This window comes from Dryobates pubescens, chromosome 17, assembly GCF_014839835.1.
Source record: "Dryobates pubescens isolate bDryPub1 chromosome 17, bDryPub1.pri, whole genome shotgun sequence".
Taxonomy (NCBI): Eukaryota; Metazoa; Chordata; class Aves; order Piciformes; family Picidae; genus Dryobates; species Dryobates pubescens.
In genome coordinates, this window is record NC_071628.1 from 20,994,889 (window position 1) to 21,124,575 (window position 129,687).

Here is a 129,687-nt window from a genome sequence, read left to right on the forward strand (position 1 = left end):
CTCCAGGCAGGAGGCAGCCACAGCCTCCCTGGGCAACCTGTGCCAGTGTCTCCCCACCCTCACTCACAACAATTTCTTCCTCCTCTCCACTCTCAGTCTCCCCTCTCCCAGCTCAAAGCCATTGTCCCTCAGCCTGTCCCTCCCAGCCCTTGTCAGAAGTTCCTCCCCAGCTCTCCTGGAGCCCTTCAGCTCCTGGGAGGCTTCTCTGAGGTCTGCCTGGAACCTTCTCTTCTCCAGGCTGCCCAGCCCCAACTCTCCCAGCCTGGCCCCACAGGGGAGGTTCTCCATCCTCTGGTCATCTTGGTGGCCTCCCCTGGACCTGCTCCAGCAGTTCCATGATACTGCATATTCCAGACACTGGGATACTTTTTCCTTCCTGTGGGACACCACTTCAGGCCTGTATTTGTAGGAAAAGAAAAGAGTGAGGTGCAGCTGTTCTGAGCTATATATCATCTTACACCACTTCCTGAGACAGCAACCCCTCTCTGGATTCATTACCACGTTGCTCTGAGGACAAAACATCTCCCATGGTATTGTTGCAGACTGAGAACAATTTAATGAAGTTGACAACTGTTTGGGTTTGGTTTGGTTTTTGTTCCCCAGTGTTGCAGAGCCAATACAGTGAATAATGAGGTTAAAAATTGTAATTTAACTAAAGTTCAAACAACAAAGGGTGATTCCCAATGTGAAGCTCTGCCAGGATGAGCAGGGAGCTCCTGGACACACTGTCAGATAAAAAGAGTCTGTGCAAGGAGTGGAAGAGAGGACCGCTGGAATGGGGAATGTAAGGAAGCTGCCTGAGCAGCAGGAGCCCTGCTGAGGAAAGCTGAAGCTCAGTTAGGATTAAATGTAGCCAGGGACAGCAAGTGGAACAGCAAAAGTGTCTCCAGGTACATTAATGGTAAAAGGAAGCCTAGGGAAGGTGTGGGCCCCCTCAGAAAGGAAAGGGCAGAGCAGGTGTGTCGCAGTGCGGGAAGACTTGACAATACAATCAATATGATTGATAAGCAAGCTTCAAACTTTATTCAGAATCACACAGGTGATACAGGATAGCTCATTCATACATTCAAATCCTTATCATACTATTGGTTACATGTTAAATGTCAAGCCTACCTCCTGCGGTTTTTACAGCCTGCTAAGCTAACCACAAGTTCCTATTTCTGCTAGCTAAGTTCCTCATGAAACTCTCCAAGGTCACTCTGTCCTTGTTCATGACTGGCCTAAATCAGCTGTGTCCTATGCTTTGCTAAGTCATGCTCTCTCAGCTCATTCTTATGTCCCTTAGCAACCAGCCAGGCCTCCACAATGCCCCCGTTTTCTTTAAGAAACAAAGCTGAAGCTGACATCTTCTTTAGCTGAGCAATAATACAAGCATGAGCAATCCTTACAACTAACAATATCAACAAAACAATGCCCAATAGTCTCAAACCTTCTTTCACAATAGACATGAGCCGCTGAGGCAGATACCCAAGCCACAATCCAAACCATTCGTCAAAGGGATTCACATCCTTCACTGTTTTCCGATTGTGTTCCTCCAACCATTGAATCTTTTTGTGTATAGAAACACTATTGTCCGACAAGTTAAAGCAACACATTCCATCAATTTCCTCACACCCACGACCGTGGGCTAACAACAAAAATAATCTATGGCAGCTCTATTTTGCAACAAGGCATGTCTCAAACTATTTTGATCTAACAACAGTTCTTCTATAACGTCCGTAGCCACGTTGGCTTGTTTGATAGACCAACAGGCGAGCTTCTCAATTTGCCTCAAGGCCTGCTTTGCAGCCAGATTAGGCATTAATAAGGCAGCAAACACATTAGCTGTATTAGTCCAAAGCTGCACTTCATCATCACAGCTGGAATCAAGATGGTGTAAAGATCTCTTATGTCGTGATGTTTGGCAAATCATGTTGATCCAATCACGGTAACAAGGAGCAACTAAGGTCAGCTTGCCCAAGTTACATGGACCTCCATAAGCATTAGCTGGTACACCTTGCCAAGCACGGTCTCCACAGATTAAAAATACACCCGGAGGCAATGCCTTCACAGTCTTTTTATTCCATATTCTCTCCAACAAGTTTCATCACAATAACTACCTCCGCTCGGGAAATAGCCTAAAGCGGATCCATGGCTAGGCAGACGGCTGGCAGAGGCTTGGAGTGGGGCAAGAGCGGCTAACACCAAATTTTGTGCGGCTTGGGACTGCTCTTTCAAACCTTCCCCTAACTTATTGATTGCTTCTATTAACGTAGCATGCGGTCCTGTGGGCACATTCGCCAGTCTTTCTATAGCATCTGGAATTGTCCAGGTAGAGGGCAAACTAGCTAAGACATTCCGTGTCACCTCATTACAGTTCTGAAGTGCAGACTGCTTCAACAAGGCTCCCCTCATATACTCTGGCACCCCAGCTACCTCTATTGCTTGTGCTATCTTGTCTACGAAATCCCCAAAATATTCCTGTCGGCCTTGTTTAATGCCCACATAAGATGGAGTCCCACCAGGGCCCTTTATTTTACTCAATGCTGCTTTAGCTGCTGTCATAGTGGCTTGCAATTTTTGTGGCCCCAACAGCGCTTGATCCTCGGGGCGCTGAAACCGATCAAGACCCATTAGCTCATCTAAAGTGACACCATAAAGAGGGTCTTGTGGCGCTCGTTGAACCGCTACTATATCTTGACAAGCGGCCTGCCAATATGCTTGCCATAACATCCACTGAGACTGAGTCAATATAAGTTTCATAATATTCTTAATATCTGATTGCAACAAAACATTAGTGCTCCACAAATAATTTAACATTAGTCGAGTTGGTTCACCCTGAATGCCACACTCGCTGACGGTTTGGCGTAATTGTGTTAACATTTTCCAATCAATAGTGGTGATGTTGGCCACCAAGCCACCCTGCTGATTTTGGGTATAAACCACTGGAAAAGCAGATTCTAATAAAAGATCAGCTGCTTCCGTATCTCCAGCGCTTATGGCTTCTCCAGCCATGGTCTGCCACAATTGTCGCCTTCTTCTGCCCAGTTCTCGGTTATCCTCAGTTACACCCTCAGTACGGGGATCAACCAACCCCCCAGAGTTTTCTTCTTCCACAGTCTCCTCATTTGGAGGCGGAGGAAACTGCTCAGATGGAGGGGCTGACGGCATAACCGGCTCAGCAGCGGATGGTACAGAAGCCGAGGCTGCGGCAGGGGCTGGCGCTGCTGCGGCAGCTGCTGTTAGCCGGGGATCTGGAGGCAGCTGTATCGTACGGATACTTGGTGCCACACAATCAGAGCTGCTAAAAACTTGTGGCCAAGGTGAACCACCCGAGGCCCCCGTTAATGCAGGGGACACAGTTGCTCCTCATCTAGTCTGCGCAGCACGGGCGGCCTTTTGCTCCGCTGCATATTGACCTATGCAGTTTGTTACGGCACGCCATGGCTTTGACAGTTTCTTTGCTGTTTTATCATCATCTAACACGCCTTCCCACAATTTTTCTCCTAACTTACGCCACTTTCCTTCCTCAAAAACAGTATTAGGATCCATAAAACACTCTTTTGCTACCCCATATGTAAGTAACCCTGCTAACTCTGTGTTCAGGTCTATACCTTGTACATGCCGCTTTTCTAGAAAGCATTTAAATAACTCACACGCTGCTTGCCTCTCCATATTTACCCCAGGTGCACACCTATTGTCTGCAGTCTCTAGAGGTCTTCAGCAGCGTCTTCGGCTGGGTCACTTCTCTACGTGGCTCCAAGGTATTCACCTCCTGCGCTGCTACAGGGCCGGCATCCGCACACTGGACTGGCTCCAAATTCCAGGATCACCTCTATAGGCTCATCCCCGTCAACCCGACTCCAGGAGATTGGCCCTGCCCGCAGAAAGATCGTCCCTCTTCGGGCGCCATTTGTCGCAGTGTGGGAAGACTTGACAATACAATCAATATGATTGATAAGCAAGCTTCAAACTTTATTCAGAATCACACAGGTGATACAGGATAGCTCATTCATACATTCAAATCCTTATCATACTATTGGTTACATGTTAAATGTCAAGCCTACCTCCTGTGGTTTTTACAGCCTGCTAAGCTAACCACAAGTTCCTATTTCTGCTAGCTAAGTTCCTCATGAAACTCTCCAAGGTCACTCTGTCCTTGTTCATGACTGGCCTAAATCAGCTGTGTCCTATGCTTTGCTAAGTCATGCTCTCTCAGCTCATTCTTATGTCCCTTAGCAACCAGCCAGGCCTCCACAATGCCCCCATTTTCTTTAAGAAACAAAGCTGAAGCTGACATCTTCTTTAGCTGAGCAATAATACAAGCATGAGCAATCCTTACAACTAACAATATCAACAAAACAATGCCCAATAGTCTCAAACCTTCTTTCACAATAGACATGAGCCACTGAGGCAGATACCCAAACCACGATCAAAACCATTCGTCAAAGGGATTCACATCCTTCACCCTGCCCTGGGGTCCTGCTCCCTGCCTGCTGCTGGAGTGACCCTGCCTGCCGTGGAGCTGTGGCTGCTGGCAGGCACAGGCCGGCAGTGAGGCTTCCCTTGCATTGCTCAGACAGTGCTGCTGCAGGAGTTTTGCCTCCTGGCAGCTGTGTCTGAGGACACTTTAATTCTGGCAGGTGCCTTTCCCTTCGGATTTGTGCCGCATTAGCCACACATTGGATTATAAACATGCAGTTCTGGAGGCTGCCACCCAAGAGAGGCCTAGGGACTACTCCAAATTCCTTCTCTGTCCTCCTGAGTACAGCCTGCACGCTCAGCTTTCCCTCGGGTCCTGGCTTGCCTCCCTTTATAAGTGGGGTGAAGCTATTTCTCCAATAGGGAAGGGCTGGTGAGGGATGTGACCGTGGGAGGCTGCCCAGGGTGCAGTGACCACGAGATAGTGAAGTTTTCAATATGCAGGGAGACAGGGAGGAGCACCAACAGAACCTTCACCTTGGACTGCAGGAGGGCAAAATTCAGCCTCTTTAAGAAACTTATTTGTAAGGTTCCCTGGGTACCAACCCTCAAGAACCGAGGGGTCCAGGAGGGTTGGACCTACTTCAAACAGGAGCTCTTGAAGGCAGGGGAGCCGGCGGGGAAGGAGACCGGCCTGGGTGAGCAAGCAGCTCCTGGAGGAGTTAAGGGAAAAAAAGAGGCTGTATCACCTCTGGAAGGAGGGGAAGGCTTCTCCAGGTATGTTCAAGGAAGTGGTTAGATTATGTAGGAATAAAATTAGAGAGGCAAAGGCCCAGCTGGAACTGAAGCTGAACACTGCTGTCAAAGACTAAAAAGCATTTTTACAAATATATCAACACTAAAAGGAAGGGCAAGAAGAACCTCACTGAAGAGCTTCAGCAGACAGCAATTAGAGAAGATGAATTCAGCTTCTAGAGAAACAGAACCACAGGGTGGTGAAGGCTTGGAAGGGACCCCCAGAGATCATCCAGTCCAGCCCCTGCCAGAGTAGGGGCACCCAGGAACACATCCAGGAAGGGTTGGAGGCTCTCCACAGCAGGAGACTCCACAACCTCTCTGGGCAGCCTGCTCCAGGCCTCCAGCAGCCTCACCCCAGAGAAGTTTCTCCTCATGCTGAGGTGGAACCTTCTGGGTCCCAGCCTGTGCCCATTGGTCCTTGTCCTGCCCCTGGGCACCACCAAACAGAGCCTGGCACCTCCATCCTGACCCCCAGCCCTCAGCTATTGATAGACATTGATCAGGTCCCTCTCAGGCTTCTCCTCTCCAGGCTAACCAGCCCCAGGGCTCTCAGCCTCTCTTTGCAGCACAGATGTGTCACTCTCTTCGTCCTCCTGAGAGCTTCCATTGGACTCTCTCCAGCAGGTGTCTGTCCCTCTTGAACCCACAGTAACTAACTTTAGACATCTGTATTCCACATCTAGTGATGTTTGAAATGCCCTAGAGCATCCAAAATCTCTCTTCTTAGTGCTGGCAGATATGACAGGAATCCAGGGGAGATCTCTGCCTCTGGAACATTACTGGGGAGCAGCTACAGTGCTCCTGGGTGTCTCAAAGAGCACTGAAGGAATGTGTTTGCCTAATCCTTGGAGTTCTGAATGTCTGCATCTGAGCTTATCACAAAGTCACTTGCCCTAAAATCAAGGGAGAGCAATTGTGAGGTGAAATTCATCAACACATTCAATTAGAGCTGCATTTCAATGTCTGACTGGGACCTACAGGAAGGCTGGGGAGGGACTGTTCTGAAGGGCCTGTGGGGGTAGGACAAGGAGATGTGCTCAGTGAGGGTACTGAAAGGAACAGGTTGCCCACTGAGGTGGTGGAGGCCCCACCCCTGGAGCCATCCAAGATCAAATTGCTTACTTTGCAGTGTTCACCACATGTTCCTATTCTCTCTCCATGATATTCCTCAGCTGACAGCAAGGTCCTGCAGCTGTGATGGGCTAAGGCCAGGCACAGCTCCATGCTGGGAACCTGGAGTGCGGTGAGAGCAGCCCTGAAGAAAGAGCCTTGGGGGTGCTGGGTGCTGAGCAACTCCCCAGGAGCCAGCAGTGGCCTGGTGCAGCCCAGCAGGCAGCTGTGTGCTGGGCTGCAGCCAGAGGAGTGTGGGCAGCAGGGCAGCAGAGGGGATTCTGTGTCCAGTTCTGGGCCCCTCAGCTTAGGAAGGACATTGAGGGACTTGAAGGTGTCCAGAGAAGGGCAACAAGGCTGGGGAGAAGCCTTGAGCACAGCCCTGTGAGGAGAGGCTGAGGGAGCTGGGGTTGCTTAGCCTGCAGAAGAGGAGGCTCAGGGGAGACCTCATTGCCCTCTACAACTACCTGAAGGGAGGTTGTAGCCAGGAGGAGGTTGGTCTCTTCTCCCAGGCACCCAGCACCAGAACAAGAGGACACAGTCTCAAGCTGTGCCAGGGGAGGTTTAGACTCGAAGTGAGGAGAAAGTTCTTCACTGAGCGAGTCGTTTGTCATTGGGATGTGCTGCCCAAGGAGGTGGTGGAGTCACTGTCCCTGGAGGTGTTCAAGAGGGGATTGGATGTGGCCCTTGGTGCCATGGTCTAGTGGTGGTCATGAGGTCTGTGGTGACAGGTTGGACTTGATGATCCTTGGGGTCTCTTCCAACCTTGGTGATACTGTGGTACTGTAATATCCCAGCTCTTCTTTTCCATCCTGTCAGGTGCAGTGTTCCTTCCTTCACCTCACTCCTTAAAAACCCTTTCAGAGTTGAGACTTGGGGAATACCCTAGGGGATCAGCAAGTAAACAAAAGCCTTGGTGAGGATGTTGTCATCAAGAGGTTGTTCACCGTGAGGCTGGGGAGACACTGGCACAGGTTGCTCAGGAAGGCTGTGGCTGCCTCCTCCCTGGAGGTGTTGAAGACCAGGCTGGGTGGGCTGGTGGGAGGGATCCCTGCCCATAGCCAGGGAGTTGGAGTAGATGATCTTTAAGGTCCCTTCCAACCCAACCCATTCCTACAAACATCCTTTTCTCCTATATTTTGACTGGAATTAGCTTTATCTTAGCCTTGATTGCTTTTGGACCTGGATGGAATTGAATTTGCAGACAGGATGACAACTGAGTGAAAAATCACCGTAAGGCTCTTCACTGCTATCAAGTCATCCCTGGCTTCCACAGATGAGTTGAAGTCTGACTAGGGCTTGGGTTCAATGCCAGGCAGCTCCCTGAGTGCCAGCTATTTCAGTCACAGATTGCATTGGGTTGCAAGGGACCCCAGAAGATCATCTTGTCTACCCTCCCTGCACTCAGCAGGGCCACCACCAATGAGATCAGGCTGCCCAGCGACACATCCAGGCTGACCTTGCATGTTGCACCCACATCCCTGGGCAGCCTGTTTCAGTGTCTCATCACTCATTCTCCATCTTTTCCTGCAGGGGTGAGTTGTGCCCAGCTCTGGTACCAAGAAAGAAGTGAGAGATTTGTTCCAGCTCCTGGGATTTAATCACAGCTTCCTGAGTAGCAGTTGAGAAGGCCAAGTGGACTGCAATTGGTTAGTCAGGGTTCAGGCTGCTACCTCCAAGTCGAGACAGCAACAGCTTCATGAATAAACATCTTGGCAAAGCACAACTTTGCCTCAGCCTGGCCAGCCTCAGAAAGAGCAGAACTCAGCTCACAAGAGCTTGGGGAAGTTCCAAGACCACATGAAAAGCCAAGTGCCAAGCAGGCAGTCTGGCAAGCTGGGTTATGCAAATACCGTGAGATGGGAGTGCAGGAAAACAAACCTGAGAGCTGGGCTGCTGCAGAGCTGCTCCTGGCTGAGCTGCAGGTGCTGCATGACACCTCCTGTGAGCTGCAGGCGCTGCATGTCATCTCCTGTGAGCTGCAGGCGCTGCATGACACCTCCTGTGAGCTGCAGACACTGCATGACACCTCCTGTGAGCTGCAGACACTGCATGACACCTCCTGTGAGCTGCAGGCGCTGCATGACACCTCCTGTGAGCTGCAGGCGCTGCATGACACCTCCTGTGAGCTGCAGACACTGCATGACACCTCCTGTGAGCTGCAGACACTGCATGACACCTCCTGTGAGCTGCAGACGCTGCATGACACCTCCTGTGAGCTGCAGGCGCTGCATGTCATCTCCTGTGAGCTGCAGACGCTGCATGACACCTCCTGTGAGCTGCAGACACTGCATGTCATCTCCTGTGAGCTGCAGGCGCTGCATGACACCTCCTGTGAGCTGCAGACGCTGCATGACACCTCCTGTGAGCTGCAGACACTGCATGACACCTCCTGTGAGCTGCAGGCGCTGCATGACACCTCCTGTGAGCTGCAGACACTGCATGTCACCTGTTGAGCTGCAGACACTGCATGTATACACCCCCTGTATACTATTGTAACTCCTGTGTGTTTTGTACATAGTCACTGCACTCCGTTGTAGAGTGTAGTTTTTGCTCTGTAAATGCAGCGCTCTTTTGCTTCCCACGGAGCTGGTTGTGCTTAGTTAATGTGAATGGGAAACTTGCAGGATCCCTTGGCCTGGCTCCAGACCCCCTCAGGAGAAGTCTCTCTGCAGCCTTCCTGCAGGCTCCCTTCAGGCCCTGGCAGGCAGCTCTGAGGTGCCCCTGGAGCCTTCTCCTCTCCAGGCTGCTCACCCCCAGCTCCCTCAGCCTGGCCTCACAGCAGAGCTGCTCCAGCCCTGGCAGCATCTCTGTGGCCTCCTCTGGACTCTCCCCACAGCTCTGTGTCCTTCTCCTGCTGGGGGCAGCAGAGCTGGAGGCAGGACTGGAGGGGAGGTCTGAGCAGAGCAGAGCCAAGGGGCAGGATCCCCTCTGCTGCCCTGCTGCCCACACTGCTCTGGCTGCAGCCCAGCACACAGCTGCCTGCTGGGCTGCCTCAGGCCACTGCTGGCTCCTGGGGAGCTGCTCAGCACCCAGCACCCCCAAGGCTCTTTCTTCAGGGCAACTCTTACCCCACTCTGCACCCAGCCTGGATTTGTGCCTGGATTTGTCCTGAGCCAGCTGCAGGACCTTGCACTTTGATTTTTTGAAGCTCATGCAGCTGGCACTGGGCCACTTCTCAATCTTGTCAAGAGCCTTCTGGATGGATCCCTGCCCTCAGGTGACTGCAGTGCACCATGCAGCTTGGTGTCATTAGCAAACTTGCTGAGGGTGTCTCAGTGCCACTGCCCATGGCTGTGACCTCTGAAGTAACAAGCTGGGAATTTCAGAAAGCAGTAAAGCTGCAGGTGGTTGGTTCTTGTTTGTACAGCCCACCTGAGCACAAAACAAAGATGCTAAACTCATTCTGTTGAATTCTTCTCCCACTTCTGGTAAAGCCTTTTAGTCTCATATCTCTTCTCCCCAGTCTAATGTGGATAGGAGAGGAACTGGCCTGAAGTTGTGCCAGGGGAGGGTTAGGTTGTAGATGAAGAAAAATTCCTTTGGTGCCAGAGTGGTCAGGGGTTGGCAGAGGCTGCCCAGGGAGGTGGTGGAATCCTCATGCCTGGAGGTGTTCCAGAAACCTGTGGCCATGGCACTTGGGGCCATGGCTTGGTGGCCATGGTGGGGTTGGGTTGATGTTGGACTGGGTGATCCTAGAGGGCTTTCCAACTGAAACTGTTCTCCAGAGGAACCTCAGAGCTGCCTTCCAATACTTGGAAGGGATCCTGCAGGAAGGCTGCAGAGGAACTTTTCAAGACACACTACTGAAGATGCTTGACCACAGAGATAAACATTGTTCAGTCTTCTTTCTGTTTGTTTAGCTGACTGGAGAGCACTTGTTTACCTCGGGCTGGAACGGAGCACACAATGCCCTGTTGCATCATCTGCTCATTAAAACTTCTGAAGTCTAGCAAAACTCTCTCTCAAAGACTGTTTCTCTGTTTAGGCACCTGATGAGTGTACAGAGAATTAGTGGCAAGAAAGAACTTGTTACCCTTTGCTTGGCCTGTCAAGCCCTTGGGTAAAGATTGCGCAGTGTGAAGGGCGGTCACAGGAGGAAGAGTTTCTGGAGTTTTAATGGGGCCTGCTGAGGCTGTTAGAGATGGAGCTGCTGCACTAAGTGGCCCTCTTGGGGAGCTGATCAGAGTGGATACAGGAAAATAAGGAGGCAAACAAATGTTTTCACCAAGCAGCCCCTCTGACGTGTCCTGGCAATAGAAGGGGGCTGGGTGCTGAACTACTGCAGGACCTTTTCAGGCCTTGCCAGCCTGAGGCTGCTTCCTGGCCAGCATGGGGCATGCAGAGGAGAAAACATCCAGGCTCCAGAGAGGCTGCAGTGGCCACACAGCAAAGGTGCCCAAGCAGAGGTCTGCCAGTCTGGCCCACATGCAGCTGCTGTCCCAGCGCCGGGGCTGGCCTCCTCCCGAGTGCCCCAGGCTTCAGTGCTGCTGCTCAATCCTGAAACACAGCCCTCACATTTCACTTCTCCTGATGCTTGCCTGCTCAAGCCTGCAGGTCCTCAGCAGCCACTCTGGCAGGGTTGGTGCCCAGCTTCTCCACACGGAGTGTCTCTAGCCCCAGACCAGATTCCCAGCCCACTAGCGCAGCTTCAGTGGTGCCTCCTGGACTACCTCTGCCAGCCCTGAACTTCCACTCTTTGCAGACTGCTTCCTAACCATTCCAGGTGTGGATGGGTGCTCTTCAGCTGTGAAGAGCATCCTCCCTGGTGGACACAGCTTGCAGGTCCCAGCTGTTCCAGGCCAACCTTCCAGCTCTGTGTCTGAGATGAAGGTGTGAGCTCATCTCTGCAGAAGAGAGTTATTTAAACAGTAGGGAGAGCAGGTTTAGACTGGATCTTAAGAAGAAGTTCTTCAGTACAAAGGAGGTGAGACTGGAACAGGCTGCCCAGGGGTGGGACTCTGGCACAGGCTGCCCAGGGAGGCTGTGGCTGCCTCCTGCCTGGGGGTATTCAAGGCCAGGCTGGATGAGGCCTTGGGCAGCTGAGTCTAGTTGAGAGATGGTCAGGAGATGGCCCATGGTCAGGAGGTTGGAGTAGATGATCTCTGAGGTCCTTTCTAACCTCACCTATTCTGTGACACTCCTGATGTGGGTCTTTGGGCCTGGTTTCACAAATCATAGGGATGCACATAGGAAATGACTTCTGAGACAGAACCAAGTGAAATCCAGGCTGTTTCACTGTCGTGGATTGCGTTGAACCTGCTGCTGTTATCCATACCATGCTGCAATCTTGCCAGCTTCAAAGGTGAAAGAGCAGAGTAGGAAGGGGCTTGAAGTTCAGACTGCAACAGGAAAGGCTTCCTGTGCCACTTGCTGCTTCTGGGTTCTGGGTCTTGGATGCTGGCTCTTTCTGCAGGCATGGTGGTGGAACAGGTGGCAGTCTGGGAACTCATTGGGTTTGGCTTTCTGGTTTTTGCTGTTTTTTTCCTTGTATTTCACTGTGCTGCTTCTGCAAATAGGCTGAGCTAAGGTAACCATGCATTCCATTATTAGATTAATTAGATTATTAGCTAAGGTAGTTATGAATTGTGATTATGAACTCTCATGTTATATAAAACTCTTCTCTCTATCTCAACCCTGGGTTGTTATGTGTCATTTTCCCCCTCAGGACTGTGTTGGGGGAGCAGGCAGGTTAGCCCTCATGTTAAACTGTCACAGTCACAACCAGGCTCTGGGTCCACTGATTAATGGGGCAGGAGCACAGGTGATGCTCAGTTTCTTCCATGGCAGGGATGAATAATGAAAGGTGCAGGAGGACACTTTGGGAGGGCCTTAAACTAGGTTTGAAGGGGGAAGGGTATGAAACCAGGCTCTCCAGAATGGAGGCTGGGGGTGGTAAGCCAGAATTAGGGGTGAAATCAGCAGCCCAACTAATGCACATGGTCTGGGTAACAAACAAGAGGAGCTGGAAGCCTTGGTACATCAGGAAAGTTATGATGCAGTCAGCATCACAGGAACGTGGTGGGATGACTCATGTGGCTGGAGCCCTGCAATGGATGGCTGCAAGCTCTTCGGGAGAGGCAGGCAAGGGAAAAGGGGTGGAGGGGTGGCCCTGTACATTAGGAGGCCCTAGGGTGCTGTGGAACTAGAGATGAATGATGACCACACTGGGTGCCTATGGGTAAGCACCAGAGGGAAGACAACAAGGCTGACATCCTGCTTGGAGTCTGTTACAGGCCACTCAACCAGGATGAAGAGGTTGATCAATTATTCTATAGGCAGCTAGAGGCTTTCTCAAGATCTTGTTCTTGTGGGAGACTTTAACCTGCCTGATACCTGCTGGGAACACAACACAGCAGAGAGGAGGCAGTCTAGGAGGTTCTTACAGTGCATGGAGGACAGCTTCTTATCCCAGCTGCTATGTGAGCTGTGTAAGGCTTTGCTTGACCTTCTTTTTACAAGCAGAGAAGGGCTGGTGGGAGATGTGGTGGTTGGAGGCTGGCTGGGGTGCAGTGACCATGAGATAATTGAGTGTTCAATATGCAGTCAAGCTAAGAGGGCCATCAACAAAACAAAAAGGAATTAACTTGGAGAGTACTTTGGGAAATGGCCCTTAGAAACTCAGGGGTCCAGGAAGGTTGGACCCACTTCAGGAAAGAAGTCTTGAAGGCGCAGGAACAGGCTGTGCCTGTGTGCTGAAGAGGAGCCAGTGGGGCAAGGGACTCTTGAAGGAATTAAGGGAAAAAAGAGAGTGCACCACCTTTGGAAAGAGGGGGAAGTGACTCAGGGAATGTTTAAAGATGTTGCTAGATCATGTAGGAAAAAAATCAGAGGCAAAAGCCTCCATAAGAATCCCATTTCAGCTAGGGGCTGCACAACTGCATCTGCATGTTCCAACAGAGCATGAGTATTTGAAACAAAAAAATGATTAATTGTGTCTTGCTCTTTGGTCATGCAAAGTTCCAGTCAGATGATCTAGGGAATACACCTGTGTGGCCAGCCACAAAACCCCCACCCATGCACAGGCAAGCGTGCACTGGACCAGTGTGCTTGAGCAGGCAAGCAGAGGCTAGGAGCTGCTGAGGCTCAGCGGAGGAGGATGGAGCAACTGTTCAGAGTGACTTCAAAAGAAACCAAAACCATCTCACTATGAAAGGAAATGTAAGGGCTTTGAGTATGCTTTGTTTGACAAATCATTAAAACTGCACAAACCAGGGTATGAGGAAATGCAAACCTATGTTAGGATGTCCTGAAAGTCATTGCACAGCCTGTACCAGCAATGGTGTGGCCAGCAGAAGCAGGGCAGAGATTGTCCCCCGGTGCTAGGCACTGCTGAGGCCACAGCTTGAGTGCTGGGGGGGCCCTCATTGCAAGAAGGACATGGAGGGGCTGCAGTAGGTCCAGAGAAGGGCAACAAGGCTGGGGAAGAGTCTGGAGAAGGGAAAACAGAAAAAGAATAGGAGGAGATCCTGCTGCTCCTGCTCACAGTTTTGTCACTTACTCATACGACTCTGAACATGTAGAAGGAAGCTTTGCCTATGCTGTGCTCAGCCAGCCAGCACGTCCCAAAGCATTCTGTGTATTTGTGGAGGCCATGGATACTCAAAGATTGTCTATGACACAACATCATCATAGCAGAAAGCTGCTGTCTGGAGACTTTATCCCACTGGGAGCGCATGGGAACTCAAATACCTCCACCCATCAGCAGCAGGAGCTTTTGGAATCAGAGAGGAGATGCTGCCCTTTACAGAGGAACACAAAGACCTTTTTCTGGTTTGTTTCCTTCCCCCCCCCACCTCTCTTGATCATTTCTCTTTCTCTCTGGCTTTGGAATTCTTGTCCTTCCTGAACAGAAAGAGAAAACAGAAAGAGAAACCTATTTCTGAAACATCAGGCAATATCTCCATCCCTCATTCTTAACTGGCTGCTGAGACAAAACCACAACACAGGTGTGTGTCCATGCTTGATTCTTCCACCTGCAGCCTGCAGCAGCTGTGAGGATGTACAAGAGGAATCCACGTGCCCATCCATCCCCCCTGCCCCCGGCTCTGGCAGTGCAACATTTTACACCTGAGCTCATCTCAATCCCGGTGGTGTAAATGCAGAAGGAAAACGATTCTCTTCTTCTGATGTGTCCTTCAAATGTCAGCCAAGTGCATTGTGACTGGAACAGACCAGCAAGCTTCCCAGAGAAATGATTCTGCAAGCAGATCTGATGAGCAGATGAATTGCCAGAGCAAGGCAGGAAGGTGCAGATGCTGACAACCACTCTGCTGTGGGCAGCTGTGTGTGTGCTGAGCATCTCTTTACTGCCTGGAGCTGAGCTTGAGGCAGCACTCAGAAGACAGAGTCTTTAATGGTTTGATAAAACAAATGTGGGGGCTGGAACACTTTTGCTAATTTAAAGTGGGTCCAGTTTGGGCTCTCCTTTTGCAGGGCTAGCAGTGAAAATCCTGTAGGTAGGTCACTTGTACTTGAGCCAAAGCAGCTCAGTGATCTCCATACCACCTAGCTTGGGCCTCCAATAATTCAATTCATTTGGGCTAATTCCAGATATCCAAACGTGGACATTGCAGGCTCACTCCATCACTAATGGTAGCACTAATCCTGGCATCCTTGGACATCCACCTTGGCAGGTGAAGGATTGGTGCTTCTGCCTCATGCTGCATTCCTGGTCATTAAGCCTAACGTGATCCTCAGAGGACTGCCTCACCGCTATGTGTCTACAGACATTGCTGTGGTGGAGTTCGTGGACACACGTCCAGCTGATGCAAAGGAAAGTTCTCCTGTCTCACCCTAGGTGACCTGCACTTGGGAGGCTTCCATTCCTTCTCTGGACAGCAGACACAGAGTGGTTCATTGACATTTGAATGGCTGTCTGCTGGTCACATAATGCAGAGCTGACAAATCCCAGCCTGTGACTGTTAAAGAGGTCTGGTACAGGTTCTCCAGCTGAGATATTTTACAGTGGCTAACTGCCATTTCCAGTCCAAGTTTCTCCTCATGTTTTAAACTCCTTTTACTTGCAGCACTGCCCATTTATGAGACCACAAAGTCTGTCCCAGGCTACTAAATCTTTGGTAGTGCTTGTTTTTTTCTCTTTTAGGATGGGACCTGAGGAGGAAATGAAGCCAGGGAACCAAACCATCCTTGCTTACTTCTTACTTTTGGGGTTTGCCTTCCAGGGCAAGGTGTGGCTTCTATTTTCCATGCTGATATCCATCATGTTGCTGGCCATCTTGATAGGGAACTCCCTAATTGTTGTGATCACCACTATTGACCCTGTCCTGCACACACCCATGTACTACTTCCTGAAGCATCTTGCCTTGACAGAGATCTGCTACAGCCTGAGCGTTGTCCCCAGGATGCTCATGATCCTCCTGCTGGAGAGAAAAGTTATTTCCTTCACAGCTTGTGCCCTGCAGCTCAGCTGTGTCATTCTCTTTATGACTTGTGAGTGCTTCCTCCTAGGAGCCATGGCTTACGACCAGCAAGTGGCCATCTGCCACCCACTGCACTATGCCACCCTGATGAACAGGGACCGCTGCTTCAAGGCGGCTCTTGGCTGCTGGCTGTCTGGTGTCCCCATGGCTCTGGGCTTCAGCACATGGTTATTTACCCTGCCCTTCTGTGGGAGAAACACAGTGGATCATTTCTTTTGTGATGTTTCTCCTGTGCTGAAGCTGGTGTGTGCAGACACAGCCTTCTTTGAGCTGCTGATTTTCATTGCCATTGTCACAATCGTGCTGATTCCCTTCTGTCTGGTAGCCATCTCTTACCTTTGCATTGTCCATGCTGTTCTTCAGATACCCTCCTCCCAGGGCCAGAGGCGAGCCTTTTCCACCTGTGCAGCTCACCTGGTGGTAGTCACTCTTTTCTACAGCACAGCTGGCATCATTCACCTGCGACCCAAGTCTGGCCTCTCACCCGACATGAAGAAATTGGTGTCCCTGTCTTACACAGTTGTCACGCCCATGCTCAACCCCATCATCTACAGCCTGAGGAATCAAGAAGTCAAGCAAAGCCTGAGGAGGTGCATTGAGAAGTGCTTGCTGTGAGAGCAGAAGGCTGTTTCTCCCCCACCCAGGGGATGGATTCCTTCTAGCTGCACCAAACACAAGTATTTTCCTCATAAAGCGAAACTAAGTGGAGTTGATGGATGAAGTGAAAGCCTTTCACAAAGATGTGGGCTCTTCTAGCAGGCCTTTGCTGTTCAGTCCTAAAAAAACCTGGCCTTTGGATCTCAAACATTCATTGTCATTGCACCTCTGGCCTTGCAGACAAGTAAGGAAACCTGGCTCGGTGTCAAGAACATCACAGCAGCAGGTCATACGATTCCTTTCTTCCCCCAGCACTCTGCCTTTAGCTCCATCACTGTGCAGGTAGTGAGGAGGAAAACAGAAAAAGAGAAGTTTGGTTTGGTCCTCCTTCTGAGTAAAAGTGATAGCCTCCAACTTTTTGCTCCCCACCCTACAAAGCTCCTCAGGAACAAGTTCTGAAACATGCCAGTGCCTTAGGATTCGAGGGCAGGAGCTGTGTCTCCTGGTAGTGTCCCTCCTAACCACGGCAGAGCCTGGCTTCAAGTCCAGACTAGCTCCATGTCTTTCCCGTCTCAGAGCAAAGCTCAGTTTTCAAACCAGCCAGGAAGGTCCTGAGCCCCAGACAGAAAGGGTGAAGTGAGACATTGCCAGCTCACTGATGTAGCTTTTCTTCCATCAACTCCCTTCTCACAGAGGCTGACAGAAAGTTGTGGGAGGGGATTTGGTCTGGACTGGTTGAACCTGATCCTTTCTGTCTGATCTCTTTCTGGCTTGCCAGGTGGGGTGGTCATTAAAGCCAAACATGACTTGTCCTGTTCTTTTCTCTCTGCTCATTTTGATCTAACTTCACCCCTCTTCTGGTCTTGCTTGCATCCAAGCAGCATTTTCCCTTCCAGTCTGTGTGACTGCATTTAAGCCACTGTCTCTGAGCCCAGAAGCACCGAAGGCCATCTGCTGCCCGTACAAAAGGACAATCACTCAGTTCCATGGCTGTTGTGTACACATGGCAAGGTTTGGTTAGTGGGGACCAGCAGCTCCTGGAAAGCTCCTGCTAGAGCAGGCCTATCCTGAAGGCCTGCAGTCCTCAGGGAGGACCCACACTGGAGCAGGAGAAAAGCAGGAGGTGGAAGGAGCAGCCAAGGCAAATTGCTATGAACTGCCCATAACCCCCCATTGCCTAGCTTGGGTCTGGGAAGAGGCAGAGGATTTGGGAATGGAGGAGTGAAGTTGAGCCTGGGAAGAATAAAGAGGGCTGGGAGGAAGATGCTTTTGCCTTCTCTTTGTTTCTCACCATCAAATCTGTTTCAGCCAGCAACCAGCTAAATTAACGTTCCCCAAGTCCAGCCTGTTTTGCCCATGCTGCTAACCAGGCAATGGTCTCCCTGTTCTTATCTCAAGAGCTTTTCCATTTTACTTTCTTTTCCTGCTCTGACATCTCTTATTGAAGGAGAGGCATGAGAGAGTGCCTGGGTAGGAGACTGGCTGCAGTCCAAGCCAACCTGCCACAAGTTATGAGTCTGGATGAGAGGGGCTTTGGGGAATAAGGAACTGCCAACATGAGAAATTAAAAGAGAGCTTTTGGGTAGGACTCTTTGGGGCTCTTCCTCCTGGAAAGGAGAGGGGAGCTTACAGATGCTTCTAAATCTGTAAAGTGTGGAGGTCATGAGGATGGGGCAGGGCTCTTTTCAGTGGTGGCCAGTGACAGCTTGAAGGGGTAATGGGTACAAAGCAGAACAACTTTAGGAGAGGCTTCTTTACTTTGTGGGTGGTGGAGCCCTGGAGCAGGCTACCCAGAGAGGTTGGAAGTCTTCTTGCAGAGATTCCAGACCTGCCTGGATGTGTTCCTGTGCACCCTGATCCAGGCGTCCCTGCGTTAGCGGGGTGGGGGTGGAGTAGATGATCTCCAGAGGTCCCTTCCAAGCCCTACCATTCTGTGATTCTATGAAAGCAATGCTCAGCTGGAGTTAGAGCTAGCAAGGTGTTGGAAGGCAAGAAGAGGAGTTTCCAGATGTGTCTTGACAGGAAAAGGAAGGCTAAGGATATTTGTAAGTCCAGCGGACATTGTGCAGCAGACCTGGTGAGCCAGGAGGTTGCAAAGCCCGGGGCAGGCAGGGCTTGCTTTGCCTCACATGTGCCTGGTGGCTCTGCCCTGAGGGAGGCAAGCAGCAGGAGCAGAGTGAGACAGAATCAGAGCACACTGGGCAGTTGTGCATATAAGAGCTGAGGGGATTGGATGGGAAGAAGCCAAGGGTGGTGGTGCTGAAGGAAGTGTTTGATGCCCCCACCAGCTCTCTCTCTTTTGTCTTTGGAGGGTGATGGTGAGCCCAGGAGGTCCTGATGCCTGCAAAAAAGGCAAATGGCACAGCACTCTTCAAGAAGGGCAGGAAGGGGGAGCTGAGGAACCACAGCCTCACCACAGAGCCTGGGAAAGTGATGGAAGAAATCCCTCTGGTTGCCTTTTTGAGCTACATAAAGGACAAGAATAGAATAGAATTAATCAGGTTGGAAAAGACCTCCAAGATCATTGAGCCCAACCTATCACCCAGAACCATCTGATCAACTAAACCAAGGGCCCCATCCAGGCTCTTCTTAAACACCTCCAGTGATAGTGACTCCACCACATCCCTGGGCAGCACATCCCAGTGGCTAATTACTCTTTCTGAGAAGAACTTTCTCCTCACCTCCAGCATAAACCTCCCCTGGCACAGCTTGAGACTGTGTCCTCTTGTTCTGGTGCTGCTTGCCTGGGAGAAGAGACCAACCCCTTCCTGGCTACAACCTCCCTTCAGGCAGTTGTAGAGAGTAAGAAGGTCTCCCCTGAGCCTTCTCTTCTCCAGGCTAAGCAACCCCAGCTCCCTCAGCCTCTCCTCACAGGGCTGTGCTCAAGGCCTCTCCCCAGCCTTGTTGCCCTTCTCTGGACACCTTCAAGTCTCTCAATGTCCTTCCTAAACCAAGGGGCCCAGAACTGGACAAAGGACTCAAGATGTGGCCTAACCAGTGCTGAGCCCAGGGCAGAATGACTTCCCTGCTGCTGCTGGCCACACTGTTCCTGATGCAGGCCAGGATGCCTTTGGCCTTCTTGGCCACCTGGACACACTGCTGGCTCATGTTCAGCTGCTGTCCACCACTACCCCCCAGGTCCCTCTCTGTTTGGCTGCTTTCCAGTCACCCTGACCCCAGCCTGTAGCACTGCATGGAGTTGTTGTGGCCAATGTGTAGAACCTGTTGGTTGGGAACACCCAGCATGAAAGCAACAAGGGCAAATCCCACCTGACCAAAGGGACTGACTTCTCTGAGTCCACAAGTGCATAGGCATGGGAGGGCAGTGGGTGCTGAGTACCTGAATTTGAGCAAGGCCTTCAGTACAGGTTCCTACAGTCCCCTCAGGAAGACATTGAGCATCAAGATGATCTGATGATGGCCATCACAAAAGCGGGGTGGGACTGAAGGAGCAAGGAGTCCAGGAAGGTTGGACACTGCTCAGGATGGGCCTCTCAAAGGAACAGGAACAGGCCATCCCCTTGTGCACACAGCTGAGTTGGTGGGGAAGGGGCCTGGATGAGCAGAAGGGTTTGGTTGGAACTCAGGGAAAAAAGATGAGTTGATGGTTGGGGGAAGAATGGGCAGGACAGTCTGGAGGACTACAAAGGTGTTGTGGGACCTATGCAGGGACAAAACTCAGAGCCAAAGGCCAAGTGGAAATCAATCTGGATTCAGCTGTGCCAGAGAACAGGAAATGCTTCTGCAAACATATTGGCAACAAAAGGAGTGCTGAGGAGAATCTCTGTCCTTTGTTGGGTGCACAGGGGGCAGAACATGGTTGAGGATGAGGAGAAGGTTGAGGGACTCAACACCTTCTCTGCCTCGGTCTTTGGCAGTCTGACCAATTGTCTGCTTGGATGCCCACAGCCCTGAGCTGGATGATAGGGAAGGGGAGCAAAATGAAGCCCCCACAGTCCAGGAGGAGGCAGTTGGTGACCTGCTGCACCACTCAGACACATGCAAGTCTATGGGGCCGGATGGCAAACACCCAAGGGAGGGAGCCACTTCCCATCATTCACCAGCAGTCCTGGCTCACTGGGGAGGTCCCCAGCTGACTGGAGGCTGGCAAGCATGGCACCCACCACAAGTGGTCTTCCAAGGGCTCAGTTTAGGGCCAGTCCTCTTTAATACTTTTGTCAGCAATCTGGATGAGGGCATCTGCACAGGAGGCATCCTTCCTCTCCCTTTGCCACTTCTGGGGTCACATCTCTCAGAATGTGCCCAGTGTTGGGCTGCTCATACTAGAAAGACATTGTCTGGTGGAGGAGATCCAGTGGAGCAAGAGTGGACCAAGAGGGTGATTGGTGATCTTACACACCTCCAGGCCACCTCGAGGAGGGGCTGGGAGGCTAGGTTTCTCCATCCTTGTCCCTGGCAGAAGGAGGTCATCATCTTGCTGTCTACAACTACTTCATGTGGGGTAGATTCTATTAGAGAAAACTGGAGCAACCATTTCCCAGAAAAGCAGGGTGGGGAAGTGTGAGATGATGGACACAAGTCAGAGGGTGGGAAATGTGGGTTAGACCCCAGGGAATACTCTTTCACCTGGAGGGTATTCAGGCTTGGAAGTGGCTGCCCAGAGAGTTTGCCTAAATGCCCTTGAGGCTGTTGAAAACTTGACCAGACAAGACCCTGTCCAACTGTCCTGCTTTGGGCAGGGGAAGGATCAGAGCCTGCAGAGGTCTGTGTCCACAGAGCTGGGATTTCAAACCATCAGGCTGGAGCTTTACAGAGGAGCTGTGAAAGCCACCTTCCTGGAAAGAGGCATCAAAAGTGGGGCTCAAAAGCTCCTGTGGGATTCCCACACTGACACCAGAACCCCTTGGGCTGGAACTCAGTGAGTCACTTCTGCAAAGTGTTGTGGAAATGCTTCCATGGGCCTGCAGATGAAGCTTGGGATGCAAATTTGGGAAGTTTGGGGCTAAAAGAGGCTGGAAACTCTTCCTTACCCGAGAAAGGCCTTGGAGCGCTGGAGGGCAGCAAGTTCTGCATGGAACAGCAATGTGCCCTGGGGGCCAAGAGAGCCAATGGGGTCCTGGGGTGCATCAGTGTGGCCAGCAGGGCTGGGGAGGTTCTGCTGCCCCTCTGCTCTGCCCTGCTGAGACCACACTGTAGGACTGTGTCCAGCTCTGGGCTCCCAGTGCCAGAGAGACAGAGACCTGCTGGAGAGAGTCCAAGGGAGAGCCAGGAGGATGCTTAGGGGACTTGAGCCTCTCCCCTGTGAAGAGAGACTGAGAGCCTTGAGGCTGTTTGGTCTGAAGAAGAGAAGGCTGAGAGGGATCTGATCAATGTCTATCAATAGGTGAGGGGTGGGGGGCAAGCAGAGGGGGCCAAGCTCTTTTGGGTGGTGCACAGTAATGAGACAAGGAATGATGGGTACAGACTGGAACAGAGAAGGTTTCGCCTCAACATGAGGAAAAACTTCTTTACAGTGAGGATCACAGAGCCCTGGAGCAGGCTGCCCAGAGAGGTTTTGGAATCTCCTTCTCTGGAGACTTTCCAAACCCACCTGGATGTGTTCCTGTGTGACCTGCCCTGAGTGACCCTGCTTTGGTAGCAGGGGTTGGACTGGATGAAGGTCCCATTCCAAACTCTAACATTCTATGATTCTGTGAAATGCCAATGAAAAGAAACCAGCAGAAGTCCCCCACATCAGCATGGATGAACACCAAGCTGCTTTCACCAGTTCTGGCATTTGAGTGAGATTTAGGTCTCGATGCCTGAGCAGTGCTCCAGTGTAGTTGAGGCTGCTCCAGTGTGAGGGAGGTTGCAGCCAGCAGAAACTTCAGCCATAAATTCTGTGCACTGAGCTGAAGATGTTTGTGGTGGGTTCTCTTTGTTCCTGGGGGAGTGGGTGGAGCAGGCCTGGGCTGGGGTTTGGTGAGGTTTGGGTTTGGTTTGGTTTTGTTCTTGGCTGGGCTCTGTGGGCTGCTTCCTTTTTTGTCTCTGCTTCGCAGGTGGCTGATCTGTGCCTTACATAGAATAGAATACATAGAATAAACCAGGTTGGAAGACACCTTCAAGATCATCACGTCCAACCCATCAACCAATCCAACACCACCTAAACAACTAACCCATGGCACCAAGCACCCCATCAAGTCTTCTCCTGAAAACCTCCAATGATGGCGACTCCACCACCTCCCCAGGCAGCCCATTCCAATGGGCAATCACTCTCTCTGTATAGAATGTCTTCCTCACATCCAACCTAAACCTCCCCTGGTGCAGCCTGAGACTGTGTCCTCTTGTTCTGGTGCTGGCTGCCTGGGAGAAGAGACCAACATCCGTCAGTCTACAACCTCCCTTCAGGTAGTTGTAGAGAGTAATAAGGTCACCCCTGAGCCTCCTCTTCTCCAGGCTAAGCAACCCCAGCTCCCTCAGCCTCTCCTCACTGGCTGTGTTCCAAACCCCTCACCAACTTTGTTGCTCTTCTCTGGACTCGTTCCAGCAAGTCAACCTCCTTCCTACGCACAGGCAGCACTGCTTGCTCCTCTGCAACTCCCCACTGCTTCCCAAAGCTCCTCTCAGGAGACTGAGCAGAGCAGCAGCAAATTGGCTTCCTGTTGTTGGTCTTTCGCACGCTCTGGACGTGATTAAAGAACTTTCTGCCCCCTCTGACTGGGCCATCAGAGACTTCTGGTACCGTTTGCAAAGCTTCCTCCTTGCATCCTACCTGAGCAGCTCCAAGTCCCTGGGGACTCAGGGTGGTCCTTTCCACCACAGCTGCAGCATTAATCCTTCAGCGAGGACAATGCCAGGTAGCTGTGGAAGGAAAAAGGAGATCAGAAACTCTCAGCCTTTTAGCTGCACCAAAGCTGAGCTTGTGGCTTTCTTCTCCTCAGCTTTGCCTTCTGGCTGGCCATCACAATGTGACCTTGCTACAAGGAGAAGGGGCTGCTTGTTAGTGAGGTGAGGTTTGTGCAGCGTTGTCCGTTTTGTTTGTTAGGGAATTGATGGAGTTGGGAAAAGAGGCGAATTGAGCAGACAGGGTCTGTTCTGCCTTTGTTTCAGCAAGAGTCTGAAAAGGAGGCTTTCACCGACCCCTCTCCTGCAGGCAACTGGCCAGGACTTGGAGAAATCTACAATGTCATCAGATCTCATGTTTCCAGCAGAGTTTTTCCAGAGAGCAGCCCAGAGAAACATGACAGCCAGGTTTTGAGAGCGGGCGTAGGAGTGCGTGTGGCAGTGACCTTCAGGCTGGGGTTCTGTGACTACGGAATCAGGTGGGAAGTTTTCTCTGTGTTTGCTGATCTCATGCTGCAATGATAAAGCTGAAGCAGTCTGAGGAGAAGAGGGACTGGCTGGAGATACCTCATCCAGGCATCAAAACCCACCCATGTTCAGTACAAGTGTGCAGCACGCAGTGCCGTGGAACAGACGAGAAAGCCAATCAAATGTATCTCGAGGGGCTGCAAGCTGTCCCCAGGGAGTGGTCTGGAAGTGGTGGCTTTCCTGTCAGTTGTGTCTGTCAGTGCTGTAGGCAGGGAAGAGCCTGTCTGGTAGACTTTGCAGTCTTACTGAGAGCAAGTTCTAGCTGTGCCTGCCTGCCCTTGGAGAGCTCTCTCAGGGCTTTGCTCTTCACTGCAGAGGGACAGGGCTCACCCAGAGCAATGCCCAAAGATACCCAAAGCAGACAGAAGTGGCAGCGGCTGCTGGCTCCTTGGCACTTGGACAGGCTGTGGGCACAGCCAGACCTGATGGTGCTGTTGGTGTGGGGCGCTGGGAGCAGGTGCAGGGGGATGAGCAAAGTGCTCTGGAGCTGTAGCAGTTTGGGCTGGGTGCCCTCTGCTGTGTTTACTTCCTGTGTCCAATAGTCCAGCCCAGTGGGTGGACACAGGAACCTAGGTATTTAATTTTCAGCGGGTGGGGATCCCATGCCGAGGCAACCTCTGCCTTTGTTCTCAGCAGCACACAGAGGACATGCTGAGGTCTGAGGTGCCTTGGACACCTTGTGGTGGCTGGTCATAGAAACAATGGAAATGGTTCCATCATAAGGTCAAAGAAGTGTGGAAGAGAGGAGAGACAATCAGAAAGGGGAAAGGTGTAATTGGCTTCTTGAAATGCAGGCACAGGAGCAGAAAGCAAGCCTGAGGAGGGATGAGTCAGGAGCTTTATTGCTGAGCTCAAGGATTGCATCAGGAAGCTAGAGCTGAGCAGAGCTGAATGGTGAATGTGTCTGCAGGAGAGGAAGCAGCAGTGCTCTCCATCCTGCACGTTCTGCTGTTGTCCAGAGAGGGAAGGTTTGTGTTTCCTGTTTCCCCTCTGTACTCTTGCACTCTGCTCCAGCCAGAAGCAGAAGACACTGTTCAAGTTCCTTCTGGCCACGTTCCTTTCTTGTGTCTCCCTGCAGCTTTTCTGTCTGATTCCCTGCACTGTGCTTTGCTCATTTCTGCTCTGTTTGTGTTGCAGCAGCACAAAACCACAGCCCTGTGGCCACACTGTTCCTGCTCACCACCCTGGAGCCTTGACCTTCTGCCTTTGCCTCTCAGTGTCCCAGCAATGCTGAACAAGACAGAGGTCCCTGAGTTCATCCTCTTGGGCCTCACCACTAGCCAGGGACTGCAGCACTCCTTCTTCATCTCCTTTCTCTTGCTCTACTTGGCCACTCTTGTGGGCAATGGAGCCATTGTGACCTTGGTGACGCTCGAGCCACGGCTCCACACCCCCATGTACTTCCTCCTGGGGAACCTGTCCTGCCTGGACATTTTCTACTCCACAGCCACCGTTCCCAAGATGTTGACTGTCTTGCTCTTTGGCCATCAGCCCATCTCTTTTGCTGGCTGCTTGGCCCAGCTCCACTTCTTCCACTTCCTGGGCAGTACTGAAGCTGTGCTCCTGGCCGCCATGGCTTATGACCGCTACGTGGCCATCTGCAGGCCCCTGCGCTATGCCCTCCTCATGAGCCCCCAGACCTGCCTGCTGCTGGCCATGGCCAGTTGGTCCTCTGGTTTTGTGCATGCCCTGATGCACTCAGTCATGACCTCTCAGCTGAGTTTCTGTGGTCGCAACCACGTTCAGCACTTCTTCTGTGACATCAAGCCCCTGTTGAGTTTGGCTTGCAGTAGCACCAGCCTCAACATGACCCTCCTCAATGTTGTCACCACATCTATTGCTCTGGGCCCCTTCATTCTCATAGTCCTCTCCTACCTCTACATCATCTCCTCCATCTTCCAGAAAGTCCAGAGACAGGAAGGAAGATGGAAGCCCTTCTCCACCTGTACCTCTCACCTCAGTGTTGTTGTGCTGTTCTACATACCAGTGCTCTTCAACTATACACCACCCTCCTCAGGAAGCTCTCTGGAGAGGGGTGTGCAAGTGTCTCTCATTTACAGTGCTGTCACTCCAGCTCTGAACCCCCTGATCTACACTCTTAGGAACCAGGAGGTGAGATCAGCCCTGAAAAAAATGTTAGAGAAAAAATTCTTTCCTGGACGAAAGTGACAAAAAGGAGAAGATGCAGAATGTGGTTTCTCCACTTCTTATGTTGGGAAGGAAAAAGGTCAAAAGAGGTCAAAACTGCAGGACACTGAGTAGCTACTGATTATCTCATGTAGTTTAGCACAATGACCTGATCTGAGCTGGGGCAGAACTACTTTTGTGCAGTGATTTGACTTTTCAGCTCTGTCTCTTCCAAGTCACTGCACTTTCTGAGGTCAATGGCAGTTTCTGCAGAGTATCAGTATCTAGAATAGAATAGAATAGAATAGAATAGAATAGAACAGAACAGAACAGAATAGAATTAACCAGGTTGGAAAAGACCTCCAAGATCATTGAGCCCAACCTATCACCCAACACCATCTGATCAGCTCAACCATCGCACCAAGGGCCTCATCCAGGCTCTTCTTCCAGTGATGGAGACTCCACCACCTCCCTGGGCAGCACATCCCAGTGGCCAATTACTCTTTCTGAGAAGAACTTTCTCCTCACCTCCAGCCTAAACCTCCCCTGGCACAGCTTGAGACTGTGTCCTCTTGTTCTGGTGCTGCTTGCCTGAGAGAAGAGACCAACCCCCACCTGGCTACAGGCTTCAGGCAGTTGTAGACAGCAAGAAGGTCTCCCCTGAGCCTCCTCTTCTCCAGGCTAAGCAACCCCAGCTCCCTCAGCCTCTCCTCACAGGACTGTGCTCCAGACCCCTCCCCAGCGTCGTTGCCCTTCTCTGGACACCTTCAAGTCTCTCAATGTCCTTCTTAAACTGAGGGGCCCAGAACTGGACACAGGACTCAAGGTGCAGCCTAACCAATGCAGAGTCCAGGGGCACAATGACTTCCCTGCCTCTGCTGGCCACACTGTTCCTGATGCAGGCCAGGATGCCCTTGGCCTTCTTGGCTGCCTGTGCATACTGCAGGCTCATGTTCAGCCTACTATCAACCAGTACCCCCAGGTCCTTTTCTGCCTGGCTGCTCTCCAGTCACCCTGACCCCAGCCTGTAGCACTGCATGGAGTTGTTGTGGCCAATGTGTAGAACCTGTTGGTTGGGAACATCCAGCATGAAAGCAACAAGGGCAAATCCCACCTGACCAAAGGGACTGACTTCTCTGAGTCCACAAGTGCATAGGCATGGGAGGGCAGTGGGTGCTGAGTACCTGAATTTGAGCAAGGCCTTCAGTACAGGTTCCTACAGTCCCCTCAGGAAGACATTGAGCATCAGGATGATGGCCATCACACTGAGAATGCTCAGTGTTTGGCATTGGTACCAGGGGCTGGGGTGGAGAAAGGCTCTTGCTTATGTTTGTTTCTGTACAGACCAAGGTCTCTGCTAAGTCTTCTGTGCCACATTAGGGTGCATTGGGCTGCACCTGTGGGGAGGACTAGACAGGACAGGTGACCCTAAAGAGATCAACCAAGTATTCAATTCCATGGACATCACATTCAGAGTAAAGCTGAGCCATCACCAGGGATAAGATCTCTATTTTGGTGGCCAATGTCTGAGGAGGACTTTGTCCCTTCTGCATTCCATCCTAATCTGTCTGTTCCCCAATCCAGCTCCTGAATGCAAGTCCCATCTGCTGCTGAGTCCAGCATGGGACTTCCCCGGTGCCTGCTCCCAGCATCAATGGTGATGGTGATGCCATTGCCAACAGGGGATTTGGTTTGATATTGGTTTGTATCTATCTCATTTTGTTATTTCCATTACAGCTGGTTCAGCTTTTAGCTTTTCCAACCCATTATTCTCTCTCCCTTGTTCCATTTCTCTTCCCCTTTGGGTTTGTCTGTCATTCTGGGCCAGCCCATCCCTAACCCTTGACAATGGACAGTTTCCAATCTGATGAATTTTAAGAGATTGTGTAGTCAGATGTGTGAAGAGTGGCTGAATCCACTGTACCAAAAGAGCTGGAGAATTCCCAGTCCTGGGCAGGGGAGTTGAATGATTGCTCATACCCTCATGTTCTGCTGCTGACTGGTTGTTAAAAGTTGGGCTGATGCAGAAAATGGTCTCAGGAAGAGGAACTGATGAAGCTAAGGTAATATTGTCTGCCTTAAGAGTGTGCCGAGTTAACTGCTCTGTGCTTCTGTACACAGCTGTTCCACCTGAGAGGAGGGTGCAGCGAGATGGGGTTGGCCTCTTCTCCTTAGTCTCAGATGATATTGTGCCAGGGGAGGGTTAGGTTGTAGGTGAAGAAACATTTCTTTGCTGCAAGAGTGGTCAGGGATTGGCAGAGGCTGCCCAGGGAGGTGGTGGAGTCCCCATCCCTGGAGGTGTTCCAGAAACCTGTGGCCCTGGCACCTGGGGCCATGGTTTGGTGGCCATGGTGGAGTTGGGCTGAGGCTTGGACTGGATGAGCTTGGAGGCCTTTTCCAACCCAATAAATTCTGTGACTCTGTAATTCTATGGATTGATGAATTTGAGATAATCCTGTCCACCTTCAGAGCATACTGAGATAACTGGTTCCAGGAGAACCTTATCAAGGGTGAAAGGTCAGAGATTCCTGGAATACAGTGACATGCAGTTGCAGGCATCCTGGAGGATTAACATTATTTGGTAAAGGCAGCAAAGTCCCCCAGACTGGTGCCCTGATATGGAACTCCCCTCATGATAATGCATTTTATTGGAAGAACCACACCTCCTACTAGAGCCCCTGCCTTGTGAATCCTGCCTGGGGGGGAGAGCTTGAATTTGTCTTTCTGTCTTTTGCTTTCTTCTATGAAGGCACATTGCTGGCTCACAGTGAACTTGTCTCCCAGAACTCCCAGCTCCTTCTCTGCAGAGATGCACTCCAGCAGGTCCCCCCTCACCTACCCTGCTGCAGGGGGTTGTTACTCCCCAGGGGCAGGACCCTGCATTAACCCTTGTTGAACTTCTAGGGGTTCCTCTGCCCAGCTCTCAGCCTGTCCATCTCTGGCTGCATGGCAGCACAGCCTGGCAGGTGTCAGGCACTTTGGTGTCATCAGCAAACTGGCTGAGAGTTCACTCTGTCCCTTCATCCAAGTCACTGATGGAGATGGAGAGCAAGACTGGATCCCTGGAATCCCTGGATCAGGGAAGGCTATCAGAGTGCTCTAGCCTGAGTTCCCCTTGGTGAACCTGTGCTGACTGCTCCTGATACTCTTCTTCTCCTCCCCATGCTGAGAGATGACCTCCAGAATGAGCTGCTCCATGCCCTTTGGAGGGCTGGAGGTGAGGCTGTGTTTCCCTGGGCCCTCCTCCTCACCCTTCATGAAGGCTGGAGTGACACTGACCATCTCAGTAGGGGATCCAACCATCTCCGAAGTGGGAGGGCAAAACATGATGCTCTCAGAAGTGGATCCAGAGGGGGAAGAAATCAAACATCAGAGTATCGCTTCAAAAGTGATCCACATCCTGGAGTCTGTGGTGAGCTCCTGGTGAGGGTCCAAGGTCTTATACAAAGTCCATGCAGAGAGCTCAAGTTGTTTGGGAAAAGGAGAAGTCTGTACAGAGCACAAGGGGAGGGAAAAGGGGAAAGCAGGAGCAGAGCCAATGGTGTCAAAGGGAAGGAGGCACAAACACTGCCGCTGGCGGTGCCAGGAGCATCAGGATAGGCCATGGGAAGTCAGGAAAACAGTTTCCATAGCAGCAGAGTGGCGCAGCGGAAGCGTGCTGGGCCCATAACCCAGAGGTCGATGGATCGAAACCATCCTCTGCTAAGCGCTTTTGTTTTGCTCTCCGCAGCCCCTGCCCCCTGCTTGCATCTTCCATCAGAGCCGTTCCCAGCCTTAGCCGCTGCCACTTTCCTTTCTCTTTGCCTTCCTAGGAGCCAAAACTCTCAAAGTGACCCTCAGATGGGTCAGTGAGGAATGCAATGTGGAGGCCAGCACAGAAGACCTCCCAACAAGGGCACGGATGTCCTGGGCTCTCCCTCCTCAGCAGGCACCTCAGTGCCTCCACTTCTCAGCCACAAGTGGTGACCTCCAGGAACCTGTAGATGGAGAGGAGGATAAAGCTGGTGCTGCTTGGGGAAACAGCAGTGTGATTAACTTAACCATCTGGGGATTTTCCCCATCCAAGTCTGTTTGCTGTGACGCCCAGCTGTTGGTCCAGCCAGAAGCAGGTCTCAGCAAGTCTTTCCAACGGGCATGTGGCTAGGTGTTGGTACTGCGTGGGGGGGAAGGGGGAGGAAGAGGGGGTGTGGTGTGCTGCAGGGAGACCTGAGAGAACAGCTACCCTGTCGCAGACACAATCAGTTCCAGCTCTACAGTGGGTCCCCTGCATGACACAGCTGAGCCATCATCAAAGTTGGTGGCCCATCTGCAAAACTGTATTCCAGAAAGGCTAGAAAATGCCAGGTAGAGAGAGGAAGGAAAAAAAGGGTCAGAAAGAGCAGAGGGAAAATACATTCTCCCTGTGCAGCTTGGGTGGAGGAGTCTGGAGTGAAGCAAGACTGAGCAAGAGGGAGGAAAGGTGGTGGTTTGTGTTTGTCTTTTTGTTTTTCGCTATGTGAATCTAATTCAATTTGCAATAAATTAATTTGCCCCCCAAGCTGATTCTTTTCTGCCTAAAGCAATTTCTGCTGAAGGTGGGGCACGGGTGGGTGTTTGCCTGAACTCACAGCACCACAGGTCCATGCAGACAGCAGCACGTCCACTTGTGTCACTGCCTGTATTGTCCAGTGTGATGCTCAAACCTCGCACAATCCCTCATGCTGATGGCTAGTTGGTGAGTAGTGCAATTGGAGGCTTGCTAGCCAAGGTCTCAGGTGTATCAAGCACACAGTCACGGTGGTGAGCCCTTGCGTGGTGATAGCAGCAGCAGGCGCCAGGCTACATTGCGAGGTGCAGAAAGCCTCGGCAGTCGCGTTGGTGGTATAGTGGTGAGCATAGCTGCCTTCCAAGCAGTTGACCCGGGTTCGATTCCCGGCCAACGCAGCCTTTATTTTCTCATACCGGGATCCGCGCTCTTTTACCTCCTGCTCCACTCGCAAGCCCAGTTTCCTATTCAGCGACTTCAGCCTCACCAGCCAGGATGCCAGCCAACAGCAGCTGCTCGGCAGGCAGGCCGCTCTGCTCCGGCTGGGAAAGCCTTGCTCCTGCTGGTGCCAGCAGTGGCCCTGGTTCCACAGAGCTTCTGCAAACCTCTCTGAATTCCCCAACTCCAGCATCCCTGCATGAAACTGGCTGCAGGTGCTGAGTTCTGCAAGCAGCAGCGCCAGGTCTTGTAACATCCATTGTACAACCCAGGACTGGTGTGATCAGAGCAGCACAGGGACGAGACATCCTCCCTGGGTGAGCAGCAACAAACTGCTCTGCTTTTGCTGGGCAGGTTTTCATGCCTAGTTCTGCTCATTTTCTCTCTCAGGAATTCCAGATGAGAATACTGGTGAGTAATGCTGATACATCATCAGCTGCCTGGGGCCCTGGAAACTCCGCTAAGACCAGGCTATTCCTCCTGCAGAGGTGGCTTCAGGATGGGCTTCTCATTTTGGTGTACAGGAGCCAGTCTGTTTGCTGAGATGCCCACCCGTAGGTCCAGCTAGGAGCAGGGCCAAGCAGGTGTTCCCAGTGGGCACTGCATTGGCTCTAGGAGCCTAGGTGTTGGTATCAGAGGGGAGAGGGGGTGCTGCAGGGGCACCCCTGGTAAAAACAGCTAAGGGGCTGCCGTGATGGCCGTCAGCCAGTCACGAAGAACTACGAGAACCGACGGAGAACAATGCTGTCAAAAGTTGCCTCTTCCTTGTACTTAGTGAGTGGGGGCGTCCTTACCTGGTGCGTTTCTGGGTCTGTGGGTAGGGTTGGTTGCTCCTCAGAGCCAAGCAGGGGTCGGTCTGAGAGCAGGTGGGTGGTTGTGACACAGTCAAGAAATGGCTGTCAGCCAATCACAGAGCAGTAGGAAAATGCCTGGGTTAGGGTGTTGGATGAGAAAAGAGCAGCTGAATGAAAACGGTGCCCCGGTGCATGCAGGGGACGCTCTGTCCCGCTCAGATGGACTCCATCGTTCACGGGGGTTGGCACGGGCGTTCACCAAAGCAGACGTGCACCACCCCCAACCGGGAGCAGCACCAGGCAGGGTTTAGGCCACGAACAGGAGATGGGAAGAGTCTTGCAGAGCAGGCTGCTTACAGGCATGCAGCAGGCAACGTGGGAGATGCTCCTGTCCAACCGAGTTAGAGGGAGAAGGATGTTTAAGTCTGCCCAGAGCTGGAGCTGCTGCTGGTTGCACTCAGCAATGAAAGGCTATAACCAGGTAAAGATGAAGATGGAGAATGCCAAGGCATATGCTGTGCTTCACGAGGCCACACATGCCATCCGGGGACACAGTGGGAGGGGGCCTGTTCCCTGTATGATGTCTCCCAGTCACACCAGAGTGAATTTGCTCTCTATCCTCCATCTTTCCCCTCTCTCTGGGGCTGGCTGGTCAAATGTGCCGCTTCAGCCCCTTCAGAGGGTATGCTGGGGTGTGTAATGCCTGTGCTCAGAGCACAGTGGCACTGCCTCTGTAGGCTCTTCCCTGAGAAAAGGCTCGGTACCCACTGGTCTGTGGTGTGAAAGACTCTGTTTAACTATCAGACAGCATCGCTCAGGGACCTTGTGCCCCCAGCCCATGTGCTGAGGAAGAGGGACCATGCACAAGAGCAAAACTGAAGGCCAAAGAAGGAAGGTCATGTTCTGGGCTAGAAGGAAGCCATTTGCAGGTAGGAGTGAGGAACAGAAGGGCCTTCCTCACACTTACTGGGCTCTGCAACAGCTTGGTTTTTCCAACCTTGAGCCCAGGGAACAAAGGCAGATCCATAATGAGAAAGAGCAGAGCAGCCTTTCAGGCCAGTGTCTTTTAAGTGATCACTCCTTGTGATCTCCAGAATTATGCCCCTGGGCCTTTACGCTTCTTCTAACCAAGAGTTTCTTCTCCGCTTGGCAGGTGGAGAACCTGCTAGGCACCAGCAAATCGGCACGTAGCAGGGCAACCACAGATACGCCCACGTTCTTCCCTGGAAGTATTCCACTGCTGAAATGACCTGTTTTGCTCAGCAAGCTCGCTGCAGACGCCTGCATGGCCTGCCTTTGAGGGGAGGCACAGGGCAGGGAGCCAACACTCGCGGCCCTTGCTCCTGGATCAGGCGCGGGGTGGCCCGATCCACGCTTTTCCAGTTTTGGAGGGACATCGGATCAGTCTCCCACAGCCCCTGGGAGTCATTGTGATGTGGGAGAGAGTGGAAAACCCCTGGACTCCAGCCAGGCCTCACTCCTCCTGCTGTGAGCCTCAGCGCAGACACTGTGTCCTGGCCCCAGGCATGGCTGGGACACCACAACTCCTAGGCTCATCACCCTAAAAGCGCTGCCTTCCTCTAGGCTGCTTCTGCACGTTGGCAGCGTTCCCCAGGCTGCTGCTGCTGCTGCTCTGCAGTCTCAAGCTCCTCTTGCCTTTGGGTGGGGGCGGCCAAAAGAGAGCTGCCCCCCCCTGCGTAGTTGGCAGGATTCGAACCTGCGCGGGGAAACCCCAATGGATTTCTAGTCCATCGCCTTCACCACTCGGCCACAACTACCTGTGCCAGGCCCCTGCCTGGCGGGCACTGCTCTGGAGATGCCGCCTGGCTCCTGCACTCAGCGTGAGGAGCCCCTGGGGTGTCTTCATCAATCCTGCGGCCCGCTCGCAGGGCTGTGCGCAAGAAGGAATCACACACACAGGGCCTCTGATGGAGCTCCTTTAAGGGCACCCGGCAGGCAGACCTTGGCACCTCCGGCACAATAAGGACCAACAGGCTTTGCACTTGCTGCTGGGAACAGACTGGGCCAAGAGAGAAGGCAGAGGCAAGAACCTTCTCTCAGGGGCAGATGTGCACCTGCCCCAAAGCTGATGAACCTCAAGCAGAAAGGTTTGCTGAGAGGCTTTGCTGCTGCAGCACTAAGGAGAGAAAAGCCTCACGGGGGACAGTAAGCAGCCACACTGGCTATTGCTTTGTGTGGAGGAGACCTTGCTTCACTGCTGAGCAGCTCAGCTGCTCCTTGCCTCCAAAACACCTCTGAGCAGCAAGGTGCATCACCAAAAGGAAAGGAGGCACAAATCTGACGCCCAAATGCCAGGACTCAGGCTGAGATTCAGGCTCACAAAAGCCAGTGGTCCCTGCACAGCGCAGCTTAGCACACCTGGCCTTTTCTTCCTGCCACCTCAGGAAGTGTAGTCACCTGGGCCCACTGCAGAAGTTTCTTCTGTCTTCAGCCAGAGAAGCTGCTCAGAGCAGGCAGTGACAAGGCTCTGTTTCCTCAGCATACAGGGCAGATGTGCTGCACACAGGGGCAGGGAAAATGAGACTGGATCTTGAATGCCTGCAGTGGAGAGCATCAAGTTTGGCGTGGAGAGACTTTGCAGTGCCATGATCACAGGATCACAGAATGTCAGGCAGTGCTCTTTCTTCCAGAGCACTTGGCCAAGTGAGGCAGGAGGAGCACAAACCACCAGGAGTCTCCAGCTATGCCGCACAAAGTCTTTAATGCGAGGGAGCAAACGCAGAGGCACAGAACAGAAAGCAAGGAAGACTTCTGCAGGCTCCAGGGAGGCACAGAGAACGACCCATTGCCCAAGTACAGGCTCCACACTAAGAGCTTGCCTTTCCCCATTCTGCTCGACCTGCTGGCAAGCCCAGGCCCCCTGAGCAGTCCCTAACTCCAGCAGCCTCTCCGCAGCAGCAACAGCCTCAGCAAAGCAGAGGAGAAGGAGCTCCAGGAGCTCAGAGCAAAGCAGAGCCAGAGGAGGCACAGCCAGGCTGGCCATGCAGCCAGGGGCAGCAGTGGGCACAGGCCCCTGCTGCCAGGTGGCATGGGGACACCCAGCCCATCAGCAGGCTGTGGCCATGCCGGGGCTGTGCAGCCCTGCTCTTCCTTCCTCCCTCCTCCAAAGGGCATGAGGAGGCAGCTTCAGCAGTTGAGATTGCAGCGGGGCACAGGCAGGCACAGGCCTGAGCCGCCCAGGCCAAAGGAGCTGCCGGAAGAGATGGGAACCCCCCCGGTGCTGAGCGAGCTGCCCACAGCAGCTGACAGAGAGGAGCCCACGGCTGTGTTCTGCGGGAAAGAGGTGAGGATGGGGCCCGGCAGGGTCACCACCACCGGCGAAGCCTCGATGGCCACCGTGGAGTCGGCGCAGCGGGCGAAGCAGGGCTCACTGCAGCTGCTTGCCAGCGGGGTTGGGCCACAGGTGCCACAGGAGCGTGGAGGACAGGGTCTGAAGCAAGACATCTCTCGGTGAGGGAGGCAAAGCTGAAACACAGAGAGGAGAGGAACCGTGGATCTCAACACCCCCTTGATGTCATTCACCTCCATTTCTAGCTCCACGTCCAGGAAGGGCCTGAGCTGATCGTGTCAGCACATGCAGCACGTGCCACATCTGGCCTGCAGGCTGCATCTGAAGCACGAGGAGCAAAGAGGTTCCCCAGTGCCTGCCGAGTCCAGCAGGACCTCCTCCTGCATTGCCCAGAGCAACAGCACTCTGAAGATTGACACAGTGCTCCCAGCACACACGGGCTGGTGTCTCGGAAGTCACCATTTGCCCAGGGAACATTCACAGTTTCACAGACTGCATTGGGTTGCAAGGGACCCTCAAAAGTCAGCTTGCCCTGCAGTGAGCAGGGACACCGCCACAGCTCACCCAGGGCCGTGCCTCCTGCTTAAAGCACAAATTCTGGTGGGCAGAGCTCCCTGAGCTGAGCACATTGATCCCCTTCCAGCCAAAAGGACCCCCCTCTTCCCAGACCTTCCCACACACCACCACCAAAAGGGAGAGAGGCGACAGCCCTTCTACACTTCCAGAGCAGGGCCGAGCTAAGCCAGCCCAGACATCAGCCTCAGCAGCCACATTGGCAGCAGTTCAGCCCACACAGGAAGGGATGGAGCAGGCTCAGGCTTACCTCGTTCCTCGTGGAAAGGGAGGCAAGAGAGGAGGATGTGGAGCCTGGAGCAGCTCAGGCTTTTATGCTGTGTCCCTGATGCCTGCAGGGCCACAAACATTCCTTGTGCGTGAAGCATCTGAACACCTCGGAGCTGCTGCTGGCAGAGGCCCCGCTGCTGATTGAGCCCTCGCCTCTTTCATCTGCAATGTTTTGCTACTTCATACCACCTGGAGCTTTGGCTTCCAAGTCTTTCTGTTCTGAACTAGCCTCAATCCACTTGTGGCTCAGCCTGAATTTGTCTTTGGGATTGCCCTGACCCAGATGCAGGACCTTGGACCCACTTCACTTCATGACATTTTCTGACGGCCACCTCTCTAGCCTGTCGAGGTGCCTCTCTTGGCATCCCTTCCCTCTGGAGTATCAGCCACACCACTCTGGTGCTGTCGTGCACAAAGGTGCTGCTTGTGCCCTCAAACCCATGTCCAAAGATGCTAAATCATGCTGACCCTTATGCAGACCCCTGAGGGACTCCGCTCATTGTTGGGCTCTACGTGGACATCAAGCACTGACTTCAACTTTGACTGACACCATCCAGGCCGTTCTGCATTACTGGCAGCCGAAGGCAGTATGGGGCCCTTCAGTAACATGGTGCCTGGCTCTTTTCAGCAATGCCCAGTGATAGGACAAGGGATGCAATCTAGAACCCAGGAGGTTCCATCTCAACATGAGGAGAAATTTCTTTGGGCTGGAGCCCTGGAGCAGGCTGCCCAGAGGGTTGTGGGATCTCCTTCTCTGGGGACTTTCAAAACCCACCTGGATGTGTTCCTGTGGGGCCTGCCCTGGGTGAACCTGCTCTGGCAGGGGGGTTGGACTCAATGATCTCCAGAGGTTCCTTCTAACCCTTACCATTTGGGGATTCTGTGAATAGTTTTATTGAGTTTTCAAAGGTCCACCACAACATCCAACATCCTGAGAGCCAGATCTGTGTGGAGATGTTGAATTCTTTTGTAACCCAAACTCTGCTTGGAGGTTCAGCAGCTGTAGTGGATCACTCCAAGGACAGGGCTCCTGCCTTCATTCAGCTAGTGCAGAAATGCTGACCCCGTTGCCATGATGGTTCTTGTAGGGCACTGGAACATCTCTCTCCTGGGGAAAGGCCTGTGAGCAGCAAAGGGATTTTGGAAGCTCCTTTAGTCAGGGCTTGCTTCTTAACTGGGTAGAAAAGAAAGATTTCCTAAGGCCCATACACTGCCCCACCAAGAACGACCATTTCTTTCTCGCATTCTGAGCTTGGTGATTTTCTCCCACTTTTACTATTTCCCTGTGTGTAGGCATCAAGGACAGACACCTCAAGCCACTTCTCAGCTGCTTTGAGTCCAGGGATGCAGGCTAACAGTGAGACTCATCTCCCCCTGTGGTCACTGTAAGCATACGGGAGATAAGAGACTTGTGCCAAAGCTCGACGGCAAGGAAGGGCCATTGTGGGCTGGAGGGAAGCCCCCTCTGGGCAGGAGTGAGGTGCACGAGGGCCCTGCACTCCCCAGGCTCTTCTACAAGCCCACAAGTCCAGCGGACAAGGGCAGCTTCAGAACAACAAAGAGCAGAACAGAGGCTCAGGCAGGCGTCCTTCAAGTGCCCTCTCCATGGGCTCGCCATTGCTAAGTTCCTTGATGACCTCTTCAGGCTCTTTCACTTCTTCCAACCAGATGTGTGGGCTCAGCTTGGTAAGTGGAGAACTACAGAGAAAAGAGCAAAGCAGTGCGTGGGAGGATGATCAAAGAGCTGCCTGTGTCCTTCCCTGGCAGAGACCCACCCCCAAACTACCCCGTTTGGATCAGCAAGGTCAGCCCAGAGGCCAGAGGCAGAGGGCATGCAGCCAAAAGCTCCTGGCTCTTTTGGGCTGGGTCAAGGATGAGCTTCATTATGGAAGTTCCCATTTCAAAGGGACATCGAATCCATCTCCCAGAGCACCTGGGAGTCATCGTGATGTGGAAGAGTTGGGAAAAACCCCAAGCTGCAGGCAAACGCTGAGTGTCACAGCTGCTGTGCACTTCAGTGGCCATGGTGGCCTGGCCTCAAGCGTGCCAGGGATGCCAGAGCTCACAGCCTCACTCCTGCCAAAATGCTGCTTCTGTCCAGGGCATTTCCACACGTGTCAGCCCCCTTCCTCAAGCACCTGGGGCTGCTCCGCCGCCTTATGCTGCTGCTGTCCTGCCATGGCTCTGCCCTCCCGTGGGTGCCTCAGTGCCCTCCTGAAGAATGAAGATTAGAAGGGATTCTGGAAATCCTTTAGGACAACCTCCAGCTCTGAGCAGACCAAAGTTCCTATGTACCTCAGGGAGCCCTGGGCCTTGCCATGTCTGGTTATGAGTGCTGCCAGTGCTAGAGAGGTCACTGCCCCTTGGGCAGCCCTGCCAGTGCTGCACTGTGCCCCTCTCCTTTTTTGCCTGCTGACACACCTGGCACTGGCCTTGGTGCAGCTTAGCAGATGTTAGTGATCACTCCAGTCCTGTTGTGTGTGGACATTTGAAGGGTCTGAGGACCTCACGTACTCCTCCACTCAAGATGCCTCTGCTGTGGCTGGTAAGGCTCGTGCACGTGTGGGACACGTTTCATTTGGTCATGCTCTGCTCCGTGGCTCTGCCTCTTGTCGCAGTCAGAGCAGCCCAGATGTGAATGTTCATGACACAGGAGTCTGCTCATTACCTGAGTATGTGACAAAGGCAACCAACGTGATGCAGCCCCCCTGAGAATCTCTGCTCACATACCATTAACTGTCCTGATGAAGGCAGGGCACAGATGACTCTCAGATTCACAGACTGCATCAGGTGGGAAGGGACCCTCAAAGGTCATGGTGTCCAACCCCCTGCACTCAGCAGGGACTCCTCCAACTGGAGCAGGCTGCCCAGGGACGCATCCAGGCTGAGCCTGAACGTCTCCAGGGATGGGGCCTCAAGCACATCCTTGGACAGCCTGTGCCAGTGTCTCCCCACCCTCACTGTGCAGAACTCCCTCCTCATGTCCAACCTAACTCTGCCCTGCTCCTTTCAAATCATTGCCTCTTGTCCTATTCCCAGAGGCCCTTCTGAACAGTCACTCCCCAGCCTTCCTGCAGGTCCCCTTCCGGTATTGAAATGCAGCTCTGAGGTCCTGTGGCAGTACAATCCAAAGCCCCTCCCCCACCTGCGAAGCTGAGATGGGGGAAAGCAGAGCAGCTTGGATAGAGGGTGACAGGGGGAGACACCTCCCCCAGCCCAGGGCTGTGGCTCATACACACCCTTCCCCCAAGCCACATGCCCTGCCAGGCACTGTAAGACACAGACCCCTTGCTGGGGCAAGTCTGGACAAAGGACAGGTATTTATCTGCTTCTGGCACCCACTTCTACAGCCTGGGCTTTGGAATTGTCTCCTGGTGACACGTGAAAAACGTGAACTGGTTTGCATGTGAACAGGTCAGCTGCGGAGCGAGAGAGACAGCTCTTTCTCTCGGGGGTTGCCCCCACCACACACATGGACTAAGCAGCTGTAGCAGTTCAGGAGAGTTCTCTGATAAAAAGGAACGGAAAGAGGAGCTCCCACAATCAGCAAACAGCCTTGTGAGGATCTGATCCCTTCCTAAGTCCCTGGGGAAGTTCCTCCCTTTGTACATGGGCTATTACTGCTCCTTCTGGATCTATCTTTTCCAAATGCTATTCTCTAACTATTTGTAACCATTCCTGTTGTGAAGACAGCCCTCTGCCACCCTGCTGAGCCTTTAGAACCTTTGTGTCACATTACAAGGGACAGGAGCCAGTTTATGAATACATAAATATGTTCTTATGACTTCCTCCCCTTGTTCCCCCTTATTGGTAACAGGTCTGCTCTGGAGCCTTCTCCAGGCTGAACAGATCCAATTCTTTCACCCTGTCTTCATAGCAGAGCTGCTCCAGCCCTCTGATCATCTTTGTGGCCTCCTCTGGAGCTTCTCCATCAGGACCATGTCTCTCTTGCGTTGAGGGCCCCAGAGGGGGACACAGGCCTGCACAGAGCAGAGGGGCAGGATCCTCTCTCTCCATCTCTGGCCACGCTGCTATGGATGCAGCCCAGGCTGCCCTTGGCCTTCTGGGCTGCCAATGCCCATTGCTGGCTCCTCTCCAGCTTCTCACCTACCAGCACCCCAAGTCCTTCTCTGCAGGGCTGCTCTCCATCTCATCATCCCCCAGCCTGGATTATCCATCCGGGCAACTGAGAGTTGCCCCAACCTAGGTGCAGGACCTTGCACTTTGCCTTGTTGAACCACGTGAAGTTCTCCTTTGCCCACCTCTCCAGCCGGTCCAGGTGCCTCTGGATGGCAGCCATCCTGTCCTTTGGACTTATCAACCACACCACTCAGCTTGGTGCTATCTGCAGACTTGCTGTAGAATTGGTGAAGGCACTGAACAGCACTGGTCCCAGGACAGACCCTGGAGAGACACCACTTCTCACCCATCGCCATCGGGACATCGAGATGCTGTCCAATACACTTTGGAAGAGATCATCCAACCAATTCCTTAATCACTGGAAAGTCCACCCAGCAAATCCATATCTCTGCAGTTTCAAGGTTTGGTGGTATGAGAAGGGAGAACAACACTTGAGGAGAAAGAGGCGAGGGCTCAATCAGCAGCGGGGCCTCCGCCAGCAGCAGCTCCGAGGTGTTCAGATGCTTCACGCACGAGGAATGTTTGTGGCCCTGCAGGCATCAGGGACACAGCATAAAAGCCTGAGCTGCTCCAGGCTCCACATCCTCCTCTCTTGCCTCCCTTTCCACAAGGAACGAGGTAAGCCTGAGCCTGCTCCATCCCTTCCTGTGTGGGCTGAACTGCTGCCAATGTGGCTGCTGAGGCTGATGTCTGGGCTGGCTTAGCTCGGCCCTGCTCTGGAAGTGTAGGAGGGCTGTCGCCTCTCTCCCTTTTGGTGGTGGTGTGTGGGAAGGTCTGGGAAGAGGGGGGTCCTTTTGGCTGGAAGGGGATCAATGTGCTCAGCTCAGGGAGCTCTGCCCACCAGAATTTGTGCTTTAAGCAGGAGGCACGGCCCTGGGTGAGCTGTGGCGGTGTCCCTGCTCACTGCAGGGCAAGCTGACTTTTGAGGGTCCCTTGCAACCCAATGCAGTCTGTGAAACTGTGAATGTTCCCTGGGCAAATGGTGACTTCCGAGACACCAGCCCGTGTGTGCTGGGAGCACTGTGTCAATCTTCAGCTGTGCTGTTGCTCTGGGCAATGCAGGAGGAGGTCCTGCTGGACTCGGCAGGCACTGGGGCACCTCTTTGCTCCTCGTGCTTCAGATGCAGCCTGCAGGCCAGATGTGGCACGTGCTGCATGTGCTGACACGATCAGCTCAGGCCCTTCCTGGACGTGGAGCTAGAAATGGAGGTGAATGGCAACCAGGCGGTGTTGAGATCCACGGTTCCTCTCCTCTCTGTGTTTCAGCTTTGCCTCCCTCACCGAGAGATGTCTTGCTTCAGACCCTGTCCTCCACGCTCCTGTGGCACCTGTGGCCCAACCCCGCTGGCAAGCAGCTGCAGTGAGCCCTGCTTCGCCCGCTGCGCCGACTCCACGGTGGCCATCGAGGCTTCGCCGGTGGTGGTGACCCTGCCGGGCCCCATCCTCACCTCTTTCCCGCAGAACACAGCCGTGGGCTCCTCTCTGTCAGCTGCTGTGGGCAGCTCGCTCAGCACCGGGGGGGTTCCCATCTCTTCCGGCAGCTCCTTTGGTCTGGGCGGCTCAGGCCTGTGCCTGCCTGTCCCCCGCTGCAATCTCAACTGCTGAAGCTGCCTCCTCATGCCCTTTGGAGGAGGGAGGAAGGAAGAGCAGGGCTGCACAGCCCCGGCATGGCCACAGCCTGCCGATGGGCTGGGTGTCCCCATGCCACCTGGCAGCAGGGGCCTGTGCCCACTGCTGCCCCTGGCTGCATGGCCAGCCTGGCTGTGCCTCCTCTGGCTCTGCTTTGCTCTGAGCTCCTGGAGAAAGGGCTCCATCTCCTCTGCTTTGCTGAGGCTGTTGCTGCTGCGGAGAGGCTGCTGGAGTTAGGGACTGCTCGGGGGGGCCTGGGCTTGCCAGCAGGTCGAGCAGAATGGGGAAAGGCAAGCTCTTAGTGTGGAGCCTGTCCTTGGGAAATGGGTCATTCTCTGTGCCCTCCCTGGAGCCTGCAGAAGTCTTCCTTGCTTTCTGTTCTGTGCCTCTGCGTTTGCTCCCTCGCATTAAAGACTTTGTGCGGCATAGCTGGAGACTCCTGGTGGTTTGTGCTCCTCCTGCCTCACTTGGCCAAGTGCTCTGGAAGAAAGAGCACTGCCTTCTGTCCTGATCTTCCCACCAGCTGTGCACTGAGCTCCCTGAGCCGATATCACAGCACCAGAATGAGCAAGCAGGCCAGAGAAGGGCCAAAAAGCCTCAGGAGAATGGAGCGTCGGTCCCTACCGTAGCAATCCCTGAAGGAAGTCTCAGGGAAGAAGGAAACTTACAATTCATGGAAGAAGGGATTTGTCACTTGGGAGAGCTATATAGGAGCTGTCAGGGCAAGTTGGAAGCTGAGTCTGGGACAGGCAAATTGCTCCAGAGTCACGTCTGTAGTTACAGACAACACAGAGAAGGAGCTGCCTTGCACCCTGGTAAGCCACAAAAGCAGGGCTCAGGCAGAGTCTCCACTCTCCAGCCTTACAGGCAGTGACGGAGCGGAAGCAATAATAAGTATGGGCTACCCTGGCCAAGGTGCACAAGGAGTAACTGTACCAGCAGCACACAATGAGCATGGCCAAGAGAAACTGTGTGCCAGCAGTGGGTGAGAGGATCTTTGGCAAGCTGGCCAACTTAGTTAAACAGACTTTAAACTGAAGAACTCGTAGGCTGGGAGCTAAGCCATGCCCACCTGTTTATCCTGAATCATGTGTTACTGATCCATCATTTAATGGCCTTCCCCCCATGGAAGGTGGGGTGAGGAGTGAGCAGCTGAATGGCTCACAGCACCACAGGACCACACAGACCAAGGCACAGCCACTTGTGCATGCATGGCTGGCAGAGGAAGGAGCAGCAGCAGCCTCCTGAGGCCGAGCAGCTACAGGTGCTGCAGTCAGTTTGCAGTGTCTCTGGGAGCCCTGGCTTCCAGTGCCCCTCCTGACAGGCATTTTTCTCTTGGCTTCCTCCCCTTTGCCTTGCCCCTCTGGGCACTCTGCTCTCCAGCCTGTCCTGGAGCTCTTGCTGCAGGGCAAACACACCACCGCCATCAGGGGATGCTGACAAGAGGAAAGTTGGGTGAAGATTCTCTGGGCAGTTCCCCTTGCCCCCTCACCCCTGCACCTGGTGGATGTGGGGCAGGATGTGGATGTGGTCTGCCTGGACTTCAGCAAGGCCATTGACACTGTCCCCCACAGCAAACTCCTGGCCAAGCTGTCAGCCCCTGGCTTGGACAGCAGCACTCTGAGCTGGGTTAGGAACTGGCTGGAGGCTGAGCCCAGAGAGTGGTGGTGAATGGTGCCACACCCAGCCGGCAGCCAGGCATGAGTGGTGTGTCCCAGGGATCAGTGCTGGGCCCCATGCTCTTTAATATCTTCATTGATGATCTGGATGAGGGGACTGAGTCCATCATCAGTAAATTTGCAGATGACACCAAGCTGGGGGCAAGTGTTGATCTGTTAGAGAGTAGAAGAGCTCTGCAGAAGGACCTTGCCAGGCTGGAGAGATGGGCAGAGTCTGAGGGCATGAGACTGAACATGTCTAAGTGACAGGTTCTACACATTGGCCACAACAACCCCATGCAGTGCTACAGACTGGGGTCAGAGTGGCTGAGAGCGGCCAGGCAGAGAGGGACCTGGGGGTACTGCTTGACAGTAGGCTGAACATGAGCCTGCAGTGTGCCCAGGCAGCCAAGAGGGCCATTGGCATCCTGGCCTGCATCAGGAACAGTGTGGCCAGCAGGAGCAGGGAGGTCATTCTGCCCCTGTACACTGCACTGGTTAGGCCACACCTTGAGTCCTGTGTCCAGTTCTGGGTCCCTCAGTTTAGGAAGGAGGTTGACTTGCTGGAAGGTATCCAGAGAAGGGCAACAAAGTTGGTGAGGGGCTTGGAGCACAGCCCTGTGAGGAGAGGCTGAGGGAGCTGGGGTTGTTTAGCCTGGAGAAGAGAAGGCTCAGGGGAGACCTCATTGCTCTCTACAACTACCTGAAGGGAAGTTGTAGACAGGCTGATGTTGGTCTCTTCTCCCAGGCACCCAGCACCAGAACAAGAGGACACAGTCTCAAGCTGTAACAGGGGAGGTTTAGACTGGATGTTAGGAAGAGAGTGCATCCTCCTGCTTCAAGCAGCCTCACACCAGCTGATCAAGTTTTGGCCTTTTGGGCCATGAAAGGCCTTATGAACAACCTTTGCACAGGCTCTCTGCACCCCTGCTCCCGCTCATGGGCACCATCAGGGTGATCACTTTTGCACCTGGAGTCAGCCACACAGGGCCTGTTCAATTATTGGCCCTGGCTCTCACCCTCCAGCCACGGCAGCATCCTCCTGGGAGGCACTGGGAGGCTCCTATCAGATCTGTGCTAAGCTTTCCCCACCTCCTCCGCTCCCCCCCATCCCCACCCGGTCTCAGCAAGCCTTGGGTCCTCAGGCTCTGCTGACAGGGCCAGAGCCTGTGATGACTGAGGGAGATCGTGAAGGAGGTAGGTTTGTTCAGCCTGGAGAAGGGAAGGTGAGGGGGCTTGTGCTGTGTGAAGGTGGCTGTGTAGCTGGCCAAGAGCTGTCCTCATCCAGAAAGACTTGAGGAATGTGGGACCCAGGAGTGGCCTGGCATCCTGTGTGTGCCAGCCTGGTGTGAGCAGCAGCTGCCAGATGCCAGGGAGCTCTGGGTGATCTCTGTCTGCCCAGTGCAGCCGGTGAAGTGTCACAAAGTGCAGGAGTGCAACCAGAAGTAAGGCTGGAGCTTAGTGGCTGCTTCGAATGAGCTAGAGGAGAGGCAATGCTTTAGCCAGGCAGATGGAGGTTGTCCACCATGGGGTTAAGGGGGCCATCAGCAGAAAGGAAGACGAAGCCAGCAATCAGTGTGCCATGACTGCTCTGTGAGGTGCAACACTGAAAGGGCTGTCCCAGCAGGTCCCATGGTGTAATGGTGAGCACTCTGGACTCTGAATCCAGCAATCTGAGTTCAAATCTCAGTGGGACCTTATGCTTTTGACTCTTCCTGGGCGCGGGTCAGCAGCCTTCCCTTTAACACCTTTGCTGGTGGCTCAATCCTTCAACGCACTCCAATCTTACTTCCCTGTGTTCCCACCCATGGGAATGGTGGCAGCAACCCCTCTTATGCCCTGTGACCCCCAAACCTCTGCAGCTTTCCTGAGCACTGATCCCTGCTCCATTTTGCTTGAGGGCTACTCCAGGCTGAGGAGACCTGGCACTGCCTCAGACAATTACACAACAGCAGAGCTGAGATCACACACCCACCCCTGCCTCAAGGCAGGATCCTTAGGACAGGAGGTTGGTCAGGGACTTCTCTGGTCAGATGTTAGGTAACTCCAAGGATGGACATTCTACAGCGCTTGCTGGACAAATGCTTCCTAGATCTGAAAGCCCACACAGTAAAGAGGGTTCCAGTGTGTGGCATTACTTGTGCTGTGACCTGGCTGAAAAGGTGATTTAGGCCTTTTGCCCATCCTGAACCCCCCTCCCCCAGCAGGAAATATGCCTCCCTGGAAACCTGGCACTGTGCCTTCTGTGGGAAGACCAAGAGCCTTGCTTTCCCCTTCTGCTGCCCAGAACCCTGCACGGGAACTTTCTCTTTGACTGCTCCAGCTGTTGTCTGCAGGTGCTGGAGGACATCCCAGAGTGGGGGGCACCCTGTTGCTTGAGTATTACCAGTTTGGCTCCCAGCCTATGAGTTCTTCAGTTTAAAGTCTGTTTAACTAAGTTGGCCAGCTTGCCAAAGATCCTCTTGCCCCTGCTAGGCAGGTGGATCCCATCCCTGTCTAACTGGCTGGCCATGTAGCCAGAGGGTGATGCTTTATACAGCCATTCCTGGCTGCCCCATGTCTCCAACTGGTAAAGCAGAGGAAAAGATGACTTAGGCCCCAACACTTTTCACTTGTTGCCCCACACTACTTTATGATTCTGCCCAGGGTTTGGGTTATGGTCTCATTCGTCCCCACAGGAAAGAGGAACAGAGAACTCAGCACCACCATCACCCTTAGCCCCACAAAGGCAGCACAGTGCCCATCACTCCCTGTCAGGCTGACAGGTGGGCACCTTGGTGTCCTCTAGCAGAGAGTCACCCACTGCTGGCACACAGTTTCTCTTGGCCATGCTCATTGTGTGCTGCTGGTACAGTTGCTCCTTGTGCACCTTGGCCAGGGTGGCCCATAGTTATTATTGCTTCGCTCTGTCACTGCCTGGAAGGCTGGAGGGTGGAGACTCAGCCTGAGCCCTGTTTTGTGGCTTACCAGGGTGCAAGGCAGCTCCTTCTCTGTGTTGTCTGTAACTACAGACGTGACTCTGGAGCAATTTGCGTGTCCCAGACTCAGCTCTTCCCATATTATTAACTGTTTCTCATTAACTAATCCTTGGAACCCCTTTAACTGTTTCCTGCAGCTCGGCCTCCTGACAGAAAAGATCATCAATCCAGGTACAACTTGTGCAGGTCCCTTCCTTCTTTATGAGAGAAGGCCTTCCTCCATGCCCTGACAGCTCCTCTATAGCTCTCCCAAGTGACAAATCCTTCTTCCATGAATTGTAAGTTTCCTTCTTCCCTGAGACTTCCTTCAAGGATCGCTACGGTAGGGACCGACGCTCCATTCTCCTGAGGCTTTTTGGCCCTTCTCTGGCCTGCTTGCTCATTCTGGTGCTGTGATATCGGCTCAGGGAGCTCAGTGCACAGCTGGTGGGAAGATCAGGACAGAAGGCAGTGCTCTTTCTTCCAGAGCACTTGGCCAAGTGAGGCAGGAGGAGCACAAACCACCAGGAGTCTCCAGCTATGCCGCACAAAGTCTTTAATGTGAGGGAGCAAACGCAGAGGCACAGAACAGAAAGCATGGAAGACTTCTGCAGGCTCCAGGGAGGCACAGAGAACGACCCATTTCCCAAGGACAGGCTCCACACTAAGAGCTTGCCTTTCCCCATTCTGCTCGACCTGCTGGCAAGCCCAGGCCCCCCAGAGCAGTCCCTAACTCCAGCAGCCTCCCCGCAGCAGCAGCAGGTTCAGCAAAGCAGAGGAGATGGAGCCCTTTCTCCAGGAGCTCAGAGCAAAGCAGAGCCAGAGGAGGCACAGCCAGGCTGGCCATGCAGCCAGGGGCAGCAGTGGGCACAGGCCCCTGCTGCCAGGTGGCATGGGGACACCCAGCCCATCGGCAGGCTGTGGCCATGCCGGGGCTGTGCAGCCCTGCTCTTCCTTCCTCCCTCCTCCAAAGGGCATGAGGAGGCAGCTTCAGCAGTTGAGATTGCAGCGGGGGACAGGCAGGCACAGGCCTGAGCCGCCCAGACCAAAGGAGCTGCCGGAAGAGATGGGAACCCCCCCGGTGCTGAGCGAGCTGCCCACAGCAGCTGACAGAGAGGAGCCCACGACTGTGTTCTGTGGGAAAGAGGTGAGGATGGGGCCCGGCAGGGTCACCACCACCGGCGAAGCCTCGATGGCCACCGTGGAGTCGGCGCAGCGGGCGAAGCAGGGCTCACTGCAGCTGCTTGCCAGCGGGGTTGGGCCACAGGTGCCACAGGAGCGTGGAGGACAGGGTCTGAAGCAAGACATCTCTCGGTGAGGGAGGCAAAGCTGAAACACAGAGAGGAGAGGAACCGTGGATCTCAACACCCCCTTGATGTCATTCACCTCCATTTCTAGCTCCACGTCCAGGAAGGGCCTGAGCTGATCGTGTCAGCACATGCAGCACGTGCCACATCTGGCCTGCAGGCTGCATCTGAAGCACGAGGAGCAAAGAGGTGCCCCAGTGCCTGCCGAGTCCAGCAGGACCTCCTCCTGCATTGCCCAGAGCAACAGCACAGCTGAAGATTGACACAGTGCTCCCAGCACACACGGGCTGGCGTCTCGGAAGTCACCATTTGCCCAGGGAACATTCACAGTTTCACAGACTGCATTGGGTTGCAAGGGACCCTCAAAAGTCAGCTTGCCCTGCAGTGAGCAGGGACACCGCCACAGCTCACCCAGGGCCGTGCCTCCTGCTTAAAGCACAAATTCTGGTGGGCAGAGCTCCCTGAGCTGAGCACATTGATCCCCTTTCAATCAAAAGCACCCCCTTCTTCCCAGACCGTCCCAGACACCACCACCAAAAGGGAGAGAGGCGACAGCCCTTCTACACTTCCAGAGCAGTGCCGAGCTAAGCCAGCCCAGACATCAGCCTCAGCAGCCACATTGGCAGCAGTTCAGCCCACACAGACAGGGATGGAGCAGGCTCAGGCTTACCTCGTTCCTTGTGGAAAGGGAGGCAAGAGAGGAGGATGTGGAGCCTGGAGCAGCTCAGGCTTTTATGCTGTGTCCCTGATGCCTGCAGGGCCACAAACATTCCTTGTGCGTGAAGCATCTGAACACCTCGGAGCTGCTGCTGGCGGAGGCCCCGCTGCTGATTGAGCCCTCGCCTCTTTCATCTGCAATGTTTTGCTACTTCATACCACCTGGAGCTTTGGCTTCCAAGTCTTTCTGTTCTGAACTAGCCTCAATCCACTTGTGGCTCAGCCTGAATTTGTCTTTGGGATTGCCCTGACCCAGATGCAGGACCTTGGACCCACTTCACTTCATGACATTTTCTGACGGCCACCTCTCTAGCCTGTCGAGGTGCCTCTCTTGGCATCCCTTCCCTCTGGAGTATCAGCCACACCACTCTGGTGCTGTCGTGCACAAAGGTGCTGGTTGTGCCCTCAATCCCATGTCCAAAGATGCTAAATCATGCTGACCCTTATGCAGACCCCTGAGGGACTCCGCTCATTGTTGGGCTCTACGTGGACATCAAGCACTGACTTCAACTTTGACTGACACCATCCAGGCCGTTCTGCATTACTGGCAGCCGAAGGCAGTATGGGGCCCTTCAGTAACATGGTGCCAGGCTCTTTTCAGCAATGCCCAGTGATAGGACAAGGGATGCAATCTAGAACCCAAGAGGTTCCATCTCAACATGAGGAGAAATATCTTTGGGCTGAGGGTGCTGGAGCCCTGGAGCAGGCTGCCCAGAGGGTTGTGGGATCTCCTTCTCTGGGGACTTTCAAAACCCACCTGGATGTGTTCCTGTGGGGCCTGCCCTGGGTGAACCTGCTCTGGCAGGGGGGTTGGACTCAATGATCTCCAGAGGTTCCTTCTAACCCTTACCATTTGGGGATTCTGTGAATAGTTTTATTGAGTTTTCAAAGGTCCACCACAACATCCAACATCCTGAGAGCCAGATCTGTGTGGAGATGTTGAATTCTTTTGTAACCCAAACTCTGCTTGGAGGTTCAGCAGCTGTAGTGGATCACTCCAAGGACAGGGCTCCTGCCTTCATTCAGCTAGTGCAGAAATGCTGACCCCGTTGCCATGATGGTTCTTGTAGGGCACTGGAACATCTCTCTCCTGGGGGAAGGCCTGTGAGCAGCAAAGGGATTTTGGAAGCTCCTTTAGTCAGGGCTTGCTTCTTAACTGGGTAGAAAAGAAAGATTTCCTAAGGCCCATACACTGCCCCACCAAGAACGACCATTTCTTTCTCGCATTCTGAGCTTGGTGATTTTCTCCCACTTTTACTATTTCCCTGTGTGTAGGCATCAAGGACAGACACCTCAAGCCACTTCTCAGCTGCTTTGAGTCCAGGGATGCAGGCTAACAGTGAGACTCATCTCCCCCTGTGGTCACTGTAAGCATACGGGAGATAAGAGACTTGTGCCAAAGCTCGACGGCAAGGAAGGGCCATTGTGGGCTGGAGGGAAGCCCCCTCTGGGCAGGAGTGAGGTGCACGAGGGCCCTGCACTCCCCAGGCTCTTCTACAAGCCCACAAGTCCAGCGGATAAGGGCAGCTTCAGAACAACAAAGAGCAGAACAGAGGCTCAGGCAGGCGTCCTTCAAGTGCCCTCTCCATGGGCTCGCCATTGCTAAGTTCCTTGATGACCTCTTCAGGCTCTTTCACTTCTTCCAACCAGATGTGTGGGCTCAGCTTGGGAAGTGGAGAACCACAGAGAAAAGGGCAAAGCAGTGAGTGGGAGGATGATCAAAGAGCTGCCTGTGTCCTTCCCTGGCAGAGACCCATCCCCAAACTACCCCATTTGGATCAGCAAGGTCAGCCCAGAGGCCAGAGGCAGAGGGCATGCAGCCAAAAGCTCCTGGCTCTTTTGGGCTGGGTCAAGGATGAGCTTCATTATGGAAGTTCCCATTTCAAAGGGACATCGAATCCATCTCCCAGAGCACCTGGGAGTCATCGTGATGTGGAAGAGTTGGGAAAAACCCCAAGCTGCAGGCAAACGCTGAGTGTCACAGCTGCTGTGCACTTCAGTGGCCATGGTGGCCTGGCCTCAAGCGTGCCAGGGATGCCAGAGCTCACAGCCTCACTCCTGCCAAAATGCTGCTTCCGTCCAGGGCATTTCCACACGTGTCAGCCCCCTTCCTCAAGCACCTGGGGCTGCTCCGCCGCCTTATGCTGCTGCTGTCCTGCCATGGCTTTGTCTTCCTTTATCCCTGGTGTCAGTTTCAAGGAGATCCCACACAAAGTTTTGCCTTTCAGACATTTTGGGCCCAGCCCTTCTTTTACCCATCCTATATCCATCAAGGTTCAAAATTTCCCAAGGCCATGACTGCTGCTGCAAGGCTGCCCTCACTCTTAACCTCTCTGCTAAATTTTTCTGCACTAGTCAAGAAGAGGTCCAGCAGTGCCTCTCCTCTGCTTGAGTTGTCCCTCTTCCTTGCAGGAAGTTGTCCTCACGGCACTCCACCACTTCCCTGGACTCCTTGCCCTTTGCTGTACCCTTTTCCCAAGCAGATGTTCCAGGCCTTCCTGTCAGGACCAGAATCCAACAAATGTCCTGCTCCAGAATGCCAGTTCCCTCTGGGGTCTCAGGTGAGTGTGCACCACAGTTTTAAGTGGGTTTGGGTCACAAGGATTGCCTTGGTCACATTGTCCTCTTTGTGGACAGCAGCCACAGTGAAACTGAGCCAGGAAGGGTCTCTCAACTCAGCTCTCAAGTGCGTCGCACCCCGGCACTCAGGCGGACACTGAGAGACCTTTCTCCCCATGGGTCATTGGAGGCACACAAGGCACAGTGAGTAAGTTCAGGCAGAAGGTCAAGACTGCACCACCTCCTGATGCAGAACAGTGCATGCCTCTGTGCATGTGCTCAGCACAAGGAGTCCCTTCTTTTCCCAAAGTGAGAGCTGGTGCTGGCTTGCTGCAACTCTGCGTGCCTCCTCTTGCTCCTTTTGCAGTGCTCCTCTCAGGAGAGTCTGACTCCATTCCTTCCATAACCTCCTGCAGCTGGTGGGAGACAGCAGTGCCCTGCAGTCCTCCCCACCTCACACGTCTATATACCAGGCTCCACAAACCTTGACTTCCTTCCCTATGCCCTGTGCTCCAGCCTTCCCTTCTGCCTGCTCCTCTGCCACTTTCTCTGCATGAGAAATCATCACCAGCTCTCTTGTCCCTGGGACACAAAATGGGGCACACCGATCCAGAAGTCTCCTCTGCGGTGCCAAGGGCAGGGGGATGACCCTTCCCCTGCCCCTTCATCAAAGGACCTTTCAAGATGTCCCACTCCAACCATGTATTCACCTGAACAGTGGCTTGAGGTCTGGGCCCCACTCTACCAGCTGAGCCTCCTAGGCCCACAAGTGGGTCACCAGAAGGTGAGTGGGATGTTGGCAGTGCTGGTGAGGAGATCCCAGTGCTATGGAGGGAGGGATGTTGGCAGTGCTGGTGAGCAGATCCCACTGCTATGGAGGGAGGGATGTTGGCAGCGCTGGTGAGCAGATCCCAGTGCTATGGAGGGAGGGATGTTGGCAGTGCTGGTGAGCAGATCCCAGTGCTATGGAGGGAGGGATGTTGGCAGCGCTGGTGAGCAGATCCCAGTGCTATGGAGGGAGTGAAGTCTGGAGATGGACGTGAAGGATTTGGATTTGAGATCAAAGAGCTGCCTGTGTCCTTCCCTGGCAGAGACCCACCCCCAGACTGCCCTGTTTGGATCAGCAAGTCCAGCCCAGGAGCCAGAGGCCTGCATGGCCTTGTTTGGAGGAGCGGCACAGGGCAGGCAGCCAAAAGCTCCTGGCTGTTTTTGTGGGGTCAGGGTTGGAGGCACCCATTCCATGCATTTCAAAGGGAGATTGGATCAATCTCTCAGAGCACCTGGGAGTCATCATGCCATGGAAGAGTCAGGGAAACCCCTGAGCTGCAGGGAAATATGAGTGGAATTCAATGGACACAATGACCCAGCCTCATGTGTGCCAGGGATATCAAAGCTCATAACCTCCTGAGACCCAAATGCACTTTATCAAAGGCCATTTCCACACAGTTTAGTACCATTTCTGACACCACTGGGGACTCTATGCAAACTTGTGCTGCCGCTTTCTACCCAAGACATTGCCTGCCTTTCCCTCTGACAGCAGTTTCACTATTCCTGGATCAGCTGGGGCTTCTGTGCGGTCCTACACTGCTGCCATGTTCCATAGCATCTGCTTTCTGTGGCTGCCCAGCAGACTCAATGCACCTGAGAACAATCAAGGTTGGAAGGGACCTCGGAGGGTTTTCTTGACCGAGTAGCCTCTAGATCTTGTCACATCCAGTTCTGAATACTGTCACTGTCTCAGAGGTCTCCATGTCTTGGGCAGCTCTTCCAGGGTGTCACCCTGTCCCGTCATTTCTAGCCACAGAAACCTGGCTGCCACCGGGCTGGCTGCCGTTCCGGAGCTGTGTGCGGCTCCGAGCCGTCGGTCCGGCGCATGGTGCCTGAGCTTTGGAAGGGCACAAGCACTGCACGTGGAACTGAATTCCACTTGCTCCGGGCACAGCAGTGTAGATTTACTCTTGTAGTTCTTTACCCTGTGTCCTGGGCTAGCTGTGAATTTCCCTGCCATGTTATTATCCACTCATTATCTGTTCCTGGGTAACACCTGCCTTGTGCAGCTACTGCTGTTGGTGGCTGATAATGGAGTTGATGACTCCCCATCACAGCTGGCACCGAGTGGATCACATCCGTGTTCCCCACAGCAAATCCCTCAGCAGAAATTCAGCCACTTCCATATGGCCGACCACTGCGGGCAGCTGTAGTCAACAGCAGAGGGAGACCTTTTACCCTGACTAAGCAGTGACAGGGGCCCTGCCCTCCACTTCTGCAGACAGGTCCCTTGGCCGGGACAGGCAGAGCAGGCAGCCAGGGCCAACGCTTCCCTCCCAGTCACTCCCCTCTCCCTGCCGCTGTTGTGAGTGATGGCAGTGCCAGCTGCCCCTTCCCATGTACGTGCCAGTCCCTCTGACCAGGGTGTGCCTTCCCCTACAGACGTGGGGGCAGTATTGTCTCTTGTTAAACATCACAGCCAAGATCTTGTGGTGCTGCTCTGTGACCGGCTGACAGCCATTTCTGGAGTGCACCTGCTGTCAGCAGCAGCCAACCCTACCTGTTGACCCAGAAGCACATTAGTCAAGGAAGCCTCCACTCACTGAAGAGCAAGTTCCTCATTGCTGTAAAGCAGTGTCCCATGCAGCTGGAGGGTTTTTTTATGGAGTTCTCAGCCAGGGAGAGCTAGTTCAAGGTAGGTGTTCAAATCTCTGTGACCCTGAGGTGACAGCTCCTGGCCAAGGCAGCCTGGGTTGCTCTCATCAGGCAGCACAGCAGTTGGTGCCCTTGCCTTTCGCCGTGGCCCCGTGAGCCTTGCCCTGCCCATGCTTCCCCACAGCTCATGGCCCATCTTTGTCCTTCCTCCTGCTGCAGCCCTGCTGCTCCCTGCCTGCAGAGGGCTGCCCCTACCACCATGCAGGGTGCCCACGTTTCCCCTGGTCTTCCGGAAGGCTGGGATGTGGGTGCAGATGTGCCTTGAAGAGTGTGGCTGCAGCCTTCCTGTTGCAGGAGCTACTGCTGAGGACAGAGAATTTGACTGCAGATCCAGAGATCCCCATACCAGCTTCAGGTCCTCCTTTCACTGGCCTTTTCCTTCTTCATCCATGCTGTCAACCTCTTCTTTGATCTTCTTTGCTTGTGCTGCTTCTGCCACAGCTTAGTGGTACTCCTGTAGGGAGCATAACATGCACCAGCAATAGACTTCTTTCTTCTCTCCTTTGTGCTCTTTCTCTGGGGAACACACTTTGCATGTGCCCCATTCATTAAGATGCTTCACCAACCAGGAGGGCTACCAGCAGCCCTTCTTTCTCTCAGGGGCTGTGAGAGATAACTGATCAGGATCTGTGATGGCAGAGGATGATGGCCTTATGCCATAGTCACCCCCAAGGCCTCTTTAGCACTGGTATGAAGAGAACACCAAAAAATCATCATCTTCCATTTGGGAAAGCCCCCTGGGGAAAGCTGTTCATGTGCACAGGAGCTAGGGAGGGCTCAAAGAGCAGACCACAAACCCCCCAGGTGAGATCTCAGATCTTCTCTTCATCATTAGCAAAAAAGGCCATCAATGGACAGACAGACAGACAGACTACTTCTGTAGCTCGCAGTTAGCTCTGACTCCTTGTCTTCCCCCCACTTACCTGTTACTCCACGGCACTCTGCCTTTGGGAGACCACAGCAGCTATAGTTTTGGGTGCAGGGAAGACAGTTGGGGATGTGCTGCCTGGGATGTGTGTTGAGGTCAAGCTGTTAAGTTCCGCTGAACGACCAACAAAAGTGGACTTCTTCCTGGCTCTTTCTCTTTGCCCAACTCACCAAGCAGATAAACTGGAAGAAGGATTTCCCAGGGGAGGTAAGAGTGAGCAGGGCAGGCCAGGAGGTTTTGCTGGCACCCTGGGTGCCCTGTGCAGCTGGAGGGACTTTGGAGCCGAGTGCCAGAGCTGCAGCAGGGTGGCCAAAAGAGAGCTGCCCCCTGTAGTTGGCAGAGACTCAAACCTTCCCAAGGAAGCCCCAGTGGATTTCTAGTCCATCGCCTTCACCACTCGGCCACAACTACTTGTGCCAGGACCCTGCCTGGCAGGCGCTGCTCAGGAGATGCTCCCCTGGCTCCCAAGCACTTCAAGGGTCCATGGACATGTGAGTGTTCAGTTTGCCCGGATGATCTCTGACCCAGTCCTCATCAGCCAAGAGATCAAGACTGCACCACCTCCTGTTGCAGAGCAACGCAGCCCTCTGTGCGTGTGCTCAGCACAAGGAGTCTGTTGTAGGCTGGAGGGAAGGCCTTTGCAGGTAGCAGAGGTGGCCACAAAGACCTTGCCTATGTTCACCAGGCTCTACCATGGACTGGGTTTTGTGATCAGAGATGCCCCTGCCCTTCCTGAAAGAGACCCACACCCAGGTTGACCTGATTTGCTCAGAAACTTGAACCCAGATGATCTGATGTCCTGGTTCAAGGAAGAGGCACAGCCAAAAGCTGATGGCCCACTTTTCCTGGGGCAGGGATGGGATGGCCCAGTCCATGCACTTCCAATTACAGAGGGACATCAGATCAGTCTCCCAGAGCATGTGAGAGTCATTGTGGCGTGGAAGAGTTGGGGAAACCCTGAAGGCCAGGCAAACATGCTCAGGTAGGGAAGGGAGAAGATGATGGAAAAGAGTAAGTCGGCCTGTGGGAAGGTGATCAAAGAGCTGCCTGTGTCCTTCCCTGGCAGAGACCCACCCCCAAACTACCCCGTTTGGATCAGCAAGGTCAGCCCAGAGGCCAGAGGCAGAGGGCATGCAGCCAAAAGCTCCTGGCTCTTTTGGGCTGGGTCAAGGATGAGCTTCATTATGGAAGTTCCCATTTCAAAGGGACATCGAATCCATCTCCCAGAGCACCTGGGAGTCATCGTGATGTGGAAGAGTTGGGAAAAACCCCAAGCTGCAGGCAAACGCTGAGTGTCACAGCTGCTGTGCACTTCAGTGGCCATGGTGGCCTGGCCTCAAGCGTGCCAGGGATGCCAGAGCTCACAGCCTCACTCCTGCCAAAATGCTGCTTCCGTCCAGGGCACTTCCACACGTGTCAGCCCCCTTCCTCAAGCACCTGGGGCTGCTCCGCCGCCTTATGCTGCTGCTGTCCTGCCATGGCTCTGCCCTCCCGTGGGTGCCTCAGTGCCCTCCTGAAGAATGAAGATTAGAAGGGATTCTGGAAATCCTTTAGGACAACCTCCAGCTCTGAGCAGACCAAAGTTCCTATGTACCTCAGGGAGCCCTGGGCCTTGCCATGTCTGGTTATGAGTGCTGCCAGTGCTAGAGAGGTCACTGCCCCTTGGGCAGCCCTGCCAGTGCTGCACTGTGCCCCTCTCCTTTTTTGCCTGCTGACACACCTGGCACTGGCCTTGGTGCAGCTTAGCAGATGTTAGTGATCAGTCCAGTCCCGTTGTGTGTGGACATTTGAAGGGTCTGAGGACCTCACGTACTCCTCCACTCAAGATGCCTCTGCTGTGGCTGGTAAGGCTCGTGCACGTGTGGGACACGTTTCATTTGGTCATGCTCTGCTCCGTGGCTCTGCCTCTTGTCGCGGTCAGAGCAGCCCAGATGTGAATGTTCATGACACAGGAGTCTGCTCATTACCTGAGTATGTGACAAAGGCAACCAACGTGATGCAGCCCCCCTGAGAATCTCTGCTCACATACCATTAACTGTCCTGATGAAGGCAGGGCACAGATGACTCTCAGATTCACAGACTGCATCAGGTGGGAAGGGACCCTCAAAGGTCATGGTGTCCAACCCCCTGCACTCAGCAGGGACTCCTCCAACTGGAGCAGGCTGCCCAGGGATGCATCCAGGCTGAGCCTGAATGTATCCAGGGATGGGGCCTCAAGCATATCCTTGGACAGCCTGTGCCAGTGTCTCCCTACCCTCACTGTGCAGAATTCCCTCTTCATGTCCAACCAAACTCTGCCCTGCTCCTTTCAAACCATTGCCCCTAGTCCTATTCCCACAGGCCCTTCTGAACAGTCACTCCCCAGCCTTCCTGCAGGTCCCCTTCAGGTATTGAAATGCAGCTCTGAGGTCCTGTGGCAGTACAATCCAAAGCCCCTCCCCCACCTGCGAAGCTGAGATGGGGGAAAGCAGAGCAGCTTGGATAGAGGGAGACAGGGGGAGACACCTCCCCCAGCCCAGGGCTGTGGCTCATACACACCCTTCCCCCAAGCCACATGCCCTGCCAGGCACTGTAAGACACAGACCCCTTGCTGGGGCAAGTCTGGACAAAGGACAGGTATTTATCTGCTTCTGGCACCCACTTCTACTGCCTGGGCTTTGGAAGTGTCTCCTGGTGACATGTGAAAAACTTGAACTGGGTGGCGTTGAGGGCCCCAGAGCGGGACACAGGCCTACAGGTGAAGTCTCACAGAGCAGAGCAGAGCAGAGCAGAGCAGAGCAGAGCAGAGCAGAGGGGGCAGGATCCTCTCTCTCCATCTCTGGCCACGCCCGGGCTGCAGCCCGGGCTGCCTTTGGCCTTCTGGGCTGCCAGTGCCCATTGCTGGCTCCTCTCCAGCTTCTCCCCCATCACCACCCCAAGTGCTTCTCTGCCGGGCTGCTCTCCATCTCATCATCCCCCAGCCTGGAATATCCATCCAGGCAACTGAAAGTTGCCCCAACCTAGGTGCAGGACCTTGCACTTTGCCTTGTTGAACCATGTGAAGTTCTCCTCTGCCCACCTCTCCAGCCTGTCCAGGTGCCTCTGGATGGCAGCCATCCTGTCCTTTGGACTTATCAACCACACCACTCAGCTTGGTGCCATCTGCAGACTTGCTGTAGAATTGGTGAAGGTACTGAACAGCACTGGTCCCAGGACAGACCCTTGAGACACCACTTCTCACCCATCGCCATCGGGACATCGAGATGCTGACCATTACACTTTGGAAGAGATCATCCAACCAATTCCTTAATCACTGGACAGTCCACCCAGCAAATCCATATCTCTGCAGTTTCAAGGTTTGGTGGTATGAGAAGGCAGAACAACACTTGAGGTGAAAGAGGCGAGGGCTCAATCAGCAGCGGGGCCTCCGCCAGCAGCAGCTCCGAGGTGTTCAGATGCTTCACGCACAAGGAATGTTTGTGGCCCTGCAGGCATCAGGGACATAGCATAAAAGCCTGAGCTGCTCCAGGCTCCACATCCTCCTCTCTTGCCTCCCTTTCCACGAGGAACGAGGTAAGCCTGAGCCTGCTCCATCCCTGTCTGTGTGGGCTGAACTGCTGCCGAGGTGGCTGCTGAGGCTGATGTCTGGGCTGGCTTAGCTCAGCCCCACTCTGGAAGTGTAGGAGGGCTGTCACTTCTATCCCTTTTGGTGGTGGTGTCTGGGACAGTCCGGGAAGACGGGGATCCTTGTGATTGGAAGGGGATCAATGTGCTCAGCTCAGGGAGCTCTGCCCACCAGAATTTGTGCTCTAAGCAGGAGGCACGGCCCTGGGTGAGCTGTGGCGGTGTCCCTGCTCACTGCAGGGCAAGCTGACTTTTGAGGGTCCCTTGCAACCCAATGCAGTCTGTGAAACTGTGAATGTTCCCTGGGCAAATGGTGACTTCCGAGACACCAGCCCGTGTGTGCTGGGAGCACTGTGTCAATCTTCAGCTGTGCTGTTGCTTTGGGCAATGCAGGAGGAGGTCCTGCTGGACTCGGCAGGCACTGGGGCACCTCTTTGCTCCTCGTGCTTCAGATGCAGCCTGCAGGCCAGATGTGGCACATGCTGCATGTGCTGACACGATCAGCTCAGGCCCTTCCTGGACGTGGAGCTAGAAATGGAGGTGAATGACATCAAGGGGGTGTTGAGATCCACGGTTCCTCTCCTCTCTGTGTTTCAGCTTTGCCTCCCTCACCGAGAGATGTCTTGCTTCAGACCCTGTCCTCCACGCTCCTGTGGCACCTGTGGCCCAACCCCGCTGGCAAGCAGCTGCAGTGAGCCCTGCTTCGCCCGCTGCGCCGACTCCACGGTGGCCATCGAGGCTTCGCCGGTGGTGGTGACCCTGCCAGGCCCCATCCTCACCTCTTTCCCGCAGAACACAGTCGTGGGCTCCTCTCTGTCAGCTGCTGTGGGCAGCTCGCTCAGCACCGGGGGGGGTTCCCATCTCTTCCGGCAGCTCCTTTGGTCTGGGCGGCTCAGGCCTGTGCCTGCCTGTCCCCCGCTGCAATCTCAACTGCTGAAGCTGCCTCCTCATGCCCTTTGGAGGAGGGAGGAAGGAAGAGCAGGGCTGCACAGCCTCGGCATGGCCACAGCCTGCCGATGGGCTGGGTGTCCCCATGCCACCTGGCAGCAGGGGCCTGTGCCCACTGCTGCCCCTGGCTGCATGGCCAGCCTGGCTGTGCCTCCTGTGGCTCTGCTTTGCTCTGAGCTCCTGGAGCTCCTTCTCCTCTGCTTTGCTGAGCCTGTTGCTGCTGCGGAGAGGCTGCTGGAGTTAGGGACTGCTCGGGGGGGCCTGGGCTTGCCAGCAGGTCGAGCAGAATGGGGAAAGGCAAGCTCTTAGTGTGGAGCCTGTCCTTGGGAAATGGGTCATTCTCTGTGCCCTCCCTGGAGCCTGCAGAAGTCTTCCTTGCTTTCTGTTCTGTGCCTCTGCATTTGCTCCTTCGCATTAAAGACTTTGTGTGGCATAGCTGGAGACTCCTGGTGGTTTGTGCTCCTCCTGCCTCACTTGGCCAAGTGCTCCGGAAGAAAGAGCACTGCCTTCTGTCCTGATCTTCCCACCAGCTGTGCACTGAGCTCCCTGAGCCGATATCACAGCACCAGAATGAGGAAGCAGGCCAGAGAAGGGCCAAAAAGCCTCAGGAGAATGGAGCGTCGGTCCCTACCGTAGCGATCCCTGAAGGAAGTCTCAGGGAAGAAGGAAACTTACAATTCATGGAAGAAGGGATTTGTCACTTGGGAGAGCTATAGAGCAGCTGTCAGGGCATGGAGGAAGGCCTTCTCTCAGAATGAAGGAAGGGACCTGCACAAGTTGTACCTGGATTGATGATCTTTTCTGTCAGGAGGCCGAGCTGCAGGAAACAGTTAAAGGGGTTCCAAGAATTAGTTAATGAGAAACAGTTAATAATATGGGAAGAGCCTAGTCTGGGACAGGCAAATTGCTCCAGAGTCACGTCTGTAGTTACAGACAACACAGAGAAGGAGCTGCCTTGCACCCTGGTAAGCCACAAAAGCAGGGCTCAGGCAGAGTCTCCACCCTCCAGCCTTACAGGCAGTGACGGAGTAGAAGCAATAATAAGTATGGGCCACCCTGGCCAAGGTGCACAAGGAGCAACTGTACCAGCAGCACACAATGAGCATGGCCAAGAGAAAATATATGCCAGCAGTGGGTGACTCTGCTAGCTGGCACCAAGGTGCCCACCTGTCAGCCTGACAGGGAGTGATGGGCACTGTGCTGCCTTTGTGGGGCTAAGGGTGACGGTGGTGCTGAGTTCTCTGTTCCTCTTTCCCATGGGGACGAATGAGACCACAACCCAAACCCTGGGCAGAATCAAAAAGTAGTGTGGGGCCACAAGTGGAAAATGTTGGGGCCTAAGCCATCTTTTCCTCTGCTTTACCAGTTGGAGACATGGGGCAGCCAGGAATGGCTGTATAAAGCATCACCCTCTGGCTCCATGGCCAGCACTGTTGTGGGGGGCTTGGGGTTTGCAGCAATGGGACATTCTTTGCTGGCCACAACCCGTTAGACAGGGATGGGATCCACCTGCCTAGCAGGGGCAAGAGGATCTTTGGCAAGCTGGCCAAATCACTTTTTCAGCCAGGTCACAGCACAAGTAATGCCACACACTGGAACCCTCTTTACTGTGTGGGCTTTCAAATCTAGGAAGCATTTGTCCAGCATGCATTGTAATATCTCCATCCTTGGAGTTATCTAACATCTGACCAGAGAAGTCCCTGACCAACCTCCTGTCCTAAGGATCCTGCCTTGAGGCAGGGGTGGGTGTGTGATCTCAGCTCTGCTGTTGTGTAATTGTCTGAGGCAGTGCCAGGTCTCCTCAGCCTGGAGTAGCCCTCAAGCAAAATGGAGCAGGGATCAGTGCTCAGGAAAGCTGCAGAGGTTTGGGGGTCACAGGGCATAGAAATAGTCTCTGTATATAGTTCGTAGCTGCCCGAGGCCCCATCTAGTGGCCAAGCACTGGAACTGCAGCCTTTGTTATAAAAATAGAAAATGATTCCGTAAATATTCCAATCGAGTTCTAATTACATTACTCAAACACTTAGGGACTGTATTTCATGATCGTGCACTAGAACATGTATATAAAATACTGATTCATTGGTTATTAATATTTTTGATAATTAAGAAAAAGAATATTTTCATAAGTCCTCTTTCCAATTCATAGATTAATAACTTCTCATCACACCAATGCAGCCCTCAGCTGGGGCACAGAAAGCAACAAGGTCCCCAAGGTAGCACTCAGAGCACAGAAAGCAACAAGGTGCCCAAATCAGCCCTCAGTTAGAGCACAGCAAAGCAACAAGGTGCCCAAGGCAGCCCTCAGTTAGAGCACAGAAAGCAACAAGGTACCCAAGGGAGCCCTCAGTTAGAGCACAGAAAGCAACAAGGTACCCAAGGGAGCCCTCAGCTAGAGCACAGAAATCAACAAGGTACCCAAGGGAGGCCCTCAGATAGAGCGCAGAAAGCAACAAGGAGCCCAAAGCACCCCTCAGCTAGAGCACAGAAAGCCACAGGAGCCCAAGGCAGCCTTCAGTTAGAGCAAAGTAAGCAACAAGAGCCCAAAACAACCCTCAGCTAGAGCACAGAAAGCAACAAGGAGCCCAAAACAACCCTCAGCTGGAGCACAGCAAAGCAACAAGGTGCCCAAGGCACCCCTCAGCTAGAGCACAGAAAGCAGCAAGGTGCTCCTCTGTCCGGGATTTCCTCCACCACCTAGACGAGAGAGTCCCCCCCCAGGGTTACGGATGAGGAAAGTGGGGAGAAGGGCAAAACAAGGCCCTCGCAGGTGCACTGTCCGTGAGGTTTACAGAGAGGCATTTTTGAAGCCTGTGCCAAGACAGAGGAAGGGAAGGATGCTGAGCCCTGGCAGTGCCAGGGAGCATCAGGCATGGTAGGGGGTTTTCCAGCTGAGATGTAGATGGACAAGCGTGGTGAAGTGGCAACATGCTGGGCTCATTACCAGGAGGTCATAGATGAAAACCATCCTCTGCAACTTGCCATTTGTCTCTGCTCCTCTCAGCTGCAGCCTCTCCCAGCAATTTTTAACCTGCCCTGCTCCTGCTCTCTGGGCACTCACGACTGCAGCCATCCTCTTCCCTCAGCACCTTCTCTCTGTCACTGACACCTTCTTTCCCTTTTCCTTTCTTAGGAGCCAGCACTCTAAAAATGACCCTCAGTAAGGTAGATGTGTGGCTATGGATCAGCAGGCATAAGAAGTGGCTAAGGAAAATAGGTATTTCTTCCTTCCCATCAGGCAGCTCAATCCCAAGTTTCCCAGCTGCAGGCCAGGTGCAGAGAAGGACAAGGCTGGTGCTATTTTGGGAACCACCAGTGCCATCAACTTGAACATCTGGGAGGCTTCTCCATCCAAGTCTCTTTGCTGAGATGCCCACCCGTAGGTCCAGCTAGGAGTAGGGCCAAGCAGGTGTTCCCAGTGGGCACTGCATTGGCTCTAGGAGCCTAGGTGTTGGTATCAGAGGGGAGAGGGGGTGCTGCAGGGGCACCCCTGGTAAAACCAGCTAAGGGGCTGCCGTGATGGCCGTCAGCCAGTCACGAAGAACTACGAGAACCCACGGAGAACAATGCTGTCAAAAGTTACCTCTTCCTTGTACTTAGTGAGTGGGGGCGTCCTTACCTGGTGCGTTTCTGGGTCTGTGAGTAGGGTTGGTTGCTCCTCAGAGCCAAGCAGGGGTCGGTCTGAGAGCAGGTGGGTGGTTGTGACACAGTCAAGAAATGGCTGTCAGCCAATCACAGAGCAGTAGGAAAATGCCTGGGTTAGGGTGTTGGATGAGAAAAGAGCAGCTGAATGAAAACGGTGCCCCGGTGCATGCAGGGAACGCTCTGTCCCGCTCAGATGGACTCCATCGTTCACGGGGGTTGGCACGGGCGTTCACCAAAGCAGACGTGCACCACCCCCAACCGGGAGCAGCACCAGGCAGGGTTTAGGCCACGAACAGGAGATGGGAAGAGTCTTGCAGAGCAGGCTGCTTACAGGCATGCAGCAGGCAACGTGGGAGATGCTCCTGTCCAACCGAGTTAGAGGGAGAAGGATGTTTAAGTCTGCCCAGAGCTGGAGCTGGTGCTGGTTGCACTCAGCAATGAAAGGCTATAGCCAGGTAAAGATGAAGATGGAGAATGCCAAGGCATATGCTGTGCTTCACGAGGCCACACATGCCATCCGGGGACACAGTGGGAGGGGGCCTGTTCCCTGTATGATGTCTCCCAGTCACACCGGAGTGAATTTGCTCTCTATCCTCCATCTTTCCCCTCTCTCCGGGGCTGGCTGGTCAAATGTGCCGCTTCAGCCCCTTCAGAGGGGATGCTGGGGTGTGTAATGCCTGTGCTCAGAGCACAGTGGCCCTGCCTCTGTAGGGCTCTTCCCTGAGAAAAGGCTCGGTACCCACTGGTCTGTGGTGTGAAAGACTCTGTTTAACTATCAGACAGCATCGCTCAGGGACCTTGTGCCCCCAGCCCATGTGCTGAGGAAGAGGGACCATGCACAAGAGCAAAACTGAAGGCCAAAGAAGGAAGGTCATGTTCTGGGCTAGAAGGAAGCCATTTGCAGGTAGGAGTGAGGAACGGAAGGGCCTTCCTCACACTTACTGGGCTCTGCAACAGCTTGGTTTTTCCAACCTTGAGCCCAGGGAACAAAGGCAGATCCATAATGAGAAACAGCAGAGCAGCCTTTCAGGCCAGTGTCTTTTAAGTGATCACTCCTTGTGATCTCCAGAATTATGCCCCTGGGCCTTTACGCTTCTTCTAACCAAGAGTTTCTTCTCAGCTTGGCAGGTGGAGAACCTGCTAGGCACCAGCAAATCGGCACGTAGCAGGGCAACCACAGATACGCCCACGTTCTTCCCTGGAAGTATTCCACTGCTGAAATGACCTGTTTTGCTCAGCAAGCTCGCTGCAGACGCCTGCATGGCCTGCCTTTGAGGGGAGGCACAGGGCAGGGAGCCAACACTCACGGCCCTTGCTCCTGGATCAGGCGCGGGGTGGCCCGATCCACGCTTTTCCAGTTTTGGAGGGACATCGGATCAGTCTCCCACAGCCCCTGGGAGTCATTGTGATGTGGGAGAGAGTGGAAAACCCCTGGACTCCAGCCAGGCCTCACTCCTCCTGCTGTGAGCCTCAGCGCAGACACTGTGTCCTGGCCCCAGGCATGGCTGGGACACCACAACTCCTAGGCTCATCACCCTAAAAGCGCTGCCTTCCTCTAGGCTGCTTCTGCACGTTGGCAGCGTTCCCCAGGCTGCTGCTGCTGCTGCTCTGCAGTCTCAAGCTCCTCTTGCCTTTGGGTGGGGGCGGCCAAAAGAGAGCTGCCCCCCCCTGCGTAGTTGGCAGGATTCGAACCTGCGCGGGGAAACCCCAATGGATTTCTAGTCCATCGCCTTCACCACTCGGCCACAACTACCTGTGCCAGGCCCCTGCCTGGCGGGCACTGCTCCGGAGATGCCGCCTGGCTCCTGCACTCAGCGTGAGGAGCCCCTGGGGGGTGTCTTCATCACTCCTGCGGCCCGCTCGCAGGGCTGTGCGCAAGAAGGAATCACACACACAGGGCCTCTGATGGAGCTCCTTTAAGGGCACCCGGCAGGCAGACCTTGGCACCTCCGGCACAATAAGGACCAACAGGCTTTGCACTTGCTGCTGGGAACAGACTGGGCCAAGAGAGAAGGCAGAGGCAAGAACCTTCTCTCAGGGGCAGATGTGCACCTGCCCCAAAGCTGATGAACCTCAAGCAGAAAGGTTTGCTGAGAGGCTTTGCTGCTGCAGCACTAAGGAGAGAAAAGCCTCACGGGGGACACTAAGCAGCCACACTGGCTATTGCTTTGTGTGGAGGAGACCTTGCTTCACTGCTGAGCAGCTCAGCTGCTCCTTGCCTCCAAAACACCTCTGAGCAGCAAGGTGCATCACCAAAAGGAAAGGAGGCACAAATCTGACGCCCAAATGCCAGGACTTAGGCTGAGATTCAGGCTCACAAAGGCCAGCGGTCCCTGCACAGCGCAGCTCAGCACACCTGGCCTTTTCTTCCTGCCACCTCAGGAAGTGTAGTCACCTGGGCCCACTGCAGAAGCTTGCTTCCATCTTCAGCCAGAGAAGCTGCTCAGGGCAGGCAGTGACAAGGCTCTGTTTCCTCAGCATACAGGGCAGATGTGCTGCACACAGGGGCAGGGAAAATGAGACTGGATCTTGAATGCCTGCAGTGGTGAGCATCAAGTTTGGTGTGGAGAGACTTTGCAGTGCCATGATCACAGGATCACAGAATGTCAGGGGTTGGAAGGGAGCCAAAGAGATCATTGAGTCCAACCCCCCTGCCAGGGCAGGACCATAGAATCTAGCTCAGGTCACAGAGGAACACATCCAGACAGGCCTTGAAAGTCTCCAGAAGGAGACTCCACAGCCTCTCTGGGCAGCCTCTTCCAGTGCTCTGGGAACCTTACAGTAAAGAAGTTCCCCCTTGTGTTGAGGTGGAAGCTCCTGTGCTGCAGCTTACATCCATTGCTCCTTGGCCTATCCCAGGGTGCAAGTGAGCAGAGCCTGTCCCCTCCCTCCTGACCCCCAGCTCTCAGATATTTATAAAATTTGATTAAATCCCCTCTCAGTCTTCTCTTTTCCAGACTAAACAGCCCCAGGTCCCTCAGCCTCTCCTCACCAGGCAGTGCTGCAGGGCCCTGACCATCCTCATAGCCCTCCACTGGACCCTCTCCAGCAGATCCCTGTCCCTCCTGAACTGGGGAGCCCACAACTGAACGCAGTGCTCAAGATGGGGTCTCACCAGGGCAGAGTAGAGGGGGAGGAGAACCTCCCTGGATCTGCTGGACACACTCCTCTGAATGGCCCCCAGGATCCCATTGGCCTTCTTGGCCCCCAGGCACATTGCTGTCCCATGCAGAACTTGTTATCCAGCAGCACTCCCAGGTCCCTCTCCACAGGGCTGCTCTCCAGCAGATCCCCTCCCAGCCTGTACAGGTGGTGTTTATTACTCCTCCCCAGATGCAGGACTCTGCACTTGTCCCTGTTGAAGCTCATTTGGTTCCTCTCTGCCCAGCTCTCAGTCTGTCCAAGTCTCTCTGGATGGCCACACAGCGTTCAGGTGTCTCAGCCAACCTCCCAGTTTGGTGTCATCAGCAACCTTGCTGAGCAGACTCTGTCTGCCTGCCTGTCTGTCTGTTCCCTCATCAGTGTAGTGGCACATCAGTGAAGATGCTGAACAGCACTGGTCCCAGTGCCGATCCCTGGGAGACTGCACTGGTCACAGCTCTCCAGCTGGACCTGGCACCATTGATCACCACTCTTTGACCTTATCTTGTAACCACTTCCTAATGCACCTCACTGTCTGCTCTTCCACTTCCTGAGCTTGCTCACTGGGATGTCATGGGAGACGGTGTCAAAGGCCTGGCTAAGGTCAAGGCAGACCACATCCACTGCTCTCCCTGCATCTCCCCATTCAGTTATGGCAGCACAGAATGCTATCAGGTTAGTCAAGCAGGATTTCCCCTTGGTGAATCCATGCTGACTACTCCTCATCACTAATTTCTCTTCCAAATGCCTTGAGGCGCCCTCCAGAAGGAGCGGCTCCAGGGATGGAGGTGAGGCTGACTGGTCTGTAGTTTCCTGGAAGCTCTTTCTTGCGCTTTTTGAGGCCTGGAGTGACATTGTCTCTCCTCCAGTCCTCAGCACCGTTCCTGCCTGCCAGGATTTGTCAGAAATGACAAGGGGTGGCAGAGCAATAACATCAGGCAGCTCTCCCAGCACTCCTGGGCGCACCTCATCAGGACCCACGGACTTGTGAGTATTCAACTTGTGTAACTGATCCTTAACCCAGGCTTCACTGACCAGTGGGGAGCAATCCCTCCTCCAGGCTTCCCCTCCTTCATCGAGGGTCTGGAGTGCATAGGGCAGTTCAGCCTTAGGTGTAGAGACTGAAGCAAAGAAGGCACTCAGCAGCTCTGCCTTCTCTGCATGCTCAGCACTCAGGGCTGCCTCCTCACTCAGCTCTGGGCCCACACCTTCCCTGTTCTTCCTTCTCCTACGGATAGATTTGAAGAAGCTCTTCTTGTTCTCTTTTACTTCCTAGGCCAGATTCTGTGCCAAGAGGGCTTTGGCCTTCTTTGTTGCCTTCTTACATGCCCTGACAGCTCCTCTATAGCTCTCCCAAGTGACAAATCCCTTCTTCCATGAATTGTAAGTTTCCTTCTTCCCTGAGACTTCCTTCAGGGATCGCTACGGTAGGGACTGACGCTCCATTCTCCTGAGGCTTTTTGGCCCTTCTCTGGCCTGCTTGCTCATTCTGGTGCTGTGATATCGGCTCAGGGAGCTCAGTGCACAGCTGGTGGGAAGATCAGGACAGAAGGCAGTGCTCTTTCTTCCAGAGCACTTGGCCAAGTGAGGCAGGAGGAGCACAAACCACCAGGAGTCTCCAGCTATGCCGCACAAAGTCTTTAATGCGAGGGAGCAAATGCAGAGGCACAGAACAGAAAGCAAGGAAGACTTCTGCAGGCTCCAGGGAGGCACAGAGAACGACCCATTTCCCAAGGACAGGCTCCACACTAAGAGCTTGCCTTTCCCCATTCTGCTCGACCTGCTGGCAAGCCCAGGCCCCCCCGAGCAGTCCCTAACTCCAGCAGCCTCCCCGCAGCAGCAGCAGGTTCAGCAAAGCAGAGGAGAAGGAGCTCCAGGAGCTCAGAGCAAAGCAGAGCCAGAGGAGGCACAGCCAGGCTGGCCATGCAGCCAGGGGCAGCAGTGGGCACAGGCCCCTGCTGCCAGGTGGCATGGGGACACCCAGCCCATCGGCAGGCTGTGGCCATGCTGGGGCTGTGCAGCCCTGCTCTTCCTTCCTCCCTCCTCCAAAGGGCATGAGGAGGCAGCTTCAGCAGTTGAGATTGCAGCGGGGCACAGGCAGGCACAGGCCTGAGCCGCCCAGACCAAAGGAGCTGCCAGAAGAGATGGGAACCCCCCCGGTGCTGAGCGAGCTGCCCACAGCAGCTGACAGAGAGGAGCCCACGACTGTGTTCTGCGGGAAAGAGGTGAGGATGGGGCCCGGCAGGGTCACCACCACCGGCGAAGCCTCGATGGCCACCGTGGAGTCGGCGCAGCGGGCGAAGCAGGGCTCACTGCAGCTGCTTGCCAGCGGGGTTGGGCCACAGGTGCCACAGGAGCGTGGAGGACAGGGTCTGAAGCAAGACATCTCTCGGTGAGGGAGGCAAAGCTGAAACACAGAGAGGAGAGGAACCGTGGATCTCAACACTGCCTGGCTGCCATTCACCTCCATTTCTAGCTCCACGTCCAGGAAGGGCCTGAGCTGATCGTGTCAGCACATGCAGCACGTGCCACATCTGGCCTGCAGGCTGCATATGAAGCCCAAGCATCAAAGAGGTGTCCAAACACAGAGAGGAGAGGAACCGTGGATCTCAACACCGCCTGGTTGCCATTCACCTCCATTTCTAGCTCCACGTCCAGGAAGGGCCTGAGCTGATCGTGTCAGCACATGCAGCACGTGCCACATCTGGCCTGCAGGCTGCATCTGAAGCACGAGGAGCAAAGAGGTGCCCCAGTGCCTGCTGAGTCCAGCAGGACCTCCTCCTGCATTGCCCAGAGCAACAGCACAGCTGAAGATTGACACAGTGCTCCCAGCACACACGGGCTGGCGTCTCGGAAGTCACCATTTGCCCAGGGAACATTCACAGTTTCACAGACTGCATTGGGTTGCAAGGGACCCTCAAAAGTCAGCTTGCCCTGCAGTGAGCAGGGACACCACCACAGCTCACCCAGGGCCGTGCCTCCTGCTTAAAGCACAAATTCTGGTGGGCAGAGCTCCCAGAGCTGAGCACATTGATTCCCTTCTGACCAAAAGCACCCCCTTCTTCCCAGACCTTCCCAGACACCACCACCAAAAGGGAGAGAGGCGACAGCCCTTCTACACTTCCAGAGCAGGGCCGAGCTAAGCCAGCCCAGACATCAGCCTCAGCAGCCACCTTGGCAGCAGTTCAGCCCACACAGACAGGGATGGAGCAGGCTCAGGCTTACCTCGTTCCTCGTGGAAAGGGAGGCAAGAGAGGAGGATGTAGAGCCTGGAGCAGCTCAGGCTTTTATGCTGTGTCCCTGATGCCTGCAGGGCCACAAACATTCCTTGTGCGTGAAGCATCTGAACACCTCGGAGCTGCTGCTGGCGGAGGCCCCGCTGCTGATTGAGCCCTCGCCTCTTTCATCTGCAATGTTTTGCTACTTCATACCACCTGGAGCTTTGGCTTCCAAGTCTTTCTGTTCTGAACTAGCCTCAATCCACTTGTGGCTCAGCCTGAATTTGTCTTTGGGATTGCCCTGACCCAGATGCAGGACCTTGGACCCACTTCACTTCATGACGTTTTCTGACGGCCACCTCTCTAGCCTGTCGAGGTGCCTCTCTTGGCATCCCTTCCCTCTGGAGTATCAGCCACACCACTCTGGTGCTGTCGTGCACAAAGGTGCTGCTTGTGCCCTCAATCCCATGTCCAAAGATGCTAAATCATGCTGACCCTTATGCAGACCCCTGAGGGACTCCGCTCATTGTTGGGCTCTACGTGGACATCAAGCACTGACTTCAACTTTGACTGACACCATCCAGGCCGTTCTGCATTACTGGCAGCCGAAGGCAGTATGGGGCCTTTCAGTAACATGGTGCCTGGCTCTTTTCAGCAATGCCCAGTGATAGGAAAAGGGATCTCAACATGAGGAGAAATATCTTTGGGCTGAGGGTGCTGGAGCCCTGGAGCAGGCTGCCCAGAGGGTTGTGGGATCTCCTTCTCTGGGGACTTTCGAAACCCACCTGGATGTGTTCCTGTGGGGCCTGCCCTGGGTGAACCTGCTCTGGCACGGGGGTTGGACGCAATGATCTCCAGAGGTCCCTTCTAACCCTTACCATTTGGGGATTCTGTGAATAGTTTTATTGAGTTTTCAAAGGTCCACCACAATATCCAACATCCTGAGAGCCAGATCTGTGTGGAGATGCTGAATTCTTTTGTAACCCAAACTCTGCTTGGAGGTTCAGCAGCTGTAGTGGATCACTCCAAGGACAGGGCTCCTGCCTTCATTCAGCTAGTGCAGAAATGCTGACCCCGTTGCCATGATGGTTCTTGTAGGGCACTGGAACATCTCTCTCCTGGGGGAAGGCCTGTGAGCAGCAAAGGGATTTTGGAAGCTCCTTTAGTCAGGGCTTGCTTCTTAACTGGGTAGAAAAGAAAGATTTCCTAAGGCCCATACACTGCCCCACCAAGAACGACCATTTCTTTCTCGCATTCTGAGCTTGGTGATTTTCTCCCACTTTTACTATTTCCCTGTGTGTAGGCATCAGGACAGACACCTCAAGCCACTTCTCAGCTGCTTTGAGTCCAGGGATGCAGGCTAACAGTGAGACTCATCTCCCCCTGTGGTCACTGTAAGCATACGGGAGATAAGAGACTTGTGCCAAAGCTCGACGGCAAGGAAGGGCCATTGTGGGCTGGAGGGAAGCCCCCTCTGGGCAGGAGTGAGGTGCACGCGGGCCCTGCACTCCCCAGGCTCTTCTACAAGCCCACAAGTCCAGCGGATAAGGGCAGCTTCAGAACAACAAAGAGCAGAACAGAGGCTCAGGCAGGCGTCCTTCAAGTGCCCTCTCCATGGGCTCGCCATTGCTAAGTTCCTTGATGACCTCTTCAGGCTCTTTCACTTCTTCCAACCAGATGTGTGGGCTCAGCTTGGGAAGTGGAGAACTACAGAGAAAAGAGCAAAGCAGTGAGTGGGAGGATGATCAAAGAGCTGCCTGTGTCCTTCCCTGGCAGAGACCCACCCCCAAACTACCCCGTTTGGATCAGCAAGGTCAGCCCAGAGGCCAGAGGCAGAGGGCATGCAGCCAAAAGCTCCTGGCTCTTTTGGGCTGGGTCAAGGATGAGCTTCATTATGGAAGTTCCCATTTCAAAGGGACATCGAATCCATCTCCCAGAGCACCTGGGAGTCATCGTGATGTGGAAGAGTTGGGAAAAACCCCAAGCTGCAGGCAAACGCTGAGTGTCACAGCTGCTGTGCACTTCAGTGGCCATGGTGGCCTGGCCTCAAGCGTGCCAGGGATGCCAGAGCTCACAGCCTCACTCCTGCCAAAATGCTGCTTCCGTCCAGGGCATTTCCACACGTGTCAGCCCCCTTCCTCAAGCACCTGGGGCTGCTCCGCCGCCTTATGCTGCTGCTGTCCTGCCATGGCTCTGCCCTCCCGTGGGTGCCTCAGTGCCCTCCTGAAGAATGAAGATTAGAAGGGATTCTGGAAATCCTTTAGGACAACCTCCAGCTCTGAGCAGACCAAAGTTCCTATGTACCTCAGGGAGCCCTGGGCCTTGCCATGTCTGGTTATGAGTGCTGCCAGTGCTAGAGAGGTCACTGCCCCTTGGGCAGCCCTGCCAGTGCTGCACTGTGCCGCTCTCCTTTTTTGCCTGCTGACACACCTGGCACTGGCCTTGGTGCAGCTTAGCAGATGTTAGTGATCACTCCAGTCCCGTTGTGTGTGGACATTTGAAGGGTCTGAGGACCTCACGTACTCCTCCACTCAAGATGCCTCTGCTGTGGCTGGTAAGGCTCGTGCACGTGTGGGACACGTTTCATTTGGTCATGCTCTGCTCCGTGGCTCTGCCTCTTGTCGCGGTCAGAGCAGCCCAGATGTGAATGTTCATGACACAGGAGTCTGCTCATTACCTGAGTATGTGACAAAGGCAACCAACGTGATGCAGCCCCCCTGAGAATCTCTGCTCACATACCATTAACTGTCCTGATGAAGGCAGGGCACAGATGACTCTCAGATTCACAGACTGCATCAGGTGGGAAGGGACCCTCAAAGGTCATGGTGTCCAACCCCCTGCACTCAGCAGGGACTCCTCCAACTGGAGCAGGCTGCCCAGGGACGCATCCAGGCTGAGCCTGAACGTCTCCAGGGATGGGGCCTCAAGCATATCCTTGGACAGCCTGTGCCAGTGTCTCCCCACCCTCACTGTGCAGAATTCCTTCTTCATGTCCAACCTAACTCTGCCCTGCTCCTTTCAAATCATTGCCCCTAGTCCTATTCCCAGAGGCCCTTCTGAACTGTCACTCCCCAGCCTTCCTGCAGGTCCCCTTCAGGTATTGAAATGCAGCTCTGAGGTCCTGTGGCAGTACAATCCAAAGCCCCTCCCCCACCTGCGAAGCTGAGATGGGGGAAAGCAGAGCAGCTTGGATAGAGGGAGACAGGGGGAGACACCTCCCCCAGCCCAGGGCTGTGGCTCATACACACCCTTCCCCCAAGCCACATGCCCTGCCAGGCACTGTAAGACACAGACCCCTTGCTGGGGCAAGTCTGGACAAAGAACAGGTATTTATCTGCTTCTGGCACCCACTTCTACTGCCTGGGCTTTGGAAGTGTCTCCTGGTGACATGTGAAAAACGTGAACTGGTTTGCATGTGAACAGGTCAGCTGCGGAGCGAGAGAGACAGCTCTTTCTCTCGGGGGTTGCCCCCACCACACACATGGACTAAGCAGCTGTAGCAGTTCAGGAGAGTTCTCTGATAAAAAGGAACGGAAAGAGGAGCTCCCACAATCAGCAAACAGCCTTGTGAGGATCTGATCCCTTCCTAAGTCCCTGGAGAAGTTCCTCCCTTTGTACATGGGCTATTACTGCTCCTTCTGGATCTATCTTTTCCAAATGCTATTCTCTAACTATTTGTAACCATTCCTGTTGTGAAGACAGCCCTCTGCCACCCTGCTGAGCCTTTAGAACCTTTGTGTCACATTACAAGGGACAGGAGCCAGTTTATGAATACATAAATATGTTCTTATGACTTCCTCCCCTTGTTCCCCCTTATTGGTAACAGGTCTGCTCTGGAGCCTTCTCCAGGCTGAACAGATCCAATTCTTTCACCCTGTCTTCATAGCAGAGCTGCTCCAGCCCTCTGATCATCTTGGTGGCCTCCTCTGGAGCTTCTCCATCAGGACCATGTCTCTCTTGCGTTGAGGGCCCCAGAGGGGGACACAGGCCTGCACTGAGCAGAGCAGAGGGGCAGGATCCTCTCTCTCCATCTCTGGCCACGCTGCTTTGGATGCAGCCCAGGCTGCCCTTGGCCTTCTGGGCTGCCAATGCCCATTGCTGGCTCCTCTCCAGCTTCTCCCCCATCACCACCCCAAGTCCTTCTCTGCAGGGCTGCTCTCCATCTCATCATCCCCCAGCCTGGAATATCCATCCAGGCAACTGAGAGTTGCCCCAACCTAGGTGCAGGAGCTTGCACTTTGCCTTGTTGAACCATGTGAAATTCTCCTCTGCCCACCTCTCCAGCCTGTCCAGGTGCCTCTGGATGGCAGCCATCCTGTCCTTTGGACTTATCAACCACACCACTCAGCTTGGTGCCATCTGCAGACTTGCTGTAGAATTGGTGAAGGCACTGAACAGCACTGGTCCCAGGACAGACCCTGGAGAGACACCACTTCTCACCCGTCGCCATCGGGACATCGAGATGCTGTCCAATACACTTTGGAAGAGATCATCCAACCAATTCCTTAATCACTGGACAGTCCACCCAGCAAATCCATATCTCTGCAGTTTCAAGGTTTGGTGGTATGAGAAGGGAGAACAACACTTGAGGTGAAAGAGGCGAGGGCTCAATCAGCAGCTGGGCCTCCGCCAGCAGCAGCTCCGAGGTGTTCAGATGCTTCACGCACAAGGAATGTTTGTGGCCCTGCAGGCATCAGGGACACAGCATAAAAGCCTGAGCTGCTCCAGGCTCCACATCCTCCTCTCTTGCCTCCCTTTCCACGAGGAACGAGGTAAGCCTGAGCCTGCTCCATCCCTGTCTGTGTGGGCTGAACTGCTGCCAGGGTGGCTGCTGAGGCTGATGTCTGGGCTGGCTTAGCTCGGCCCTGCTCTGGAAGTGTAGGAGGGCTGTCGCCTCTCTCCCTTTTGGCCGTGGTGTCGGGGAAGGTCTGGGTAGAGGGGGGTCCTTTTGGTCGGAAGGGGATCAATATGCTCAGCTCTGGGAGCTCTGCCCACCAGAATTTGTGCTTTAAGCAGGAGGCATGGCCCTGGGTGAGCTGTGGCGGTGTCCCTGCTCACTGCAGGGCAAGCTGACTTTTGAGGGTCCCTTGCAACCCAATGCAGTCTGTGAAACTGTGAATGTTCCCTGGGCAAATGGTGACTTCCGAGACACCAGCCCGTGTGTGCTGGGAGCACTGTGTCAATCTTCAGCTGTGCTGTTGCTCTGGGCAATGCAGGAGGAGGTCCTGCTGGACTCGGCAGGCACTGGGGCACCTCTTTGCTCCTCGTGCTTCAGATGCAGCCTGCAGGCCAGATGTGGCACGTGCTGCATGTGCTGACACGATCAGCTCAGGCCCTTCCTGGACGTGGAGCTAGAAATGGAGGTGAATGACATCAAGGGGGTGTTGAGATCCACAGTTCCTCTCCTCTCTGTGTTTCAGCTTTGCCTCCCTCACCGAGAGATGTCTTGCTTCAGACCCTGTCCTCCACGCTCCTGTGGCACCTGTGGCCCAACCCCTCTGGCAAGCAGCTGCAGTGAGCCCTGCTTCGCCCGCTGCGCCGACTCCACGGTGGCCATCGAGGCTTCGCCGGTGGTGGTGACCCTGCCGGGCCCCATCCTCACCTCTTTCCCGCAGAACACAGCTGTGGGCTCCTCTCTGTCAGCTGCTGTGGGCAGCTCGCTCAGCACCGGGGGGGTTCCCATCTCTTCCGGCAGCTCCTTTGGTCTGGGCGGCTCAGGCCTGTGCCTGCCTGTCCCCCGCTGCAATCTCAACTGCTGAAGCTGCCTCCTCATGCCCTTTGGAGGAGGGAGGAAGGAAGAGCAGGGCTGCACAGCCCCGGCATGGCCACAGCCTGCCGACGGGCTGGGTGTCCCCATGCCACCTGGCAGCAGGGGCCTGTGCCCACTGCTGCCCCTGGCTGCATGGCCAGCCTGGCTGTGCCTCCTCTGGCTCTGCTTTGCTCTGAGCTCCTGGAGCTCCTTCTCCTCTGCTTTGCTGAGCCTGTTGCTGCTGCGGGGAGGCTGCTGGAGTTAGGGACTGCTCGGGGGGCCTGGGCTTGCCAGCAGGTCGAGCAGAATGGGGAAAGGCAAGCTCTTAGTGTGGAGCCTGTCCTTGGGAAATGGGCTGTTCTCTGTGCTTCCCTGGAGCCTGCAGAAGTCTTCCTTGCTTTCTGTTCTGTGCCTCTGTGTTTGCTCCCTCGCATTAAAGACTTTGTGCGGCATAGCTGGAGACTCCTGGTGGTTAGTCCTCCTCCTGCCTCACTTGGGCAAGCGCTCTGGAAGAAAGAGCACTGCCTGACATTCTGTGATCCTGTGATCATGGCACTGCAAAGTCTCTCCACACCAAACTTGAAGCTCTCCACTGCAGGCATTCAAGATCCAGTCTCATTTTCCCTGCCCCTGTGTGCAGCACATCTGCCCTGTATGCTGAGGAAACAGAGCCTTGTCACTGCCTTCCCTGAGCAGCTTCTCTGGCTGAAGATGGAAGCAAGCTTCTGCAGTGGGCCCAGGTGACTACACTTCCTGAGGTGGCAGGAAGAAAAGGCCAGGTGTGCTAAGCTGCGCTGTGCAGGGACAGCTGGCCTTTGTGAGCCTGAATCTCAGCCTGAGTCCTGGCATTTGAGTGTCAGATTTGTGCCTCCTTTCCTTTTGGTGATGCATCTTGCTGCTCAGAGGTGTTTTGGAGGCAAGGAGCAGCTGAGCTTCTCAGCAGTGAAGCAAGGTCTCCTCCACACAAAGCAATAGCCAGTGTGGCTGCTTAGTGTCCCCCGTGAGGCTTTTCTCTCCTTAGTGCTGCAGCAGCAAAGCCTCTCAGCAAACCTTTCTGCTTGAGGTTCATCAGCTTTGGGGCAGGTGCACATCTGCCCCTGAGAGAAGGTTCTTGCCTCTGCCTTCTCTCTTGGCCCAGTCTGTTCCCAGCAGCAAGTGCAAAGCCTGTTGGTCCTTATTGTGCCGGAGGTGCCAAGGTCTGCCTGCCGGGTGCCCTTAAAGGAGCTCCATCAGAGGCCCTGTGTGTGTGATTCCTTCTTGCGCACAGCCCTGCGAGCGGGCCGCAGGAGTGATGAAGACACCCCAGGGGCTCCTCACACTCAGTGCAGGAGCCAGGCGGCATCTCCTGGGCAGTGCCCGCCAGGCAGGGGCCTGGCACAGGTAGTTGTGGCCGAGTGGTGAAGGCGATGGACTAGAAATCCATTGGGGTTTCCCCGCGCAGGTTCGAATCCTGCCAACTACGCAGGGGGGGGCAGCTCTCTTTTGGCCGCCCCCACCCAAAGGCAAGAGGAGCTTGAGACTGCAGAGCAGCAGCAGCAGCAGCCTGGGGAACGCTGCCAACGTGCAGAAGCAGCCTAGAGGAAGGCAGCGCTTTTAGGGTGATGAGCCTAGGAGTTGTGGTGTCCCAGCCATGCCTGGGGCCAGGACACAGTGTCTGCGCTGAGGCTCACAGCAGGAGGAGTGAGGCCTGGCTGGAGTCCAGGGGTTTTCCACTCTCTCCCACATCACAATGACTCCCAGGGGCTGTGGGAGACTGATCCGATGTCCCTCCAAAACTGGAAAAGCGTGGATCGGGCCACCCCGCGCCTGATCCAGGAGCAAGGGCCGCGAGTGTTGGCTCCCTGCCCTGTGCCTCCCCTCAAAGGCAGGCCATGCAGGCGTCTGCAGCGAGCTTGCTGAGCAAAACAGGTCATTTCAGCAGTGGAATACTTCCAGGGAAGAACGTGGGCGTATCTGTGGTTGCCCTGCTACGTGCCGATTTGCTGGTGCCTAGCAGGTTCTCCACCTGCCAAGCTGAGAAGAAACTCTTGGTTAGAAGAAGCGTAAAGGCCCAGGGGCATAATTCTGGAGATCACAAGGAGTGATCACTTAAAAGACACTGGCCTGAAAGGCTGCTCTGCTGTTTCTCATTATGGATCTGCCTTTGTTCCCTGGGCTCAAGGTTGGAAAAACCAAGCTGTTGCAGAGCCCAGTAAGTGTGAGGAAGGCCCTTCTGTTCCTCACTCCTACCTGCAAATGGCTTCCTTCTAGCCCAGAACATGACCTTCCTTCTTTGGCCTTCAGTTTTGCTCTTGTGCATGGTCCCTCTTCCTCAGCACATGGGCTGGGGGCACAAGGTCCCTGAGCAATGCTGTCCGATAGTTAAACAGAGTCTTTCACACCACAGACCAGTGGGTACCGAGCCTTTTCTCAGGGAAGAGCCCTACAGAGGCAGGGCCACTGTGCTCTGAGCACAGGCATTACACACCCCAGCATCCCCTCTGAAGGGGCTGAAGCGGCACATTTGACCAGCCAGCCCCGGAGAGAGGGGAAAGATGGAGGATAGAGAGCAAATTCACTCCGGTGTGACTGGGAGACATCATACAGGGAACAGGCCCCCTCCCACTGTGTCCCCGGATGGCATGTGTGGCCTCGTGAAGCACAGCATATGCCTTGGCATTCTCCATCTTCATCTTTACCTGGCTATAGCCTTTCATTGCTGAGTGCAACCACCAGCAGCTCCAGCTCTGGGCAGACTTAAACATCCTTCTCCCTCTAACTCGGTTGGACAGGAGCATCTCCCACGTTGCCTGCTGCATGCCTGTAAGCAGCCTGCTCTGCAAGACTCTTCCCATCTCCTGTTCGTGGCCTAAACCCTGCCTGGTGCTGCTCCCGGTTGGGGGTGGTGCACGTCTGCTTTGGTGAACGCCCGTGCCAACCCCTGTGAACGATGGAGTCCATCTGAGCGGGACAGAGCGTTCCCTGCATGCACCGGGGCACCGTTTTCATTCAGCTGCTCTTTTCTCATCCAACACCCTAACCCAGACATTTTCCTACTGCTCTGTGATTGGCTGACAGCCATTTCTTGACTGTGTCACAACCACCCACCTGCTCTCAGACCGACCCCTGCTTGGCTCTGAGGAGCAACCAACCCTACCCACAGACCCAGAAACGCACCAGGTAAGGACGCCCCCACTCACTAAGTACAAGGAAGAGGCAACTTTTGACAGCATTGTTCTCCGTGGGTTCTCGTAGTTCTTCGTGACTGGCTGACGGCCATCACGGCAGCCCCTTAGCTGTTTTTACCAGGGGTGCCCCTGCAGCACCCCCTCTCCCCTCTGATACCAACACCTAGGCTCCTAGAGCCAATGCAGTGCCCACTGGGAACACCTGCTTGGCCCTACTCCTAGCTGGACCTACGGGTGGGCATCTCAGCAAAGAGACTTGGATGGAGAAGCCTCCCAGATGTTCAAGTTGATGGCACTGGTGGTTCCCAAAATAGCACCAGCCTTGTCCTTCTCTGCACCTGCCCTGCAGCTGGGAAACTTGGGATTGCGCTGCCTGATGGGAAGGAAGAAATACCTATTTTCCTTGGCCACTTCTTATGCCTGCTGATCCATAGCCACACATCTACCTTACTGAGGGTCATTTTTAGAGTGCTGGCTCCTAAGAAAGGAAAAGGGAAAGAAGGTGTCAGTGACAGAGAGAAGGTGCTGAGGGAAGAGGATGGCTGCAGTCGTGAGTGCCCAGAGAGCAGGAGCAGGGCAGGTTAAAAATTGCTGGGAGAGGCTGCAGCTGAGAGGAGCAGAGACAAATGGCAAGTTGCAGAGGATGGTTTTCATCTATGACCTCCTGGTAATGAGCCCAGCATGTTGCCACTTCACCACTCTTGTCCATCTACATCTCAGCTGGAAAACCCCCTACCCTGCCTGATGCTCCCTGGCACTGCCAGGGCTCAGCATCCATCCCGTCCTCTGTCTTGGCACAGGCTTCAAAAATGCCTCTCTGTAAACCTCACGGACAGTGCACCTGTGAGGGCCTTGTTTTGCCCTTCTCCCCACTTTCCTCATCCGTAACCCTGGGGGGGGACTCTCTCGTCTAGGTGGTGGAGGAAACCCCGGACAGAGGAGCACCTTGCTGCTTTCTGTGCTCTAGCTGAGGGGTGCCTTGGGCACCTTGTTGCTTTGCTGTGCTCTAGCTGAGGGTTGTTCTGGGCTCCTTGTTGCTTTGCTGTGCTCTAACTGAGGGTTGCTTTGAGCACCTTGTTGCTTTCTGTGCTCTAACTGAGGGCTGCCGTGTGCACCTTGTTGCTTTCTGTGCTCTGGCTGAGGGCTGCTTTGGGCACCTTGTTGGTTTCTATGCTGTAGCTGAGGGCTGCCTTGTGCTGTGACCTGTCTGAAAAGATGTTTTGGCCAGCTTGCCTGAGATCCTCTTGCTCCTGCTAGGCAGGTGGACCCCATCCCTGTCTAATGGGTTGTGGCCAGCAAAGAATGTCCCATTGCTGCAAACCCCAAGCCCCCCACAACAGTGCTGGCCATGGAGCCAGAGGGTGATGCTTTATACAGCCATTCCTGGCTGCCCCATGTCTCCAACTGGTAAAGCAGAGGAAAAGATGGCTTAGGCCCCAACATTTTTCAATTGTTGCCCCACACTACTTTATGATTCTGCCCAGGGTTTGGGTTGTGGTCTCATTCGTCCCCACGGGAAAGAAGAACAGAGAACTCAGCACCACCATCACCCTTAGCCCCACAAAGGCAGCACAGTGCCCATCACTCCCTGTCAGGCTGACAGGTGGGCACCTTGGTGCCAGCTAGCAGAGTCACCCACTGCTGGCATACATTTTCTCTTGGCCATGCTCATTGTGTGCTGCTGGTACAGTTACTCCTTGTGCACCTTGGCCAGGGTGGCCCATACTTATTATTGCTTCCACTCCGTCACTGCCTGTAAGGCTGGAGGGTGGAGACTCTGCCTGAGCCCTGCTTTTGTGGCTTACCAGGGTGCAAGGCAGCTCCTTCTCTGTGTTGTCTGTAACTACAGACGTGACTCTGGAGCAATTTGCCCGTCCCAGACTAGGCTCTTCCCATATTATTAACTGTTTCTCATTGACTAATTCTTGGAACCCCTTTAACTGTTTCCTGCAGCTCGGCCTCCTGACAGAAAAGATCATCAATCCAGGTACAACTTGTGCAGGTCCCTTCCTTCATTCTGAGAGAAGGCCTTCCTCCATGCCCTGACAGCTGCTTTATAGCTCTCCCAAGTGACAAATCCCTTCTTCCATGAATTGTAAGTTTCCTTCTTCCCTGAGACTTCCTTCAGGGATCGCTACGGTAGGGACCGACGCTCCATTCTCCTGAGGCTTTTTGGCCCTTCTCTGGCCTGCTTGCTCATTCTGGTGCTGTGATATCGGCTCAGGGAGCTCAGTGCACAGCTGGTGGGAAGATCAGGACAGAAGGCAGTGCTCTTTCTTCCAGAGCACTTGGCCAAGTGAGGCAGGAGGAGCACAAACCACCAGGAGTCTCCAGCTATGCCGCACAAAGTCTTTAATGCGAGGGAGCAAACGCAGAGGCACAGAACAGAAAGCAAGGAAGACTTCTGCAGGCTCCAGGGAGGCACAGAGAAAGACCTATTTCCCAAGGACAGGCTCCACACTAAGAGCTTGCCTTTCCCCATTCTGCTCGACCTGCTGGCAAGCCCAGGCCCCCCCGAGCAGTCCCTAACTCCAGCAGCCTCCCCGCAGCAGCAGCAGGTTCAGCAAAGCAGAGGAGATGGAGCCCTATCTCCAGGAGCTCAGAGCAAAGCAGAGCCAGAGGAGGCACAGCCCGGCTGGCCATGCAGCCAGGGGCAGCAGTGGGCACAGGCCCCTGCTGCCAGGTGGCATGGGGACACCCAGCCCATCGGCAGGCTGTGGCCATGCTGGGGCTGTGCAGCCCTGCTCTTCCTTCCTCCCTCCTCCAAAGGGCATGAGGAGGCAGCTTCAGCAGTTGAGATTGCAGCGGGGGACAGGCAGGCACAGGCCTGAGCCGCCCAGACCAAAGGAGCTGCCGGAAGAGATGGGAACCCCCCCGGTGCTGAGCGAGCTGCCCACAGCAGCTGACAGAGAGGAGCCCACGGCTGTGTTCTGTGGGAAAGAGGTGAGGATGGGGCCCGGCAGGGTCACCACCACCGGCGAAGCCTCGATGGCCACCGTGGAGTCGGCGCAGCGGGCGAAGCAGGGCTCACTGCAGCTGCTTGCCAGCGGGGTTGGGCCACAGGTGCCACAGGAGCGTGGAGGACAGGGTCTGAAGCAAGACATCTCTCGGTGAGGGAGGCAAAGCTGAAACACAGAGAGGAGAGGAACCGTGGATCTCAACACCGCCTGGTTGCCATTCACCTCCATTTCTAGCTCCACATCCAGGAAGGGCCTGAGCTGATCGTGTCAGCACATGCAGCACGTGCCACATCTGGCCTGCAGGCTGCATCTGAAGCACGAGGAGCAAAGAGGTGCCCCAGTGCCTGCCGAGTCCAGCAGGACCTCCTCCTGCATTGCCCAGAGCAACAGCACAGCTGAAGATTGACACAGTGCTCCCAGCACACACGGGCTGGCGTCTCGGAAGTCACCATTTGCCCAGGGAACATTCACAGTTTCACAGACTGCATTGGGTTGCAAGGGACCCTCAAAAGTCAGCTTGCCCTGCAGTGAGCAGGGACACCGCCACAGCTCACCCAGGGCCGTGCCTCCTGCTTAAAGCACAAATTCTGGTGGGCAGAGCTCCCAGAGCTGAGCACATTGATTCCCTTCTGACCAAAAGCACCCCCTTCTTCCCAGACCTTCCCAGACACCACCACCAAAAGGGAGAGAGGCGACAGCCCTCCTACACTTCCAGAGCAGGGCCGAGCTAAGCCAGCCCAGACATCAGCCTCAGCAGCCACCTTGGCAGCAGTTCAGCCCACACAGACAGGGATGGAGCAGGCTCAGGCTTACCTCGTTCCTCGTGGAAAGGGAGGCAAGAGAGGAGGATGTGGAGCCTGGAGCAGCTCAGGCTTTTATGCTGTGTCCCTGATGCCTGCAGGGCCACAAACATTCCTTGTGCGTGAAGCATCTGAACACCTCGGAGCTGCTGCTGGCGGAGGCCCCGCTGCTGATTGAGCCCTCGCCTCTTTCACCTCAAGTGTTGTTCTCCCTTCTCATACGACCAAACCTTGAAACTGCAGAGATATGGATTTGTTGGGTGGACTGTCCAGTGTTTAAGCTGTCTCCCCCTGTCTCCCTCTATCCAAGCTGCTCTGCTTTCCCCCATCTCAGCTTCGCAGGTGGGGGAGGGGCTTTGGATTGTACTGCCACAGGACCTCAGAGCTGCATTTCAATACCTGAAGGGGACCTGCAGGAAGGCTGGGGAGTGACTGTTCAGAAGGGCCTGTGGGGGTAGGAAGAGGGGCAATGGTTTGAAATGAGCAGGGCAGAGTTTGGTTGGACATGAGGAGGGAGTTCTGCACAGTGAGGGTGGGGAGACACTGGCACAGGCTGTCCAAGGATGTGCTTGAGGCCCCATCCCTGGAGACGTTCAAGCTCAGCCTGGATGCATCCCTGGGCGGTCTGCTCCAGTTGGAGGAGTCCCTTCTGAGTGCAGGGGGTTGGACACCATGACCTTTGAGGGTCCCTTCCCACCTGATGCAGTCTGTGAATCTGAGAGTCATCTGTGCCCTGCCTTCATCAGGACAGTTAATGGTAGCTAGCCCAGGACACAGGGTAAAGAACTACAAGAGTAAATCTACACCGCTGTGCCCGGAGCGCGTGGAATTCAGTTCCACGTGCAGTGCTTGTGCCCTTCCAAAGCTCAGGCACCACGCGCCGGACCGACGGCTCGGAGCCGCACACAGCTCCGGAACGGCAGCCAGCCCGGCGGCAGCCAGGTTTCTGTGGCTAGAAATGACAGGGGACAGGGTGACACCCTGGAAGAGCTGCCCAAGACATGGAGACCTCTGAGACAGTGACAGTATTCAGAACTGGATGTGTCAAGATCTAGAGGCTACTCGGTCAAGAAAACCCTCCGAGGTCCCTTCCAACCTTGATTGTTCTCAGGTGCATTGAGTCTGCTGGGCAGCCACAGAAAGCAGATGCTATGGAACATGGCAGCAGTGTAGGACCGCACAGAAGCCCCAGCTGATCCAGGAATAGTGAGACTGCTGTCAGAGGGAAAGGCAGGCAATGTCTTGGGTAGAAAGCTGCAGCACAAGTTTGCATAGAGTCCCCAGTGGTGTCAGAAATGGTACTAAACTGTGTGGAAATGGCCTTTGATAAAGTGCATTTGGGTCTCAGGAGGTTATGAGCTTTGATATCCCTGGCACACATGAGGCTGGGTCATTGTGTCCATTGAATTCCACTCATATTTCCCTCCAGCTCAGGGGTTTCCCTGACTCTTCCATGGCATGATGACTCCCAGGTGCTCTGAGAGATTGATCCAATCTCCCTTTGAAATGCATGGAATGGGTGCCTCCAACCCTGACCCCACAAAAACAGCCAGGAGCTTTTGGCTGCCTGCCCTGTGCCGCTCCTCCAAACAAGGCCATGCAGGCCTCTGGCTCCTGGGCTGGACTTGCTGATCCAAACAGGGCAGTCTGGGGGTGGGTCTCTGCCAGGAAAGGACACAGGCAGCTCTTTGATCTCAAATCCAAATCCTTCACGTCCATCTCCAGACTTCACTCCCTCCATAGCACTGGGATCTGCTCACCAGCACTGCCAACATCCCTCCCTCCATAGCACTGGGATCTGCTCACCAGCGCTGCCAACATCCCTCCCTCCATAGCACTGGGATCTGCTCACCAGCACTGCCAACATCCCTCCCTCCATAGCACTGGGATCTGCTCACCAGCGCTGCCAACATCCCTCCCTCCATAGCACTGGGATCTGCTCACCAGCGCTGCCAACATCCCTCCCTCCATAGCACTGGGATCTGCTCACCAGCACTGCCAACATCCCTCCCTCCATAGCACTGGGATCTCCTCACCAGCACTGCCAACATCCCTCCCTCCATAGCACTGGGATCTGCTCACCAGCGCTGCCAACATCCCTCCCTCCATAGCACTGGGATCTCCTCACCAGCACTGCCAACATCCCACTCACCTTCTGGTGACCCACTTGTGGGCCTAGGAGGCTCAGCTGGTAGAGTGGGGCCCAGACCTCAAGCCACTGTTCAGGTGAATACATGGTTGGAGTGGGACATCTTGAAAGGTCCTTTGATGAAGGGGCAGGGGAAGGGTCATCCCCCTGCCCTTGGCACCGCAGAGGAGACTTCTGGATCGGTGTGCCCCATTTTGTGTCCCAGGGACAAGAGAGCTGGTGATGATTTCTCATGCAGAGAAAGTGGCAGAGGAGCAGGCAGAAGGGAAGGCTGGAGCACAGGGCATAGGGAAGGAAGTCAAGGTTTGTGGAGCCTGGTATATAGACGTGTGAGGTGGGGAGGACTGCAGGGCACTGCTGTCTCCCACCAGCTGCAGGAGGTTATGGAAGGAATGGAGTCAGACTCTCCTGAGAGGAGCACTGCAAAAGGAGCAAGAGGAGGCACGCAGAGTTGCAGCAAGCCAGCACCAGCTCTCACTTTGGGAAAAGAAGGGACTCCTTGTGCTGAGCACATGCACAGAGGCATGCACTGTTCTGCATCAGGAGGTGGTGCAGTCTTGACCTTCTGCCTGAACTTACTCACTGTGCCTTGTGTGCCTCCAATGACCCGTGGGGAGAAAGGTCTCTCAGTGTCCGCCTGAGTGCCGGGATGTGAAGCACTTGAGAGCTGGGTTGAGAGACCCTTCCTGGCTCAGTTTCACTGTGGCTGCTGTCCACAAAAAGGACAATGTGACCAAGGCAATCCTTGTGACCCAAACCCACTTAAAACTGTGGTGCACACTCATCTGAGACCCCAGAGGGAACTGGCGTTCTGGAGCAGGACATTTGTTGGATTCTGGTCCTGACAGGAAGGCCTGGAACATCTGCTTGGGAAAAGGGTACAGCAAAGGGCAAGGAGTCCAGGGAAGTGGTGGAGTGCCGTGAGGACAACTTCCTGCAAGGAAGAGGGACAACTCAAGCAGAGGAGAGGCACTGCTGGACCTCTTCTTGACTAGTGCAGAAAAATTTAGCAGAGAGGTTAAGAGTGAAGGCAGCCTTGCAGCAGCAGTCATGGCCTTGGGAAATTTTGAACCTTGATGGATATAGGATGGGTAAAAGAAGGGCTGGGCCCAAAATGTCTGAAAGGCAAAACTTTGTGTGGGATCTCCTTGATACTGACACCAGGGATAAAGGAAGACAAAGCCATGGCAGGACAGCAGCAGCATAAGGCGGCGGAGCAGCCCCAGGTGCTTGAGGAAGGGGGCTGACACGTGTGGAAATGCCCTGGACGGAAGCAGCATTTTGGCTGCTCTGGCATCCCTGGCACGCTTGAGGCCAGGCCACCATGGCCACTGAAGTGCACAGCAGCTGTGACACTCAGCGTTTGCCTGCAGCTTGGGGTTTTTCCCAACTCTTCCACATCACGATGACTCCCAGGTGCTCTGGGAGATGGATTCGATGTCCCTTTGAAATGGGAACTTCCATAATGAAGCTCATCCTTGACCCAGCCCAAAAGAGCCAGGAGCTTTTGGCTGCATGCCCTCTGCCTCTGGCCTCTGGGCTGACCTTGCTGATCCAAACGGGGTAGTTTGGGGGTGGGTCTCTGCCAGGGAAGGACACAGGCAGCTCTTTGATCATCCTCCCACACACTGCTTTGCTCTTTTCTCTGTAGTTCTCCACTTCCCAAGCTGAGCCCACACATCTGGTTGGAAGAAGTGAAAGAGCCTGAAGAGGTCATCAAGGAACTTAGCAATGGCGAGCCCATGGAGAGGGCACTTGAAGGACGCCTGCCTGAGCCTCTGTTCTGCTCTTTGTTGTTCTGAAGCTGCCCTTGTCCGCTGGACTTGTGGGCTTGTAGAAGAGCCTGGGGAGTGCAGGGCCCTCGTGCACCTCACTCCTGCCCAGAGGGGGCTTCCCTCCAGCCCACAATGGCCCTTCCTTGCCGTCGAGCTTTGGCACAAGTCTCTTATCTCCCGTATGCTTACAGTGACCACAGGGGGAGATGAGTCTCACTGTTAGCCTGCATCCCTGGACTCAAAGCAGCTGAGAAGTGGCTTGAGGTGTCTGTCCTGATGCCTACACACTGGGAAATTGTAAAAGTGGGAGAAAATCACCAATCTCAGAATGCGAGAAAGAAATGGTCGTTCTTGGTGGGGCAGTGTATGGGCCTTAGGAAATCTTTCTTTTCTACCCAGTTAAGAAGCAAGCCCTGACTAAAGGAGCTTCCAAAATCCCTTTACTGCTCACAGGCCTTTCCCCAGGAGAGAGATGTTCCAGTGCCCTACAAGAACCATCATGGCAACGGGGTCAGCATTTCTGCACTAGCTGAATGAAGGCAGGAGCCCTGTCCTTGGAGTGATCCACTACAGCTGCTGAACCTCCAAGCAGAGTTTGGGTTACAAAAGAATTCAACATCTCCACACAGATCTGGCTCTCAGGATGTTGGATGTTGTGGTGGACCTTTGAAAACTCAATAAAACTATTCACAGAATCCCCAAATGGTAAGGGTTAGAAGGGACCTCTGGAGATCATTGAGTCCAACCCCCGTGCCAGAGCAGGTTCACCCAGGGCAGGCCCCACAGGAACACATCCAGGTGGGTTTTGAAAGTCCCCAGAGAAGGAGATCCCACAGCCGCTCTGGGCAGCCTGCTCCAGGGCTCCAGCACCCTCAGCCCAAAGAAATTTCTCCTCATGTTGAGATGGAACCTCCTGGGTTCTATATTGCATCCCTTGTCCTATCACTGGGCATTGCTGAAAAGAGCCAGGCACCATGTTACTGAAGGGCCCCATACTGCCTTCGGCTGCCAGTAATGCAGAACGGCCTGGATGGTGTCAGTCAAAGTTGAAGTCAGTGCTTGATGTCCACGTAGAGCCCAACAATGAGCGGAGTCCCTCAGGGGTCTGCATAAGGGTCAGCATGATTTAGCATCTTTGGACATGGGATTGAGGGCACAACCAGCACCTTTGTGCACGACAGCACCAGAGTGGTGTGGCTGATACTCCAGAGGGAAGGGATGCCAAGAGAGGCACCTCGACAGGCTAGAGAGGTGGCCGTCAGAAAACGTCATGAAGTGAAGTGGGTCCAAGGTCCTGCATCTGGGTCAGGGCAATCCCAAAGACAAATTCAGGCTGAGCCACAAGTGGATTGAGGCTAGTTCAGAACAGAAAGACTTGGAAGCCAAAGTTCCAGGTGGTATGAAGTAGCAAAACATTGCAGATGAAAGAGGCGAGGGCTCAATCAGCAGCGGGGCCTCCGCCAGCAGCAGCTCCGAGGTGTTCAGATGCTTCACGCACAAGGAATGTTTGTGGCCCTGCAGGCATCAGGGACACAGCATAAAAGCCTGAGCTGCTCCAGGCTCCACATCCTCCTCTCTTGCCTCCCTTTCCACGAGGAACGAGGTAAGCCTGAGCCTGCTCCATCCCTGTCTGTGTGGGCTGAACTGCTGCCAAGGTGGCTGCTGAGGCTGATGTCTGGGCTGGCTTAGCTCGGCCCTGCTCTGGAAGTGTAGGAGGGCTGTCGCCTCTCTCCCTTTTGGTGGTGGTGTGTGGGAAGCTCTGGGAAGAGGGGGGTCCTTTTGATTGAAAGGGGATCAATATGCTCAGCTCTGGGAGCTCTGCCCACCAGAATTTGTGCTTTAAGCAGGAGGCACGGCCCTGGGTGAGCTGTGGCGGTGTCCCTGCTCACTGCAGGGCAAGCTGACTTTTGAGGGTCCCTTGCAACCCAATGCAGTCTGTGAAACTGTGAATGTTCCCTGGGCAAATGGTGACTTCCGAGACACCAGCCCGTGTGTGCTGGGAGCACTGTGTCAATCTTCAGCTGTGCTGTTGCTCTGGGCAATGCAGGAGGAGGTCCTGCTGGACTTGGCAGGCACTGGGGCACCTCTTTGCTCCTCGTGCTTCAGATGCAGCCTGCAGGCCAGATGTGGCACGTGCTGCATGTGCTGACACGATCAGCTCAGGCCCTTCCTGGACGTGGAGCTAGAAATGGAGGTGAATGACATCAAGGGGGTGTTGAGATCCACAGTTCCTCTCCTCTCTGTGTTTCAGCTTTGCCTCCCTCACCGAGAGATGTCTTGCTTCAGACCCTGTCCTCCACGCTCCTGTGGCACCTGTGGCCCAACCCCACTGGCAAGCAGCTGCAGTGAGCCCTGCTTCGCCCGCTGCGCCGACTCCACGGTGGCCATCGAGGCTTCGCCGGTGGTGGTGACCCTGCCAGGCCCCATCCTCACCTCTTTCCCGCAGAACACAGCCGTGGGCTCCTCTCTGTCAGCTGCTGTGGGCAGCTCGCTCAGCACCGGGGGGGTTCCCATCTCTTCCGGCAGCTCCTTTGGTCTGGGCGGCTCAGGCCTGTGCCTGCCTGTCCCCCGCTGCAATCTCAACTGCTGAAGCTGCCTCCTCATGCCCTTTGGAGGAGGGAGGAAGGAAGAGCAGGGCTGCACAGCCCCGGCATGGCCACAGCCTGCAGATGGGCTGGGTGTCCCCATGCCACCTGGCAGCAGGGGCCTGTGCCCACTGCTGCCCCTGGCTGCATGGCCAGCCTGGCTGTGCCTCCTGTGGCTCTGCTTTGCTCTGAGCTCCTGGAGCTCCTTCTCCTCTGCTTTGCTGAGCCTGTTGCTGCTGCGGGGAGGCTGCTGGAGTTAGGGACTGCTCAGGGGGCCTGGGCTTGCCAGCAGGTCGAGCAGAATGGGGAAAGGCAAGCTCTTAGTGTGGAGCCTGTCCTTGGGAAATGGGTCGTTCTCTGTGCCTCCCTGGAGCCTGCAGAAGTCTTCCTTGCTTTCTGTTCTGTGCCTCTGTGTTTGCTCCCTCGCATTAAAGACTTTGTGCGGCATAGCTGGAGACTCCTGGTGGTTTGTGCTCCTCCTGCCTCACTTGGCCAAGTGCTCTGGAAGAAAGAGCACTGCCTTCTGTCCTGATCTTCCCACCAGCTGTGCACTGAGCTCCCTGAGCCGATATCACAGCACCAGAATGAGCAAGCAGGCCAGAGAAGGGCCAAAAAGCCTCAGGAGAATGGAGCGTCGGTCCCTACCGTAGCGATCCTTGAAGGAAGTCTCAGGGAAGAAGGAAACTTACAATTCATGGAAGAAGGGATTTGTCACTTGGGAGAGCTATAGAGGAGCTGTCAGGGCAAGTTGGAAGCTGAGTCTGGGACAGGCAAATTGCTCCAGAGTCATGTCTGTAGTTACAGACAACACAGAGAAGGAGCTGCCTTGCACCCTGGTAAGCCACAAAAGCAGGGCTCAGGCAGAGTCTCCACCCTCCAGCCTTACAGGCAGTGACGGAGTGGAAGCAATAATAAGTATGGGCCACCCTGGCCAAGGTGCACAAGGAGTAACTGTACCAGCAGCACACAATGAGCATGGCCAAGAGAAACTGTGTGCCAGCAGTGGGTGACTCTCTGCTAGAGGACACCAAGGTGCCCACCTGTCAGCCTGACAGGGAGTGATGGGCACTGTGCTGCCTTTGTGGGGCTAAGGGTGACGATGGTGCTGAGTTCTCTGTTCCTCTTTCCCGTGGGGACGAATGAGACCATAACCCAAACCCTGGGCAGAATCATAAAGTAGTGTGGGGCAGCAAGTGAAAAATGTTGGGGCCTAAGTCATCTTTTCCTCTGCTTTACCAGTTGGAGACATGGGGCAGCCAGGAATGGCTGTATAAAGCATCACCCTCTGGCTACATGGCCAGCCAGTTAGACAGGGATGGGATCCACCTGCCTAGCAGGGGCAAGAGGATCTTTGGCAAGCTGGCCAACTTAGTTAAACAGACTTTAAACTGAAGAACTCATAGGCTGGGAGCCAAACTGGTAATAGTCAAGCAACAGGGTGCCCCCCACTCTGGGATGTCCTGCAGCACCTGCAGACAACAGCTGGAGCAGTCAAAGAGAAAGTTCCAGTGCAGGGTTCTGGGCAGCAGAAGGGGAAAGCAAGGCTCTTGGTCTTCCCACAGAAGGCACAGTGCCAGGTTTCCAGGGAGGCGTATTTCCTGCTGGGGGAGGGGGGTCCAGGATGGGCAAAAGGCCTAAATCACCTTTTCAGCCAGGTCACAGCACAAGTAATGCCACACACTGGAACCCTCTTTACTGTGTGGGCTTTCAGATCTAGGAAGCATTTGTCCAGCATGCATTGTAATATCTCCATCCTTGGAGTTATCTAACATCTGACCAGAGAAGTCCCTGACCAACCTCCTGTCCTAAGGATCCTGCTTTGAGGCAGGGGTGGGTGTGTGATCTCAGCTCTGCTGTTGTGCAATTGTCTGAGGCAGTGCCAGGTCTCCTCAGCCTGGAGTAGCCCTCAAGCAAAATGGAGCAGGGATCAGTGCTCAGGAAAGCTGCAGAGGTTTGGGGGTCACAGGGCATAAGAGGGGTCGCTGCCACCATTCCCATGGGTGGGAACACAGGGAAGTAAGATTGGAGTGCGTTGAAGGATTGAGCCACCAGCAAAGGTGTTAAAGGGAAGGCTGCTGACCCGTGCCCAGGAAGAATCAAAAGCATGAGGTCCCACTGAGATTTGAACTCAGATTGCTGGATTCAGAGTCCAGAGTGCTCACCATTACACCATGGGACCTGCTGGGACAGCCCTTTCAGTGTTGCACCTCACAGAGCAGTCATGGCACACTGGTTGCTGGCTTCGTATTTACAGTTGTCTTCCTTTCTGCTGATGGCCCCCTTCACCCCATGGTGGACAACCTCCATCTGCCTGGCTAAAGCATTGCCTCTCCTCTAGCTCATTCGAAGCAGCCACTAAGCTCCAGCCTTACTTCTGGTTGCACTCCTGCACTTTGTGCCACTTCACCGGCTGCACTGGGCAGACAGAGATCACCCAGAGCTCCCTGGCATCTGGCAGCTGCTGCTCACACCAGGCTGGCTCACACAGGATGCCAGGCCACTCCTGGGTCCCACATTCCTCAAGTCTTTCTGGATGAGGACAGCTCTTGGCCAGCTACACAGCCACCTTCACACAGCACAAGCCCCCTCACCTTCCCTTCTCCAGGCTGAACAAACCTACCTCCTTCACGATCTCCCTCAGTCATCACAGGCTCTGGCCCTGTCAGCAGAGCCTGAGGACCCAAGGCTTGCTGAGACCGGGTGGGGATGGGGGGGAGCGGAGGAGGTGGGGAAAGCTTAGCACAGATCTGATAGGAGCCTCCCAGTGCCTCCCAGGAGGTTGCTGCCGTGGCTGGAGGGTGAGAGCCAGGGCCAATAATTGAACAGGCCCTGTGTGGCTGACTCCAGGTGCAAAAGTGATCACCTTGATGGTGCCCATGAGAGGAGCAGGGGTGCAGAGAGCCTGTGCAAAGGTTGTTCATAAGGCCTTTCATGGCCCAAAATGCCAAAACTTGATCAGCTGGTGTGAGGCTGCTTGAAGCAGGAGGATGCACTCTCTGAGTCTCTGAAATGCCTTCCAAACAGAAGGGTTCTTGGGAGGTAAAGTAGCAGCAGGGAGAGAGGACTGTGTGAATGAATGTTTGAGGGATGTCCAGGGAGAGGCCATTGGTGTGAGAGGCCTGTAGAATAGAATAGAATAGAATAGAATAGAATAGAATAGAATAGAACAGAACAGAATAGACCAGACCAGGTTGGATGAGACCTTCAAGATCATCGTGTCCAACCCATCATCCAACACATTCTAATCATCTAAACCATGGCACCAAGCACCCCATCAAGTCTCCTCCTGAACACCTCCATTGATGGTGACTCCACCACGTCCCCAGGCAGCCCATTCCAATGGGCAATCACTCTCTCTGTGTAGAATTTCTTCCTAACATCCAGTAGAATTTCCTAGCATCCACTCTAAGCCTCCCCTGGCACAGCTTGAGACTGTGTCCTCTTGTTCTGGTGCTGGTTGCCTGGGAGAAGAGACCAACCCCCAGCTGGCTACAACCTGCCTTCAGGTAGTTGTAGAGAGCAATGTGGTCTCTCCTGAGCCTCCTCTTCTCCAGGCTAAGCAACTCCAGCTCCCTCAGCCTCTCCTCATAGGGCTGTGCTCCAAGCCCCTCAACAACTTTGTTGCCCTTCTCTGGACACCTTTTAGCAAGTCAACCTCCTTCCTAAACTGAGGGACCCAGAACTGGACACAGGACTCAAGGTGTGGCCTAACCAGTGCAGTGTACAGGGGCAGAATGACCTCCCTGCTCCTGCTGGCCACACCATTCCTGATACAGGCCAGGATGCCATTCGCCTTCTTGGCTGCCTGGGCACACTGCAGGCTCATGTTCAGCCTACTGTCAAGCAGTACCCTGGCCTGGCCACTCTCCCGACACTCAGACCCCAGCCTGTAGCACTGCATGTGGCCAATGTGTAGAACCTGTCACTTAGACATGTTCAGTCTCATGCCCTCGGACTCTGCCCATCTCTCCAGCCTGGCAAGGTCCTTCTGCAGAGCTCTTCTAACCTCTAACAGATCAACTCCTGCCCCCAGCTTGGTGTCATCTGCACATTTACTGATGATGGACTCAATGCCCTCATCCAGATCATCAATGAAGATGTTAAAGAGGCTGGGGCCCAGCACTGATCCCTGGGGCACACCACTGGTGCCTAGCTGCCAGCTGGGTGTGGCACCATTCACCACCACTCTCTGGGCTCAGCCTCCAGCCAGTTCCTAACCCAGCTCAGAGTGCTGCTGGCCAAGCCAGGGGCTGACAGCTTGGCCAGGAGTGGAGTGGTGTGGCTCAGTTGGTAGCACATAAGACCTTTAATGGGGAAAGTTGTGAGTTCAAGCCTCCAGTGGGCACTAGTGTCCTCCCTACTCTAGTCATGAGGTCTGTGGTGACAGGTTGGACTCGATGATCTTTGAGGTCTCTTCCAACCTTAGTGATACTGAATACTGAATTTCACTTGCTGTGGGGGACAGTGTCAATGGCCTTGCTGAAGTCCAGGCAGACCACATCCACATCCTGCCCCACATCCACCAGGTGCAGGGGTGAGGGGGCAAGGGGAACTGCCCAGAGAATCTCCACCCACCTTTCCTCTTGTCAGCACCCCCTGATGGTGGTGGTGTGTTTGCCCTGCAGCAAGAGCTCCAGGACAGGCTGGAGAGCAGAGTGCCCAGAGGGGCAAGGCAAAGGGGAGGAAGCCAAGAGAAAAATGCCTGTCAGGAGGGGCACTGGAAGCCAGGGCTCCCAGAGACACTGCAAACTGACTGCAGCACCTGTAGCTGCTCGGCCTCAGGAGGCTGCTGCTGCTCTTTCCTCTGCCAGCCATGCATGCACAAGTGGCTGTGCCTTGGTCTGTGTGGTCCTGTGGTGCTGTGAGCCACTCAGCTGCTCACTCCTCACCCCACCTTCCGGGAAAGAAATGGTCGTTCTTGGTGGGGCAGTGTATGGGCCTTAGGAAATCTTTCTTTTCTACCCAGTTAAGAAGCAAGCCCTGACTAAAGGAGCTTCCAAAATCCCTTTGCTGATCACAGGCCTTTCCCCAGGAGAGAGATGTTCCAGTGCCCTACAAGAACCATCATGGCAACGGGGTCAGCATTTCTGCACTAGCTGAATGAAGGCAGGAGCCCTGTCCTTGGAGTGATCCACTACAGCTGCTGAACCTCCAAGCAGAGTTTGGGTTACAAAAGAATTCAACATCTCCACACAGATCTGGCTCTCAGGATGTTGGATGTTGTGGTGGACCTTTGAAAACTCAATAAAACTATTCACAGAATCCCCAAATGGTAAGGGTTAGAAGGGACCTCTGGAGATCATTGAGTCCAACCCCCGTGCCAGAGCAGGTTCACCCAGGGCAGGCCCCACAGGAACACATCCAGGTGGGTTTTGAAAGTCCCCAGAGAAGGACATCCCACAACCCTCTGGGCAGCCTGCTCCAGGGCTCCAGCACTCTCAGCCCAAAGAAATTTCTCCTCATGTTGAGATGGAACCTCTTGGCTTCCAGTTTGCATCCCGTGTCCGTGTCCTATCACTGAGCATCGCTGAAAGAGAACAGAAAGACTTGGAAGCTAAAGCTCCAGGTGGTATGAAGTAACAAACCATTGCAGATGAAAGAGGCTCAATCAGCAGATGAAAGAGGCTCAATCAGCAGCGGGGCCTCCGCCAGCAGCAGCTCCGAGGTGTTCAGATGCTTCACGCACAAGGAATGTTTGTGGCCCTGCAGGCATCAGGGACACAGCATAAAAGCCTGAGCTGCTCCAGGCTCCACATCCTCCTCTCTTGCCTCCCTTTCCACAAGGAACGAGGTAAGCCTGAGCCTGCTCCATCCCTGCCAGCAAGGCGGTGTTGAGATCCACGGTTCCTCTCCTCTCTGTGTTTCAGCTTTGCCTCCCTCACCGAGAGATGTCTTGCTTCAGACCCTGTCCTCCACGCTCCTGTGGCACCTGTGGCCCAACCCCGCTGGCAAGCAGCTGCAGTGAGCCCTGCTTCGCCCGCTGCGCCGACTCCACGGTGGCCATCGAGGCTTCGCCGGTGGTGGTGACCCTGCCGGGCCCCATCCTCACCTCTTTCCCGCAGAACACAGCCGTGGGCTCCTCTCTGTCAGCTGCTGTGGGCAGCTCGCTCAGCACCGGGGGGGTTCCCATCTCTTCCGGCAGCTCCTTTGGTCTGGGCGGCTCAGGCCTGTGCCTGCCTGTCCCCCGCTGCAATCTCAACTGCTGAAGCTGCCTCCTCATGCCCTTTGGAGGAGGGAGGAAGGAAGAGCAGGGCTGCACAGCCCTGGCATGGCCACAGCCTGCCGATGGGCTGGGTGTCCCCATGCCACCTGGCAGCAGGGGCCTATGCCTGCTCCATCCCTGCCTGTGTGGGCTGAACTGCTGCCAGGGTGGCTGCTGAGGTTGGTGCCTGGGTGCCTCAGTTTGAATTTGGGCCTGCAGCCGATTCTCTCAATGGAAATAGCCAAGTCCATTCAGTGCAGCTATGTTTGTCCTGCAGATGGGTTATTCACAGTCTGCTGGAAGGTATGGGAAGGGAAGATTTGGAAAGGTGAGGAGAGGGAAGGGAAGGTTTGGAAAGTTGAGGGGAAGGGAAGGGAAGGGAAGGGAAGGGAAGGGAAGGGAAGGGAAGGGAAGGGAAGGGAAGGGAAGGGAAGGGAAGGGAAGGGAAGGGAAGGGAAGGGAAGGGAAGGGAAGGGAAGGGAAGGGAAGGGAAGGGAAGGGAAGGGAAGGGAAGGGAAGGGAAGGGAAGGGAAGGGAAGGGAAGGGAAGGGAAGGGAAGGGAAGGGAAGGGAAGGGAAGGGAAGGGAAGGGAAGGGAAGGGAAGGGAAGGGAAGGGAAGGGAAGGGAAGGGAAGGGTTCAAAAATCTCAAGGAACATGTACTAGGTACTGGCTGCTGCACCTCAAAGGACTGACAGCTTGGCCAGGAGTTTGCTGTGGGAGATGGTGTCAATAGGCCTTGCTGAAGTCCAGGCAGACTACATCCACAGCCTGCCCCACATCCACCAGGCAGTCACCTGGGCATAGAAGGAGATCAGGTTGGTGAGGCAGGACCTAAAATCCTAAATCGTAAATCCATGCTGGCTGGGCCTGATCCCTTGGCTGTCCTTCAGGTGCTGTGTGATTGCCCACAAGATGATTTGCTCCATAATCTTGCCTGGCACTGAGGTCAGGCTGACAGGCCTGGAGTTTGCAGGTTCCTCCATCCAACCCTTCTTGTGGATGGGCATCACTTTGGCAGCTTCCAGTCATCTGGGACCTCTCCAGTGAGCCAGGACTGGTGGAAAATGATGGAGAGTGGCTTGGCATGTCATGTGCCAGCTCTCTCAGCACCCTAGGATGGATCCCATCTGGTCCCAGGATGAGGATCCAAGTGGCTCAACAAGTCCTGAACTAGTTCCTCATGGATTTCAGGGGAACTACACTGCTCCCTGTCCCCATCTACCAGTTCAGGAGGCCACTTGTCCTAAAGGCCTCCTGCCTTACTGTTGAAAATAGAGGCAAAGAAGGTACTTAGAACCTCAGCCTTTTCCTCATCTTCAGTAACAATGTTCCCCTCCAGGTTCAATGCAGAGTGGAGGTTCTTCGTGCCCTCTCTTTAGCATTAATATATTTATACAAATGCTTTTTGTAGTCTTTCACAGCAGTGTCAGCTTGAGTTCTAACTGAGATTTTGCCTCTCTCATTTTTCTCCTACAGGGTGATACTCCCCTTAATTCCTTCAAGAGCTGCTTGCCTATCCAGGCCCAGAGCCTTCCCCTCAGCTCATCTCTCTGCACATGGGCACAGCGTGTTCCAGTGCCTTCAAGAGCTCCTGTTTGAAGTAGGTCCAACTGTCCTGGACCACTTTGTTCTTGAGGGCTGCTACCCAGGGTACTCTCCAAATTAGTTCCTTAAACAAGCTGAAGTTTGCCCTCTGGAAGTCCAAAGTAAGGGTTCTGTTAGTGCTCCTCCTTATTTCCCTGCATATTGAAAACTCCACTAGCTCATGGTCTTGGTACTAGGAAGAGGAGGCCAACACCCCCATTCGCTACAACCCTGCTGGCCCAATCCTCCTCTCTTTCCTCCAGAGCACAGCCATGGGGTGCTCTCACACTGGTGAATGATGGGAAGTGGCCTGGGGAGCACATCCCCCAGCTCCCTCAGTACCCTTGGGGAGAAAGCCAGCCTGTTCCAGAGACTTATGTGTGTCTAAGTGGTGAAGCAGGTCACTAACTGTCTGCTTGGGTTATGGGTGCTTCATTCTGCTTCCCCTCCATGTTTTCCAGCTCAGGAATCTGGGCATTTGGCTAACAGCTGTTCTTATTACTAATTCCCTGGTTCTGCTGCCTATGCCCTTCCTTCTTGCATTTATTCACCAATGATGGTCTCCTGCTTTCCTTTCTGATTTCTTATACATGGAAATAGAGACCTCCTGCCCTCTGAGGACAATGTCCCTCTGGAGTTGCTGTTCCCCTTTTCCATTGAAGGCCCAAGCTGCTAATTCCTCAAAAAGATCTGAACTGACAGTTCACTCAAATTCAGGGTCTTGACTTTACTCATTACCTAGTACATGTTCCATGAGGTTGTGCATTGCAAAATGACATTTCACAAGGACATGGAGTTACCACCACTAGCGTTCTCTTGCCAAGACAATCACCTCTGTGCTGCAGAGCAGAGGAGAAGAGCCTGAGTGCCAGGAAAGGGCTAACCACATAGGCTGGCCCAAACACCCACCCACATTAGAGTTAGTGGCACTGGAAAACTATGTAGGGTGTTAGCATACTGAGGACTCCTCCGTGAGAAGCACCAAAGCACTCATTTGTCATCCAGATTATGACTCTAGAAATGATGGTTACATACTGGCAACTCACATCCAGGATGTCACAGAGAGGCTGCAAAGTTTGGTAAAGCCTGCAGACTGTCATCTTGTTCTCCTGTTGCAGGCAGGGTCACATGAGGAGACTCAGAAATACCAAAAAGGCTTTCATGGAATCATAGAACTCTTTAGCTTGGAAAAGACACTTGAGATCATTGAGTCCAACTCAAAGCCAAGTACAAGTCTAAACACCCAGCACCAAACCTACACATCTTTTAAATGCCTCCAAGGCCGATGACTCCACCACTTCCGGGGACTCGATGACCCTTTCCAACTTATTCCAAATCTACAATTAAAGTTTCCCCTGGCTCCACTTAAGGCTCTTTCCTCTTCTCCTATTACTTGTTACTTCAGAACAGAGAGCAAACCTCACCTTACTACAACCTCCCTTCAGGCACTGCAGAAAGTGAGAAGGTTTTCTCCGAGCCTGCTTTTGTACAAACTAAACAATCTCTGATCCTTCACATGCTCCTCCTATGACTCAGCTCCCCTCTTGATTGTGGCCCACATGATAATCCGAGGACACATCACTGACAGTGATACCTGTCTGGGAGGATCACCTTCAGCAGTGACAGCAGCACCTCTTGGACAGGGTTCTTCCTCGGCCTGACAGAACCCTGCACTGGCTAAACCAAACCTCCCTGCTCCAGGTCTGGGACTACTGCACACTCAGCGGGGCACAGGGCATGGTGCAGGAGAAAGAGCTCCTGCCCTCTCCATCAATGTGCCCCCAAAGGACCCAAGCACTCTGTCTTACCCCAGTGCAGCTCAGCATTTCCACAGGCTTCTGATCAGCAAAAGAGCTTGGTATGGAACCAAGCAGATAACCATGACAAGGTGACTGACCTGCATGTGGCCAGGGATGAGGCAAGGGCAATGTGGAAGGGCCGAGCAGGAGACTGTACATTGAACTGCAGAGAAAATCACTTGCTCCAGGGCAGGCATTGCCTGGGAAAAAACTGCCATGTCAGAAAGGAGCATGAGGAGACTCAGGCTGGGATGCAGCATTTCTTTAATGAGAACAGAGAGGATGCATTTAAAGGGGAGGGGGAAAAGAGGCCCAGGGCTCCGCGGGACAAGAGGACATCTCCCTATGCAGGGGGATGCAAGATGCCTTCAGGGCGCTCCTTTCCCCCCACTGCAGCTGCAGCCAGTGAGAGCCCTCTGCCACCTCCAGCAAGGACAGCTGAAGAAGGTTGCCTTGGACAAGGGGAAAAGCTAGGAGTGCTGGGAGGAAGGATTGGGTGGGGGCATCAGGAGGTAGCGAGGAAAGCAGAGCAAGGACAAAGCAAGGAGGGCACGAAGTGAAGGGGTGACACACGGCTGCCTCGCATGCAGGGCAAGAGACAGGTGGCCAGCGGTCCGGGGAAGCAGAGGCAGCTGCCCAAGGCTGGCTCCAGAGGTGGTTTCTGCGTTGCTGGCTGTGGCTGCCAAGAGGAGCGACGCGCTGTGCCTACCAGCACAGGTTGCCGGCACGCAGGGACCCACACAGCCCGCTGCCAAGGCCTGCGAACCTGCCAAAGCCAAGGGAGCCCCCAGAGGAGATGGGAACCCCCCCAGCACTCAGGTTGCTGCCAACAGCAGCTGACAGAGAGGACCCCACGGCTGTGCTCTGGGGGAAAGAGGTGAGGATGGGGCCCGGCAGGGTCACCACCACCGGGGAGGGTTCGATGACGGTGGTGGAGTCAGCGCAGCGCAGGACACACGGCTCGTTGCAGCTGTTGGCAAGGGGAGCTGGGCCGCAGGCAAAAGGCAGGCAGGGTCTGTAGCAAGACATCTCTGGGCCGGGGAGGCTGAGCTGAAACACAGAGCAGGATGTCTGCAGAAGGCAGAGGCCTGGGCAGGAGGACCGCGCAGTCCAACAAGGCCGCCTGCAGAAAGAGCCCAGCTGCCTTCAGACTTACCTGGCTGAGCTGAGGAGGTGGCAGCGAGGCAGCGCATGGCAAGGCCTGCAGACGCGTGGCCTTTTATACCCTGTCTCCAAGCCTCGGGGTACCGCAGGCGTTCTTGCTGCAGGAAGCACTTTGGTAACCAGCAGCATTTGCTTGCAAAGCTCTGCTGGGTGATCACATCTGCTGCCCTTTCATCTGGCTGGTTTTGCTACCATGAAACACAAAATGTGTCCTTTGAGGTGCAGCAGCCATTATGTTGTTCCCTCAGGCCACAGGACATTGTTGCCCATCTCGTCTCAGCTGCTCGCAGAGACACTCGGTGTCATGCAGGCCATGCTCATTGCTGGAGCACAGCCACCACCACCAGAAATCCTCCTCCACACCTCACACTGCCCTTCAGCCACTGAGGAATTCAGCACCTGAAGTGACTGAGTCTGCTAATATATCAGTGAGCCCTCTCTCACTCTGCAGTGCTGTGGTGTGGCCCCCACCTTGTCTACTGTGTGCAGGTTTGGGCACATCTTACAAGGGAAAACATGGAGAGGAAGACCTCAATGGTGAAACGTCCTGAGGGGAAGACTGAAGTCCCCTGGTTTATTCAGCTTGGAGAAGAGAAGGCTGAGGGCCACTTCCTTGCAGTGCCAGTTTCGGGTTGTCCTGCAAGGACCAGGGTGTTGAACTTCCAACTCAAGACCATCAATGATTCCATGACTATGCTTTTCTTTCTGCTGGATGCATTGCCATTCCCACAGGCAGGAGCACTCGTGGCAGACACAGAGTCACCACTCTTTCTATTTATGGACTTGCCTGTAGCACAGGCAAGAGCAGATGAAATGCAACATTAAGCCATCACATTGCTTTCCAGCTTCTCTTGCCATCCCTCATGACTCAGAAGAGAAGTCTCATTGCAACAGCATTTTTTGAGCCACCAGCATGTTTATCATCCCATAAACAGCTACAAGAGCCTTACAAAGGGTCGCTGAATAGTTTGGGTTAGAACGCACCTTAAAGATCATCTAGTTCCAGCACTGCCATGGGCAGAGACGCGTTCCGCTAGATCATGTTGCACAGGGGCCCATCCAACCTTGTCATGAACACTTCCAGTGAGGAGGCATACAAAGCTGCTCTCAATCCACTCATGGCCCAGCAAGTGTCAGCGTTTGAGATTGCCCTGACCCAGGTGTAGGGCCTTGTATTTCCCCTTGTGGATCTTCAAGCGATTTTCAGGAGTCCTCCTCGCTAGCCTGTCAAGGTGCCTCTGATGGCCTTTCCCTCTGGAGTATCAACCACACCACTCTGCTTGGTGTCACCCACAAACTTGCTGAGCATGCCCTCAATCTTTCTTGTGCCTGCACAGCTGTTAAACAATACCAGTCCAAACACTGGCCCATGAAGAACACCACTCCTCACCTGTCTCCACCAGGACATGGAGCTGTTGACCACATCTTTGTTCTTCCAGACCTGCCTGTGGCCTTCCTATAAGTAAAAGGGGAGGTTGTAAAAAGGTGGAGGCAAAAGCTTGAACAGGGCCTGTTTGAAGAGGAGAAGGGCTGATGGTGTTAAAATACGAGGAAGTAGATTAAATTTAGATAGAAGAAAGTGGGACTAGATGAACTTTAAAGGAACCTTCCAGCCCCAAGTATTCTCTGATTTGATAGGCATTTAGTGATGATCACACTGTTCAGCAGTCCTTGTGGCTCACCCTCTGCCCAGCCATTCAGACATCAGCAGCACATCAAAGAGCTGAGCTGCTCACACTCAACAGGAAGGTCCACTCTTGGATGTCTTCTATGAGGATGTCACCTTCTGTGAGGATGTCACCTTCTGTGAGGATGTCACCTTCTTCCCAATGGGCAAAGGAATTAGCTTGGAGGGTTCCTTGTTTACTGAAAAACAAGTCTCTCATAGGCATGGGCAGATGTTCAAAGAGCATGATGACTCCTTGCCTGAAGCTGATCTGACCCAAAATGGATTTGTTTTTCTCCTACGTTCATGCCAGAGGCCAACAGGCTCTGTGGGATATGGTAAGGGCAGGGGAAGCAGAGCTCCCAGGAGCTTTGGTGGGCTCAGGGCCAGAGGAAAGTGGTTCCATTTGAGGGTCCAGGAAGGCCAAAGACTGCAAGAACTGGGTGGAGGATGAGCCCTGAGGAGGCTGCTGGCCCTTGCCTAGGAGTCCCTGCAGCTCAGCACAAGTCCCTGAGCTGTAAACAGCTGCTAAATGACTTCAGGTGCTGAATTCCTCAGTGGCTGAAGGGCAGTGTGAGGTGTGGAGGAGGATTTCTGGTGGTGGTGGCTGTGCTCCAGCAATGAGCATGGCCTGCATGACACCGAGTGTCTCTGCGAGCAGCTGAGACGAGATGGACAACAATGTCCTGTGGCCTGAGGGAACAACATAATGGCTGCTGCACCTCAAAGGACACATTTTGTGTTTCATGGTAGCAAAACCAGCCAGATGAAAGGGCAGCAGATGTGATCACCCAGCAGAGCTTTGCAAGCAAATGCTGCTGGTTACCAAAGTGCTTCCTGCAGCAAGAACGCCTGCGGTACCCCGAGGCTTGGAGACAGGGTATAAAAGGCCACGCGTCTGCAGGCCTTGCCATGCGCTGCCTCGCTGCCACCTCCTCAGCTCAGCCAGGTAAGTCTGAAGGCAGCTGGGCTCTTTCTGCAGGCGGCCTTGTTGGACTGCGCGGTCCTCCTGCCCAGGCCTCTGCCTTCTGCAGACATCCTGCTCTGTGTTTCAGCTCAGCCTCCCCGGCCCAGAGATGTCTTGCTACAGACCCTGCCTGCCTTTTGCCTGCGGCCCAGCTCCCCTTGCCAACAGCTGCAACGAGCCGTGTGTCCTGCGCTGCGCTGACTCCACCACCGTCATCGAACCCTCCCCGGTGGTGGTGACCCTGCCGGGCCCCATCCTCACCTCTTTCCCCCAGAGCACAGCCGTGGGGTCCTCTCTGTCAGCTGCTGTTGGCAGCAACCTGAGTGCTGGGGGGGTTCCCATCTCCTCTGGGGGCTCCCTTGGCTTTGGCAGGTTCGCAGGCCTTGGCAGCGGGCTGTGTGGGTCCCTGCGTGCCGGCAACCTGTGCTGGTAGGCACAGCGCGTCGCTCCTCTTGGCAGCCACAGCCAGCAACGCAAAAACCACCTCTGGAGCCAGCCTTGGGCAGCTGCCTCTGCTTCCCCGGACCGCTGGCCACCTGTCTCTTGCCCTGCATGCGAGGCAGCCGTGTGTCACCCCTTCACTTCGTGCCCTCCTTGCTTTGTCCTTGCTCTGCTTTCCTCGCTACCTCCTGATGCCCCCACCCAATCCTTCCTCCCAGCACTCCTAGCTTTTCCCCTTGTCCAAGGCAACCTTCTTCAGCTGTCCTTGCTGGAGGTGGCAGAGGGCTCTCACTGGCTGCAGCTGCAGTGGGGGGAAAGGAGCACCCTGAAGGCATCTTGCATCCCCCTGCAAAGGGAGATGTCCTCTTGTCCCGCGGAGCCCTGGGCCTCTTTTCCCTCTCCCCTTTAAATGCATCCTCTCTGTTCTCATTAAAGAAATGTTGCATCCCAGCCTGAGTTTCCTCGTGCTCCTTTCTGAAACAGCAGTTTTCTCTTAGGGAATGTCTTCCATGGGCTGGTTTTGGTTTTTTTCATAAACTCATGGATTAGTAGAATTTTTTGGGTTTGAAAGATTATCCAGTTCCAACCCCACCTGCATGGGCAGGGCCCTCTTCCACTGGATCAGGTTCCTCAAGGCCTCATCTGCCCTGGCCTTGAACACCTCAAGGGTGGGGATTGCCACAGCCTCCCTGGGTACCCTCTTCCAGTGCCTCATCACCCTCACTGTAATGAATTTCTTCCTAATATATTTTTGTCCTTGCAGTTCAATGCACAGGGTCCTGCTCAGCCCTTCCACGTTGCCCTTGCCTCATCCCTGGCCACGTGCAAGTCGGTCACCTTGCAATGGATTTCCAGCATAAGCTCTGGCCATTTTCTTTTGTCTTGGTACAACAAGAGGAGGCCAATACCCACATTCTCTACAAGCTCCTTTCCAGGAGTTGTAGAGAGCAAACACGTCTCCCCTCATCTTCCTCTTCTCCTGACCAAATAACCTCACTTCTCTGAGCTGCTCCTCAGAAGGCTTGTTCTCCTGCCTTCCTTGCCTTGGCCTTGTTAAACCTCATACAACTGACCTCTGCCCATTGATCCAGCCTGGCCTGATACCTCTGCAGGGCCTTCCTACCCTCAAGTAGATCGAGACTGCCTCCCAATGTGGTGTCAACTGCAAACATTCTGAGGATGCTTCAATTCCCACATCCAAATCATTGATAAACGTGTTTTAAGGTAAGTGGCCCCAGTACTGATTTCTAGGGAACATTGCTTGTGACTGGCTGGCAGCTGGGTTTAACTCCATTCCCCATTACTCTTTGGGCCAAGACATCCAGCCAGTTCTTAACCCAGCAAAGTGTCTCTCCATCCAAGCCATGAACAGTTTCTGCAGTAGGATGCTGTGGGAGACAGTGTCAAAGGCTTTACTAAAGTCCAGATAAACAACACCCACAGACTTTCCCTCATTCACTGAGCAGACATCCTTGTCCTAGAAAGTGATCAGTCTGGTCAAGCTGGAACTGCCCTTCATCAGCCCATGCTGACTGGGCCTGATCACCTGGTTGCCTGGCACGTGTTGCATAATGGCCCTCAAGATGATCTGCTCCAGGACCTTCCCTGACACCGAGGTCAGACTGACAGTTCTGGGGCTCCCCAGATCCTCCTTCTGGCACTTCTTGTAGATGGGTGACATGCCTGCCAGTCTCCAGTCAGCTGGGGACCTCCCCAGTTCACCAGAACTGCTGGTTGTGGTGGTTTGAGCCTTAACTGGGATTTAAGAGCTCAGATGGGGGCAAGCCTGAGAATCCCTCCCCCGTTCCCCCTCTCCTCTTTCCCAATAGAGAGAAGAAAAAGGAAGGGGGACAAATCCACTGAGAAATAATTGTGGAGCTTGTTTGGAAGTAGAAAGGAAACCAAATTTTCTTTAAACAATATATGTATATACGCATAGCAATAACAGGAAGGGTTCACAAGGGTAAGGAACAAGGATGGGGCATGGGGAAAATAAGAATACAAAACCAGTCCTTTGAAGAAGTGTGGATGTAGCAGGGAGAGGACCAGGCCTGACCACGTTGCAGAAACCCAGAAGCCAGCAGCAGCAGCTCTCATTCAGCTAAGGCAGGAGCCAAAAAGAGACCTAATGGCTGCAGTGTCTTCACTGCCATTAGGGAGGGGGAGTGGAACAGACTAACTCAGTTCTCCAGAGGGAAAACGCCCTCCAGGGAGAGCAAGGCTCTCACAAGCCCTGCCCCCTCCTGCTTTCAGGATGGGCGTAACCCATCACACTGGTGAATGATGGGAAGTGGCCTGGGAAGCACATCCCCCAGCTCCCTCAATACCCTTGGGGAGAAAGCCAGCCTGCTCCAGAGACTTATGTGTGTCTAAGTGGTGAAGCAGGTCACTAACTGTCTGCTTGGGTTATGGTGCTCCATTCTGCTTCCCCTCCATATCTTCCGGCTCAGGAATCTGGGTATTTGGCTATGTGATGGGTTATGCCCATCCTGGAAGCGGTGGGAGGGAGGGCTTGTGAGAGCATTGCCCTACCTGCAGGAGGTTTTCCCCCTGGGAGGCTGAGTTAGTCTGTTCCACTCCCCCTGCCTGTCCAGAAAGCCTATAAAAAGGAGGACACTGCAGCCATTAGCTCTCTTGTCCCCTGCCTTTTCCTGGACGAGGACTGCTTCTGGCTCCCTGCTTCTCTGCCAGGTGGTCAGGCCAGATTCTCCTCCATGCTACATCCACACCTCTTCAAAGAGACTGGTTTTGTATTCTTATTTTTTTCCCCCCATCCATCCTTGTTCCTTAACCTTGTGAATCTTTCCTCTTATTGTTTTTTATATAGATAGATTTTAAAGAAAATTCTTTACCTGTCTACTCCCAAGCCAACTCCAACTTATTCCTTGGTGGATTTGCTCCTTCCCTTTCTTTTCCTCTCTATTAGGAAAGAGGAGGGGGGAACAGGGGAGGGATACCAGCCTTGCCCCAATCTGAGCCCTTAAATCCCAGTTAAGGCTCAAACGACCACAGGCTATCAGCTGTTCTTATTACTAATTCCCATTACCTAGTACCTGTTCCGTGAGATTGTGCATTGCAAAATGACATTTCACAAGGACATGGAGTTACCACCACTAGCGTTCTCTTGCCAAGACAATCACCTCTGTGCTGCAGAGCAGAGGAGAAGAGCCTGAGTGCCAGGAAAGGGCTAACCACATAGGCTGGCCCAAACACCCACCCACATTAGAGTTAGTGGCACTGGAAAACTATGTAGGGTGTTAGCATACTGAAGACTCCTCCGTGAGAAGCACCAAAGCACTCATTTGTCATCCAGATTATGACTCTAGAAATGATGGTTACATACTGGCAACTCACATCCAGGATGTCACAGAGAGGCTGCAAAGTTTGGTAAAGCCTGCAGACTGTCATCTTGTTCTCCTGTTGCAGGCAGGGTCACATGAGGAGACTCAGAAATACCAAAAAGGCTTTCATGGAATCATAGAACTCTTTAGCTTGGAAAAGACACTTGAGATCATTGAGTCCAACTCAAAGCCAAGTACAAGTCTAAACACCCAGCACCAAACCTACACATCTTTTAAATGCCTCCAAGGCCGATGACTCCACCACTTCCGGGGACTCGATGACCCTTTCCAACTTATTCCAAATCTACAATTAAAGTTTCCCCTGGCTCCACTTAAGGCTCTTTCCTCTTCTCCTATTACTTGTTACTTCAGAACAGAGAGCAAACCTCACCTTACTACAACCTCCCTTCAGGCACTGCAGAAAGTGAGAAGGTTTTCTCCGAGCCTGCTTTTGTACAAACTAAACAATCTCTGATCCTTCACATGCTCCTCCTATGACTCAGCTCCCCTCTTGATTGTGGCCCACATGATAATCCGAGGACACATCACTGACAGTGATACCTGTCTGGGAGGATCACCTTCAGCAGTGACAGCAGCACCTCTTGGACAGGGTTCTTCCTCGGCCTGACAGAACCCTGCACTGGCTAAACCAAACCTCCCTGCTCCAGGTCTGGGACTACTGCACACTCAGCGGGGCACAGGGCATGGTGCAGGAGAAAGAGCTCCTGCCCTCTCCATCAATGTGCCCCCAAAGGACCCAAGCACTCTGTCTTACCCCAGTGCAGCTCAGCATTTCCACAGGCTTCTGATCAGCAAAAGAGCTTGGTATGGAACCAAGCAGATAACCATGACAAGGTGACTGACCTGCATGTGGCCAGGGATGAGGCAAGGGCAATGTGGAAGGGCCGAGCAGGAGACTGTACATTGAACTGCAGAGAAAATCACTTGCTCCAGGGCAGGCATTGCCTGGGAAAAAACTGCCATGTCAGAAAGGAGCATGAGGAGACTCAGGCTGGGATGCAGCATTTCTTTAATGAGAACAGAGAGGATGCATTTAAAGGGGAGGGGGAAAAGAGGCCCAGGGCTCCGCGGGACAAGAGGACATCTCCCTATGCAGGGGGATGCAAGATGCCTTCAGGGCGCTCCTTTCCCCCCACTGCAGCTGCAGCCAGTGAGAGCCTTCTGCCACCTCCAGCAAGGACAGCTGAAGAAGGTTGCCTTGGACAAGGGGAAAAGCTAGGAGTGCTGGGAGGAAGGATTGGGTGGGGGCATCAGGAGGTAGCGAGGAAAGCAGAGCAAGGACAAAGCAAGGAGGGCACGAAGTGAAGGGGTGACACACGGCTGCCTCGCATGCAGGGCAAGAGACAGGTGGCCAGCGGTCCGGGGAAGCAGAGGCAGCTGCCCAAGGCTGGCTCCAGAGGTGGTTTTTGCGTTGCTGGCTGTGGCTGCCAAGAGGAGCAACGCGCTGTGCCTACCAGCACAGGTTGCCGGCACGCAGGGACCCACACAGCCCGCTGCCAAGGCCTGCGAACCTGCCAAAGCCAAGGGAGCCCCCAGAGGAGATGGGAACCCCCCCAGCACTCAGGTTGCTGCCAACAGCAGCTGACAGAGAGGACCCCACGGCTGTGCTCTGGGGGAAAGAGGTGAGGATGGGGCCCGGCAGGGTCACCACCACCGGGGAGGGTTCGATGACGGTGGTGGAGTCAGCGCAGCGCAGGACGCACGGCTCGTTGCAGCTGTTGGCAAGGGGAGCTGGGCCGCAGGCAAAAGGCAGGCAGGGTCTGTAGCAAGACATCTCTGGGCCGGGGAGGCTGAGCTGAAACACAGAGCAGGATGTCTGCAGAAGGCAGAGGCCTGGGCAGGAGGACCGCGCAGTCCAACAAGGCTGCCTGCAGAAAGAGCCCAGCTGCCTTCAGACTTACCTGGCTGAGCTGAGGAGGTGGCAGCGAGGCAGCGCATGGCAAGGCCTGCAGACGCGTGGCCTTTTATACCCTGTCTCCAAGCCTCGGGGTACTGCAGGCGTTCTTGCTGCAGGAAGCACTTTGGTAACCAGCAGCATTTGCTTGCAAAGCTCTGCTGGGTGATCACATCTGCTGCCCTTTCATCTGGCTGGTTTTGCTGCCATGAAACACAAAATGTGTCCTTTGAGGTGCAGCAGCCATTATGTTGTTCCCTCAGGCCACAGGACATTGTTGCCCATCTCGTCTCAGCTGCTCGCAGAGACACTCGGTGTCATGCAGGCCATGCTCATTGCTGGAGCACAGCCACCACCACCAGAAATCCTCCTCCACACCTCACACTGCCCTTCAGCCACTGAGGAATTCAGCACCTGAAGTCATTTAGCAGCTGTTTACAGCTCAGGGACTTGTGCTGAGCTGCAGGGACTCCTAGGCAAGGGCCAGCAGCCTCCTCAGGGCTCATCCTCCACCCAGTTCTTGCAGTCTTTGGCCTTCCTGGACCCTCAAATGGAACCACTTTCCTCTGGCCCTGAGCCCACCAAAGCTCCTGGGAGCTCTGCTTCCCCTGCCCTTACCATATCCCACAGAGCCTGTTGGCCTCTGGCATGAACGTAGGAGAAAAACAAATCCATTTTGGGTCAGATCAGCTTCAGGCAAGGAGTCATCATGCTCTTTGAACATCTGCCCATGCCTATGAGAGACTTGTTTTTCAGTAAACAAGGAACCCTCCAAGCTAATTCCTTTGCCCATTGGGAAGAAGGTGACATCCTCACAGAAGGTGACATCCTCATAGAAGACATCCAAGAGTGGACCTTCCTGTTGAGTGTGAGCAGCTCAGCTCTTTGATGTGCTGCTGATGTCTGAATGGCTGGGCAGAGGGTGAGCCACAAGGACTGCTGAACAGTGTGATCATCACTAAATGCCTATCAAATCAGAGAATACTTGGGGCTGGAAGGTTCCTTTAAAGTTCATCTAGTCCCACTTTCTTCTATCTAAATTTAATCTACTTCCTCGTATTTTAACACCATCAGCCCTTCTCCTCTTCAAACAGGCCCTGTTCAAGCTTTTGCCTCCACCTTTTTACAACCTCCCCTTTTACTTATAGGAAGGCCACAGGCAGGTCTGGAAGAACAAAGATGTGGTCAACAGCTCCATGTCCTGGTGGAGACAGGTGAGGAGTGGTGTTCTTCATGGGCCAGTGTTTGGACTGGTATTGTTTAACAGCTGTGCAGGCACAAGAAAGATTGAGGGCATGCTCAGCAAGTTTGTGGGTGACACCAAGCAGAGTGGTGTGGTTGATACTCCAGAGGGAAAGGCCATCAGAGGCACCTTGACAGGCTAGCGAGGAGGACTCCTGAAAATCGCTTGAAGATCCACAAGGGGAAATACAAGGCCCTACACCTGGGTCAGGGCAATCTCAAACGCTGACACTTGCTGGGCCATGAGTGGATTGAGAGCAGCTTTGTATGCCTCCTCACTGGAAGTGTTCATGACAAGGTTGGATGGGCCCCTGTGCAACATGATCTAGCGGAACGCGTCTCTGCCCATGGCAGTGCTGGAACTAGATGATCTTTAAGGTGCGTTCTAACCCAAACTATTCAGCGACCCTTTGTAAGGCTCTTGTAGCTGTTTATGGGATGATAAACATGCTGGTGGCTCAAAAAATGCTGTTGCAATGAGACTTCTCTTCTGAGTCATGAGGGATGGCAAGAGAAGCTGGAAAGCAATGTGATGGCTTAATGTTGCATTTCATCTGCTCTTGCCTGTGCTACAGGCAAGTCCATAAATAGAAAGAGTGGTGACTCTGTGTCTGCCACGAGTGCTCCTGCCTGTGGGAATGGCAATGCATCCAGCAGAAAGAAAAGCATAGTCATGGAATCATTGATGGTCTTGAGTTGGAAGTTCAACACCCTGGTCCTTGCAGGACAACCCGAAACTGGCACTGCAAGGAAGTGGCCCTCAGCCTTCTCTTCTCCAAGCTGAATAAACCAGGGGACTTCAGTCTTCCCCTCAGGACGTTTCACCATTGAGGTCTTCCTCTCCATGTTTTCCCTTGTAAGATGTGCCCAAACCTGCACACAGTAGACAAGGTGGGGGCCACACCACAGCACTGCAGAGTGAGAGAGGGCTCACTGATATATTAGCAGACTCAGTCACTTCAGGTGCTGAATTCCTCAGTGGCTGAAGGGCAGTGTGAGGTGTGGAGGAGGATTTCTGGTGGTGGTGGCTGTGCTCCAGCAATGAGCATGGCCTGCATGACACCGAGTGTCTCTGCGAGCAGCTGAGACGAGATGGACAACAATGTCCTGTGGCCTGAGGGAACAACATAATGGCTGCTGCACCTCAAAGGACACATTTTGTGTTTCATGGTAGCAAAACCAGCCAGATGAAAGGGCAGCAGATGTGATCACCCAGCAGAGCTTTGCAAGCAAATGCTGCTGGTTACCAAAGTGCTTCCTGCAGCAAGAACGCCTGCGGTACCCCGAGGCTTGGAGACAGGGTATAAAAGGCCACGCGTCTGCAGGCCTTGCCATGCGCTGCCTCGCTGCCACCTCCTCAGCTCAGCCAGGTAAGTCTGAAGGCAGCTGGGCTCTTTCTGCAGGCGGCCTTGTTGGACTGCGCGGTCCTCCTGCCCAGGCCTCTGCCTTCTGCAGACATCCTGCTCTGTGTTTCAGCTCAGCCTCCCCGGCCCAGAGATGTCTTGCTACAGACCCTGCCTGCCTTTTGCCTGCGGCCCAGCTCCCCTTGCCAACAGCTGCAACGAGCCGTGTGTCCTGCGCTGCGCTGACTCCACCACCGTCATCGAACCCTCCCCGGTGGTGGTGACCCTGCCGGGCCCCATCCTCACCTCTTTCCCCCAGAGCACAGCCGTGGGGTCCTCTCTGTCAGCTGCTGTTGGCAGCAACCTGAGTGCTGGGGGGGTTCCCATCTCCTCTGGGGGCTCCCTTGGCTTTGGCAGGTTCGCAGGCCTTGGCAGCGGGCTGTGTGGGTCCCTGCGTGCCGGCAACCTGTGCTGGTAGGCACAGCGCGTCGCTCCTCTTGGCAGCCACAGCCAGCAACGCAGAAACCACCTCTGGAGCCAGCCTTGGGCAGCTGCCTCTGCTTCCCCGGACCGCTGGCCACCTGTCTCTTGCCCTGCATGCGAGGCAGCCGTGTGTCACCCCTTCACTTCGTGCCCTCCTTGCTTTGTCCTTGCTCTGCTTTCCTCGCTACCTCCTGATGCCCCCACCCAATCCTTCCTCCCAGCACTCCTAGCTTTTCCCCTTGTCCAAGGCAACCTTCTTCAGCTGTCCTTGCTGGAGGTGGCAGAGGGCTCTCACTGGCTGCAGCTGCAGTGGGGGGAAAGGAGCGCCCTGAAGGCATCTTGCATCCCCCTGCATAGGGAGATGTCCTCTTGTCCCGCGGAGCCCTGGGCCTCTTTTCCCCCTCCCCTTTAAATGCATCCTCTCTGTTCTCATTAAAGAAATGCTGCATCCCAGCCTGAGTCTCCTCATGCTCCTTTCTGACATGGCAGTTTTTTCCCAGGCAATGCCTGCCCTGGAGCAAGTGATTTTCTCTGCAGTTCAATGTACAGTCTCCTGCTCGGCCCTTCCACATTGCCCTTGCCTCATCCCTGGCCAGGTGCGGGTCAGTCACCTTGTCATGGTTATCTGCTTGGTTCCATACCAAGCTCTTTTGCTGATCAGAAGCCTGTGGAAATGCTGAGCTGCACTGGGGTAAGACAGAGTTTTTGGGTCCTTTATGGGCACATTGATGGAGAGGGCAGGAACTCTTTCTCCTGCACCATGCCCTGTGCCCCGCTGAGTGTGCAGTAGTCCCAGACCTGGAGCAGGGAGGTTTGGTTTAGCCAGTGCAGGGTTCTGTCAGGCCGAGGAAGAACCCTGTCCAAGAGGTGCTGCTGTGACTGTATTATGAAGGGAATAATTCCTCACAGCTGTCACTGTCATTAATCTGTCCCAAGATACACATCATACAGACCACAGGTATTCTGTGAGCCAAATGATAGGTGATTTATTTTGCACATAGCTGTGCTTCCAGTGTGGTTCAAAGGAGCAGAAGTTCTTTTTGTCCATGAAGTGACTCCTGGTTCAATAGTCTGTTGCTTTCATGAACTTTGAGACAATCTCAAGTCATCAAGTGACTGCTTCAGCTCTGCTTTGTGAGCTGCTCATTGACAATGAACTGCTGCTGCCAAAGACCAGAACTCCTCAGAAGCCTGTGTCTCGTGGAAGAGGCACTGTGAGTTAAAAACAGACTGTGGAAGAAAGTGTCTTTAAGTGTGTGAGTAGGCACATGGATGTTTCCTCTTGATGTCAAATGGGTGGACTTGACCACTTGGTTGAGGCCTGTTCCTTCCCTGGAAGAAGGGAACAGCAGGCCTGTTTTGAGAACCTGGCATAGAGTGCTCCTTCTATTTCAGTCCTGTTGTCCCCCACCGTCCAGCTGGAAACCAGTAAGCTTTAGTGGGACGTTGTGTGCTTGTAGCTTTCCTGCACGTCTGGTTTTTGTCTCCTCTCCTCTCATGTAAGTACCACCAAAGAGGAGAGAAAATTCTGAACTCGGTTTCCAATGAGGAAGGTGGTCATCATCATGGGGAATATCCAGGGACAAGAGGTGTTTCACAACCCCTGGCCAGCCAATCTTTTTGTCCAAACACAGTTAGCTACATTACTTTTCCAGGGAAAAATATTTTCCTTTCTCTTTCTTCCCATCCCACCACTGTCCTTACAACAGGGCAGGAAGATTTTCATGCTTTGGCTTTCATTCACAACTGATCAGTGTGTAAAATAGAACCAAAAATATAATGAGAGTAGTGGGAAGATAACACACAACATGGTGATAATCCACAGCAGGGACCTTACACTCAACTCCCTCAAACCCTAACTCCGCCATCTCTCCATAAGTCTTTGTGGACAACTCCCCCTTATCACAAGCGGGAATCCTACATGACCCCTTATGCCTCTACGAGGCCCCAGAAGCTATGATGTGACTTTCTACCTTGCCTGAAGTGGTGTCCTGTGATTAGAGGCTCGTGATTCTGCTAGCAGCACCTGTGGATGGCTCATGTTGGCAGAACCAGGGGAGATTGCTGCCAAGAGTCCCTTTGCTCTCACATGAGTTGTTGCATTGGGATTTTTGGCTTGCGTTAATCCATTTCTTCATGTGTGAGCAGTTGCCTTCACAGTCCTCTGATTTACCTCTTTCATGATTCCACCTTCTATGTACTTCCTTTTGCTGACCCATATCAGCCAGGAGGGCCATGTACATCCATGCAGGCCTTATGCTTGCTCAATTTTCTGCATGTTGAAATGGGCAGATCTTGTGTTTTGTGGAGGCTGTCCTTGAAGATCCAGCAGCTCTTCTGGGCCCCTTTGCCCTCCTGGGGGGTTGCTGCACTTCTGTAGTGAGGGGTTGCAATTTTGCTTTTGGACTTGCACACTGCTCTCAGTCTAACTCCACAGTTTCATTCTCACTTCTGCCAAGGCCACTCTCAGACACTCTCAGACACCTTATCTTCTATCACTGCCTCCTAGCTTGTGCATCAAAGGCCCAATAGAGAATTTTCCTGGTTTGCTTTCTCAGCCACGTGCATCAGGAAATCACAGAATATATCTGGCTGAAAGAGGTCTCCCAGATATCCAGTTGTGGTAGGTTGAGAGAGGGCCTAGCTCTCTCTCCTCCACAGAGTAAGAAACCACAGCTAACCCAGTCGGAGGAGCAAAGCTATATATTTACAAGCATATATGGAAAGCAGGTTATATATAACACAATATATACAGGTATTTACGATATATACACAGAAATATACAGAAAAGAGAAATAACACAACAAAAATCCCTCCCCGAGGAGGGATTCCCTCCCTGTAACCCCCTCTCTCCCCCCCTGTTTCCCAGTTTCTCTTTTATTCGCTTCATCTGTGGAGAGACAAACTGTTTTCCATTTTCTTGATTTTTTATTTTCTTGGACTTCTGAATCATCTACATCTGAGTATAGCCGGAATGGACTATGAACTTTACTTACAAACTGTAAATATTGTTCTGGATTGGATGGACAGTACGAAGAGCCAATGAAATTGTTTAGAAAGGGGTGGACTGTGATCGTTTGAGGCTGTGCCTTTAAGGAACAGACAGTACTGGGACACTGGCTGAATGTTTTCGGTACTAGAACAAAAACATTCTGATATTCTAAACTAATTTCATTGGTGAATGGACAAAATGCAACTTTAAATTGTAAAGCAGTTGGAATTTTTTTGCAGCGTTTGGTTTGGGGGTTTGGGAGTGTGGGTTTCAGCCTGTTCTCCCTGCCTGCTTCTCCGCGAACTGCTGGAGCTGGCCTTGAGATAAGCAAAAACTAATCCTGCATGGGCTTTTGAAGCTTACTAACAGCTCTTTTCCTTAATAACTTGCCTTTCTTTCTCTCTAACCCCTTTTTTTGGGAAAAAAAGGAGGTAGGGGGGGAGAGAGGGGGTTACAGGGAGGGAATCGCTCCTCAGGGAGGGATTTTTGTTGTGTTATTTCTCTTTGCTGTATATTTCTGTGTATATATTGTAAATACCTGTATATATTGTGTTATATATAACCTGCTTTCCATACATGCTTGTAAATATATAGCTTTGCTCCTCCGACTGGGTTAGCTGTGGTTTCTTACTCTGTGGAGGAGAGAGAGCTAGGCCCTCTCTCAACCTACCACACCAGTCCAACCTTCAACCCAGCACTGAAGCATCAGCACTAAATCGTGTGCTCCACAGGCTGCTGGAACACCCCCAGGGATGGTTACTCCAGTACTGCTCTGGGCAGCCGGTTCTTATGTCTGAGAGCCCTTCCAGTGCAGAACAAGGACAGGCTATAAATTAGCAATCTAGAAACAATAACCAGGCAGACTGGGTTGGTGTTAGGAAAGTCAGAGCTGAGGCTTGCAAGGGTAAGGGAAGTAAGGGAATTTTCTACTTACAGTACAAGTAGTGAAAGTCTGAATGAGGAAACTGTAGCATCATTGCTGATTGAGCAGCAGAAACAGACAGGGCTGTGGCATTTAATACCTCTCCATCTCAGCCTTCACCAACAAAGTCTCCCAGGCTTCTGTGCTTAGTTAAAAAGGGTTCAGGAAATACCAGCAGTGACTGAGAATTGAGATAGGGAATGTTTGAGAGACATCAACTCAGTCAAGTCCATGGGGTTCAGCAGAGTCCACTTGACAACAACAAAACTAGCTAATATCCTTTCAAGGCTGTTCTCTATTAGCCTAGCAAAATCATGGAGATCAGAGCATGTTCCCAAAAACTGGAAGATGGCAGATCATAGAATAACAGAATGGCTCAGGTTGGAAGGACCCCAAAGACCATGTGCTCCAACCCTCTGCTGTGGGCAGGAAAACCTCTCAACTGGACCCAGTTGCTCAAGGCCTCATCCAACCTGGCCTTGAACATCTCCAGGCAGGAGGCAGCCACAGCCTCCCCGGGCAGCCTGTGCCAGACTCTCACAACCCTCACAATGAAGAACTTCTTCCTCAGCTCCAGAATGACCCTGCTCTGCCTCAGCTTCAAACCATTCCCCCTTGGCCTGGCTCCAGACCCCCTCAGGAGAAGTCCCTCTGCAGCCTTCCTGCAGGCACTGGCAGACAGCTCTGAGGTCCCCCCTGGAGCTTTCTCCTCTCCAGGCTTCTCACCCCCAGCTCCCTCAGCCTCACAGCAGAGCTGCTCCAGCCAGTTCTGGGCCCCTCAGTTTAGGCAGGAGGTTGACTTGCTGGAAGGTGTCCAAAGAAGGGCAACAAAGTTGGTGAGGGGCTTGGAACACAAGCCCTATGAGGAGAGGCTGAGGGAGCTGGGGTTGCTTAGCCTGGAGAAGAGGAGGCTCAGGGGAGACCTTATTGCTCTCTACAACTACCTGAAGGTAAGTTGTAGACAGGTGGAGGTTGGTCTCTTCTCCCTGGCACCCAGCACCAGAACAAGAGGACACAGTCTCAGGCTGCGCCAGGGGAGGTTTAGGAAGAAGTTCTACACAGAGAGAGTGATTGCCCATTGGAATGGGCTGCCTGGGGAGGTGGTGGAGTCACCATCACTGGGGGTGTTTAGGAGGAGACTTCATAGGGTGCTTGGTTGCATGGTTTAGTTGATTAGGTGGTGTTGGATGCTAGGTTGGATGCTAGGTTGGATGCAATGATCTTGAAGGTCTCTTCCAACCTGGTCTATTCTATTCTGTTCTGTTCTATTCTATTCTATTCCATTCTATTCTATTCTATTCCATGTTTTTCCATGCAATGTTTAATTTAAAAATTGAGAGCAAAGTTGAAAAAGACAAGCTATGGAGATGAGAGATGAGAAAGAACTTCATGGAAGTTCTTGTGTCTCTGGAAACACTGAAAGCCCTCTTAACTAAGCTGGGCAGCTTCCTGCTGAAGACCCCCTTGCCCCTTCAAGACAAGTGTATTCCAGCCCTCCCAAGCACATCAGAGTCATCAAAAGATTGTCATGAACTTTTCATGGTTCGTAGATCAGTGGTGATTCTGAAAAATGCATGAGTCACTTCAGCAGAAGAAAATAATCACATCTCCTCCCCCTGAGAAGGAAGTTCCAGATTATTTGCAGGTTTGAGCTGAAGCAAAACGGTACCAGTCCAGGTGGGAGTGCATTTGAAGCCAGCTTCAGGATCAGAGGTGCATCACCGCCTTCTTGGGCTAAAAGGTTTGTGTGCTTTTGCTTTCCTGACTTTACATTCCATACCCTTTTATTTTATTGAAATCATTGTTGTAACCTTCTGCATTTGGAGTGGGAGACTGAATCAGGGTTTCTAGGCTTTGTTTCCTGCACTGCTGTTACATAACTAGTACTAAAGCTTAGTGCACTACTCGGACTGGGTCTCAACAACCACCACTTCTGAGAGCTGACCTTCTGCTTATCCAGACTAAGGGTCTTAAAGAGAATATTACTCCCATCATCTGATAAGAGCTGCTACTTGAGGGGACAGCAAACAGACCAATCTGACCCTGAACAAATTAGCTCAATAAAACCCCTCAAACAAACAAAGGCAGGTAATGGGTTAGTTTGGTTTCACCTTCAGGGAATAATGTCCATAGTTGAGCAATACTATCAAAAAGTTTTTGTTTTCCTTGTGAACAGGCCACTGGTGGTTGCACCACAATCCTGTTCAAATCTGAAGTTTCCATCTTCATGAGATGAAAGATTCATAAAATCATAGAATGGTTTGAGTGTAAAGGAGCTGTAAAGATAATCTAGCTCTACCCTCCTGCTGTGGGCAGCACTAGATCAAGTTGTCCAAAGCCCCATCAAACCTGACCTTGAATGCTTCCAGTGATGGGGCATCCACAACTTCTCTGGACTATCTCTTCCAGTGTCTCATCAGTCCCATCATAAAACTTTTCTTCTTTATGTGCAACTTAAACCTACTTGTCTATCTAAATATCAGTTTAAAACCATTGCCCCTTGTCTTGGCATCACAAGCCCTGGTAAAAAAAAATCATTAAAACTCTCCATTTTTCTTACAATGCCCCTTTAATTATTAAAATACTGCATTAAGGTCTCCCAGGGCCTTCTCTTCTCCAACTCTCTCAGCCTTTCCTCATAGAAAAGGTTTCCAGCCCTTTGATCACTTTTGTGGCCTACCCTGGCCCCTCTTCAACAGGTCCACATACTGGGGACCCCACAGCTGAATGCAGTACTCCAAGTGCAGTCTCACAAGAGCAGAGAGAATCACCTCCCTCAACCTGCAGGCCATGTTCCTGTTCATGCAACCCACCATACAGTTGGTTTTCTTTGCTGCAAGTTCATAGTGTCAGCTCACATTGAATTTTTTACCCAGCAGTATCCCCAAGTCCTTTCCTGCTGGTTTGATCTCAATTCTCTCACCTCCCAGACTATTGATACTGAGGACAGCAGCAGTCCAGGTGTAAGACCTTGTGCTTTGTCTTGTTGGACTTGCTCACATGGGCCCATGCCTCAAGCCTGTCAAGGTCCCTTCAGCTTGGTGTTATCTGCAAACTTCATTACTCAGTTTGGTGTCATCTGCAAGCTTGCTGAAGGTGCACTCAATCACACTACATCAGTGATGCAGATAGGAATACTCTTCATCCCCATAAAGACCCTTGAGGGGCACCACTCACTAGAAGATTCCACTTGGGCTTTGAGCCGTTGACTCTTTGAGCCATAACTCTTTGGACAAAGACATGCAGACAGTTCCTTATCCATCTCACAGTTCATCCATCAAACCCAACATCTATTTAATTTAGCAGACAGAATGTTGCAGGAGACCATTATCTTTGCCCAAATCTTCAAAATTTCCGCAAGGAAATTGTGCCAGGATTTGTCTGACCCTTGAACACAGAGAAAACAGAGCAAACCCAGAGGCAGAACTTCAAAAGGACGTCAACAAAGCTCTCCTTCTTCCTTCCTTTCTCTGCTGCAGCTTACAGTCATGCCACCATTTAGAGAGAGCCAAGGATGGGAAGGTGGAAAAGTGTGGGTGAAACAGTGGTGTGCTTTGGAAGATTCATCAAAGCTGCTTCTCTTACACCCGATACAGGTGTGCCTCTGAAGAAATGTGCCCATCCAATGCCATGTCAGTTCTGATACAGAATTCACATGACTAGGGTAGTTGCCTACAAACAGGTAGAACCACATTATTCCAGGACCAAAGGTCATTGTTGAGATGAGTAGGAGCAGCTCAGTTCTGTGCTTACGACCTAAGGATCTCTGTGGCTGATGTGTTCAGTATCTTCATCAGTGCTACAGAAAGTGAGACTGCAGCAAGTCTGCAGATGGCACCAAGCTGAGTGGTGTGGTTGATAAATCTGAAGGACAGGATCAGATGGTTGCCATCCAGAGGGACCCAGACAAGCTGAAGAGGTGGGCAGAGGATAACTTCAGGACTTTCAACAAGGCCCACTGCAAGGTCCTGCACCTAGGTTGGGACAACCCTCAATGCCAATGCAGGGTGGGGATGATGAGATTGAGAGCAGCCCTGCAGAGAAGAACTTGGGGGTGCTGGTGGGTGAGAAGCTGGACAGGAGCCAACAATGGGCACTGGCAGCCCAGAAGGCTCCGTGCAGCCTGGGATGTATCAGAAGCAGAGATCCTGCCCCTCTGCTCTGGGGAGACCTCACCTGCAGTGCTGTATCCAGCTATGGTACCCTCAACACAAGAGAGACATGGACCTGATGGAGAGGGTCTAGAGGAGGCCACCAAGATGGTCAGAGGGCTGGAGAACCTCTGCTATGGGGACAGGATGAGATAGTTGGGGCTGTTCAGCCTGGAGAAGAGAAGGCTCTGGGGAGACCTTAGAGCTGCATTTCAATTTTTGATGGAGACTTACAGGGGACCTGCCTGGGAGGGACTTTTTAGAAGGGCCCGTGGGGACAGGACCAGGGGCAATGGTTTGAAACTGGAGCAGAGCAGATTTAGATTGGACATCAGGAAGAAGTTCTGCACAATGAAGGTGATGAGATACTAGAAGAGGTTGAGGCCCCATCCCTGGAGACATTTAAGACTCAGTGTGGCCCTGGGCAGCCTGCTGTAGTTGGAGGTGCACCTGCTGAGTGCAAGGGGGTTGGACAAGATAATCTTTGAGGGTGAATCTGTGTGCAGGGGAGTGAAACAAAGATAAAAGCTGCCTGCCCTTTCCTTTACAACACAGATGATGTGGAATTTGTGTGCAGATGCTTTTAGATAACTGCTAGAGAGATGAGGTGCAAAAGGTGTCAGCTAGTGGAGCCAAAGCTGTGGAAAAGTACAAATGGAATTGTTGCCCCAGAATAGCTGAGGAGAGCATTGTAGGAGAGGGAATACTACAGATTGGTATTGGCCCGTGATGCCTTCCGGCTAGGCCCAGTGGGATCCAGTGATGATCCTATGGCATGCTTCAGCATAACCCAGGAGAAATGAGTCCTTTGCTATCCCTTGTGCTGCTACTTTGCAAGGCAAAATAGTTAAGGCAAAAGCTCAGTAAGGGTCAGTGTCAGATAAGCCTTGTGCTAGGTGTTCTCACTCACCGGCTCAGCTATGGATTTGCCTCACTTCTTCTTCTCAGGCATTCTCCAAAATGCCAAACAGCATCATCAGGGAGGAGAATGTGAAGTCGGGACTGCTGAAGATGCACAAGCTATGGGTCATGCTGCTGGCTGTGGCTGTAGTCTCACTTCTTTCTGTGTGCTTTCTGGCACTGAACGATAGGTGAGTGAGGGATGGGGTGGAGGGATGGGGTGTGTCCCCTCAGTTCTGGAAAAGATATGGAAACACAGAGAGTCACTCCAGGAGGCCTCCAGGGGATGAACCAATAGAGCAGGAGTGGAAATAGTGCAGGGAAAGGATGAAATTATGCTAATTTTGGATGAATATTTCGGTGTAGAGTGGTTGCAGGTAGGGCCATGAGGTGGCTAAGGGGAGACACTGAGGTGAAGCTGTGTGAGGACATGTTATTCTGGCTCAGTTTAACCCTTTGTTCGTTTTCTTTTTTTTCCCCACAGACCTGACATCAAGGCTCCAGGGGCAAAAGTGTGTCAAGAACTGTTGAGCAACATAACACAACCTCAGAAGTGAGAGTTCTGTGTGCTGGGCAGTGGCAGACAGGCTAAAGTAGGACACCTGGTGGCCTCAGTGAAGGTCCAGGGTGTAGAGAGGGATTAACAGAGAGTCCTTTGTTTGAAGAAAGCCTTTGTGAGAGCATTCAAATTGCTTATAAGCTCTTTCTGCCCTAGGATAAATGAAGCCTGGAGCCTGAGACATGTGAAGTTAATGCAGACCTGCTGCTGGAAGTTCAATGCAACTGCCTTGGCCCAGTACAGGTGATGCCCACCAGTCACAGGGCAAAACTACTCAGTTCACCTGCTTCCAAGAATATCATGACCAAAGTGGTTTATTAATTGATTAATGGCACATGCTTAACCCACAATGAGTGAACCAGACATTCAGGATCAAACACCAGTAACAAATGGTTGACTCTTAAAATGCCAACATGCAACTGCAAGTTTCTAACCACTCCTCTGCATATAACCCCCAAAGCTCTAATCACAGGCAGCCACACGCACTGACACAGCTACACACGTACACACTGCCCCTCGCAGGATGTGCCTGTGCTCTGCATTTGTGGGAACCCCTTCAGCTCTCCACAACTTGCTGATCTACAAGCCTGTGAAGAAGGACCCTGTGAATCCACAGGCCATGCTGTGGGCCCCTGTCTGCTGCACCCAGTACTCACAGCCCACTGGCTGGATGCAGACACTGCACAGTGGAGGCTGCTCTGCCTGACCATGGCAGAGGTGGTGATGCTGATGGGGCAGCATCTGGCAGGATCAGATCAAGTTTTGACTGCTGCTCTTTCTTCTCCATAGTCATTCACCCCTCATGAATAAGGGGTGTTCCTTTCATACTTTATTTCAGGTGACTCCTTCTTTATTCCAAGAGTCTCTTGGTCATCTTCCTTTTTCACGTGATGAGTTTTGGGTGAATGCCTGCCCAGGTTTGTTTATTGGACTGATCCTCTCACACACTGTCTACACTCATATTCACATCTAAAGAGACATTGTTCTCCAGGTCATCCTTGAGAGCAGGACATGCAGACACACCCATGCCCCCCATCCAGACACCTGTCTGCACTGCCCTGCTGCCTCCTATGTACTGACCTTCGATCTGGCATGTTGGTGACCTTGTGAGGGGAGGGATGAAGGCATGCACAGGTGAAGCCGAGTCTGAAGCAGGCAGGAAGGGTTTTGATTAGTGGCTAGGCCAAAGAATGGAGAACTGATAGAAAATGTCTGGAGATGTGTGTGGATGAGGAAGAAGATGAAGGATGTGTGGAGATGGATGAACAGAGGGTGCATGAAGAAGGTTGTTCTAACTTGGCATGATGCTGCCTTTGTGTTTCCTGTGCTTTCCCAAACTCGCTTTCCCCTTACACTGCAATACTTGCTTACCTAATCTTTTACTTCTGCTTCTAATGTAGCCCTCTTCTCATTCTCATCCCTCTCTGCTTTGTTATTGCTACAGTCTCCCTTCACCCCACCCCCAGATCTCTGCTCCACTGTCTTCCACTCTCTTCCCATTACAGGGCAGAGCTAGGGCGCTGCTGCAATGCCTCAGCCTGGCTGGCTGTGACACAGGACAACACACCACTGGGATCCAAGATTGTCTATGATGGATACCAGTCAGCAAGCTTGAAAGTCAGCAACGGTTTGATGGAGATTCTGCCGGAGGTAGGAGTGCTTTTTGATGGGGATTACAACTCACAGCCTACATGGTTCTCTTTTGCACACCCTGCAATGTGTCTGGCTGGCAGATTTGTGGTAGGTCTTTATGTAATTCTCTAAGGGTGAGTGAATTTCAACATATTGTTCTTTACAGAAGTCCCCCTTTCTGCTCCCTCTCTACGAAAGCTGTGCTGTAGTGGGAAATGGAGGAATTCTCAGGAACAGCAGCTGTGGCTCTAAAATTGATGCACACCAGTTTGTAATCAGGTAATTGATGCCAGCTTGCCCAGAAGAGATGTAGGGAAGCAGCAGGAGGAAGAGGCTTTCATGTGAGTAGAATGAAGTTAGAGAAAATGGAGAGAGAGGAAACACTCTGAGTGGTGTTGAAGGTGAGGGGCTGCAGAAATGGCAGGGTGTGCCTGAACAGGGCAGTGTCACACAGGGGTGGGTAAATTCTCCAGCATTTTTTCTCATACATTTCCTTTCTTTATCACCTCAATCAGGTTTAACCTGCCTTCTGTCAACTTCCCTGAGGATGTGGGCAGAAAGTCAAGCATTGTCACTGTAAATCCCAGTATCCTTCATAAAAGGTGTGGTAACAAAAATGGAGGAAAGGACTCCTACCCTTCCTCTCCCCCACATACAATCTCCCTTGCCTCTGCTTTCTCCCAGAAAACAGACAGGCCTTTGCTACCATGCAAAGATTAAAGCTATTGACATCTACTACCATGAGATGGTCCCCTCTGTGCAGAGGTATACAGGGAAATACTGCAGGTCCTGGCAGAGTTTGCTCAAGACTTGATTGCTGTGGGTTGTTTTATCTTACCATTCCAGTGAGCTGATCTTCTCAAGGGTGATCTGAAGGCAGACAGAAATGATCAGCTGCATTCTGTATTGCTGCTTTTAGGAGGAGTTCTGATAGGAACCATTTAATCTCATTCTGATCCTAGCTGCATAAATGCTTTTTATGTACAGGGGAGGAAATAGGTACTCCTTGTCCTACAACAGACATCTAAAACAGGACAGATCAGTTGTGATCTGGCTGTACTTGCTTTCTTCCACTCACTACAAAGGACATTTAGACAATTAGCTCAAATGTTGCTGTCTGTATAGTAGATCTCTAAAGATGGCATAAATTCTGTGCTAACCCTCTGATCCACCATTATGGGACATCATTCTTCACAAATTGTGAGCTGTGAGACCATTAAGGTTATAAATTGGAAGACACCTTCCCAACCTTTTAATCAGCTAGCCCCTAGCAAACCTCCTGGATATTTTCAAGCACCTCCTCTGATCCATCAAATGCTCCTGAGAGTCTGGAACTCAGATTGCCTGCAAGGCACAGAGATGAGTAAAATGGAGGTGAAAAGCAGAACCAGTATTTCATTGCTTCAGGGCAGGGTAGCATGGGAAGGGCAGGAGGGAATAAAGATGGGGTTGGCAGAGGGTGATGGTGCCACATGTCTCGCCTCACAGGTTTCGTGGTCTGAATGGTCGGCGTCTGCCATTTGTGAAGGCAGCAGCTTCTTATGGAGAAACTTGGTTCCTCATCCCAGCTTTTTCCTACCCTGGAGGTACTGAGGCTTCTTATCGAGCAGTCTATGCCTTACTGGACTCTGCCTCCCAGTCGCATGCCTTCTTCTTCCACCCTCACTACCTGAGTGCTTTAAGCAAGTACTGGCATGATCATGGTTTTCATACCCGTCGCCTCTCCTCAGGTTTCATGCTGGTGAATGCTGCTCTGGAGTTGTGCCAGCACATTACACTCTATGGCTTCTGGCCCTTCTCTTTGCATCCTGATGGCCATTCCCTGCCCCATCATTACTATGACAATGTGCTTCCCGACAGAAGGTTGCATATCATGCCCAAAGAATTCACTTATTATGTGGATATGCACTTCCATGGTGTGCTGCAGCTGCATGTGGGGCGGTGCTAAGGGGCCAAGTCAAAGCTAAAGCTAAATGGGGTCTAAAGAACATGGTTTCTCCTGTTGTTCTCCATTATGGGAATACACAGACCTACAAACTCCAAGGATGAAAAATATGCCTTCTCTTGTCCATAGTGTTGCAGTAGAGGTTCATCATTCAATAAGAACCATTGGCATCAGATCATTTTCGTGTTAGTTAATTGGGAGCCATGAATTGCCATCTGTTAGTGTTTAATGAATAACTAAATTAACTAGTAAATAACTTCCTTTCTTGCCAGCAGTGAGGATTTATTAACTGCACTTCGCATTTTCAAACAAATGCTCAAAAGCTTTTATTTCTCTAACACCACCTGCTAATAAACTATTAAGGGTGTGTCACATTTTTATTATTGTGTGTTACCTCTGCTGCTTTAATCAGACTCATTCCAGTGTCTATTTATGTTATCAACACTAGGCACAAAACATTAGGTTCTGCATATTTGTCAGAGCTATGCAGTTAATCTTCATTCTTGTCTTCTAAGATCAGAGTTAATCAGCCAGTCATCACAGTCTGGTGGATTGCCAGCTGGGCCAGTGGCTGGATGGGTTGCATCCATCAGTCCATGAGACATGCAGCAGTGCCTCTTTCCCCAGCACATGAATGAACACTAAACTGTTCCTATGCTATGGGCAGCTGCTAGCTGAATGAGGCAGCTGTGTTGACATATTATCATGTACAGATGCTCCTCTATCTTTAGGGAGTAACCAGTATGGATTTACAAAGAGGCAAATCATGCCTTGTGCAGCTGATAGCCTTCTGCAAGGTGATTATTGCCACGGAGGATGAGAGGAGTGAGGTGGATATTATTTATCATGATGTCACAGAACCACAGAGTGTTAGGGGTTGGAAGGGACCTTTGGAGATCATAAAGTCCAACTCCCTGCCAGGACCCCTGCGTGGGGCAGGGCCCGGTGGGGAATGCCGCTCATTGCCAGGAACCGGAGGGGCAGACAGATGGGGCACTGCCTCTCCTCCATTTCGGAACGCATGGTCGTGGGGCACCCAGTGCTAAATCATTTGAGATGACCTGATTCTGGGTCGCAGAGCAGCTCCCTGGCTGCGATCTATTGAGAATCAGCCCTTGACACAAGCTTTTGTCACCGTTGGCCGTGCACAGTGGCAAGTCGTCTGTCCATTGCCTCGCGGGTGCTCGGGGCTGCCCGGCCCCAGGGCCGCTTCCCGTCCATGTGTCTGTCTCCCCTTGGTCGGTGCCCAGGGCCAAAACTCCGTCTCCTCTCGGCGCGTGTCTGCGCGGGAGAGGGGCACATGCCCCCTCTCGGCAGCGTGAAGCCTTGCACATGAGGGGCTCCTGCCATTTATTTTTCCTGACCGCTGCTGGGTAGACACGGCCCCCAGAGAGGGGCGAGGGGGGCGGGTAGGGTGTTGGTGTGCTGAGCTGGCCGCCAGGAGGTAGACGTGCTCTCCTTTTCCGAGCAGGTAGATGTGTTCTCCCCGGTGAGTTCGGACTTAGTGCACTGAGCCAAGTAGAGGGAGGTAGATGTGTTCTCCTTCTCCGAGCTGGTAGATGTGCTCTCCCTGGCGAGTTGGGACTTAATGCACTGAGCCGAGCGGCGGGAGGTAGACGTGCTTTCCTTTCCCGAACAGGTAGACGTGCTCGCCCCCAGACAGCGAGTAGACGTGCTCTCCTTATGCCAGTAAGTAGATGTACTCTCCTCGGAGACCGCTGCTCTCTCCAAGGGATCGCTGTTTCTCTCTGCCTCAGCCTAGGTCATCCTAGAAGCCGGCGTGATTTCTGCATCTTGCCGCCGGGCGGAGATTGGCTGAGTGTTTGCTCCGAGAAAATACGGCCCTCCCTCTCCCTCTGTGAGGGGAGCTGCACGCCAGGCACTCCCGAGTGCACTGCGGAGTGGCTGCTGAAAGCCACCCGCTAGCCAGCTGAGCAGGGGGCCGGCTGGCTTCTCGGTGGCTTTCCACTGGGTCAGGCAGGGGACCCACGGGGCCGGGCAAGGGTGCGGCGGCTTGGAGCGGCCGCCGGCGCACCCGTAGCAATGGGGGACGGGAACTTGCCCGTACGTCAGCCAGAGCCCAGGCCGGGCACGGCAAGCGAGAAAGGAAAGAAGGGTGGCTGGCACCGACCACTGCCGAAACGTGTAACCCTCAACTGAAGCGAGCTTTGCCCGGCGGGGCACGGGTAAAAGGGAGGAGTGGTGGCTGGCATCGGTCCCACCGAGAAGGGAATCAGCCCGCCCGGGCACGGCGAGAGAGAGCCCGGTGATGGAGAGTTACCAGCACCGGACCCTCTTCACGGGGTTTCCCCTTATGGCCAAAGCCTCAGCCCACGGGCTACGGCATAAGGCAAAGCCAGCAGCGGTGACTGGCCACTCGTACGCTATGGAGCCTGGCATGGGGGGAGGAGGAAAAGCTGGTCCCAAGCACGGCTTACTCCTGCCTCCTGAGGGGCGCCGGGTGACGGAGCTGTGAGTCCCGGTGCAGCAGAGAGAAAACGCAAGACGTTTGGGGGAGGCAGAGAGGTGCTCTGCGAGCCGATGCGGCCCGTTGCAGCTTGCCCCCTGTCTCCGGAGGGCGCCCTGTTTCCTCCTCCGGCATTAAAGCCGGAGCCTGGGAATACCCGGGCGAAAGCAGCCCACGCGGTGCGGGCTGCAGCCGAAGGGGATGTAGAGCCTGCGGCGGCTTCCCCCCCGTCCCCATCGAGCCTGATGATGGCACGGGGGCATAAAGTGGTGGTGCGCGTTGGACCCCCCCCAACTCTTTTGCCGGCAGGGATCCACGTTTCTGGGGGGCAGCTCATTGCGTCTGGTGTGTCCCAGCGACTTGCCTGGTGTGATGGAAGGCTCGGTGAGCGGGACTGCACAGCAGCTTAGTGACGGGACGGGGTGTGGCGGTGCCTAGCGCCCCTGCCGTGTTTTGGCCGGTATTAAAGCCGGACCCCAGCTTGGAGCGGGCAGAACCGCGCGGTAGACGTGCTCCCCTCAGGTGAGGGCCGCCTAGTAATGCCCTCCCCCTGCCCCCCGCCCTCCCCACCCTAAGTCAATAGAAGCAGTCGGCATGAAACCTTATTTTATTGAGCGTTATTTTATTAAATCTTTTGTTAATGTTCTTTTACGAAGCAGTCTTTTATTAAACACTGGTGTTCTCTGGGGAAAAGGTCTGCCCGCATGTCTAGAAATCCCCCCCTTCTCGCTCCTGAATGCCCCCCCATTGCCGCTTTGCCGCGTTGCCTCTTGCCGCTGCCGCCCCCCACCGCCGCCGCTCCGTGCCCCCTGAAGCCGCTAGCAGCTGGGCATCCCCCGCCAAAGCCGCCGCGGCTTCCCCTTCTCACGTTGTACCCTGGAGGGAGGAGGTCGCGGTGCGCGCCTCCGGATCGCGACCCGGGCTGCCGGTTCCCTCCCGGGCCGCCTGGGAGCGCTCTAACCCCTGCGACCGAGGCGGTGCGGTTACGGCGGCCATGCCCCGCGCCCCAGCTAGCCTCTGGCCGCTGCCCCTCCCATCCGTGTCCCCCGTCCCCAAAAACTGTACCCTGGAGAGGGGAGGTTGCAGTCCACTCCTCCAGACCTCAACCCAGCCTCCCGATCATGTGCCCTAACGGAGCCCCGGCCCGTGCCCCGGCTTGCCGCTTGTCTCTGCTGCCTGCCCGCCCACCCGCTAATCCCCCCAACCCCTCCCACAGCCCCCAGCGCTACCGCTTGCTGCTCCCTCTCTTGCCGCTGTCTCTTGCCGCTGCCCTCCCCACCCCCAAAAAAAAACCCCAGCCCTACCGATTGCCGCTCCGTCTCTCGCCGCTGTCGCTTGCCGCTGTCCCCCGCCAAAACCCTCCCAGCGCTACCACTTGCCACTCCCTCTCTCCCCGGTGTCACTTGCCGCTGCCCTCCCTCGCTCCCCCCCGCCATCACTGGCGGCCGCTGCCGCCGCTGCAACCGACGTTCCCTCTGCAAGGAACCGCCTCGGCCTGTGGGAGCGCGCCGGCAGACCCCCGCCTACCCGTCCCTCCCGCCCCGCCCCGGAGGAGGGCCCGGGGCGGCACCCAGGGGCAGCGCAGGCAGGCGGGGGGCAAAAAAGGCGCGGTTGGTAATAAACGGCTGGGGGACCCGGGGGAGGGCAGGAGCAGGCACGCACCTGTCACAGAGCAGAGCAGGTTGGAAAAGACCTTCAAGATCATCGCATCCAACCTATCATCCAACACCACCTAATCAGCTAAACCATGCTGCCGCTTCCCGCTGACCTCCTCGGCTCCGGCTCCGGCCCCGGCGACCGCGAACGGGGCGCTGGGAATGGTTGCAGCAGCGGCCGGGGCCCGGCAGCCGGCTCCAGTCGCATCGAAGCACCAGGAGCCGGCTGCCGGGTCTAGGCGCTTCAGCTAGCCGGGACCCGGACGCCGGAGCCCCGGCCCCGGCCCCTGGGCCGGGGAGCTCCGCGCCGGGTCCAGCCGCTTCCAGTATGCATCTAATCAACTAAACCATGGCACCAAGCACCCCATCCAAGTCTCTTCCTAAACACCTCCAATGATGGCGACTCCACCACCTCCCTGGGCAGCCCATTCCAGTGTGCAATCACTCTCTATATAGAACTTCTTCCTAACATCCAGCCTAAACCTCCCCTGGTGCAGCCTGAGACTGTGTCCTCTTGTTCTGGTGCTGGCTGCCTGCGAGAAGAGACCAACATCCACCTGTCTACAACCTCCCTTAAGGTAGTTGTAGAGAGCAATAAGGTCACCCCTCAGTGTCCTCTTCTTCAGACTAAGCCTCACTGCTGTGTTCTCTACTCTCTCCTTCCTCTGGGAATGATGACTTGGCCACTTGTGTCCCCACCTCATCCCCCAGCACCCAAGCCAATGCCTTTCTTACACAGCAACCTGAGGCAGTGACACCAAAAAAGGATCCACGTGGAGGCACAGGCTGGGCTGTGGAAAACTTGAATGGCTGTGGAGTGGCCATTTGTGAAGGTGCTGATGATGAAGAGGAAACATCTCAGCTCATGGCATGGGCTGGGTGCTTCTTTTCCCAATGATGCCTTTTCATTTCCTGCCTCATGCGCTGGAGGAGGCAGCTTCTGAGTTCCACAGCCTTCTCCATGTCAATTGTCACCAGTTCTGCCCTTTCCTTTCTGAGGGGGCCCAAACCTGCCTTTGTCTTCCTTTTGCCATTAATGTACCTGAAGAAACTTTTGCTGTTCCCCTTGCTCTCCCTGGCTAGATTTAATTCTAACTGTGCTTTAGCTCTTCTAACCAGGTCTCTTGCTGCTCAGGCAGCTTCCTTATCTGCCCCCATCCCAGCTGTCCTTCCTTCCACTCCATGTACAGTGTCCAGACAGGAAAGGACCACACAGAGGCCAGGCTTGAATGCAGCAGAACTTTAATGAGTCAAAAGAGAAATACAAAGTCACTGCAAATGGAGAAGAGCAGTGCAGGAGTGGCCCAAAACACACCAGAGTCTGTGGCCCTTAGCCATGGCCAAGGTCCTGCACAATATCTGCATCCATCATAGAGGAAGAGCACAGAGATGGCTCCCAGCAGGATGGATTTGTTGGGCAACCTTTTGCCAAGGGTCAGCAAAGCAAACAAGGAAAGGGAAAGGCAAAGCCCAGCAGCTGTGCTGCAAAGACATGCAGGGTGTCCCTCCTTGGGCCAGCAGCATCTTCTGAGCTCCTGGAGGTGTGTCCCTGGGGCTTCCCAGCAGCTCTCTCAGCGCAGGTACCTTCTGCCATAGGAGCGGCTGGAGATGCCAGAGAGGTCACAGCAGCCAGAGTTGATGGGCACTCCCTCACAGCTGAGGATGCTGCCCACAGCAGCGGAGCTGGAGGAGCCCACAACGGTGTTCTGCGGGAAGGAGCTGAGGATGGGGCCGGGCAGGGTCACCACCACAGCAGGAGGCTCAATGGCCACAGTGGAGCTCTGGCACCGCCTGACACAGGGCTCATTGCAGCTGTTGGCCAGCGGGGTTGGGCCGCAGGGCCGGCACTGCCTGTAGCAGGACATGGCTGGAGGTGCACCTGGGAGAGAGGGCAGGGAGCAAGCAGAGAAGGCAGCTGGGTGAGCGGCAGCCTGGTGACACTATCACAAAGGAGCCGAGGCCGAGACTCAGTGGGGAGCTGGAAGCTGTGCAGCAGCCACAGGGCCTTCATCACCCTGTTAGGAGCAGCCTGGCCCAGGGAGGCTCTCTGTGAGTTCAGACACCAAAAGCTGCCTCAGCCACCTCCCAGCCTCTCCCTAAGCAGACCTTCTCCTGCTTCCCTCTCTCCTCACAAGAAGACTCATCAGGAGAGAAGAGAGGCAGCAGCAGCTGAGAGCTGCTCCGAGGGGAGATCTCCTTTTGCAAGAGGAGCAGAAAGAGCTTCAGACTCACCTGGTTGCCAAGGAGAAGGAGGCAGGAGAAGTGGATGAGAGAGCAGGACCTG

At 53.8% G+C, this 129,687-nt stretch overlaps 10 protein-coding genes and 7 non-coding genes across 17 annotated transcripts; 10 read left to right on the top strand and 7 right to left on the bottom strand.

The window, feature by feature from the left end:
* Window positions 1–15,416: 15,416 nt before the first annotated feature.
* Window positions 15,417–20,446, top strand: LOC104301694 (olfactory receptor 10A7). Its single transcript, XM_009902112.2, has 2 exons — window positions 15,417–16,363; window positions 20,311–20,446. Exons 1-2 carry the CDS (start codon window positions 15,417–15,419, stop codon window positions 20,444–20,446), a joined length of 1,083 nt encoding a protein of 360 aa, XP_009900414.2.
* Window positions 20,447–24,887: 4,441 nt separating this feature from the next.
* Window positions 24,888–33,714, top strand: LOC104301695 (olfactory receptor 12D2). The gene is made up of 2 exons (XM_009902113.2): window positions 24,888–25,795; window positions 33,564–33,714. Exons 1-2 carry the CDS (start codon window positions 24,888–24,890, stop codon window positions 33,712–33,714), a joined length of 1,059 nt encoding a protein of 352 aa, XP_009900415.2.
* TRNAM-CAU (transfer RNA methionine (anticodon CAU)) lies at window positions 29,421–29,492 on the top strand. Its single transcript has one exon. It is a non-coding gene; the product is annotated as a tRNA-Met (tRNA).
* TRNAG-UCC (transfer RNA glycine (anticodon UCC)) lies at window positions 30,639–30,710 on the top strand. The gene has a single exon. It is a non-coding gene; the product is annotated as a tRNA-Gly (tRNA).
* On the bottom strand, window positions 33,241–33,322 carry TRNAS-AGA (transfer RNA serine (anticodon AGA)). The gene has a single exon. It is a non-coding gene; the product is annotated as a tRNA-Ser (tRNA).
* A 977-nt stretch (window positions 33,715–34,691) lies between the features above and the next one.
* Window positions 34,692–39,997, bottom strand: LOC128897998 (feather keratin 1-like). The gene is made up of 2 exons (XM_054168781.1): window positions 39,926–39,997; window positions 34,692–35,030 (listed from the first exon to the last, which is right to left on the bottom strand). Exons 1-2 carry the CDS (start codon window positions 39,995–39,997, stop codon window positions 34,692–34,694), a joined length of 411 nt encoding a protein of 136 aa, XP_054024756.1.
* Window positions 39,998–41,124: 1,127 nt separating this feature from the next.
* LOC104301089 (beta-keratin-related protein) lies at window positions 41,125–41,442 on the top strand. Its single transcript, XM_009901428.2, has one exon. It carries the CDS (start codon window positions 41,125–41,127, stop codon window positions 41,440–41,442), a length of 318 nt encoding a protein of 105 aa, XP_009899730.2.
* Window positions 41,443–44,750: 3,308 nt separating this feature from the next.
* On the top strand, window positions 44,751–44,822 carry TRNAQ-CUG (transfer RNA glutamine (anticodon CUG)). The gene has a single exon. It is a non-coding gene; the product is annotated as a tRNA-Gln (tRNA).
* Window positions 44,823–47,071: 2,249 nt separating this feature from the next.
* Window positions 47,072–47,389, bottom strand: LOC128897999 (beta-keratin-related protein-like). The gene has a single exon (XM_054168782.1). It carries the CDS (start codon window positions 47,387–47,389, stop codon window positions 47,072–47,074), a length of 318 nt encoding a protein of 105 aa, XP_054024757.1.
* Window positions 47,390–64,159: 16,770 nt separating this feature from the next.
* TRNAS-AGA (transfer RNA serine (anticodon AGA)) lies at window positions 64,160–64,241 on the bottom strand. The gene has a single exon. It is a non-coding gene; the product is annotated as a tRNA-Ser (tRNA).
* An 11,735-nt stretch (window positions 64,242–75,976) lies between these two features.
* Window positions 75,977–76,058, top strand: TRNAS-AGA (transfer RNA serine (anticodon AGA)). The gene has a single exon. It is a non-coding gene; the product is annotated as a tRNA-Ser (tRNA).
* A 4,491-nt stretch (window positions 76,059–80,549) lies between these two features.
* On the bottom strand, window positions 80,550–80,867 carry LOC128898000 (beta-keratin-related protein-like). The gene has a single exon (XM_054168783.1). The coding sequence runs from the start codon at window positions 80,865–80,867 to the stop codon at window positions 80,550–80,552; it is 318 nt and encodes a 105-aa protein (XP_054024758.1).
* Window positions 80,868–87,719: 6,852 nt separating this feature from the next.
* LOC128898001 (beta-keratin-related protein-like) lies at window positions 87,720–88,037 on the top strand. Its single transcript, XM_054168784.1, has one exon. It carries the CDS (start codon window positions 87,720–87,722, stop codon window positions 88,035–88,037), a length of 318 nt encoding a protein of 105 aa, XP_054024759.1.
* A 2,102-nt stretch (window positions 88,038–90,139) lies between these two features.
* Window positions 90,140–90,211, bottom strand: TRNAQ-CUG (transfer RNA glutamine (anticodon CUG)). Its single transcript has one exon. It is a non-coding gene; the product is annotated as a tRNA-Gln (tRNA).
* Window positions 90,212–93,920: 3,709 nt separating this feature from the next.
* LOC128898002 (beta-keratin-related protein-like) lies at window positions 93,921–94,238 on the top strand. Its single transcript, XM_054168785.1, has one exon. It carries the CDS (start codon window positions 93,921–93,923, stop codon window positions 94,236–94,238), a length of 318 nt encoding a protein of 105 aa, XP_054024760.1.
* A 24,967-nt stretch (window positions 94,239–119,205) lies between these two features.
* On the top strand, window positions 119,206–123,284 carry LOC128897987 (alpha-N-acetylneuraminide alpha-2,8-sialyltransferase-like). Its single transcript, XM_054168745.1, has 7 exons — window positions 119,206–119,336; window positions 119,630–119,698; window positions 119,861–119,947; window positions 121,210–121,354; window positions 121,503–121,615; window positions 121,852–121,938; window positions 122,825–123,284. Exons 1-7 carry the CDS (start codon window positions 119,206–119,208, stop codon window positions 123,282–123,284), a joined length of 1,092 nt encoding a protein of 363 aa, XP_054024720.1.
* Window positions 123,285–128,974: 5,690 nt separating this feature from the next.
* LOC128898025 (feather keratin Cos2-3-like) lies at window positions 128,975–129,268 on the bottom strand. Its single transcript, XM_054169052.1, has one exon. It carries the CDS (start codon window positions 129,266–129,268, stop codon window positions 128,975–128,977), a length of 294 nt encoding a protein of 97 aa, XP_054025027.1.
* Window positions 129,269–129,687: the final 419 nt, after the last annotated feature.

Coding starts and splice junctions, on each gene's coding strand:
- LOC104301089 (XM_009901428.2), top strand. CDS start 41,125: ATGTCTTGCTTCAGACCCTGTCCTCCACGCTCCTGTGGCACCTGTGGC.
- LOC104301694 (XM_009902112.2), top strand. CDS start 15,417: ATGGGACCTGAGGAGGAAATGAAGCCAGGGAACCAAACCATCCTTGCT. Junction 16,364..20,310: donor TGCATTGAGAAGTGCTTGCT/GTGAGAGCAGAA, acceptor CCCACAGTCCAG/GAGGAGGCAGTTGGTGACCT.
- LOC128898000 (XM_054168783.1), bottom strand. CDS start 80,867: ATGTCTTGCTTCAGACCCTGTCCTCCACGCTCCTGTGGCACCTGTGGC.
- LOC128897999 (XM_054168782.1), bottom strand. CDS start 47,389: ATGTCTTGCTTCAGACCCTGTCCTCCACGCTCCTGTGGCACCTGTGGC.
- LOC128898002 (XM_054168785.1), top strand. CDS start 93,921: ATGTCTTGCTTCAGACCCTGTCCTCCACGCTCCTGTGGCACCTGTGGC.
- LOC128898001 (XM_054168784.1), top strand. CDS start 87,720: ATGTCTTGCTTCAGACCCTGTCCTCCACGCTCCTGTGGCACCTGTGGC.
- LOC104301695 (XM_009902113.2), top strand. CDS start 24,888: ATGCTGAACAAGACAGAGGTCCCTGAGTTCATCCTCTTGGGCCTCACC. Junction 25,796..33,563: donor AGATCAGCCCTGAAAAAAAT/GTTAGAGAAAAA, acceptor TGCTGGGAACAG/ACTGGGCCAAGAGAGAAGGC.
- LOC128897998 (XM_054168781.1), bottom strand. CDS start 39,997: ATGGCTGCCATCCAGAGGCACCTGGACCGGCTGGAGAGGTGGGCAAAG. Junction 35,031..39,925: donor ACTTCACGTGGTTCAACAAG/GCAAAGTGCAAG, acceptor TCTGTGTTTCAG/CTTTGCCTCCCTCACCGAGA.
- LOC128898025 (XM_054169052.1), bottom strand. CDS start 129,268: ATGTCCTGCTACAGGCAGTGCCGGCCCTGCGGCCCAACCCCGCTGGCC.
- LOC128897987 (XM_054168745.1), top strand. CDS start 119,206: ATGCCAAACAGCATCATCAGGGAGGAGAATGTGAAGTCGGGACTGCTG. Junction 119,699..119,860: donor AACATAACACAACCTCAGAA/GTGAGAGTTCTG, acceptor TTTCTGCCCTAG/GATAAATGAAGCCTGGAGCC. Junction 121,616..121,851: donor GCACACCAGTTTGTAATCAG/GTAATTGATGCC, acceptor CACCTCAATCAG/GTTTAACCTGCCTTCTGTCA.